This window comes from Cnephaeus nilssonii (genome assembly GCF_951640355.1).
Source record: "Cnephaeus nilssonii genome assembly, chromosome: 4".
NCBI lineage: Eukaryota > Metazoa > Chordata > Mammalia > Chiroptera > Vespertilionidae > Cnephaeus > Cnephaeus nilssonii.
Window position 1 is genome coordinate 57,295,985 of NC_137075.1, and position 121,896 is coordinate 57,417,880.

General features: G+C 39.8%; 1 pseudogene across 1 annotated transcript; it reads right to left on the minus strand.

The window, feature by feature from the left end:
* Positions 1 to 6,609: 6,609 nt before the first annotated feature.
* LOC307098275 (phosphatidylinositol N-acetylglucosaminyltransferase subunit C-like) lies at positions 6,610 to 118,038 on the minus strand (annotated as a pseudogene). Its single transcript has 3 exons — positions 117,982 to 118,038; positions 115,110 to 115,162; positions 6,610 to 7,491 (listed from the first exon to the last, which is right to left on the minus strand). The product of its transcript is annotated as a phosphatidylinositol N-acetylglucosaminyltransferase subunit C-like (transcript).
* Positions 118,039 to 121,896: the final 3,858 nt, after the last annotated feature.

Sequence of the window (121,896 nt, forward strand, 5' to 3'; positions counted from 1 at the left end):
ACAGTGGTTTAAACACAGGTGAAATTTATTTATTTTTCCCACATACTAGGAAATGCTGGCCATGGTTAGTGACTCAAGGATGTCAGGCCCCAGGTCTTTGAAATGCTTTTGCCATGTATTCCAAAGGAAGCTGAGAGATAAAGGTTTTCTTTTTTTATTTTATTCTTTTTAAGCTGGGCACAAATTTACCCCAACAAAATAAAAATCCTGTTAAAAGGAAGAGAGGGAAGATGATAGAAAAGTAATGGTCTTTGCTGTGGCATTTTTAGGGGGTTGCAAATGGTGTAGCTCAGTGGTCAGCAAACCGCGGCTCGCGAGCCACATGCGGCTCTTTGGCCCCTTGAGTGTTCTAACGCCACTTCTTCAAAATAGACTCGCCCAGGCCGAAAACCGACTTCCGCGCATGGGCCACGAAGTTTCAATCGCACTGTACGTGCGCGCCTGCACGTGGTATTTTGTGGAAGAGCCACACTCAAGGGGCCAAAGAGCCGTGGTTTGCTGACCACTGGTGTAGGTGGATGATGGCACTTCAGAGAGGACTAATAGATCAGGCTAGGAATGCAAGCAGAACTGAACCAAGGGAGGAACTAAAAGTTTATTTGTACAATTTGTTTTTTTCATGAGAAAATATGTCCCAAGTTCCATGATGAGATATTAGGAACATGTGGCTGGTTACAGACACAGCAGTAGGAAAGGAAAGTTCTTTATTCCCATCGCATTTTGGCCAGTCAATTGATTAGAAACCTCCCCAAAGCTACGAATGTCGCCAGCGGCAGGGTTCCAGCAGGAAATACTGGTTGTTTCACATGTGCTGCATCAGATCCTCTTTTCTCCCATGCTTTGTTAATGATAAAAGTCACCACTGCCAATAACGTTTCTTTCTCTTTTGTCCTTCTATTCCTTTTTCTTCTTTTACACCAGTGTGTGGCCCAGTGACTTCATTTCTTCTCCCTCTTAATGAGCTTTCAACAAGATTCCACAACCCTGACTGAAAGCCAGGCAGAGCCATATCTAGGCTCCACGGTTTCTGAGACTTAATTTTGTTTTTATATTTTTCAGCTTTCCATCATTCTGTCACATTGATGCGAGTCCGCTCCCCCTCTTTCTGGGAGCTTTCAGCAGCTGCTCTTTGAGCTTGCTCCCCTTCCCCCTCGACTCCTTCCTTTCCTGGGCACACTTATCCTTTCCTGAATGAGGAAAGGTCAGGAAAGTGTTTAGTTACCTGTAGGGTTAAGTGCTTTCTAATATCTAACTGAACCCCTCCACTACCAAATTAGACCTATATCCTATATTGTTGATATAAGTAATGTTTTGATGATCCTTTTTCTCATCTCAAAAGTAACTCCTGTTTATCTGTAAAAAAAACAAACAAAACAAAACCCACACTTTAAAAATACTTATCACCCAAAAAAGAACTGGACTCACCCATAATCCAAACATCCGGAAATACCCACTATGAATACTTTGGTTCGTGTACTTTCTTTTCAGCCTTTCTGTTATGCATATAGATTGTGTACTTTTTTTTCCCCTCTCACTTGTGAGCATTTAAAGACCTTCCCTCCATGTGGCTTCAAGCTACCAGGTCACAGGCTCCCCCAACACCCTGGATCTTCTCCTTAGCTCTTCTGCTGAAGACCTTGGCCTTCAGGAGGACAGGCTGCTTTGGGAGCTTTCCCCTCGCCAGCACGTAGTAGGAGCACAATTGCACCGCATCAGTGATAGGAGCAGCTCCAGTCTTGTGTGTGGCAGCATTTACCCGGGTCTGCTCACTGACCAAGGCCCACAGTTTATCAAGGTTGACTGTTGGGCAGGAGCTCTGGTTCCTCTTTAGGTGGTGATGCCTCACACCGACTTTCCCAAGTAACTGGGTGATAGTTGTTTAAGTTGATCCTGTGATGATGCAAGTCACCAGCATTACCTCGGCTTCCTATGCTTGCCGATGTGGCCGTGGCTGTGTCTCATGTGGCACCAAAGTTTCTGAGTTTTCCTCAGTCTGGATGGCATGTTGGTGACCAAGATGCAAAAGGGAGGCCTCTGTAAAGTCTCGCCTGTGTACATTTTTGATGATACCATTCTGTGCATATTACCTTGAACTGTGAACTTGTCCCTCAATGTACACAAATAGTTCCCTCCTCTTGGAGTTATATTAACACTCTTTACTAAATCATCTTTTACTGTTCACATTAAAATGATATCAACGAGCAGGGATTCTGGTCCAGATGATGGCACAGAACTCAGGGGTCCTCAAACTGTTTAAACAGGGGGCCAGTTCACTGTCCCTCAGACCGTTGGAGGGCCAGACTATAGTTAAAAAAAAAAACTATGAACAAATTCCTACGCACACTGCACATATCTTATTTTGAAATAAAAAAAAAAAATGGCAAAAACACCCGCATGTGGCCGCGGGCTGTAGTTTGAGGACGCCTGGCATAGGTAAATGGGGTACTCGCATCGTCCCACAACCACATCAAAATTACAACTAAACTACAGAATAGCCATCATTCAGAACTGCCCGAGATCTAGCTGAACAGAAGTCCTACAACTAAGGATATAAAGAAGAAACCACATCAAGGCTGGTAGGAGGGGCGGAGACTCAGAAAGGGCTGGTCTCATAACCAAGGGTTATCTCACCTGAGGAGCAAGGGGTCCCAGCCCCACACCGGACACCAAGCCCAGGGTCCCAGTGCCAGGAAGATAAGTCCCATAAATTTTGGCTGTAAAAACCAGTGGGGATTGTGGCTGAGTGAGATGGAGGCTGCTGGAGTCCCATGCATTCCTCTTAATAGGCCTGCACATGGACTTACTCAGAGTCACTCCCACTGAGCTCCAGTCCTAGACAGCAGCTCTGAAGGCAGCAGGGACACACAGGGAGAAAATGAATTGGCTGGCATCAGGGCAATACCTGGAGGGGCAGCTTTCTCACAGACAGAAGTGCTGGCATTGTTCCTTTGCTGAGCCCGCCCTCCACAGCGCCAGAAGGTGGGTGCCAAATCTCAGTCTCCATCACTGTTCACCTCGCCCTGGTGATTCCCTGTAACCCCTGCTCCACCCAACTTGTGGGCCCACCCAAACCATGTCCAGTGCCTTTTCCATACAAATGGCCTATCTTACCTCATGCTTTAGACTTTCCTAAAATCTCTCAAACATGTAGCATTTGGCCTCAGCATGCCCCGTATCTCTTGCTAAGTGGCCCCAGGCCTGGCACTAGTGGTACCTGGTCTTGATTTACTGCTTGGCCTATCCTGGGCACCTCCAAGACCAGCACAAGTAGCAGCTATCTGTGTAGCTCATGACAAGTGGCCCTGGACAGGGTATGGGTGGTGGCTGACCTTGATCTGCACCTCCCGGGAAGCCCCAGAGCCAGTGCACCCAGTGAAAAGCTTCAGATCATGCCAGAGCATCACCCAACCACCTCCATAAGCAACACATTCAAGGGGAAGACTCAGTGGGCACCAGAATCCTGCCCAAGTAAGTTCTGTTCCCTGGGGTCAGCCCCTGTACAGCTGATCCTCCACAGTGGTTGCAACTAATCCTTGCAGCTACTCCTGGGGTAAATCCCTGCCATTGAGGTGCCAACAGCATTCAAGGCTCAACTAAAACAGGAGGGTGTACACAGATAGGGGTGCACACCAGGGGCCCACCTGAAGTGCCCAGCTTGGGTGATTGGGCAGTCTGTGCCATTGGATCCTACGGGACACCTACTACATAAGGTCAATCTACTAAGTCTGGGCGAGTTGCAGCTCTACCTAATACATAGAAACAAACACAGCCCAAATGAGGAGACAAAGAAACATATTCCAAATGAAAGAACAGAACAAATCTTCATAAAAGAACTAAATAAAATGGAGACAAGTAATCTCAGATGCAGAGTTCAAAACACTGGTTATGAGACTGCTCAATGAACTTAGGGGAAGAATAGATGAACTTAGTGAAAACTTCAACAAAGAGATAGGAAATGATAAAAACAGAGATAGAAACAGAAAAAGAACTAGTCACAAATGAAGAATACATTAACTGAAATTACAAACACATTACAGTGAAACAACAGTGGAGTAGATGAAGCAGCAGATCAAATCAGCGTATTAGAAGATAAAAAAGCAGAAAACATCCAAACAAACAGCAAAAAAGTATTTTAAAAAATGAGGATAATATAAGGAGCCTCTGGGACAACTTCAAGCATACTAACATGCACATCATGGGGGGCGTCAAAAAGAGAAGAGAGAAAGAATTTGAGAACTTATTTGAAAAAATGACAGAAAACTTTCCAAACTTGGTGAAGGAAACAGACATACAAGTCCAGGAAGTGCAGAGAGTCCCCTAAAAAGCCCACACTAAGACACATCATAATTAAAATGCCAAAGGTTAAAGACAAAGAGAAAGTCTTAAAAGCAGCAAGAGAAAAACAGTTATCTATAAGGGAGCTCCCATAAGACTGATTTCTCAAAAGAAACTTTGCAGGCTAGAAGAGATTGACAAGAAATATTCATAGTGATAAAAAACAAGGACCTACAACCAAGATTACTCTACCCAGCAAAGCTCATTTAAAAATCAAAGGACAGATAAAGAGCTTCTGAGGCAAGAAAAAGCTAAAGGAGTTCATAACCACCAAACCAGTATTACAAGAAACATTATGGGGCCTTCTTTAAGAAAAAGAAGGAAAAAAAGATTTTTAAAAATATGAATAATAAAATGGCAATAAATACATATCTGTCAACAATTAATTTAGATGCAAATAGATTAAATTCTCTAATCAAAAGACATATAAAGGCTGAATAGATAACAAAACAAGACTCACATGCTATCTACAAGAGACTCACTTCAGGTCAAAATACACACACAGACAAAGTAAAGGGATGGAAAAAGATATTTCACAAAAATTGAAAACTAAAACTTATTTCAAGTAAAAAATATATCAAGATTGTGAATGTACTTAATGTACACTTAAAGTGGTTAAAATGGTAAATTTTCATGTTATGTATATTTTACTACACATTACAAAAACAAGCTGTAAAAAATAAATGATATGAATATTGTTCACAATTAGTCACTTAATATATTATACTAGAAACCTGATACATGAAATTCATGCAAGGGGGCTCAGCCCTCACAGCCCCAGCTTTGTCCGGAAGGTCATCCAGAAGGTCATTCAGCTGTCTGGTCTAATTAGCATATTACCCTTTTATTATTATAGACTAGAGGCCCGGTACACGAAATTCATGCACTCGGGGGAGGGAGGGTCCCTCTCGCAGTCCCACCAGTTGGACATACTTAGCGCTGCCGCAGAGGCAGGAGAGGCTCCCGCCATCGCCGCTGTGCTCGCCAGCCATGAGCCCGGCTTCTGGCTGAGCGGCACTCCCCCTGAGGGAGTGCACTGACCACCAGGGGGCAGATCCTACGTTGAGCATCTACCCCCTGGTGGTCAGTGTGCGTCATAGCGACCAGTCATTCCGCCATTTGGTCAATTTGCATATTAGCCTTTTATTATATAGGATACTGCATTTCACTTTTGGCACTATGCTTTTTATTTTTTCCTAGAGTCAGTAATCGCCTGTGTTTTCTTTTCCTATTTGCTTAGTATTTATGGAACTGATCCCAAACCTTCCAGTAGAACTATAAAACCTAAATCAGTACAAACACATCAGTTTTTTTCATTTGTTTTCTTTTCTTTTTTTTTTTTTTTTGCAATATTCCTTTTAGAGTTTTAGAGTCCTCCATAACCTTACTGGAAGCTGAGTCTAGCTTTGTTTCCATCTTGGAAAGTCCTTTCACCTCTTTTCTATCTTGGATCTCGTGTTTCCTGAATCCCAATATTCTTTACTTGTTTTCCAGCCTTGATGAAGCATACTTGAGTAACTTCCTGAAGAACTTTGCATGAAAGGTAAATTTTTTGTGCTCATAAACAACTGAAAATGCTTTTATTACAAACTACCCTCACTTGGTTGGTAGTTTGTCTCAGTAAATAATTTGACATTGCAAATAATTTTCCTTCAGAATTTTGTAGGCCTTGTTCCATTGTTTTTTTGCTTCCAGAATTGCTGTTGACATATCTGCCATTCTGATTCTTAAAACTCTGTGTTATCTGGTTTGTTTGTGTGGGATTTTTTTTCTCTTTTAAAAATTTTTTTTATGCCTGGGATCTGAAATTCCACAATGGTATGCCTTGGTATCGGTCTTTATTCATTCAGTGTGCTGGCCACTTGTTATGATCTTTATGTTCTTTCAGTTTGGGAACTTGTATCCTTTCGTTCTGGGTAAATTTTGTGTTTCTGTGATCATTGCTGTCCTCCATTTTGTTTTGCTTTTGGGAACGTCTGTTATTCAGCTATTGGCTCTCTTGGACTGATACTCTTATCTTCTTGTATTTTCTTTCCTCTTCTTTTTTTATATGTTGTTACTTTTTAATAATTAGAAACCGAATCACTTCGTTTGTTATAGTGAGTAATAAATGGGAGACAATCATCCATGAGGGCCCAGAAAGCTTTTCCATCCACCCATAACAGAAAGGATAAGCTCTTCACAACCCAAGCGTTTGGTAAACTTGTGTTTTGATCTCTGTTCTCCCACCCACATCAGTCTGCTGCTTCCAGAATGGAGCTCTGCCTTCAAATCTTATTCTCGTTGGGAGGATGGTCTATCAGCTTGCCTTGATAACAAAATGGAGGTTTCTAACTTAAGTGAGAACCTGGACAAGTCTTTGATCCCGGCCTTATCCCAAGGCCCATGAATGTTTGTGTTTTTTTTTAAAGCTGCAGGTGAATGAGGTAGAAAAGCAGAGACAGGAGACGGACACCGGCAGAAGGGCAGAGGATGGCTCCCGCACACTAATGGACAGCAGGCCTCTCAGACGCAAAAGAAAAAAATAAGTGACTCCCACATAGCTGTGAGGAGTTCATGCCGTCAGTTTCTTCTGTAACATGAGCCACAGGGAAAAAAAATCTGGATGGCAAATGTCACCATGATGAAGGCATGCAGGAACCCGGGCAGGAATGAGGCAAGGCAGATAGAGCAAAGATGGCCATGTTCAAGGACAGCGTGCTGGACACAATGGCAGCACTGGGGCCCTAGTCGAAGAGGGTCAGGTGGCCGAAGAGCATGAAGACTGACATGGCATAGATGGTACCAGTGCTGATAGACTGTCAGGGTCTTCAGTACTGGGGAAATCTCATATGTGAAAGTAATAAAGTCAGTGGCTTTGCCCACTTCTCCTCAGTCCTTCAGTGAGCTCAAACAAAGCATAGCCAATCAGTGAAGAAGCCAGGTTGGTCCCAAAAAGCCAATGGCAGTGGTAGGGGATGGTGGGGGCAGATGACCCTTGTCCATATACTACAAAAAACCCCACAGAAACTACAAAGCTGCTTATCACCATGCTGGACTCAAATACCACAACCCAATATTGATATTTCCAGGCATATTTCCCGGAGCTTTTCCAGGAGCCATTGGTCCACATAGTTATCAGGAAAGAGCTGTTGCTCATACAAGACCTTCTGTCGCCTGGAGTTAGTTACAGGTTAGACACATTATCCTTTCCCTCCAACTCAGGCCAGTTCAATTTCCCTTGTAGAAATCAACGTGGTTCTTGTTCTTTATAAAGTTTTGAAATAAGACCTCTCTGGAAATTTCATGCTGTGCTGTGGTTGATACATGCTGACCTTCCCTTGCTTTCCAAGGCAGCCAGCCACCCAGGCTGGGTCTGCAGCAGATGAGTGTCTTCTCTGAGGCAGGACAGCACAGCACAGCCAAGTTCCTGCCTGCATGACTGAGAGGGGGTGGTCGGTGGCCTTCCTCCTCCGCTTTTCCATTGCTTGCTTTTTGTATTGTTTTCTGAGACATTTCCTCACCTATCTCCCAATTCTTGTACTGAATTTTTCCATGGCTGTTTATTATCCACAAAATGTCTTTTCTTTCCTTTTTTTTGATTATTTTTTAAATAAAAGGAAATTATTTTGTGTGTCATAGAAACTGAAGCTGTTAATGACTTTTTAATTTTTTTATTTATTATTTTTTGCTTCTCCAGGTGTTGTTTCTGAGGGCTTTTTTTCTTTGTGTGTGTGTGTGTGTGTGTGTGTGTGTGTGTGTGTGTGTTGTTTGGGTTTTGTTTTGTTTGTTTTTGTAGTTTCTTTGTTTTGGTCTCTTGGTTGGAAGCATTCCTCAAATATCTGATCATTTTCTCTGTTCATATTTAAGGAATCACTAAAAAACTGATTTGGTTAGACGCTCTGTGTGCCTTTGTGACCCTTGCTGACTGATGGGTTCTCTGCTATAAAATACACAGGACCACAGAACATAACTGCAAGTACTTTCTCTTAAACTGATCAATTTTGCTAGAGGAGAATCCTCCATTCTCTTGGTTATGGGATAGAGAGAGACCTGACTACCAGATTAGTGTGTAGTCTTACACATGAGTGGCCAGATTATTATGATCTCTGGACTCATAATAATCTGGCCACTCAGTATATATACACACTTTATTTTCACATATGAGATCATACTTTACATAATGTTTTCTACAATGTGTTTTTCATCTGACAATATATTTAAGCTATCTTACCATGTCTGTGTGCATAGCAATACACAGGAATATAAAATGGATGCCTACAATTTCATATTTTTTTATAACAACATTGCAACTATGTCTCCCTCTTTCTGTACTTGTGTAAAGAATATCTTTACAATAAACTTTTAGAAGTATAATGGCTTGATCAAAGGAAGTAAATATGGAAAATTGTATCACTTTTGCCAAATTACTCTCCAAGAACAATATATCAATTCATAGTACTACCAATGGTATGTAAGAGTGCCTGCTTACATATATTCTTGACAATTCTGAATATTGTCCACCTTTTTCAACTTTGCATTTTAACAAGATTTTTAAATGTATACCTAGTTCCAGTTATAATATATATTTCTTTAATTATTAGTGAGGTTAAATAACTTTTACTATTTGTATTACCCATGTGCATTTATCTTAATATGAACTTTTCCTTTAAATTCTTTGTACATTTTTCTATTGGGTTATTAGTCATTTTTTATTGAATTGTTCAATTTTTCTGTACATTGAAGAAATTAGGCCTTTGCTCTATTATTTGCTCTGTTTGACTTTTAAAAGTCTCTTTCTAGTTTTATTGTTTTCCTAATGGAAATTTTAAATTTATATATTTTTTTTACTTTATGGCTTGAGTTTTATGTGAATCTTTGAAGAGCCTTCCTTACTCTGAGATGATAAAAGAAAAAAAAAGCATTGACTATGTTTTAGCAAGTGTTTCATACTGGTTTTTATTATACTGAGGCACCATACTTTATTTAAACAATCCTCTATTATTAGACCTTTATGTTGTTTTCCATTTTCTGAAGGTCACATCCTCTTGTTTTGTCTTGGACTCCCCCAGAAACTGAAAAACAATAGGTCTATGTATTGTTTACAGAGTTTTTATGTAAGTAAAAGTTTTTCTCCTCTGCTTTCAATAATCTCAACTAGTTTAACCATATTTCATTTCATTTTTGGGTTCATTTTTGTGACTCTTCTCTCAGAATGTCCCTGCCATTTCACATGTACATTAAAATGCCAGTGCCCAAACTTGGCATAATACTTGAAGGGCGTGACCAATTCTAAGTTTAGCAGAGGGCTACTTTCCTAGCTCTTGGATGTCATAGACCTATTAATATATTTCACTATCACAGTTAGCTTTATAAAAACAGCCACACTATATTGCTGACTCATTCTCAGCCGGTGGTCCCAAGCTATCAATTCCATAAGAGTAGAAACAATGTCTACGTGTTAGATGGAAGAAAAAAGATTCAAAAGGATCCTGGAGTTTATAAACACTGGGCAAAGATGAAACTTAGGAAGAAATAAAAAGTTTTACATTTAATGTGTTGTGTTTTTTTTAAAAGTCCTGAGTACAGGATAGGGATGACTTCACTTAATACACTGAAACATTTTAGTTTACTGTAAACTTCATATCAGCAACAATGTGAAACAGCTGCCAAAAAGTTTAATGCATTTTTGACAGGAAAAAAGATTTATGTCTGACTGTTCACAGCCTTTCTCCTCGCTCCTTCAGTCAAGGGGAGTTCTTTCTTGGCCAGGTCAGTAGCTTGGTCTTTTTAAGAGATTGGTGGAGTGGGTACGAGGAAAGAAATGTAATCAAACCTCTTTAGGAAAAAAAAAAATTTATTGGAAAAGTTGGAGAGATGCTGAGGACAAGAAGAGGTATTAAGACAGGCAAAGCCAATAAGCACTGGCTAAGAAAGAGTTTGGAAAGTTTATAAAAAAAGAGGAAGAAACTGGATTAGCTGCTGTGTTGTGACAGGGAGGTTTTTTAGATGAGGAAAGGGGTTTTAAAGGAAGTGTTGTCATGTGTTATGAATATCGAGTCACTTTGCGTGTGTTCTAAGAGACTTAAGTAAAATTTAAACATTTTTCCATTTATTTTTAGATGTCTAAAATGTGTGTCGTTGGGGAGAACTTTGAACTAAGAAACTGTGGCAACAGAATATCTGACCTGTCTACAGTTTACAAAATCTTATGTTCCATAAACAGAACTATGGTGTTCACCATAATAAAGATGACAATCATGTCATTTGGTCATCTTCAGCCCTGGGTATCACATTTTTACAAGCTCTGGGTATCACATTTTGCTAGGGCTGCCATAACCAAGTACCACAGAATGGGTGGCTTAAACAACAGAAATCTATTTTATCACAATTCTGAAGTCTAGAAGTCCAAGATCAAGGGGTTGATAAGATTGTTTTCCTCTGAGGCATCCCTCCTACTGTCTTCCCAAGGTCCTCCCTCTGTGTGTCTGTGTGTATGGTATTGCCTCTTTTTATGAGACCAGTCATATTGGATTAAGGCCCACCATAATGGACTCATTTGATTTAATTACTTCATTAAGACCTTATTTGCAAATACAGTCATATTCTGAGGTATGGGGTTAAGGCTTCAACAAGGATACACAATTCAGATTAAATCACAGGACAACTGACCAATTCAATCTTTATTCTCATTTTTAGATCCCTTTGAATTTTTTTTTATTTTTTTAAATATATTTTATTGATTTTTTACAGAGAGGAAGAGAGGGATAGAGAGTTAGAAACATCGATGAGAGAGAAACATCGATCAGCTGCCTCTTGCACACCCCCTACTGGGGATGTGCCTGCAACCAAGGTACATGCTCTTGACCGGAATCGAACCTGGGACCCTTGAGTCCGAAGGCCAAAGCTCTATCCACTGAGCCAAACCGGTTTTGGCAGATCCCTTTGAATTTTATTGTTGGTTTTACAGCACTCTTACCCAAGTTCTTATAATCTGTAAACAACCAGAATAGTCTCAACTTCTTCATTAAATTATTATTAAAATTAGTAAATTTGCCTGGCTGATATTGATACATATTATTTCTATTCCAATCAAAAGTATTTAGAATCTAGTAGTTTGTTAGATATGTACAAAATGATACCTAAGTTGGTCCTTTGCATATTATATATGTAATATGCAAACACACACACACACACAAACAAAAACAAAACAACAATTTCCTTTTCTGCAAAAGCAAGTGAGTCAGAAAATCTGCCAAGTCTCTTCCAGTCTTGAAATCTTACAATTCTGGTTCAAGGATAATAAAAGTATAATATGTTGTTAAATATAGCTTTTAAATATTAGATATGTGTTATAAATAATGGGCATGTAGGAAAGGTAGAGATCAAGTTAGGAATTGTAAAAGGCTTTCTTAAAATTTGAATGGACAATCTAAAATATCTTGGAGGAGAGTCCTTTAAGTCTGATTGCTAACCTAGAGGTAGGCCTTCAGAATCATAATAACTTTTTATTTTAATCTTTATTGTTAAAAGATTACGTATGTCCTCCTTTCCCCCCAAATTAACCTCTTCCAGCCTGCTCCTGTCCTCCTGCTCCAGGCCCTCACCACCCTGCTGTCTGTGTTCACAGGTTATGCATATATGCATACAAGTTCATTGGTTGATCTCTTCCCACCCACCCTCCCTCCATTCCCTCTGAGGTTCAACAGTCTGTTCCTGCTTCTAGGACTCTGGGTCTATTTTTGATCATCAGTTTATTTGGTTCCATAATAATTCTTAATGATGGCAATTCAGGCTCCCAGTTTCATATTGTTTCTATAACCACTATTTTCTCTCATAGTTCTATATGCTTCAAAACTGATTGAGGACAACTGACCATGTACACTCATGCCCTGCTGTACATTTCATATCTCTTTAAAGCTGCATGGAAAAAAATATATTTCCCATTCCCTTTTCTTTTATTTTATTCTATAGTGGTGTGGGTTTTTTTGCAGAAATAGTAGCACTTAATCACCATTAACTGATTGTCCATGTATTTAGGCATAGAAGAATAGATAATAAACTTCTGCAGTACACAGATAAATATCTGAGTTTGACAGTTTTTACATTATATTTATTCATAGTTCCCAAACTCATGAAGAAATCTATGCATATACTTTTCAACAAGCCAGGATTACATAGTAGATCTGCCAATCCCTAAAATTAGTTTTTTAAAATACCTTGTACAAGTCAGAAAATATGGCTCATCTCTTTGAAGGTTGAAGACAGGCTAATATTTTACTTTTCTTTAAAAAAAATAAGATAAGGGCTGACTTTCAGGCAAAAGTTGTGAAAATGTAGCAGTAATACTTAGAGCTTGGCTTTCTACAGTGAATAATTACACTTTGAAAGATTTTCATATAGTACTGAGGCTCATTTCTGACATCAAGTTAAGATCACTTTAGCATGAATAATTTTTAAATAAAACATTTTCTGAGGGAGGAAAAGAACCATATTGGATTTTATCTGGTTATTAAATTCAAACAGTGCTTTGTATCAAGAAAGTGGATATTGTACCCAGCATTATTAACATATTCTATTTAGAAAAATGACATTGTTATTTATATGAAAACAGATGTCGGTCTAGATAAAATTAAATGCCTTCACAGACTTCAACATGTGTACATGAAATTACAGAAATTAATTACAATTCAAGCAAGGACTTGACTGCTCTTCTGCTAGAAAGGGAGTGTTTGAGTTATCTACTGCTGCATAACGAACCGCCCCAAAATGTAATGGCTTAAAATAAAGCTTGGCAAACTTTTTCTCTAAAGGGCCAAATAGATATTTTTAGACTTTGTAGACCATATAATCCCTGTCACAACTACTCAAACTACTGTTTTAACTCAAAAGCAACTATAGACAATATGTAAACAAATGGGTGTGGCTTTGTTCCAATAAAACTTTATTTACAAAGAGGCAGTGAGCCAGATTTGGCCCACAGGCCATAGTTTGTTGACTCCTGGTTTATTAAAACTTATAATTCTACTAGAGGCCCATTGCACGATATTTGTGCAAGAATAGGCCTTCCTTCCCCTGGCTTCGCTCCCGGCTTCCTGGGAGCCGCCAAGTTCCCGCTTCCGGCCGGAGCACTGCTCCTGTAGCTCCCTCCACCCCCACCCTCTCATAGCAGGTGTCCCACCCAGCCCAGCCGCTCCGTGCCTGCATATGCAAATTAATCTGCCATCTTTATCAGGTTAATTTGCATACTCACTCCTGATTGGCTGTGGGCGTAGCAGAGGTACGGTCAATTTACATGTTTGTCTATTATTAGAGAAGATGGATTGGTATTTTGGACAGGGCTCTCAATGGGGATGACTTGCCTTTGCTCTCCTTGGTTGGATGGGTTGACGTGTCTATTGGCAAATCAGTTGGTGTAGAATGGTCATGAATAGTCTCACATGTCTGGCAGTTGACTGCAGCTTTTGGCCGGGCACCTCCGATTGCCTCCACATTGGCCTCTGTAGTAGGCTAGCTGGGGGGTTCTCACATGGCAGCTGCTTTCAGTGTGGCTAAAGTAGAGGCATCAAGACTTCTCTGAGGCCTCAACCAGGAAGTCTCACAATGTCACTTCAACATATTCTATTGGTCAAAGTCACAAGGCTGGCCCAGATTCAACACTCTCTACCTCTTGATGGGAGGAGTTGCAAAGAATTTGTGGCCATTTTAATTTCACTATGGGGAGTAAACTCTGTCAAAATACAGTGGTATTAATTCCTCAAAGACTTTTACCAATGAATTTCTGACTTTGAAAAACCTCATATATTGTGGTCATAATTCTCACTGTAAATCACATAGCCACAACTTAAACAAGAAATAAGAACTAATCAACATTTCCATTCAAACTATTTTGAAGTTTTTGTGAAAAGAAAGCAGCTATAAAAGTAAAAGAAATATTTTAAAGACTCAGAGTGGAATGATCTCATTTTAATTTTTATATTAGGTACCTGGTCAAGAGGGTCATTTGAAGAGGATATAATGAGAGAGAAAGTAGAAGGTAGTTAGATAGGGATGGTTAGATCTGATTCTTGGAAGTGAAAAGATTATTGCCTTTGGAATGACTCCTTTTGTTCCCTCAATAGGTCTTTAGTTATATTTGACTAAGATAAGTCCAAGCTTCTCTGTAAAATTATACTTTTTAACTTTGTAATTAAAATATATTTTATTGTGAGGTTCTTTATCCCATTCTTCATCAAATTTAATGCACTGGTTTTAGCACTGACTGTGGTTTTCCCCCCTTCAATTAATTATTATTATTACTAGAGGCCTGTGCACGAATTTGTGCACAGGTGGGGTTCCTCAGCCTGGCTGGAGATGGGGCCTATGGGGGCCGCTGGAGGTTGGCCAGCCGGCCAGGGGGAGGGGCCATTGGGCAGCTGGGCAGGAGGGAGAGGGTCCACGGGGGTTTGGCTGGCTCGCCAGGGAGAGGGGCCACAGGAAGTTCTGATTGGGGTGATTGGGGTAAGCCAACTAGGGGGAAGGGCTGAGGGAGGTTCCAATCGGGGCCATTGGGGCTGGCTGGCCTGGGGGAGGGGCTGCAGGAGGGAGGCTGGCTGCAGGAGGTTGGCTGTGGGAGCGCACTGACCACCAGGGGGCAGCTCCTGCATTGAGCGCCTGCCCCCTGGTGGTCAGTGCACATCATAGCAACTCGTCATTTGGTTGCTTAGGCTTTTATATATATAGATGGTTGTCAAATAGTGATTTTCTAAAATTCCATCATTTTTTTCTACATTTACTAGTTATAAGGAAAATCTTCTTTATTTCTATATTTATATCAATATAGATTCATGAATTCCTATTCAATTCAATTTTATAATTCATACTACTGTTACTTATTTTGATGATCAAATTGTCCCAAAGTTGGCCAGTGGGAGCCTCCAGAAGCTGTTTTTTTTAACATCTTCATTATTTTTGAATTCTTCCTTCCTTTCTGACACAAGATATTCCAGGCTCATCTTGTACATTCCCTGTCTCTACTCTACCTTCCTTTAAATGGAGAATGGCATTTAGAAACCAAGATCTGGATGCTAAATGTGCTCATTGCTATTGGGATATTGCTGTTTCCAGGCTCTCACAGTAGACAAAGCTAGTGAATGTATGTATATACATATGTATTTATACATACACTAGAGGCCCAGTGCACAAAATTCATACACAGGAGGGGGGTGTCTCTCACCCCAGCCTTCATCCTCTCCAATCTGGGACCCCTTGGGTGATGTCTGATCCCTGGGATCAAGCCTAAACCGGCAGTCGGACATCCCTCTCACAATCCGGGACTGCTGGCTCCTAACCACTCGCCTGCCTGCCTGCCTGCCTGCCTGATTGCCCCTAACTGCTTTTATCTGCCAGCCTGATCACCCCCTAACCACTCCCCTGCTGGCCTGATCACCCCCAACTGCCCTCCACTGCTGGCCCGATCGCTCCCAACTGCCCTCCCCTGCAGGCCTGGTTGTCCCCAATTTCCCTCCCCTACAGGCCTGGTCTCCCCCAACTGCCCTCCCCTGCCGGCCATCTTGTGACAACGTGGGGGTGGGTGGTCATCTTGTGACAACATGAGGATGGCCATCTTGTGACGACATGGGGGTGGCCATCTTGTGATGATGTGGGCGGCCATCTTGTGACAACATGGGGGCAGCCATATTTTGATGACATGGGGCAGCCATCTTGTGATAATACGAGAGTAATTTGCATATTACCTCTTTATTATATAGGATTTACAATCATATCTATCTAAGTACCCACCCACCTATAGAAATCCATGAGTTCATTGGTACTGTCGATCCCAAAACACAAGGTTCATTCTAGTTTTCTCATTCGTATTTGCCTTTTCCAACAATGAGAATCTGGGCAACCATTATTTTCAATATATAGCTGACCCTTGAACAACACAGGTTTGAACTGTGCAGGTCCACTTATGTAGTTGTGTGTGTTGTTTTTTTCAATAAATATACAGTCAGCCCTTCATATCTCTGAGCTTCACATGCATGGATTCAACCAAATGTGGATTGAAAACAGAATTTTCCATCCACAGTTAGGAAACTGTAGGTGTGCATGGCCAACTATGCATTATTCTACTTCATTTTATATAAGCATCTATAAATTTTGGTGTGCTCAGGAGTCTTGGAACAAATCCCCCATGGATATTAAGGGACTGTAGTTATGTTGTGGGGGAGTCAAAAGTTTTACACAGATTTTCAACTGTACAGGGGCTTGGTGCTCATAACCCCCATATTCTTCAAGGGTCAACTGGATTCACATGTTTGTTTAATAGCCCTGTGTGTAACTACTTTCCCATTGCTGCTGCCATCCCTCCATGTGAGCACCCTTCTCATGCCACTCACGCTCTGACACCTTGGTCCAGAATGTCACCTCCCCACATGGATACCCTGTCACACTGCTCAGGCTCTACCTGTACACCAGCCCGCCACAGCCACTGCTCATGCCCCTGTTCCCAGCTGCCTACACAGACTTTGGGGCTAAACCTTGAAGGAAGGAAATAATGAGTGCAGTTTCTTGATTTTTTTTCTCACTCTTATTTGGATTAGGGCAGATAAAAAATATATTTGTATAACTGCAATACAAAGCTTCATAAACAGCTTTTGTGTGTCTAAACCTACAAATAACTAAGTGTCCTCACAACATGCAGTGACATAGTTGTTACATTATTGCTATCACTGGTTAATCTATAACATTCTTTTTAATAGTTCTGTTGTTTGGATGCTATGGTGTTTAGATTCCCAGATAAATGATCTGCCACTGTAATTATTTTCATAGCTCTTATCTCCTTTTACTTAGGAATGATAATCAATAGTTCTTGCCACGCCCACATCCCTCTTGTAAAAGTAGCCTATTAAATTCTTAATATTACATAATTGTAATCCTTGCAAGAACCAAAACTGATTAGACACTGACCCAAAGGCCATCAACCTATGATTTGACCAGAATACAGTTCTGCCTATAACAGATGCTGTTGGTTCCCTGCCTGTATCCCCCTCCATAGTCTCTGATCCACGTTATGCTGACAGCATCCTGCTGTAAGCACCTGCCACTTTCTACCTAAGGGAAACAGGGCAGGCTCAATGTACATGGGATAACCCCGCAGGAATCAGCCCTCAGCCAATGACAGATGGGAATTAAAGGACAAATACCCAACTACTTTGCCTCTTATTGGGATAACTCTGCAGAATATTCTACATGGTCTCCCAGAGTTTCCCCTTGGCACCGTTGCCCATCACAGTAACCTGTTCAACAATGAATCCTTTTCTGGCTTTCTTCCCTTCCTTGTCTCAATTCCCCACTTGCCTAAAAGTGCTTCCAGGGACCACCTCCCCAGTTAACTACCAGCTCTCACATTCTTGCCTCCAAGTCAACTTCTGTGGAAACCCAACCTTAGAAACTGCTCGAATGTCATGATAGTTATTAGTAGAACCAGAGATGTATTTTCTTAGATATTTAAACTGTAAGTAAAGTCATCCACCACTTAATGATACTTTCTGAGAAATGTGTTGTTAGGCAGTTTTGTCTAAGATAATTGTGTGAACATCATAGAATGCACACATACAAATGAAAAATGTTATAGCTTGCTGCATATCTGAGTTATTGCTCTGTAGGAGGTATGGTTCTATGCAAAGTAACCTCACAGGGTGATCTTTAGGCAAGTAAGTAAAAAGCTAGGAAAATTCCTTGGCAAGTGGAATGGGGAAACTGAGACAGATATCCTAACAAGGCCCAGCAATTTATAGCCAGCTAATAAACCGCACGGTCTTATCTTCCCTAACCAAGGACACTTAGGATCAAATGTTTTACACATTCCAGACCAAGCTGGGGCAGGCCCACCTTGGTCCTGGTTTCTTTCCAGTGACATTCTTTGAAGGTGAAACTGACCAGAGAATGACCCTGATCCCTCTATGTGCTCATTTTGATGTATCAGCATATCAAAGAACACACCTGGGAAGTAGATGAATGTTCTGATTGAGTCCTCCCCTAAAATTCCTGCCTTTAGAAAACAGATAAAAACCCTTAAGACAAAGGACCCAGTGTGCGCTCTCCCTTGACCATGCCTAAGCCTTCCCCCTACCTTCTTTTCTCAGGTGTGCATCTTTGCTTTCTTTCTCCTAAGCTCTAAAGGTTCTCAGGAGACTTGAAACCAGGGCAGTAGCAGGTAGCAGTAGCTTGTCCCAGGCTATCCCCCTGCACCTGTTCTAAGGGCCCTCCTTTCACTTCTGTACCTTGTTTCCTGAGTCCACACAGTCCAGTATGGCTCACTTCTCTTACTGTGATTTCCTTTACTGCATCTAGGCAGCTCAGCCTAGGCTCACTGCTGTTGCTGTGATCTTGCCTCTTCCATCTTAAGCCCTTCCTTTGTTTCACTGTCCTCAGCTTTAATAAATATACTCTCAAAATCACCTGGACTTATATCATAAAATCTTTCCTGCACGAAGTCAAGAACCCACAGATTCCAGACCATGCCAGGGTAGACCCACCCTTCCTGGTAGCAATCTATATATATAAAAAGCCAGGGGCCGTCACATCTGAAACAACTGAACAGACAACTGAACAGGCTGAGTGGGGCGACCAGGCCAGCAGGGGAGTTAGTGAGGGGTGACCAGGCTGGCAGAGGGGGACAGTGAGGGGAGGCCAGGCTGGCAGAGGGGGGCAGTGAGGGGCAACCTAGCTGGCAGGGGGCACAGTTGGCGGCAACCAAGCCGTCAGGGGGGGGCAGTGAGGGGCAACCAGGCCCGCAGAGGGAGGCAGTTAGGGGCCATCAAGTTGGCAGGAAGAGGCAGTAGGGGTGATCAGGCTGGCAGGGGGACCAGTTAGGGGTGATCAGGCAGGCAGACAGGTAAGCAGTTAGGAGCCAGCGGTCTTGGATTGTGAGAGGGCCTAAACCAGCAGTCGGACATCCCTCGAGGGGTCCCAGATTGGAGAGGGTGCAGGCTGGGCTGAGGGGACCCCTCCCATGCATGAATTTCGTGCACCAGGCCTCTAGTCTGATTATAAATTCCTAACTGGGCATGTCATGGTGGGTAGTCACACTCCAGGCATATAACTTCTTTAGTACAAGGTTCATCTTTGCCTTAAGCATGCCCTGTCCATTGTTTCTGTGCAACTAGGTTAACACAGTTTTGAAATGCCTCTTTTCAGACCCCTCCTTCTAAAGCATAACCACCCTCAAAAGAGCACATAATCTTAACTACCCTAGAATCTAATCCTTGCCTTGGTTTCTCCCACTTTCGTGTGCATAAAATAAGCTGCAAACTGTTGTTTCTTTTATCTTAAGACTGTTGAGATCTTGCTTCCAGTTATGTCCTCTCTTTCACTCAAATACATTTTTATAAAAATTCGGACATTCAGCTGAAGACAAAAGAAGATGTTGGGGTTGGGGGAATCAGTTATGGGAGTTTATCAGGAAAAGCACAGAAAACAAGGGTAAAGTTGGTATGCATATTTAAGTCTTTGTCTTCTGCCTTGATAAGTGTTTCTAGAGATAAGGTCACCCCCCACTCCTTGGTGAAGCAAGGGAGAAACCCTGATAAAAGGAGATTTTCCTTACAAATGTATTTTACAAAGGGTACCTTCTACTTGGTTTTCAGAGCTCTTCCCACATCGGCTGTTTCTTAAAACTAACCAGCCTAAGTATGTTTTCATAGATGCAAAAAAGACAATAGACAGGCTCCGTTAAGGTAACAATTGGCCTCTGTCAGGGAAGATACTGGCCTAGGACATGACTACCCACCATGACTCGCTTTTAGTTAGGAGTTTTAACTTCAGACCATCCTATGTAGTTACTTTAGGTCTCTGAGTTTGTAAAGTTGCCACACAGGCCTCCCCTGAGCTTGTCAGGTTTCATATGCAGCCCCTTTTTCATCCATAATGCATAGGAAAAAATATACCATACATAGGACTTGGTACTACCCACTTTTTCAAGCTTCCATTGGGGGTCTTGAAACATATCCTCCATGGATAGGCGGGGGGAGTTACTGTACTTTTTTGTAATAGGGAGGGTGTTAGGGAAGTGTAGCCAAATGTGAAAGGTGATTTGTCCCAAAGCCTTTAATAAACATATTTGAATAAATCTAAGTGTCTTCTGGCCAATTCCACTTGGATGTCTTAAAAAGAACTGAAAGTAATCTGAAATTGAGACTGAATCTCTCAAAGCTGGTTTTCTTTTAATACCCCTATCTGTATAATGTCAGCACCATTTATCCGCTTTATGTGTAAGTCAGAAACCTGGGGTTGTCTTTAATAATTTCTTTGTCTTCACTTCATCCATATCCAATTAATCACCAAGTTGTGTTTATTTTATTTTCTAAATGTCTTTTGAATCTTTCTGCTTATTCCCAACTCTGCTGCCACTTCCTTTGTTCAAGCTATCATCACACTGGACTATTATTCCAACCTACAAATTGGTCTTCCCTGTGTGCATTCTTGTTCCCAGCCATTTCATTTTAATCCATTTATACTCTGAAGGCCATCGCCTCTCTCTCTCTCTCTCTCTCTCTCTCTCTCTCTCTCTCTCTCTGTATGTAAATGTATATCTGTGTATATTACTTCCTCTATTCTTATCCTGCTTAAAACTCTTAAAAGGCTATTGGACATCTAATGATTTCTGTCCAGAAAGTTTCTACTCTCCCTATGGTAGTTACCCTAAATTTATTTTAGGAAACCACTTTTCCAAGTGATTTAGGATTACCCCAACCTCTAGCTCCAGAGTTATGGATGCCTTAACTGGTATACTCTCCTCTAGCCACAGAGATTGTTTTAGAGGACACTTAACCAATACCTAAGTCACTGAAAGTACTGCATTCCCCTAGCCAAAAGAATTGGTTCAAGATGGGCATTAATTTGAGCAAATCCAATCAGGGACATTGGCTCTTATGACCAAGATGAGAACCAGACTGAAGATTAAGCTAGAAAAAGGATGAGAGAAGAGTCAAGGGATCCCAGAGAATCAGAGCTGGGGCATGAAGACATCTTCCTCCTATGTATAAAGCTGTGCTTGGATAACATCTGACCTCTGAACTTTACCACTGTGTAAGCCAATGATTTGGGGATGGGTGAGGGTAGGGGTTAAGGTACGTTAGACAGGATTTTCCATCACTTGCAGCTGAAAGATTCTTAGCTGATATCTATCCAAGTTAATGTACAGCATTGCACATGGAATAAAGGCAAAAGTCCTTAATATAACTTGAAGTACATTTACATTTGCTCCCTGGGTTCAAGCCACAGAGGCTGACATTTAACTTCTGTTCATGCCATTCCTTCTTCCTGAAATCCTCTTGGCCTCCCACATACCCAGTGTTATGCTTCTTATCCTACTTATTCTTTAATTCAGTTCAAGTGCCTTTCATGGGTCTTTAAACAGACCAGATCCTTGTTAATCACTCTCAAAGCATGAAAAAGAGTGAGTTTTGCTACTTGGAAGTATAGAAATTATACATTTATTTGTGAGATTCTCTCATAAAAGTCTGTCTCTCTCACTTAACTATAAGCTACATATAAGAAATTATCTTTTTCCTCACTAATTACAGTTCCTGAGACATATTAAGTGCTTTATTTTTGTTGTTGTTGAATAAATTAATTAAAGAAGTCAAGGAGAGGGAAACATTCTCTTAGCGTGGTAAGTTTCAGTTAACTTCACACTTTCTCAAATAATTTGAATTGCATTTGAAAAGAAGCAGAAAGTCACAGTGATTATCAGTAGTTTCCTTACAAAATGAAAACGGGTTAGTAAAATTTATTTTAAAGCTATGGTGGGAGGAATTATCCTGGTCATACCCAAGCAATTTCTAAAAATGAGAAATTTAAAAAATAGATATATCAGAAACACATACCATTTTATCTAGAGAATAAATTAAGTACTGAGTTAACATCCTTATAGGTTAAAAAAGATAAATTTGTTTTTAACTTAACTCAACCAAAGGGGGCAGAATACTACCAATGTATTAAATTAGAAGTAGATGGAATGATTTGGGAAAAATAGGATTTCTGGCAGAGTCTTTCCTCTAAATTAAAGCTGCAACAAAAAAACTGATGTTTGCAATTTCATTTCAATGTTGGATCAAATTTCAACAGTCACTTTCTCTCAGCTATTGGAAAAAGAGTTTGGAATGATTTTGTTATAGTACAAATTGGTTTTACATTATGGCCAAAAAAACAATTTTAAATGAATTTCAGTTTTAAAAAGTTATATTTCTGCATCAAATTTTCTTTCCTGGTGTTCCATCCTCACACCAGAGAAAACAGATGTGTATAGAAAGGTTAAGCTAACCATATCATTGCTCTAATGAGAGTTTCATAAATAAAACAAAATTTATTATATACTTAGTGGAACAACAGTTTGTGTTGTTTTCAATAATGGTCAAATGAAAATATACCATCAGTCAATCTGGACTTTGAATGAGCTAAATCTATATATATAAAAAGGCAGTGACCATGAAGACTGAAATGACTATTTGGTCACCATTGGTGCTAGCATAGATGCATAGGCACAGGTAAAGTCTATGAGTGAACTAAGAATGAACAAGACAAATGCTTGCCTTCACGGAGCTCACACTGTAAGAAGGTTAGGTTAGGGATGAGAATTCAAAATTGCTACCAGCACAGACCTGAGTGGCCAGAGATACACCTGGTAGCAGACTGAAGGGCTGGCACCGATGTGAAGGTGGGGCCATTCTGGATTTCCCAGAGGAGCCAATGGCTGCCTAGGAGGTGGAGCTTTTGACACTGACTGGCATAGAAACCAACCAATCAGAACCTAATCTGGGTGAACTGAGAAGGCAGAACCTAAGGTGGGGGCTGAGGACAGGTTTTAAGGGCAACAGCTGTTTGGTGTAAGGTGTAAGAAAGCGGTTCAATTTTTTAATGACTGGTTTGGCAGTATAGTGCATATGGCTGGCTATCAGTCCAGATATAGGGGTTATGTATTTTTGTCTGCCAAGAGCATCTCCTCCTACTGAAAAAGGCTCCCCCCCTCACCTCATTTAAGCAATCCTATCCTGTATAATGTATCTATACTAATAAAAGGGTAATATGCTAATTAGACCGGGTCGACTGGCCATCTTCTGGACGTCCGACTTCCTTCTGGACAAAGCCATGGTGGTGGGGGCTGAGGCAGAGGCAGTTAGGGGTGACGAGGCCAGCAGGGGAGGCAGTTAGGGGTGACAAGTTGTGGGTGATCAGGCCGGCAGGGGAGGGCAGTTGGGGGCAACCAGGCCTGCAAGGAGAGCAGTTGGGGGTAACCAGGCCGGCAGGGGAGGTCTGTTGGGGGCGACCAGGCTGGCAGGGGAGGGCCATTGGGGGTGACCAGGCTGGCAGGGGAGGGCAGTTGGGGGCATTAGGCAGGCAGGCAGGTGAGTGGTTGGGAGCCAGTGGTCCTGGATTGTGAGAGGGATCCTGGATTAGAGAGGGTGCAGGCTGGGCTGAGGGACACGCCCCCCCATGCACGAATTTCATACACCGGGACTCTAGTTTATATATATAAAAGCCTAAATGACCATTCGTTCAAACGGTAGCTATGATGCACACTGACAACCAGGGGGCAGATGCTCAATGCACAGGCATGGAAACATGGAACAGACTGATGAATCTCAGAGGGAAGGGGGATTTGGGGGTGGGAAGAGATTAACCAAAGATCTTATATGCATACTGGAGGCCCAGTGCACGAATTTGTACACTGGTGGGGTCCCGGTCAAAACTGGCAGTCTGACATCCCCAGAGGGGTTCCGGATTGGGAGCAGGCCAGGCCGAGGGACCCCACCGGTGCATGAATCTGTGCACCAGGGCCTCTAGTGATTTCATAATTAAGGACACCTAGAAAATTAATATCATAATTCTTATACCTCTAAATTTATTTTTCCTTCAACCTGAAATGCCTTCACTTCTCATTTCTGTCTAATCCAAATTCTCCTCAGTTTTTAACAACACATCAAATTCACACCTTACAACCTTATTATTCTGGGTTGGTTTGCAGTTGTTGTTGTTTATACTCCTAGATTAGTATAATTATTGTGTGGGAATCACTAGACTCCCAACTATTAATCCAAGGACTACATTGTGTGTTTCCCAAATCACCTGGAATACATAAACTACATCTTCTAAACTCTTCTCTCACTTCTAAGATTTGACTTAGCAAATGAGGGAATCTAAGGTACCTTATAAATTTTTAAACATTCTCTGTACATCCATGTCTGTAGCAGCATTGTTCACAATAGCTGAAAGATTGAAGCAACTAAGTATTATCCATCCACAATGAATGGATAAACAAAATGTGATATATACATACAATGGAATATTATTCAACCTTATAGTAATGCAATTAATATATGCTACAAGATGGATGAACCTTATATTGTACATATATTATACATTTTGTTACCTTCATGGGCTAGTAATAAAAGCCAAATGTGTGACTCAGATCCCTCAGGAATGTGGGTTTTTGTTCATAGCATCAGTTTAGCCACTGAAACAAGTAGAGGTACTAGTGAAGCATTAGGGGGACTTAGAATGGATAGTACATGCGGTGTTGTGGAGGAGGACCAGTTGTGGCAAATGTTTTCTCCCATTCTTTTAAGTTGTCTTTTCACTTTCTTGACAGTGTTGTATGAAACATAAAAATGTTTTAATTTTGATGAAGTCCAATTTTTCTTTTCTTCTTTGGTTACTTAGGCCTTTGGTGTCAGATCTAAGAAGCCATTGTCTGATCCAAGGTCACTAAGGTTTAAACCTATATTTTCTTTTAAGAATTGCATAGTTTTCATTCTTTTTTAAAAAAAAATATATTTTATTGATTTTTTACAGAAAGGAAGGGAGAGGGATAGTTAGAAACATTGATGAGAGAGAAACATCAATCAGCTGCCTCCTGCACACCTCCTACTGGGAATGTGCCCGCAACCAAGTACATGCCCTTGACCGGAATCGAACCTGGGACCTTTCAGTCCGTAGGCCGACGCTCTACCCACTGAGCCAAACCGGTTAGGGCCATAGTTTTCATTCTTATATTTAGGTCTTTGATTCAATGTGAGTTCATTTTTTTTTATATAGTATGGGGTAGGTGTACAACTGCATTCTTTTGCATATGGATATCCAGTTCTCTCAGCACCATTTCCTGAAGAGACTCTTCTTACCCCATTAAATTGTCCTGGCACCCTATTGAAAATCAAGTGCCCATGAATACATGGTTTTATTTATGGACTCTCAATTCTATATATCTATCCTTATGCCAACCCATAATTATTTTTACTAACTAGAATGCCTATTTTTCCAGTACAATGGGTAACATTCTTTTATTCATGCGGCCATTTACCAAATGTTTTCTAAGTACCTTCTCTATGTCAGGCACTGTGTAGGTTCTTAGGAGGTAGGGGAAATATTATCATTTAGATTAACAGATAAATCTCCTTGGATGTATTTCCTCAGACACAGCTCCCTCACACACAGTTCATTTTAATCTGTAGACCTATGATCTAAAGAGAAAAAATATATTTTCTGCACATTCCCAACATACAGTAATGGGACAGGCCCAAATAACTATGATAGACATTGCCATTCCAAAAGGGGGTAGGGAGGGGATGAATTACACAGAAGTCATTGGTCCAGGGCAGTACTAAAACCCAGCTGGACATATTGTTGTCAGTTCCTTGATTAGAGGATCAGTCCTACTGTCTGGGAATGATTCGCCAAGGCTCTGGGCTCCACCCTCTGTATTCTTGACTTCTCCAGTTTGCATGGAAAATAGCCCACATTTGCAGCTGAGTAATTTTCTGCCCGTAGAAAGTTGAGGGACCAAATTCTCTTTTCATTTTTTATTATCTCTGTATCTTTTCATCCAAGTTGATAACATTATTTTCAAACTTTTGTGGGGGTTTTTAATGAATCAGTTTATAATCCACTCCATTAAACAAAATCTATATCCACGGATCTCTTTGAGATAAACTTCTCTTGCTTTGCTCCTCCTGTTATGTTCCTGGGGGACAGCACCTTTAAGATTCTTAGAAATCTTCTTTAAATACAGACATCCTTAAGATCCTTAGAGGACCTTTTGTCCGACTAAATTATTGTCTGAGGAAACCATTTTAGATTTTTCTGAGATCATAACAATGGATCTTATAGTTCTTCCCTGGATTTGATCTTTGCTGTGAAAGCTTTTTCTTAATTGACAGTCTTGAAGAGCCTAGAAATGATAGTTTTATTTTCAAATTCAGCTATTTATTTCACTTATTTCTGACTTCTCACATTTTACTATAAGCAAGAAGAAGCCAGGTGGCACCTTCAACATTCTTCCAGGAAATCTCAGCTAGATCACAGCTCATTAGGTATATTTTCTACTTTCTACATTATCACAGGTCATAATGTTGCTAAACATTATGTCAGTACAGACAAGGATCTTCTTTCTCCAATTTCCAATAACATTTTCCTTACTTTCCTTTAAGTCCTCTCTGAGAGCCCTCTTGAAGGCCACTAGACTCTGTCACTAGTCTCTTCAAAGCCCTTTCACCTTCCATCTACTGCCCCAAAGCCATTTCTCAATTTTATTATTTTTTAAATTTAATTTAAAAATATTTTTTATTGATTTCAGAGAGGAAGGAAGAGGGAGAGTTAAAAACATCTATGATGAGAGAGAATCATCAATTGGCTGCCTCCTGCAGACCTCCTCCTGGGGATCAAGCCTGCAACCCAGGCATGTGCCCTGACCAGGAATCAAACCATAACCACCTGGTTCATAGGTGGACACTCAACCATTGAGTCACACTGGCTTCTACAATTTTAAAGTTTTGTTACAGCTACACCCTAATCCCATGTATTCCCAGTTACTATGGCTACAATATAAATTACCCCAAAACTTGATGGCTTACAGCAACCGTTTATTATGATCATGGATCTGTGGGTCAGGAACTTTGTGGGAGTGGCTTGTCTCTTTTTCATAATATTTGTGAGATGGAGGACTTGAAGGTTGGGAACTGGAATTATCTGGAGTCTTATTACTCACATGTATAGCAGTGGATACAAACCATTCACTGTGGCCCTCAGTCCCTCTGTATGTGGTTTTTCTGAATGGGCTAATTTTGGCTTCCTCAAATCATGGTGGCTTTTTGTGACCTAAACTTGGAAGTCACACAGTGTTACTTCTGCCTTGGTCTATTAGTCAAGACACTCATAAGGTCCTCCAAAGTTCAAATACTTCACTTCTTTTTATTTTATTTTATTTATTATTATTATTATTATTATTATTATTTTAAATCCTCACCTGAGGATGTTTTCCATTGATTTTTAGAGAGAGTGGAAGAGAGGGAAAGACAGAGACAAATATCAATGTGAGAGAAACACATTGATTGGTTACCACCTGCACGTGCCCCAACCAAGGTCCAGGTCGGGAGGAGCCTGCAACCAAGATACGTGCCCTTGACCAGAACTGAACCCGTGACCCTTTGGTCTGCAGGCCAACACTCTATTCATTGAGCCAAACCAGCTAGGGCTCAAATACTTCACTTATTGATGGAGGAGTGGTAATTTAAGAAGAAATATGAAGAGCATATGGGACCAGAAATACTGTTGTTCTCATTTTGGAAAACATAGGAGAAACTTAGAAAGGTATTCCTTCAATAAGTCTCCTGCATAAGAATTCCATCTTGGGCTCTGCTCCTAAGAAGCTCGACTGCATTAGTTTCAAGGGCTGCTATAATAAAGGACCCTGAGCTGTAGAATTTTATTGTTTCACAGTTCTGGAGGCTAGGAACCCAAGACTGAGGTGTTGATAGGGTTGCTTCTTCCTAAGGCTGCGAGGAAGAATCTGGACCATGCTTTCCCCCAGCTTCTGGTGGTTTGCTGGTAATCTTTAGTGTTTCTTAACTTGTAGAAATAGCACTTAATCTTTGCCTTCATCTTCACATGGCACTCTCACTGTGTGCAAGTCTGTGTCCAAATTTCCCTTTTTTCTAAATATACCAGTCATATTGCATTAGGGCCCACTCTAATGAGGTCAAGTTAACTAATTACATCTGCAATGACCCTATTTCAAAATAAAGTCACATTCTGAGGTGCTAGGGTTAGGACTTCAACATGTGAATTTGAGGGTGGTGGACACAATTAAATCAATAATACTAACCTAAGAAATAAGAGTACCCACTTTACAGTATTTGTTATAAAGAAAACCTGAAATAATGCATAGGAAATTCGTGGCACCAATTAAATGATTAATAAATGTTAGCCAACATCACTATTTATCTTTGGATCTAGAGAAACTAAGACAGTGCTTAGCACGTTGTAAGCAAATAGTGAACATCTTTGAATGTTGTCTGTCTGGCATTCACTCCATCTTTTTCTGCTAAGAACATCTTGAAACAATTCCCTTTCCAGTCCTGGTAAGTGATCATGCAAAATGCCCTGCCCTCCCGTGAACAGAAGGTAAGTGAATGGATGACCCAAGAATGCCATTCAGACTCTGTGTCTCAATAATTAAATCCACATTGTCTCTGGCCTCCCCATGACTTAGCCATTCGAAGGAGGCATTGTGGGTATTTGTCTGGAGCCCAGTACTTTGTAACTCTCCCTTTGGCTAGAGAGTTTCCTTGTTCCCCAAGTTAAAAGTCAGAAATCGTGCTTCCCTGGCCCTCTTTGTAGCTGAGTACAAGTATGTGATCTAGGCCCACACCCCAGATACCTCTGTGAAACGTCCTTTGAGAAGAGACTGATGTGAAGAAGAAATGCCATGGGAATCCATTTTTGCCAGTAAGAGTGACACCATTGTCCTTGGCCTTCAGAGGTGGCACTGTTGAGTTTCTGATAACCGAGCTAGTAATAGCACCTGCGTCAGTAAAATTCCTGCTGGCTGTGGAAAATGCAGCATTGAGTGCTGGGAGGGGGTTGTGGAGGCAGCAGCAATCTCCTCAGGCTGGTTCTGCTGCCTGCTTCTAGGCAGGGTTCTGGAAGTTCAGCCTTGAGCCTGGCTCTCTAGCCCTCCTGGTAATTTTGTGACCTGCCACATATCTTTCAATGAATTTCTTTCTGGTTTAATCAATCAATTGGATTTCTGTGACTTCCAACTAAAATTTCTGGTATTAATATAATAATCAGTAAAAATCAATTAGCCTAATTAGCAGTATTGAATCTGATAAATTAATGACAATCCTGGGAAGTAAACATTATTATTCCCATTGTACAGATGAAAAAGAGATCCAGTAATATTTAGCGCATCCTGCCAATGGTCAGGCAGCTAGTAAATCCTAGAGCAGAGATTTAAATTCTAGTCTCTTTGTTAAAAGCTCTACAACGTTCATTTTTTTTTAGTATGCTGTTTGAAACATGCTTTCATAAATAATCTTGTGACAGAATAGATTGTCTTGCTCAGAATTCATCCCAATCTCCTTGTAGTGTGGCTTCCCCTACAACAGTGTCTGGGAAGCTAAAATTGACATGTCCCAAGCTCATTTGCAACTAGGAATATGATTTAGACTCCACCAAATAGATGTACTTGTGTGAAAACTGAATTTAGAATTGAGTCGAGTAGGGAGGAAGGCAGGCCTTCATTTTGATGGTACAAATCAGGTACACATGGTTTGGGCCAATTATGGAAGCTACAACTTTCTGGTTCCTGAGTTGTGGCAAAAGTAGTGTGATCTTGGAACTGGCAGGTGGCACAGGACTCCTTGATCCCTCCAGCTTCCTGGTTGTTGCAGAGAGAGTTCTCTAAATTGGTCAGCTCTGTGCTGGTGTTCTGAAGTCATTACTAGAGGCCCAGCCTAGAGCCTACTCCTCCAGCCCTTCTAGCTTTGAACATCGGATTCCCTGCACCAATGCTTTCTGCTTAAACGACTAGACAGGTTTCTAGTATCCGCTTCTGAATTCTGTCTAATACAAGCATGTACAGAGGTCACGCAGTACATACCCAAGCAGCAATGCAAAGATACTCTCATCTTTTCTCAGAGTCACAATTAAAGGAGGGAGAGGGGGAAAGTATGTATTCGAGGTAAATCAATATACTGAAATCTTAGGACTTCTAAACACCATCTTTTCAATCTTGTCACACTTGTGTCTCAAGAAACTGAGTGTATCAGTCAGGGTACAGGCAAGCTATAGATGACTCATTCAAATGGGATCATCTGGGGAGACTTGAACAAATACCAATTTTCAAAGACCTGCACAGGGTGAAGAGAACCACAGGGCTTATGCAGTGCCCCTAGATGTGAAGGTAGCAGAAGACAGCCTGTTATGGACTGAATGCATTCAAATTCCAACCCCCGATGTGGTGGTAATAGGAGATGGGGGCTTCTGGAGGTGCTTAGGTCAAGAGGGTGGAGCCCTCACGAATGGGATTGGTGCCCTTATGAAAAAGACTCCAGAGATCCCTCTCGCCCTTCTCCCATCACATTCGGTTACAGTGAGAATTTGGCGGTCTGCAACCAGAAAGTGGGCACTCATCAGACGCCTAATCTGACATATGCTAATCTCAGACCTCCAGCCTCCAGGACCATGAGAAATACATTTTTGTTGTTTATAAGCCATGGCACTTTGTCATAGCAGCCTGACCTGACTAAGGGCTGTTAGGAAAACCTGAGACAGATTTGTAGAGAGGTTGCATTCCAGAAGCTGTGACCTTTGGCTGAGGGGTGCGACTAAATCACGGTGACCTCACACTGCCCTCCTTTCAATCTCCTGTCAATTCCTTGGGCCCACCTGGAAGGAAGGTGACAACAGCCTAGGTGGTAGTCCTTACATGACAACCTGCCATGGTGGAAAACAATGGAGAGTCAACTTGAGGAGCAAATGGGAGATACCCAGCACAGCCAGTGAAAAAAATCAACAACCCAGTGCAGTCAGAGATCATAAAGAATGTGGGTAGAAGCGTTGTAACGCTGCTGACACTTTTTTGGGGGTGTGTGGTGGAAATGCAGCCTTTTGTTTGTTTGGTGCTACTGAATTTTTTTAATGCTTACAGGGCGAGTTTATTCACTCTTTTTAAAGCTAGTCAGTGTAATCTGCTCTACATGATTTGAGGGTATTTTACCAAGTTTAGCAGAGTGTCATGGAGAGTGATAAATGTAAGACACCTTAGAGATCTCATTGAACGCTTCTCATTTCCTAGATGAGGAAACTAAGACTTAGGAAAATGAAATAAATTCCTCCAAAGTCACATATCCAAAAAGTTGCAGAACTAGAAGACACAACCAAATCTACTGATGCCCAGGACAGGGATTCTTCCACGATCTGCAGCTAAAAGCCGTGCTGAACACAAGGTATGCTCATTACAAAGTGCCAGGCTGTGAGGTGGTTGCAGTCTCAGTCTAGAGCATCCCTCTGCCTTGGTTTCATTATTCTCTTCATTTTAAACATTTACCTGAGCAGCTGAATGTCAAAGACATTTTTCCTAAAAATAACTAAAAGAGATGCAGGAGGAAATTAGCATAATGCATTTTATCTATAATTTACAGTGTGTAATCTAAAAATGTGCGACAAAGCTAAGCTAGTAGTGCAGAGAAAATTCCCCTGGGATATTTGCTTCCATTTAAAAACACCTCGGTATGTGGGGCTGTGGGAGCAGCAGCCTGTGACACACTTCCATCAGGGTGAAATGTTATTCCAGTGATTCACAGCGAGAGGCCTCACAAACACTTGGAGTCGGTATAAAGGTTCTTGCCATCAGGATAAAATGAGAGTTGCAGTGGGTGGTCCCATTCCAGCCTCATGCCTCCTTCTACTTCTGCCCTGGCTTAGGTGGTTGCCCTGGAAACAGTGGGGTGGCAAAACAAAACCATTTGGAACAACTTTTAGGAAGCCTTATGCATGAAGGCCTAATTTTTATTTGCTGCTGCCTTTTTACTCTTCTTAACAGGTGACTTTTCCAAGGCTGTAATTCCCTGCCAGGGTGTGCTCTTTGGACTCTCCTGAAAGCTGAATCATTCTAAAGTCTTTGGCAAGGTCCAGCTGGAGGGCTGGCCAGAGGCTGGCAGATAGCAGAGGAAAGGGGCTTTATTTCTCGTTGTTCAGCTTTGGATCCCAACACAGATGGTCCTGATCTCCTCCCCCTCTGAAGAATTTTTCTAAAATGACACCCAAGTTTTTCTTGGCAGAAATGATAATTCCTGGCAAACAGTTCGCTGCAGCTCTAATTATGATGACAGCTTTAATGGAGAAGATAATCATATTAAATGGTTCTTATTCAGTTCCATGTGATGAATTAGTGATTACCATGAAATGTGTTAGGCAGCCAAAACTAAGGGGATGGGGATTCCAAAACTGGGTAGGAGATAGGACAAAATAACCTTTAAAGGGGAGACGCTGATTCTCATATCTCTTGTGGTTTATTTACTGATTAAGAAACCCCTTTTGCCTGATGTGTCTGAAAAAATTTTTGTGACACCTGTTAAAATGGTAAAGAAGGTTCTATCAAGACCATTGCAACAGGATCCGACTCTATTGCAATAGGAGAGAGAGATTGGGCCCAACTCCCAATACAACAGGCCAAGAGGCAGAGCGAGAGGTCAGTGGATGGAAAATTACTAAGAGGAGACATCAAGAATAGTGGGATTCTTTTTCAACAGGATTCCTGCCAAAGGCAGGTCAAGGACGTACACATCAAAGGTGGGGGATGAGACACTTGACCAGATAACGAGGGTGATCAGATATTAATTGTTAAAAGGAATCTCACTAAACTTACTTAGCAGGATTCTTGTTAAATCTGAGGCAGGCATGCCAAAGACAGGACATGGCCAAGATGGAGGCCTGAGGATTTGTCAGTCCTTCTTCTTGTTAAGGAAAGAGAGATATTCTTCTTTCCTCTGAATGATATAAATCCATTTCTTATTCAGTCTCCTTTTGTTCATTAAGGATTAGATGAACCATCTGTTGGGATTGGAGGATATTTACTGGATGGTGCAAATCATCAGACCTTTAAGAAAGAGAATTTCTATTTAAACAAAATAGAAAAATAAAGATTGGAGCCACCTATCAATCCAGTTTTCTGAGTCCAGTGGGCAGTCATTCGAGAAGATTTCTAGATATTGGACTTGAAGCATCCTTAGAGGGTAGAGTGAGAACAGTAGTGGCAACCTGACAGATTCCTTTGCAGTTTGAACGTCATGGGTGATGGCATAAACATTAGTGTCACAGTCATGGTTATTTCCCAGAGCAGAGCATGGAAGATCAAAAACTTCCAGGAAAGTTTCTGAGTGGCCTACACAATAGCAGCTCCAAGCATGAAGGTTTCTGTTGTCCAGAAACCTTCATGCTTGGTTGTCTTCATGTAAGACAACCTAGAGTCCCAATAAGATCTGGGCAGTAAGGTTTTAGTTCTCAGTAACACCAAGTTAGGAAAGTGAGAGAAAGATTGGAAATGTTAATTTGGGGAGTTAAAGCCAGATGTTGGAGGAAATCAGAAGAACTGAAAATTTCCTAAGGACTGACAAAATATGCAAGATGGCAGCATTCAGTCCAATTTTTAAGTAGGTAACAAAACCACAAAGATAATGAACAGGCCTAGAGTCTGATAATCCACAAAGGTGTGTTCCACTGACGCATAACATTTTTCTCTACACTCACCCTTTTTACATCAAAGTTAATCAAAGTTAGCTCGGCTGGTATGGCTCAGTGGTTAAGCGTTGGACTGTGAACCAGGAGGTCACACTTCAATTCCCCGTCAGGTCACATGCCCAGGTTGTGGGTTCAATCCCCAGTAGGGGGCGTGCAGGAGGCATCTGATCAATGCTTTTTTCTCATCATTGATGTTTCTATCTCTTTCTCCCTCTCCCTTCCTCTCTCTGAAGTCAATTTAAAAAATTAGATTATTTTTGCTTATAAAATAAGTCTGGTCTCATTAGATCTGTCCTATTACTTACATGAATGCAGCAAAAATAGTAAATGACCACACAAACCTTTGAAAGTTTACTTTGCTAGAACTTTTCGTAAGAAATCATAGCCAGAGGGAAAGGGGTGTGTGTGGGGGGGTGTTAGGTGGAGGTAGGCAAAAGGGGGGGAAAATCAAATTAGACTTTTAAAAGCTGCTCAAAACTAGGAAGCCAAGGCAAGGACTTGCCACCAGATTTGAAATGCGTTACCTACTGATCTGGGTGAATTTCTCTCTTCTCTAGGTCCCTAAAATACCCTTAGCTTCCTGGGCTAGCCAGTAAGTGAACTTCCTTACTCACCTGCAAGGCTGAGCGCCTGTAAGCCAGGTACCAGCCCTGTTTTCCTAAAAGGGCTTTATAAGCATTGGCTCCATAGTCAGCCTTAGTTCCTTAAAACTATCTGGTCATATCTGATTCTGTGCACATCATTCTCAAATATGTCATCTCATCAATGCCTTGGTTATATAACCAATGTTTCCAATTTCAAGGAGGACAGATTCTTATTGAACTTATGCAAATAACTATATTGCCATTAAAATGAGAACACTCAATAAGAGTTCCTAAATTCTGGAGAGATCAGGAAGGGAGAAAAAAAATAAATGTTCCATTTCTGTTTACAAAAGTATTATCTACTAAATGGTTGTGAGTTATAACTTAAGAGAAAAGGGAAAGGGGTCCGTTAAATCCCACACTAATATTCCAAACTAAAGCCATAGTCATACTTCATCAGTTTGTTGAGTCTCATGCAATTAATTCTTATTCTGCTTGGTCTTGGGTTAGCAATTTTATGAATCCATCAGCTTCTTCACTAGGGTTCTGGAAATTCCTTCTTAGTCAAATGGTATGGCCTCAGAGTTATTTTAGCAATGCCATCAGAAGCCTGTATCCCAGAGACCTGTCATACAGCTTTCCGTGATTCTCAGAAATACAAGCCTCTTTTTCTTCAAGATGAAGCACTCTGGCCTATAGTTGATTGCAAGTTCTTTAAGAGAAAAATCAGAGTAAAACAAAAACTATCTATTGATGACAAAAGACTTAAAATGGCTATGGTTAAAGATGTGATGATGATTCATTATAAAAATGATTCAATTGATCATTTGGGGATTTGGCTATTTCTGTGGCATACAACCTTTAAAATAACTGGAGCCCTGGCTGGTGTTGCTCAGTGGTTAGAGTGTTGGCCTATGGACCGAAGAGTCTCAAGTTTGATTCCTGGGCACATATCTGGGTTGCAATAATGATCCACAGCCCCAGTCAGGGCACATGCAGGAGACAGCCAATCTCTCAGATCAGTTTTTTTTTCTCTCTCTCTCTTTCTCTTTCTCTCTCTGTCTCTCTCTCCTCCCCTTCCACTCGCTCTAAAAATCAATGGAAAAATTATCCTCAGGTGAAAATTAACAAAAAATAATAATGATAAAAAATAAAATAACTGGAATTATGACTAATAACATTATACTAAAACATATCATGGACAGTAAAAGTATTGACAAATTTTATATGATTTCTGAAATATTTATATTAACATTTTATCCATACAAATACAACCTTATTTAAAAACAACAACAACAGCCCTAACCGGTTTGGCTCAGTGGATAGAGCGTCAGCCTGCGGACTGAAGGGTCCCAGGTTCGATTCTGGTCAAGGGCATGTACCTTGGTTGCGGGCACATCCCCAGTGAGGGGTGTGCAGGAGGCAGCTGATTGATGTTTCTCATCAATGTTTCTAACTCTCTATTCCTCTCCCTTCCTTTCTGTAAAAAATCAATAAAATATATAAAAACAACAACAAATACAACCTAAAGAAGGTTAAAGCATCTCTCATTTGGCAATGCTTTTCATGCAAATGAGTACATCAAATACTAGTAAACCTAATTATTTTTTTGGCATATCTTTTTACAAAATGAAACTAAAAAATCTTTTGAAATTTTCCAAGAGCCATCTGAGAAGTCTCAAAGTCAGTTCAAGATCAAGATTTAATTTAGGATTTGATTATGGGAAGGCAAAATTGTCCAAAATTTAAAAAGGTTTGAATATTTGACTAAATATAATCCTGGGTCACTGTGAAACAACACTTAGCTACCTATTTCACAAAATGACAATAAAGTAATTAAAAATTAGGCCCTGGTCAGGCAGCTCAGTTGGTTAGAACATAATACACCAAGATTGTGGTTCGAGGCTCTATGCCCGGTCAGGGCACATACAAGAATCAACCAGTGAATGCATAAATAAGTGGATCAATAAACCAATGTTTCTCTCTCCCTCAAAAAAAAAAAAAATTCAGTAGTAAATATAGGAGACTACACAACAATAAAAAAGCTAACTTTTTAAAAATGAGAGGACTTGATTCTCTTAGATAATTAAGGACACAATAAAGGTTAACATAAAGCACAGGAAGTTGTTCTGATAAAACACAGTATCTTTATTTCCTAGGAGGATTATTTAAAAGGTAAAGAAAAGTCTTTTATAAGCTCTTATTAAGAACAGACCAATATGGTAGTTCTACTTTTAATTTTTTGAGGAATCTCCATGCTGTCTTTGAGGAGCCAGCTTGGGGAAGTTATATGAAGTTCTAAATTATCCTTAGTAAAATAATTCCAACAAGAAAGGAAGTGCTTGCCCGGGGTGGGAATGGCTGGGGGGGGGGGGGGGGGGCGGGGGTCAATCGGGGCGGAAAGGAGACATATGTAAAACTTTAGACAATAAAAAAATTTTAAAAAAAGAAAGGAAGGAAGGAAGTGGACAGAGTTAGTGCCATGGTGGTGGAGTACATCGTCAGCAGGGGTATGAGAAAGGGGTTTCAGTCAACTGTGAAGCTCCTGGGTTCTTAACTCATGGTACTTTAAACAAAGAAGCTTGGGATTCTAACCCAGCTTCTAGCGTAGAGGCCTCAAAAAGACTCGGGCCCTGCCTGGGTAGCTCAGTTGGTTAGAGTGTTGTCCCCATATGCCAAGATTTTGGGTTTGATCCCCAGTCAGGACACATACAAGAACCAACCAATGAATGCATAAATATGTGGAACAACAAATCTCTCCCCCCCCCCTCTTAAAAATCAATCAATAATTTTTTTTTAAAGAGTCAGGAATTTCCCACTCAAGAGTGAGGGAGTAAATCCTACTCAAAAAGATTCAAGAAGACTTCCATTCAGGAAGATTCTTGCTCAAACAGGTATCTTTTAACCAAAGAATCCTGGGACTCTGACTCAGCCTCAGAGTATATACTCAGAACCTTAAGAATCAAAATCTGTCCTTACCAGGCGTCAACTGACTGTTATCCAGAGCACTGGCTTGGGAGTTGGACTAACCAGTGGATCCCTAACCAGTTAGGAGTGAAACGAAGGCTTCAAAAGTGCACACTTAGGGTCCTGGATAAAGGTCCAGGTGTCCAATGAATAATTTGGATACTTCCTGTCTGAGTTATGGCACCATAAATGGTAAAGGAAAAATTATTTATACATTTATTAAAATAGTAAGGAAGACTTTACTCAGAACTATTGCAATAAGAGCATTGTACTAGGGGAGAGATTACAAAGACAGCTGGGGATTTATAGCCAATGAGCAGAGTGAGGAGGTCAGTGCATAAAAAATTACTCAGAGGAGACATCAAGAGTAAGGGGATTCTTACAAACTAACTTTTCTCTTTTATTTTATTTTATTGATTTTTTACAGAGAGGAAGGGAGAGGGATAGAGAGTTAGAAACATCAATGAGAGAGAAACATCGATCAGCTGCCTCCTGCACACCCCCTACTGGGGATGTGCCCACAACCAAGGTACATGCCCTTGACCAGAATCGAACCTGGGACCCTTGAGTCCGCAGGCCGACACTCTATCCACAGAGCCAAACCGGTTAGGGCTCTTACAAACTAACTTCATAGGATTCTTGCTGTAGGTAGGCCAAGGTGATCAGATATTAAGAGTGGGAGATGAAGAACTTGATGGGATATTGAGGGTGATCAAGGGTAGTGGGATTCTTGCTAAATTGACTTAGAAGGATTTTTGCTAAAACCGGGCTGGACAAGCCAAAGATAGGATGGGGCCAAGGTCAAGACCTAGAAGAGAAGAGGACTCAGAGGAGCCTGACTAAAGTTTGGTCGAAGAAAGAGTCTGCCATGTCTACCACTAGTACTATGTACTTTTACATAGTGACCCAAATAGGAAAAGGCAAGGAAGGAAGAAAGGGAGAGAGGGAGGTAAGGAGGGAGGGAGGGAGGGAGGGAGGGAGGGAGGGAGGGAGGGAGGGAGGAAGGGAGGGAGGGAGGAGGGAGGGAAAAGCTGTTTCAAATTGCCTTCCAAATTCAGACTATTCTGAGTGCTGTCACATATTTGTTTGGGGAATATAAATTTGATCTTTTGAAACAGCCAAAAGACATTTAGGTCCAAGTTTATAAAATAAGGAGGAGATCAAGTTGAGTAATATGGTTATGACTGTAAGACAACAAGCTGGCAGTTCTTGTGTAGTTTATAAATAGGTTGACCAAACTCAACCCATTTTGCCTGTAACTCTCCCAGTTTTAGGACTGAAATCTCCCTAAGGTCCAGGTAAACCAGAAAAGCTTACCTAAGGGTGTCTCAGTTTTCAAACTGGGTGTCCCATATGCTGGGAAACCCTTCAGTCCTGGACAAACTGAGATGGTTAGTCACCCTATTTGTAAAAAGAGCTCTGAGGTACTTCCAAAGAAGTTCCTTAGTCATTTTGAGTCATTCATGGCAAAAGACAAACTAGGTGTCTGGCTTTCAACACCAGGGTTGTTGTTGTTTTAAAAGCAGCCTCACTTATTGTGTAGGAAAATAAATATTCACCCTGAATCCTATTTAGTAAGAAGTACATTTACTTAGATGATCTTATCTCCCAATTTTTTTTTCTCCCACAGTTTTCTACTGCAGCTATTGGCTTTACCATTCACCCATGCTACGGTCTGAATGTCTCCCCCAAAACTCATATGTCAAATCCTAACCCCCAAAAGTGATTGTATTAGTAGGTGGAACCTTTAGGAAGTACTTAGGTCTTGAGGATGGAGTACTCGTGAGTGGGATTAGTGCCTTTAGAGAACTCCAGAGAGTTCCCTAACCCCTTCCACCATGAGAAGACACAGCGAGAGGGGGCCAGCTACAAAACCCTCACCAGAAGGTGACCATCCTGCCTCCATGATCTCAGACTTCCAGCCTCCAGAACTCTGAACAGAAAGTTCCTGTTGTGTGTAAGCTTTAATATCCCCAGTCTGTGGCAGTTTGTTTTAGCAGCATAAATGGACTAAGACGATCCAGTAGCTCAGACTACAAACTTAAAGCTCATCCTTAGCCACCTTATTCCCCTTACACCTAGACATCATAGAAATCCAATTGTGTGGTCCCCTGTCTGTGCCTGATTATAAATTAATAACGGCTAGGACTGGTTGCCCTCAGAATTCCCAGCCGGATGATTTCTAGGATTAGTGCTATAGTCTTCCCTGTAGCTTCCAGGATTGGGTATGAAATGGTAAATCCAAAGTGCTTGAAAAAGGTGACCTTGGTGCAAACTGGATTTCTGCATTTATCCTAGCCACTCGAGTTTCTATGACAAGTGATTTGTGTTCCCAAGGAGGTTCTATGACAAATGATTTGTGTTCCCAAGGAGGATGAGCAACTGAATTTTTCCGAAAGCCAGTTTCCCAGAGAAAGAAATCCAAGCAACAGAGGCACAAGGGCTGGGGTCCTCTGAGCTGGGTCAGGAAGGTTAGGGAAAAGTTGGAGGAATTAAGCAAGGCCTATTTGAAGGCTGGTTGCATCTGCCTCTGAGAACCCCCTCCCCCCCCCCCCCAAAAAAAAAGAAAAAGCTTCTTGCATTTTTTATGTCAGTTATTAAAACAGCCAAGGAGAAGAAATGTATAATTAATTTTATAATGAATTCCAAAAATTGATAAATATATTTGATGAACCATATGGGTTCTTACTCTAGAACCATGAATACTTAAAGCACAATGCAGATATCTTGGCTGTACAGAATAGAAACCAGTTCTTCAATTTTTTTGGACTTGTACTTTTCAGGGTTGGCCTGTAGGTGGTGTTGTAGCCCGCAGAGGACTGTATGGACAGGGGACTGATGGGATGTTAGATCCCCATAACTATATTAGGATTTTGTCCAAGTAGACATTGCCTCCTTGATCCCGGATGTGACTCATTCAGCACAAAAAGATGACTAGGGCACTTCACAGGAAAAATGACACCATAATGTGCCAGACTGTCCCTCTCCCATGGATCTCAAAGTTCTTGGACAAGTAGGCTGGCATATGTACAACCTCCTCTATATCCCAGGAGGTGATAAGAAAAAAACTGCTTTCCAGATAATTCCCAAATGACCCTGCCATGTCAGGTTCCCAGTGCCTTTGAAGAGAGGGCATCTCTCTATGAAATGAGAGGCCAATTCTGTCATGATGTGGCTCCTAGGCTCAAGAGAGCAGGTTAGCATCCCTGCCCCACCCCTGCCACATATTATACCTCTGCCACTATAATGTGAATAGAATTTCTGTCCATAACTGGCTTGGCAGAAAGTCATACATATTTGTAGTGGGTTCACAAATTCATTCATTCTGTGCAAAGACAGTGCAGCTTCTTTATTTCTCCGTAACTCATCTGCGCATCCATAAGGAACTGGGCAAAAGAGCCCTAAACTTATCCCACGCGGTTAAACTGAGTTCAGTTCAATAATTCAGACAACGCTTTTATGTTATTTTTCTTGAATTTCTTTGGGTAAAATGTTGAAGCTTTCAAACTTCCTCTCCATCTCCTTGTTCTCCTCTATGATAACATCCGTGTGTACTGAGGTCTGTAAGAGTTTTAATGATCCATGGCCACAGAGGTGGTATTATCTAGATCTTCATTGGTGGATAGTGGAGTGCTGGATTTTGTGTTCCCTGGACTGATAACTGGAGTATAGTTTTCCTGTGTGGCTTTTTGAGATAAAGTAGTGTCTATCTCTGAAATTTGTGTTTCTGGCTTTCACGAAGTTCCTCCTGAGCTACCACTTTGCTTTGACCAGAGCCCTCTGTTATATGTCTGTGCTCTCAAGACTATGTCTCATCATAAACACATGGGACTTGCTGGGTCACTTGTACACCCAGGCCCAGGAGGGATGGCTCAAGGTCATCTATCAACTCATCTCCCACTACACCTTCTACCATCGGTCCTTGCCAAGACTCTGGCCTCTGACCTTGCCTCTTCTTTGTCTTCTCTATTTCTTTCATAATTCCTTAGAGCTGAAAGGGGCAGTCTTCAGGCAATTCATTTGTCCATGTAACATTTCCCTTGTCAGTGAGCCACATGTCCTGGCGTTCATGAGTGGAAAGGATATCTTCCTACACTTAAGAAAAAAAACAACACTGTAATTTGAGTTCTCCCACCCAGTTCAAATATGCCTTAAATCTGAAGTTAGAAAATCCTTTCTTGACAAAGCTGAATGTTAAATCTTGATGTTGAATCAATGCAAGATACAATCAAACCACAGGAGGTCAGAAATTACTGTGTTGTTCTAGAGCTACACTGTCCCACATGGTAGCCAATAACCCCATAAGGCTATTTAAATTTAAAATAATTAAAATGTAGAAATCAGGTCCTTCGTCACACGTGGCTAGTGGCCACTCTACTGGACAGTGAAGAGACAGAACATCAGCATCATTGCAGAAAGTTCATTTGGACAGCTCTTCTAGAGTTGTACCTTTCTCCCTTTCCTGGACACTAAAATGTTTCATTTGCATGGGAGCTTCCCATATTTTTTGCAGGATATGGCACTACATCTGAAAATATATTTCTAAATATTTTTTTTTATTGATTTTCCACAGAGAGGAAGGGAGAGGGATAGAGAGCTAGAAACATCGATGAGAGAGAAACATCGTCCAGCTGCCTCCTGCACACCCCCCACCGGGGATGTGCCCGCAACCAATGTACATGCCCTTGACCGGAATCGAACCCGGGACCCCTCAGTCCACAGACCGACGCTCTATCCACTGAGCCAAACCAGTTTTGCTGAAAATATATTTTAAACACTTACTCTCAACATTTATTGCCCTGAACTCCTAAGAAGCTGAGTTAGTCAGTAAGCCCCACCCACTTCTTCAAGTGTCCTGAGGGGCTACATAGTAGTGGAATGTAGTACAAAATAAAATTTTTGAACTTTTATTCAAAGTTATTAAAAATTTCAAGAGAGCAACAACAGAGCATTAACCCTGGTGCCAGCTTTTCTGAGTGTGGGGCCCAATGTAACTACACAGGCCTCACATCTATAAAGACAAGTTGGTTTTGTTCTGAGATAATCTTACCTGGAAGAGAAATCAAGGCAGCTCTGCAGGCTCACTGGGGAACTTACTCATCAGAGGCAATGCCAGGCCTGCAGTAGTGATGGCCAAGCTCAGATGTTAGCTCAGATAGCTGCCTGCGGAATGCCCGTGGATGAAGGGAGCCACCCAGCCAGAAAGCAGTGATAGGAAATAAGGGCCCCAAGATGTTGTACTGCAAAGTCCACTGTTGGAAGGTGTGGGCCTGTCAGCTGCTTCCAACTGGGCATGTTTCCATCCCAGCCAGGAAGGCTGGGATCTGTCAGGGCCATCATTTTAGAAACGGCTGGAGGATGGAGGAAAGGCAACACACCCAGGAACTTCACTACAGAGAAGAGCGTCCACTTTTCCTGCCTGGACCGTGGATGTTAACACAGCAAGGTGTCCAGGAGCTTGTGCCCGGGGGAGAGCTTACCTGCATCAGTCTGAGAGACAAGGGCATTTGAGGAAAGGCCAGAACAATAGCAACTCAGAACTTCAAAATGAATCACCATTGCCAAGGAGCAAGACAAAAGAGTCTACTTGTAAGTTGACTCAACAGAAACTGAGGAAAACAGTCTTGGAACCTGTAAACATTCTGTAAGATAAGTAAATTAACTCCCACAGCTTTTTAGATGTAGCAGATTGGTGTCTACCCATGAAAATGCTGGTTAAAATGTAATAGAAATAGTTTTTAAATAAACAGCTGAGCTCAAAAGAAAAAAAAAAGAAAAAACACCTTCAGAATGAAGAGAAAAAACAAAGCCACCGAGGGTTCAGTGTGAGTTGACCCTCTGATTCATTTAATGGTTTAAATAGTTCTCATTCAGGGTTTTCTTCAGGCGCCCTTGTATCTCATGTGGACCCCTGGCCTTGGGCAGAGAAGTCCTGGCCCTCGCCCAGCCAGGCTCTAGGCCACTTTCTCTGCTCAAGTTCAGAACCTGCATAAAGCAACCTGAGACAAAAACTCTAGGGACCCAAGAGATGTCCTCGGAGAAAGGCCCTTAAAGAAGTAGAAAAGTCCAACCTACCCAGCTTGGGAAAGTAGTATAGAAGACTGGGGCTTTCATTTCTCACAGGGGACTTTTAAAATTTTAATCCCAACCCTAGGCAGATAGTAAACTTCCAGTAGAGAGGAAGCGGAAGAATAAATTTAAAAAACTTTAGCAACCTAATAGAAAGTATAGAAGAGGAAAAAAGAATCAAATTTAAAGAATGGTAAAGAGAAAACACAATGTAAATGGTAGAAATAAGTCCAACAAAATCAATAATCAAAGTACATGTAAATATTAATATATTGAACTTGCCTATGAAAACATAGAGATTCTCAGAAGGATTTTTAAAAATCCAATCATGTAGTGCTTTATAAGAGACACACCTAAAACATGATGATAGGGAGGTCATCATGTAAAGAAATATAAACAAAATAAAATGTACTAGAAAAATATTAATAAAAGTTAAACTCATATAAACAGTGTCAATTTTAAAACTTTAAGACAAAAAGAGGGTCATATATAGTAATACAAAGATAAATAGGTTAATTGACATTGAAGAAATTTGGAACCTCAAATGTGTGTGTGTGTGTGTGTGTGTGTATTAATCTGTCACCATAGCTGTAGAAGATGTAAACAACATAAATAATCCTATACTCAAATTACAAGAAATACATTTTAGCACACATGAAACATTTTTTAAAACTGACTATAATAAGTCAAAAAATAAATTTCAAACAAATACCCAATGACCCCAAATCATATAAAACATGTTCTCTGGCAACAATGTAATAAAATTAGAAATCAGTATATTTACATTGCTCTATTCATTTTAGAAACCTCTAAATAATCATTGATATAGAAAATTAATGGAAATTACCAACTGTTTAGCACTGCTTAGATAATGAAAACACTAGTACCAAAATATGTGGTATGCAGTTTAAGCAGTATTTATAAGGAAATTTAGCTTAAAATATATGTGTGTGTGTGTGCATGCATGTGTGTGTGTGTACTAGTATAATCTCTCATTTACAGTAGATACTTAGGCCAAAATTAATGAAATACATACAAGCCCTATTTGGGGAAAATTATAATATTTACATAAAAAATGACCTGGATAAATGATGAGACACTGAATGATTGAAAGATATAATTGTTAAATTCTGTAGTTTCCCCCCTCCCATGAATTTATAATGGATCTATGAATCCATTTTAATTCCAATCAGAATCCAAATAAGAATTTTCAAATAATGTAACAATCCTACCTTAAGGTTCACATGGAAAATTAAAGAGATAAAATTAGCAAAGAAGATTTTGAAAAACAAAAAACTAAGGAGTAGAAATTTGATCTACTAGGTTATTTATAAAGCTATAGTTATTTAAACAGTGTGGTATTTGGGCAAGGATATAAAACTTGGCCAAAGGAACAGAATGAACAAAATAAGTCCATATTGACCTATACATATATGGAAACTTGATATGGGTAGAGATGGCTTTATATATCAACAGGGAGTGGTGACCTTTATTTAAATGGTGCTAAGACAACTGGCTGTAACCAGTACAGATCCAGGGGGAAATTTTTTAGATTACACTTCATGCCATGACAAAATAATACATCCCACACTGATTAAAAACTTAAATGTATGGGGGACAATCTTTAAAGTTAAAAAGAAGTAAGGAGAATGTCTTCACTACATTTCTTTAGACTTCTTAAACAAAACACCAAAAGCACAAATAACAGTGAGAATTTGAACACATTAAAATATTAACATTCCATTAGACAAAAGACACCAGAAACAGTGAAAATGCTAGTCATAAGCTTGGAGAAGTTAAATACATATTACTGAGTATTAGTATCCAGAATATAAAAATGACCCCCATAGATCAATAAGAAAAAATGAGTAATATGGTAGAAAATGCCAACGATCTCAATTGTTAATTATGAGAGATAATTAAATATCCAAAAACATAACAAAATATATCTTCAGTAATAAATGCAAGTTAAAACTATAACAAGGCACTATTTCACACCTATCAGATTGGGAACATCTTAGAATTCTGAGAAGCCCAAGTGTTGTAAGAATGTGCCCAGAAAGAAAGAGATTTTTTTAAAGCATGGTTGGTGTGAATGTGTATTGTTAAAAACCACAGTGGAAAGCAATGTTGTAATATATGGAGTTGGTATGTACATACACTATGATCTAGCAATTCACTGTGGGTATATATCCTAAGGAGATGTGGAACAGAATGTTTATTTTAGCATTGTTTTTAACAGCAAAAGAATTGGAAACAACCTAAATGTTCAAAAATAGAATTGTGAATACATAAAGGGTGCCAGAGTCACACAATGAAATACTAAATATGTATATACTAAATATATAAAAACCAGGCAGGAAGGATACATGCTAATTTTGGGAGTGATTACTTTTGAGCAGAGAGTAAGGGGTATTGGGCAGTAGGGGTTGTGGTTAAATGTATTTGTAATGTTGAAACAAAACAAAAACCCTAAAGCCATTATGGCAAGATGTCAACATCAGTTAAATCTGTTAAGAACAATGAGTCTGGCCCATATGCACAGACTGATAAGGAATGATTTCCAGGGTACATTGTTAAGGAAAGGATTAAACTGTGAAAGAATATGGAGAGTGGACTACCATGCGTGTAAAGATTGAAGGGAAAGCTCAGCCAGCTCGGCTCAGTGGTTGAACATTGACCCATGAACCAGGAGGTCATGGTTCGATTCCTGATCAGGGCACATGCGGGCTCGATCCCCAGTAGGGGATGTGCAGGAGGCATCAGAATCACTGATTCTCTCTCATCATTGATGTTTCTATCTCTTTCGCTCTTCTTTTTTCTCTGAAATCAATAAAAATATATATTTTAAAAATTGATGGGAAAGATCAGCTTTTTATATTGAATATTTCTGAATGATACAACAAAATTGACAACTATGATGGCCTCTAAGAGGGCAGGAGACTGGGTGGAGACTGGGTTCAGTAGTGGGAAAGAGACCTATTTTATGTACCTTTTTCTATTATTGGGCTACTTTAATCACTTATATTTTCTCAAAAGTGAAAAATTAGAGAAAAATTTAATTAGCGCTGACTGGTGTTTCTCAGCAGTTAGAGCATCGGCCCACACACAAAGGGCCACGGGTTTGATTGCCAGTTAAGGGCATGAACCTTGGTTGCAAGTTCGATCCCCGGGCTCCAGGTTGGGGCACATATGGGAGGCAACCCATCGATGTCTTTCTCTCACATGGATGTTTCTCTCTCTCTTTCTCTCCCTCCCTTCCACTCTCTCTAAAAAGCAATGAAAAAAACATTCTCGGGTGAGGATTAACAAAACAAACAATTAATTAAAATGATTCCTACACCTACAATGCACTTTAGAACCGAAATTACTGTTTTGAGGAATAGTTTGCACAAAAGTTAAGTGTATCCTTATGTCTGACATCTTCCCAAATGACTGATTTGTCCAAATAGTTCTTGATAATAAGCTCCTTATGATTAGTCACACAGAAATATACACCCTGCCTGCTGCATCTGCTTTAACTGTGCATCTATTTATATGGGATGACGGATACTTTCCCTAATAAATCTTACCATTTCCCTGCTAAGGAACTAAGTGCTGACTAAATGGTTGATGACACATGGGAGTTATTCCTACATTTTCCGCACACAGTACGACAAATCAACTCATTGCTGAGTTCTTCTGTTACAAACACCAACAGCCTTGGGGCCTGTCAGAAGTGGGGGTGGGGGTGTACAATGAATCCCTAGTTTCTAGACTTTCCTGCCAGAGACAGCCAGAGGCAATTTGAGAGCAAAAGCAGGATTTGGAGTTCTTAACCTCAGATGTTTTCTTTCCATTAGCTAATTTGCAATCAAGAGAGCCCCAATACTACCAGATCTAGAATTCAAGTACTTGAAACAGTAATCTTTCCTCTTACATTCCGCGTTGAGTTTTTAAAACGTGTTTTTTGGTTGTTTAAAGGCTAACTGCCTGAGCAGAGTAGTATTTTCAAACCTCTTAGCTTAGGATCACTTTAGGAAACAAAACAATTCAAAACAACTGACTCGCACTGCCTCCTGCGACCCCTCTCAGATGGATCCCCGGGGTCTCACGCCTCAACTGCTGCAAAGTGCGAAGGTCGGGTGTGTTCCACTTTACAGGTATCGAGGTGGCAGGAGAGAGACTCGGCATAAAGGGGGAAAAGAGGGAAGAGGATCAGACTCATCTCTTTTTCATATCTTTCATTTCACAACTTCTCCCTTCGCATGCCTGCTGGTGCACTCCCTTGCCTTGTTCCAGAGCCAAAAGACAGGTCAACTTCGCTGCTTCTTATCCAAGTTGGCAGAGGTTGTGGCAGCAGGGTGGTAACTCTGCCCGATGTTCTCAAGCTGCAGTTGGGACACATCCAACGGCAAAGTCACTCAGTAAACAGTTCTCTGTTTTCTCTTTTCCTTGAGTTGGCTGTAATACCACCCACTCTTTAATTCAAACCAAGCCCACAGACCAGAAACTGCACAGATCACCCTATTTTAAAAGTCTTTCGCTGGGTACAGAATCTGATCTAAAAAACCATCGATATGCTACATGATTTCAACTCCAACCCCGATAGATGTCCTTTTGATGGTTTGGTTATTCCATTTTTAATAATATTCATTGTACATCATTTAGTTCAATATTCAAGAGCCTTATTAAATGTCTATTTTGTGCCTAGCTTTGTGCTGGGGGAGAGTGGGTTGGGGTAGGGTAGGGGATTAACAAATATTGCATGAAACAGTTCCTTATTTTAAGAAGTTTACAAACTAATTGGAGAGAGAGTAGCCATTAGGAAACAAAGAATAACTCAAGACGAAATATCTTTAAACACCAAAAGCAAGCAGGTAAATATTAGAGACCCGGAGAGGTTAGGAAAAGTTTGAAAAAAGGTGTAGGACTGGATCTGGGTTTCAAAGGGAGGGTGGAGGTTGGGGAGAGATTTCTAGGTGTGACAAGTTGATCAAGACCTCAAAGGATGGTCTCAGAAGAGCAGATTGTGGGACTGTGGAGATCAGTCTAATAAAGCAATGCTGATACCCAGAACACAGGTAAATAAATGACCAAATAAAAACCATGGGGCAAAGACAGATTAATAAATTAGCTCATAGAGATCAAAGGGACTTCATGAATCATGTCACCTACCTTTGCCTTCATTTTACAGATCAGAGCATTGGGGATTAGAGCAGTAAAGCTATTTCACCATGTCAGGCAATAAATTAGTGCCAGAGCAGAAATTCAACTCCAGGGTTTCTGACTCCCAGGGTATCACACCCTACTTCAAACCACCACACTGTTAGGCTCAGATGACTTAAGGCCAATTGGGACCCGTAACATAACAATAGTAACAATATGGTCAGCTCTGAAATAGGGGACTGTGGAAGAGATAAGGCTCACTGTGCACACAACAAATAGTTGGAATATTTCTAAATTTTTCTTTTCTTGGATTGCAGAACTTCTTGCATCATATTTCACCTCCTCTGCTTGACATTCAAAGTATTTCAAAACATGGCCTTACCTGGCCTTTCTGACCCTTATTTCCCAACACTCCCCACTCTGTAGCCTTCGCTCCAGCCGGATATGACCATCCACAGTCCCCAGCTTTTGCCAGGCTCATTCTTCCCTTTGGCACATTGCTCCTGTCATTTCCCCCTTCTGTAAGTTATTTTTTTCTCTTTCTCCAATTCAACATTGGCATAAAACCCAGGGCTCAGTTAGGATCTTCAGCTCCCTCAGCTCTTCTCTATACTTTTAGTTAGTTCAATGTGATCCAATTCATTTCAGGAAAACATTACAAAGGACCTGCTGCATGCCAGACATTCCTACTAGGCATGGGATTCCAAAATAAGTAGAGTATGGGTGCTACCCGCAAGGTGCTAAGAGTCTAAAAAGGGGAATTCAGACTTGAAAGCAAATCACTGCCACCCAGAATCATAAAACCACAAAAGACAGAGATAGCACAACCCGGTGGATGGAAAGGGAAGAGACCTCATTGACAGAATTATGTCTGGGGTAGGTTAATGGGTGAGAGGGAATTTATCAGGAACTAAATTGAGGGAAAGAGACGGAAAAAGGCTATTCTAGGCATTGAAGACTAGATGTGGGAATTCACAGCATTTGGTAACTTTGTCTTTGTTTTGCTTTGTTTATTAAGCCAGGTTTGGGGTCAGAATTTGATTTGTCTTCAAAACAGTGTGCAAATAAAAGAGCAAGGGGAGATAGGGCTGGAGAGGCGGTCAGGGGCTCCTTACCAGGCTACAGAGCCTGGACTGCAGCTATTAACAACATTTTCAAGTGTCAAGTATTTAGGTGGGTGTTTCAGAGGAGTGTGAGCCCCACTTTGCATTCAAGCAATCACATCAAGCTAAATTAAAGAAAGTTATGGAGACAGACCTTGAAGACTGGGTAAAATTTCAACAGACTGAAATGGAGGGGAAGTCATTATATCATTAGTAGAAACAGCAAAGTAGTCATTTAATTGTACCTGATTGTTCCAGGTATGTTAATATTTCCCCCTGAAATATATTACTTAAGTTCTTCAAGGACAGGGATTGTTTTTCAAATTTCCTTTTAATAGCTCCAAGTAGCTAACACAGCTCTAGATATAAAGTGGATGTTTGGTCAATTATCAATGACCTTTTGGGGTATGGCAGAAAAAAAGGGGGGGACGAAAGAGAAAAGAAAACCCCTCATATATGTTCATGATAAGAGCTTGTTTTTATTCCTAAGTCTGTTGCTAAGAATGAAAATTCCTAAGGTTTTATAAATCCATATTTGAAATGAAGATGGTGTGTATAATTGGAAATGTATGGTTGTCTAATAAAGAACAGAAGATTCCAATTAAAGCCAAAATTCCATCTCTAAGCAGCCTTTCTCACTGTGTGGGCATCCCAACTGCTAAGTTTGTTTAATAGATCAAATTAAATGGATGACTGCTTTTGAAGGGCATCTTAGGGACTTGGGACTTAGCTTTGCTTTGGAGTATATTTCCCTAAGCTCACTACTGACAGAAGTAGTCAGTCCTGTTACCAAAAAATCAAACCACTTTTAGATATTGGGGAGAGTGATAATATGATATAAATATTTCATGGACTGCATATACATAAACAAAACAAAGGACACTGGATTTCACTAAGTCTCTTTCCCTGTTCCAAATCTGACCAGGCTCTGAAAAATACCTGTCAAAAATTGTTTTTAAGTGAAAAGTAATTTTTGTTCCATAAAGATAAATGTCCTTTTTATGTGTTCAACAGTGCTCATGTTGCATTATATGTGTTATTTTTAACTCATAAGTGGTGAGATACTGTCATGCAGGGATAATATATATGTAGGGTTAGGGTTAGGGTTAGGGTTATTCAAAGTAGTTAATAATGTACAGCATACAAACCAGCCATTCAGAATGGACACCTGAACAATCTGGATAGATGGCAGCTGCCTCATCGGACCTGCACATACAAGCTACTTCTGCCCATACATTTCCCTTCTGGTAATAGTCACACATTTTCCTTTGGAGAATTACCCTTACCCATTCCAAGTGATCTTGAGAAAAAATGGCTATCATGGGATCCCCACATCCTTTGGCCACAAGGCTGGGACATGAAATCTACATTATATTTAGCCAGTCAAAGTATTCCATTCTTTCACCACAGTATTGATTGAGAAATGGGTGATAATCCAGTTCAATTCAAGCAGAGTCTTCCCCAGAACTTTCTTTCTGGAGTTAATTGGGAAGACTTCCCCTACTTTGGAGATGGCTAAACTTGAAGGATGTGAGCCTGGTACCTTCCTAGAGGAGAAGTCTTAATGAACAATGAAAACATTGTTTGAGCCCCTGGATCCAGCCATGCCTTCAACCAGATGCAATCTCCTGGACTTCCCATTTACTCAAAGAAATATTTTCTTTCTTTCGGGGAAACCAAGATGGTGGCATAGGTAAACACCTAAACTGCTGCCTCGCACAACAATTTCAAAACTACAACTAAATGACAAAACGGACATCATCCAGAACCACAGGAAGGCTGGCTGAGTGGAAATTCTACAACTAGAAAGAAAGAGAAAAGCACACTGAGACTCAGAGGAGCTGCAGAAGGCAGAGGTACGGAGGCGCGCATGCGGAGAGGGCTGGCAACTGAGTACGCGGTTGGCTTTCTCAAGCGGGAGGGAGACAAAAGCTCCCGACTACTCTGAACTCCAGTTCCAGGCAAGACTCTGGGGACCCAGGCTCATTCGGGGAGAAACTGGACTGTCTGGTAGTTGGCGAAACTCGAGGGCAGCTTCCTCTCAGAAGTGATTGCAGCGATTACCGCGGGGCACTGAGACCCAGGGGCCTCTTAGGGCAGGGTTGATGGGAAGCCATTGCTGTCTGCTCCGCCCTGAGACTCCGCCCCATCCAAGCTGAGCACAGAGGCTTTTGCAAGTCTTGTCTCATAAGGTGTCTCCAGCACAGAAGTTCTCCCATCGTAGACACAGCTGATCCTCACAGCCAATTGGCCTGGAGGTCAATTCCTCCTAGAGATACCAACAACAATCAAGGCTTAACTACAACAAGACTGTGCACACAGCCCACAAAGGGGCACACCAAGAGTGTCCATCTCAGGTAACTGGGGAGGCTGAGCCACTGGGCCCTGCTAGGACACCTAGCACACAAAGCCACTCTATCAACTCAGGGAAGCAGCCAAAATGCAGAGACAAAGAAACAGGTCACAAATGAAAGAAATGGAGGAAAGCAAATGACTGGATATAGAGTTCAAAACCACGATTATAAGGTTTTTCAAGAATTTTCTAGAAAAGGCCGAAAAATTTAGCGAGACCCTCGAGGATATAAAAAAGGACCAACTAGAAATTAAGCATACACTGACTGAAATAAAAAATATTATACAGAGATCCAACAGCAGACTAGAGGATCACAAGAATTAAGTCAAAGATTTGAAATACAAAGAAGCAAAAAACACCCAACCGGAAAAGCAAAAAGAAAAAGAATCCAAAAATATGTAGATAGTGTAAGGAGCCTCTGGGACAACTTCAAGGGTACCAACATCCGAATTATGGGGGTCCCAGAAGAAGAGAGAGAGCAAGATACTGAAAACCTATTTGAAGAAATAGTGACCGAAAACTTCCCCCACCTGGTGAAAGAAATAGACTTACAAGTCCAGGAAGTGCACAGAACCCCAAACAAAAGGAATTCAAAGAGGACCACACCAAGACACATCATAATTAAAATGCCAAGAGCAAAAGACAAAGAGAGAATATTAAAAGCAGCAAGAGAAAAACAGTTAATTACCTACAAGGGAGCACCCATACGATTGTCAGCTGATTTCTCAACAGAAACTGTGCACGCCAGACGGGAGTGGCAAGAAATATTCAAAGTGATGAATAGCAAGAACCTACAACCAAGATTACTCTACCCAGCAAAGCTATCATTCAGAATTGAAGGTCAGATAGAGCTTCACAGATAAGAAAAAGCTAAAGGAGTTCATCACCACCAAACCAGTATTATATGAAATGCTGAAGGGTATTCTTTAAGAAGAGGAAGAAGAAGAAAAAGGTAAAGATAAAAATGATGAACAACAAATACATGTCTATCAACAAGTGAATCTAAAAACCAAGTGAATAAAAAATCTGATGAACAGAATAAACTGGTGAATATAATAGAATCAGGGGCATAGAAATGGAGTGGACTGGCAATTCTCGGGGGGAGGGGTATGGGGGGTGTGGGAAGAGACTTGACAAAAAGCGTACACCTATGGATGAGGACAGTGGGGGGGAGGTAAGGGAAGAGGGTGGGGTGGGAACCTGGTGGAGCGGAGCTATGGGGGGGGGGGGAAGAGGAACAATTGTAATAATCTGAACAATAAAGATTTACTTAAAAAAAGAAATATTTTTTTTCTTTCTCTCATTCTTTTTTTCTAACTTTTTACTTAAACTAAATTGAGTTGAATTTTCATCCCTTGCATTCAGATAACTATTTAATAATTTGCCCTCATAATACAATTCTATATGATTTCCATTATATGATGCTGATGAAATATTGGACTTAATTGAAAATTCTGCTTTTTATTAGATTGTCCTAAGGCTCCAAACCAATACCTTATGCAACTAGAAGCCATCAGGGGTCCTTAATCAGGGCAATAACAAAATAAAGATGGTGTTTCAGAAGATCTTGCCTGGCAAGAGATGTGTGGAAATAATCAAAACAACATATGCTCATACATGTATTCAGAAATATATATTTATTCTCTTTAAGTTTCAAATATGCCAGATGCCATTTCTTTTTGTGTTAGCATAACTGAAAAGAACATTACTGCCCATACCTTAAGAATGTTTGGAAATTATTATACACGCTGCCTTTAATTATTTGGAATACTGAATCATAGTTTACATCATTCATTTATCCTATAAGCATATAATAGAAAGTTACTATGTTCAAGTTACTGTTATTGGCTCTAGAGATAAAACGGAGTTTGATGATTTCTCTGCCCACCAAGAATTCACCTTCTGGTGAGGAAAGCAGAAGTGTAAATAGACAAACAGGGTAAGGGTTGCTGGGATGGAACCCTTCCTTCTGCTGGAGGTTTCCTTCTCCTCCCAGATGGCGCTGTTAGCCAAGAGCTGGAAGCAGCGGCGTTCGGTAGGTGTACACAGCTCCACAAAAGCAGCTCCTAAGTATTCCAGGCTAACCTGCTCAGTGAATCATGAAGTCCTGGATTTTCTGGCATTTCAAGCACCAACTCAGATTGCTTTGTTGTTGTCTTTTAATGTGAAGAACTTTCTTGCAGGAAGAGGTAGGTATCCATGGTTGATTAATGCCTGATTCTCTTTACACAGCCAGATGTGATCTTTGAGAAATTACACTGGTTGATTCATACTTCCATTTGCAAATTAAATTTAAATATTAAAAAGTTTAATTATGAACAAATTCCTTGAGAACAAGAAAGGGGACCCATTAGATTTACATTTTCGGTCTTTGTTAAGCCTTTGTTGATTCAGAGCCACCCCTTTCTTAAAGATGTACCACAGATAAGTCTTTAGAGTGGAATGTGTTATAAGAAATTTCTCCAGGCTGTCTCATTGTCCTCAATTCCTCATGGGAGTTTTGCAATAACTTAACACATAGCTGGAATTCACTTACAAATTCCTAGTAACTAAAAGCCAACAAAATGCTGACAACAATTTCTTTCACATCTTTTTGCTTATCCTAGTACCTGCATCTTTCTGTGACTGTTGTTTGGCTTCAGTGAATGATGGGTGTGTAAAGGAGAAAAAAAATAAGTCCTCCATTCCTCTTTTCCTTTCTATTCTAACTAGCTTTTTAATTTTGTTTGTAAAGGAGAAAAAAAATAAGTCCTCCATTCCTCTTTTCCTTTCTATTCTAACTAGCTTTTTAATATTCCATGTGGACTTTTAAATTAAATGTGGTTTAAAATGCCCCCCCCCTTTTTGTTTGCTCCCAAAGTAACTCTTAAAAGGGAAAAACAAAATATATATTGTGTTAGATTATTTATTATAAAGGATTTACTGCCTCACTTCTAAATTATATGATATAGGGACTAGCCAGCTCTTTAGGAATTACCTACTCCCAATTTCTCATTCTACAAATATTGACAGGTTACATTACTTGCCCCATTCATAATGCTAGTAAGGGCACAGCCAACATTAGAATTCAGAGTTCTGCAAAGTTCCCAGCATTACTGGTAAGTTCCCTGCCCATTTCTCATAATAGCTATTACATATCTTCACCACCGTTTTCCTGAACCTTAAACTACTGCCACCCTGTCACTCTGGCCACTACTTTAAAGTCACCACATATGACTCCAGTTTTCACTTTTAAACTTCATCATATCTCATCTCAAAGGAACATTATCATTTTCAAGGGTGATCCTGCCATTTGTTATCTGTACCGCATTCTGTCCCATCTCCTTGAGACCTTCTCCTATCCATTATTCCTTCTCACATATATGGCGACCCTTCACCACTGACCTCTTATTTTTAGCACATAAACATGTTCAAGGACATTCCAGAAACATTCTTTTCTTTTCCTCAGAATCAAACATATTTTGGTAAAGGTATCCTCTCACCACTATATTCTCACCTCCTATTAACTCCTTCAACTTCAAAAATATGACTATTGACACTATCATTCAACTGAAAATGTTTGGGCAAAGACTATCTGTGCCTTTTAAGGACATTTCAATTCCCTCCTTTTGAGAATTATTCTCTTTTGGTTTCCTTATTCTCCCCTTAACTTTGGGTTTCTAAGTTTTTCTCTCTCCCTTCATTCATTCCTGAATTTCTGATGTTCTAATGATTCTTTTCTAAGCACCCTTTCGTTCTCATTCTGTACTTTCTCTGGACAAATCTCACTTATATACATGGCTCAGCTTTCACACACAATTGTGTATAATGTACAGATGCCTTTTAAAGGAAAAGTTTTCTCTTAAGTTTTCAATGTTGACCAAAATTATTATAATCTTATGAACCTACCTAAATATAAAACTAAATATATATTCCTTATGCTTATAGTTCTTATACATGTATACATCTAAATCTTTATAAAATGAATTTAAATAAAACTAAAAATCTGAAAAACTCAGAATATGAAATAAACATTAATTTGCTACATTGTTTCCTTGAAAATAAATTGCCAACTCATAATGTGAATATGGGGCGGCTGCTAATAATATAGGTTATTTTTAATTTAAATAGAAGTGTGTATCATGTGATGATTCAGTTCTCCCACCACTTTTCTCTGTTGAGACTACTATGAAACCTTCATTTATATGGGCAAACACACGATGACACCATTTTGTCTTCACCTGACCTGATTGCATCATTTACTTAATAAGCCTGGCTCCAGGATACTTGGCATCAGCAAGATTATAAACATAAATGCAAATTCGGACACTGAAGTAAGTTGGCAATATTTAGAAGGAGGTCATCAAATGATCCAGATTATTGTTGAAATAAAAACATGAATATAAAAATCAATTAAGTGAACACACAGACCCCTGAAAATGTATCTATCCAAGAACTCCAATTCAGTGAATCGCAGATCTGTAGCGATAGCCATAAACCCTTTCCTGAGCCTCTGCCCTGTATTCCTACTGCCTACTAAAAATTTCTCTTCCTACATGACCTATAATCACCTCACACGCAACATGTCCAAACTGAACTTGTTTTCATTCCCCACGCACACACCCACCTTAACCTGTATCCCCAATCTTAGTTAATGACATCATCATTTACCCAGTTACCTAAGTCAGAAACTTAAGTCTCATACTAGATTCCTTCTTCTGCCTCATCTCTTATATGCAAGCCTTATAGATTCTACATCCTGAAGTTTTTTCAAATGGATGGTTATTTTCCTTTTCACCCAAAAGTCCTACTGAAAAAATGATTCCAAGGAAATAATCCAAATATTAAAAAGCAACAAATAGACAAAGAATAAAGATGTTCACCTCATTATTATACTTAAACTGAAATAACATGAACATTTATGAGTAGGGGAAAGATTGGGCTAAATATGGTACAGGTTATCCTTATTCAGCAACAATATAAATTTATTGTTCTTGGCATACTAGCTATCAATATTTTTTCAAACTCAATACAAAATACCTTAAAAATGCTGATTAAATTTAAAAATTTTTGTAGATGCATGGATGATTTATCAACAATGTAAGAAAGAGATTCTCAGAAGCCAAAATAAAGAGTAAGAAGGAAAGGATAATGAATCTAGAGAGATTTGAGAGATAAGAAGTCAGGTCCTGCCTTGGGTATCTGTCAATCTTTAGTGGCCTAGAGCTTTAGTTTTAAAAAATGTTGAGCATGACAGATAAGAGAAAATGTAGGCCTGAGGAAGGCAGGATAATATATTATATTATAAAGCAAGGAATGCCAAAAAAGCAATATCCTCAGTGAGTAAACTAGAAAACAATCCACCCAAGAAGAAGATATTAAGCAACAAATAGACAAAGAATAAAGATGTTCACCTCATTATTATACTTAAACTGTCTCAGTCTTGGCCATAAAAAGAGACAAAAAGTAAGGCATCTTTGATAATTCAAGACTACAAGCCCATCCTCAAATGGGTTTGGTGACAGAATTTACAGAATTGGAATGGTCCCAAAAATACAAGCAGAAATTTTCTTTTTTTAAAAAAATATATTTTTATTGATTTCAGAGAGGAAGGGAGAGGGGGAGAGAGAGATCGAAACATCAATAATGAGAGAGAATCATTGATCGCTGCCTCCCATATGCCCCATAATGGGAATCAAGCCCACAACTGGGGCATGTGTCCTTACTGGGAATTGAACCGTGACCTCCTGGTTCATAGGTCGATGCTCACCATTGAGCCAAGCAGAAATTTTCATTCAAATTAGTCCTAGGTTGTTGGTGCCCCAGACATTTAGCAGAAAATAAAACAAATCTCTCTTAAGAAATTCAGCTGCAATTTAGGTTTCAAAAAAAATCTAAGAAAATTTCAAGGAACATAAATCCATAGTACAATATTATGAGATGTGAAGCTATTGTGAAAAAGTGGCAGGATAAAACTGTCAGAATTTTAGCTTCAGTTATAAAAATTATTGATATAGAATATAAAATAAGCATACTTAATATGTTTAAGTAAGAAAATATAGCCAAAAATTAGTTTATAAAAATTTAGCTGACTTGTAAAAGAACCAATAAGAACTTTAAGAAATGCAAAATACAATTATTAAAATTTTTAAGAAACATACCACAGTATGTGGACTAAATAGTAGATTAGACAGATATGAAGAAATAATTAGTAAATTGATAGATCTGATAGAAATTATGCAGAATACAACACAGAAAGCCAAAGAGAGAATATATGGGAAAAGATGAACAAATAGCACAGTGAGAACATCTAAAAATAAATACTTGCAATACTGAAAGATGAATGGGAAAATGAATAATAATAATGTTTCTGAAATGATTGAAGACAATTTTTTTTATTCAAGAAGCTCAATATATTGCAAATACAGTTGATAAAAAACAATCTAGACCAAAACCACCACTGGAAAACAGCTAACATGGTACTCAATGGCGAAAGACTGAAAGTTTTCCCACTAAGATCAGGAACAAAACAAGGATGATCACTATCACCAGTGCTATTCAACACTATACTGGAAGTTCTAGCCAGAGCAATTAGGCAATAACAAAAAGGCATACAAATTGAAAAGAAGTAAAACTAATCCTATTCAAAAATAACATTATGCACCATATAGAAAATCTCCCCCCAAAAATGTATAAAATAACTAATAGAGTTAATATACTAATTCAACAAAGTTGAATTAGGTCAACAATCAAAAGTCAGTAGTAAGTTTATTTACAACACCAATAGTAAATAATCTAAAAAGGAAATTAAGAAAACAATTCCATTTAAAATAGCATCCCCTAAACAAAAATAGCCCAGAATAAATTTAAACAAGGAGGTAAAAGTCTTGTACAATGATAAACATAAAAATTGCCAAAAGAAATTCAACAGATAAATAAATGAAAAGACACCATGTGTTTATGGATTGGAAAACAATACTGTTAGATGGCAATACTAGCCAAAGCAATCTACAGATTAATAAAAGTTCCTCTCAAAATTCCAATGGCCTTTTTTTTGCAAAAATAGAAAAGCCAATTCTTGAATTCACATGGAACTGCAAGAGGCTCCAAATAGTCAAAACAATTTTTAAAAAGAAGAACAAAGTTGGAGGCCTCACACTTTCTGGTTAGAAACTTACTACAAACCAACAATATTCAGAACAGGGTGTTACCAGTATGAAAATAGGCCCTTAGACCAAGGAAATAAATTTGAGAGTCCAAAAATAAACCCATACATCTGTGGCCAATTGATTTTCAACAAGGGTGCCAAGATCACTCAATGGGGAAATAACAGTCTCTTCAATGAATGGTACTGAGACAAGTGGATATACACACGCAAGGTCTACTGGGAAGAGTTCATATCAATTTTAATCAAACTATTCCAGAGCCTGGGCAATGTGTTCAGTGGTTAGAGCATCACTCCATGCACCAAAGGGTCACAGGTTCGACTCCTGGTCAAGGACATGTACCTAGATTGCAGGTCTGATCCCCAGCCCAGTTGGAGCAAGTGCCGGAGGCAACTGACCAATCAATGTACTAGTATTTCTCTCTCTCTTCCCCACTTCCTCCTTCCCTTCCACTCTCTCTAGAAATCAATGGAAAAAATATCCTTGGGTGAGGATTAACAAACAACAACAACAACAACAACAAACTTCCAGAGAATAGAAAAAAAAATGCACTCACCAACTAAATTATAATGATAGTATATTTTTTTAAAATATATATTTTATTGATGTTTTACAGAGAGGAAAAGAGTTAGAAACATCGATGAGAGAGAAACATCCAGCAGCTGCCTCCTGCACACCCCCCACTGGGGATATGCCTGCAACCCAGGTACATGCCCTTGACTGGAATTGAACCTGGGACCCTTCAGTCTGCAGGCCGACACTCTATCCACTGAGCAATAGTATAATTTTGATACCAAATTCAAGCAAGGGTATTACAAGAGAAAATTTGAGATCAACTTCATTCATTGATGCATCAATCATAACTAAAATATTTGCTGCCCAAATCTAGAATATTTTTTTAAAAAGCATTCATCTTGAATAAGCCAGTCTCCAGCCAAACAGTCTTGGTTTGTAGTTGTTAGTTGATTACCATGTGCAAATATTACAAACTTTGCTAATTTCAAGCTACCAGTATAACTTTATTGAATGCAGAATTGGGGAAAGGTGCTAACAATCATTTTTCACAAATTACTATGGGCTCCTGTATAATATTTACATGACAAGTGCCACTGAATATTAATGGCTAAAGATAAGCAGGCTGTAATAACTAGCTATCCATATTTTTATTGATTTCAGAGAGGAATGAAGAGGGAGAGAGTGATAGAAACATCAATGATGAGAGAGAATCATTGATTGGCTGCCTCCTGCATGCCCCCTACTGGGGATCGAGCCCACAACCCAGGCATGTGCCCTGGACCATAATCAAACCCGGGACCCTTGAGCCCTCAGTCCAATGCTCTATCCCCTGAGCCAAACCAGCTAGGGCTGGCTATCGATACTTTTAAAATGAAATTGAATCTCTACCTCATAATGCCAGGCAAAATTGAATTCCATATGAATTATGGGTTTAAATCAAACTATACTACATATCAAACTATACTATAAGGCCATAGTAATCAAAACTGTATGGTACTAGTGACTTTGAGCATATTTTCATATGTCTCTTGGCCTTCTGTATGTCATCTTTCAAAAAGTGTCTATTTAGGTCCCTTGCCCATTTTTTTTTATTGGATTGTTTATCTTCCTGTTGTTAAGTTGTATGAGTTCCCTGTGAATTTTGGAGATTAAACCCTTATCAGAGATAACTTTGGCAAATATGTTCTCCCATGCAGTGGGCTTTCTTGTTGTTTTGTTGATGGTTTCTTTTGCTGTAAAAAAGCTTTTTATTTTGATGTAGTCCCATTTGTTAATTTTCTCTTTAGCTTCCATTGCCCTAGGGGCAGTGTCAGTGAAAAAGTTCTTTTGGCATATGTCTGAGATTTTGTTGCCTGTGGATTCCTCTAGTATTTTTATGGTTTCCCGTCTTATGTTTAAGTCCTGTATCCATTTTGAGTTTATTTTTGTGTATGGTGTAAGTTGGTGATCTAGTTTCATTTTTTTGCATGTGTGTGTCCAATTTTCCCAACACCATTTATTGAAGAGACTGTCTTGATTCCATTGTATGTTCATGCCTCCTTTGTCAAATATTAATTGAGCATAGTGGTTTGGGTCGATATCTGGATTCTCTATTCTGTTCCATTGATCTATATGTCTGTTCTTGTGCCAGTACCAGGCAGTTTTGAGAACAGTGGCTTTGTAATACAGCTTGAAATCTGGTATGGAGATCCCTCCTACTTTATTCTTCTTTCTAAGGATTGCTGCGGCTATTCGGGGTCTTTTTTTATTCCAGATGAATTTTTGGAGAGTTCTTTCTAGGTCTGTGAAATATGCTGTTGGTATTTTGATGGGGAGTGCATTGAATCTGTAGATTGCTTTGGGTAGTATGGACATTTTAATGATGTTGATTCTACCAATCCATGAACATGGTATGTTCTTCCATCTGTTTACGTCTTCCTCTATCTCTTTTTTCAGTGTCCTGTAGTTTTCCGCGTATAGGTCTTTTACCTCCTTAGTTAAGTTTATTCCTAGGTATCTTAATTTTTTTGGTGCGACGGTAAATGGGATTTCTTTTTTAGTCTCTCTTTCTTTAAGTTCACTATTGGTGTATAGAAATGCCATAGATTTCTTGGCGTTAATTTTGTATCCCGCTACATTGCCGAATTCATTTATTAAGTCTATTAGTTTTTTGATGGAATCTTTTGGGTTTTTTACGTACAATATCATGTCATCTGCAAATAAGGACAGCTTCACTTCTTCTTTTCCAATTTGGATGCCTCTTATTTCTTCTTCTTGCCTAATTGCGGTAGCTAATACTTCCAGTACTATGTCAAACAGGAGTGGTGAGAGTGGGCATCCCTGTCTTGTTCCTGTTCTTAGGGGAAATGGTTTTAGTTTTTGCCCATTGAGTATGATGTTTGCTGTGGGTTTATCATATATAGCTTTTATTATGTTGAGGTATGATCCTTCTATTCCCACCTTGTTGAGAGTTTTTATCAAGAAAGGGTGTTGGATTTTGTCAAATGCTTTTTCTGCATCTATTGATATGACTATGTGGTTTTTATCTCTCAATTTGTTTATGTGATGTATCACATTTATTGATTTGCGGATATTGTACCATCCTTGCATTCCTGGGATAAATCCTACTTGGTCATGATGTATGATCTTTCTGATGTATTGCTGGAGCCGATTTGCTAGGATTTTGTTGAGAATTTTGGCATCTATGTTTATGAGGGATATTGGTCTGTAATTCTCTTTCATTGTGTTGTCTTTATCTGGTTTTGGTATTAGGGTGATGCTAGCTTCATAGAAGGAGCCTGGAAGTGTTCCTTCCTCTTGAATTTTTTGGAATAATCTGAGGAGGATAGGTTTTAGTTCTTCCTTGAAAGTTTGGTAAAACTCTCCTGTGAAGCCGTCTGGCCCCGGGCTTTTGTTTGCCGGAAGCTTTTTGATGACTGCTTCAATTTCTTCCATAGTTATTGGCCTGTTGAGCTGTTTAGATTCTTCCTGATTGAGTTTTGGAAGGTTGTATTTGTCTAGGAATATGTCCATTTCCTCCAGGTTGTCCAGTTTGTTGGAATAGAGTTGTTCGTAGTATTTTGTAACAATCCTTTGTATTTCATCAGGGTCTGTTGTTATTTCACCTCTTTCATTTCTGATTTTGTTTATTTGGGTCCTCTCTCTTTGCTTCTTGGTGAGCCTGGCTAGAGGTCCATCAATCTTGTTTATCTTTTCAAAGAACCAGCTCTTGGTTTTGTTGATCTTTTGTATTGTTTCTTTGGTCTCTATGTCGTTTATCTCCGCTCTGATCTTTATTATTTCTTTCCTTCTGCTTACACTGGGATTTTCTTGTTGCTCTCTCTCTAACTCTTTGAGTTGTTTGGTTAGGTAATTTATTACCATTGTTTCTTGTTTTTTGCAGTAAGCTTGTAGAGCTATGAACTTCCCTCTCAGGACTGCTTTCGCTGTGTCCCATAGATTTTGGATTGTTGTGTTTTCATTGTCATTTGTTGCCATGATGTTTTTTATTTCTTCCTTGATGTCTTTGGTAACCCAGTCATGGTTTAATAGCATGCTGTTTAGTCTCCATGTGTTTGATTTCTTTGGGTTGTTTTTATTGTAGTTGATTTCCAGTTTTATGCCACTGTGATCTGAGAAGAAGCTTGATATGATTTCTATCTTCTTGAATTTGGAGAGACTTTGCCTATGTCCTAACATATGGTCTATCTTTGAAAATGTCCCATGTGCACTTGAGAAGAATGTATATTCTGTGGCTTTGGGGTGAAATGTTCTGAAGATGTCGATTAATTCCATCTGGTCTAGTGAGACATTTAGGATTGATGTTTCTTTGCTGATTTTTTGTTTAGAGGATTTGTCCAATGGTGATAGTGGGGTATTGAAGTCTCCTACTATAATTGTATTGCTGTCAATCTCTCCTTTGATATCTTCCAGGAGTTTTTTAATGTATCTTGGTGCTCCTGTGTTGGGTGCATATATGTTTACCAGAGTTATTTCTTCTTGTTGGATTTCTCCTTTTAGTATTATGAAGTGGCCTTCATTATCTCTTGTTATGTCCTTCACTTTGAGATCTAATTTGTCAGATATAAGTATTGCTACCCCAGCTTTTTTTTCATTTCCATTCGCCTGGAAAACCTTTTTCCATCCCTTTACTCTCAGTCTGTATGCGTCCTTTCTTTTGAGGTGGGTTTCCTGTAGACAGCAGATATATGGGTTTTGTTTTCTTATCCAATCTGTTACCCTGTGTCTTTTGATTGGGGCATTCAATCCATTTACATTTAAAGTTATTATTGATAGGCACTTATTTGTCACCATTTTTATTCTATACCCCTGTGTTCCTTCTTTGCTTCCTATTTCTTTCTTTCTTTCTTTCTTTCTTTCTTTCTTTCTTTCTTTCTTTTTTTTTTACAGCAGACCCTTTAGCATTTCTTTCATTTCTGGTTTGGTGGTGATAAACTCCCTTAGCCCTTTTTTGTCTGTGAAGCTCCTGATTTCACCTTCAATTTTGATTGATAGCCTTGCTGGGTACAGTATTCTTGGATTGAGACCCTTCCTTTGCATGACTTTGTATATTTCATTCCATTCCCTTCTGGCTTGATGAGTTTCTGTTGAGAAATCAGTTGCTAGTCTGATGGGGGTTCCTTTGTATGTAACTGTCTGTCTCTCTCTGGCCGCTTTTAAGATTCTTACTTTGTCTTTGGTGTTTGCCAACTTAATTATAATGTGCCTTGGCGTCGGTCTTTTGGGGTTCATTTTGCTTGGAACTCTGTGAGCTTCTTGGATTTGTGTGGGTTTTTTCTTCCCTATATCAAGGAAGTTTTCTGTTATTATTTCTTCTAACAGGTTTTCTATTCCTTGCTCCGTTTCCTTTCCTTCTGGTACCCCTATTATCCTTATGTTGTTTTGTTTTGTGTTGTCCCGAAGTTCCCTTAGGCTCTCCTCATGCTTTCTAATTTTTGTTTCTAGAAGCTGTTGTAATTGGGTATTTTTTTCCATCTTGTCTTCTAGCTCACTTATGCGGTCCTCTGCTTCTTCTAGTCTACTCTTGATGCTTTCTATTGAGTTCTTTACAGCAGCGATGTCATTTTTCATTTCTTCTTGGTTCTTCTTCATTTCCTCTTGGTTCTTACTCATATTGTCGAATTTGTCTTCCATCCTTTTCAGCCACCTTATGACCATTTCTCTGAATTCTTTCTCTGATAGGTTGTTTGCCTCTAGTTCGTTTACTTCCTTTTCTGGTGATGCCTGCTTCTCTTTCCTGGGGGGGCTAATTCTTTGTTTCCCCATGGTCTCTCTTCTCCGGATGTCTGGTTATATAGTTCTCTCTCTCCGGCGTTGATTTAAAGGTACAAAATGCAACACAACCAGGCACAACACACAAGGCACTAAACAGAATTGTATTCACGATATTAATAACCTCCAATAAAGGTAACCACCAGAGAAAGACAAATTAGGGAATAGGAGTGGAAGAGGGAGAGTAAAAAGAAAGAACCAAAAAAAAAAAGAGTGTGAATCTGAACTTGGGAGAAGAGTAGAAAGAAAAAAGAAAAGAAAAATGAGTAAGAGAGGCAAGAACAATACTAAGAGAGAAAAGGAGAACAAACTATATATATGGGGAGTAGACTCCACTAGAACAACCACTAATCCCAGCAAATTCCAGCAACATGAGCCTGGAGATTAATACAAACTGCAACAGCAACTAATATCAAGTGAGGCAAGGGAAAACAAAAGTAATAAAAAAAACAAAAACAAAGCAAACAATAGAACCAACCAAACAAACAAAAAGTATAATCAAAACAATCTCATAAAAAAAGCATAAAAATTCAATCTAATCAACATTCAAGCAAACAACAACAAAAGGCCAGAGAGAAAAATAATTTTTTTAAGGGGAAAGGTTAGGAGGAGAGTGATGGCAAAATGTTAGCGTTGAGATAGGGTAAGGGAAAGATGCAAATAGAATGTAGGACACTAATCCCAAAATAAAAGAAAGAGAAAATCTAATGACATTTAAAAAAAAAAAGTAAAATAATAGCAATAATAATGCTGATTGAAAATAAAAATGTAATAATTAAAAAGGTGAAAATCGAGGAAAAAGAAAAAAAATTTTTTTCTTAAGTAAAAGATGCAAAAAATGAAAATAAAAAAATTAGAATAAAAAAATTGAAAAAAAATTGAAAAAAGAATTAAAAATTAAAAAATAGGAAGACTAAAATGTGCAGTAGCGGCTGTCATTCACTTCCTCTTCTATTCTGTTTGGTATGCCTGTTTCCCAGTCTGGGCGGTATTTCAGTTCAGCTTCGTTCCTCTGCTCCTCCGTGTTGTAAGCCAATCCTGCTTTTTAAGCCGGCCGTGTCTTAATTTCTCGTATTTATTTTTGATTACACCAGAGACAATTAGCGTTTCAGCCCCTGGGTGGCAGTGTTTCTGAATTGACTTCTGGGCCTCTCTAGCTTTTTTTTTTTTTTCCCCCCTCTATGGCACTCACTACAGGTTTGTGGAGGTGTGTGCCTCACAGCTGCCTCTCCGATGGTCACACCTAGCTCTGTTCCCAGGTTCCGAAAAAACAACTTCCCCTGTAGTCTTTCAGGGTTTTTCCACCTGGGCTTTCCTATGCGTTGGGCTTAGTAAGCAGAGTCGGAAAGAGCCCAAGTGTGCGGACAGTGAGTCTGTGCGCCAGACTAAGGAGCCCGCACTCCTTTGAAAATTCTTAGTCTGATCCTCCTCGTCAGATTAAAATGAGTTGATTTTAAGAGGTCACTTCAGTTAGCAACTCAGAGGACCCCCTTCCACATTCAGGGATCACAGGCAGCTCCAACTGCCGCCGGTTTTTCTAGGCACAGACCTCCCGGTTCCCGCCGGTCCCGTGGCTCGCACGCTTCCCTCCCACCTCGGGGATTAGAAACCACACCTTATTTCAGGCGAAATCTGACCTTTCCGTGGTTCAGTGAAGGGTTCCTTTGAATTCGAATGTTTGCGCCGATAGGGGACCGGTGTTCTGGTGCTCGCAGCTGTTCAGTGTTTGCAGTTGTCGCGGAAAGTCAGGTTTCCAATAAAATCCTCCTTTCCTTGCAAGATGGCGAGGCGCCCGGTGTGCCCGCAGCTCCGGAGGGAACCCAGCCCCTGTCAATGCTGTCTCTATGTGGTCTCCACTTATGTCCTTGGTTATCAGGGTTCTCTCCAACTAGTCTTCAATTGATTTTTCAGGAAGTTTTTCTGTATTTTAGTTGTAATTCCAGTTTGGTCCTGGGAGAGTGTCAGTGTAGCTTCCACTTAATCCGCTGCCATCTTCGAAACTCTGAAGAGACTGTCTTGACTCCATTGTATGCTCTTGCCTTCTTTGTCAAATATTAATTGAGCATAATGGCTTGGGTGTATTTCTGGTTCTTTGTTCTGTTCCGTTGGCCTATGTCTGTTCTTTTGCCAGTACCAGGCAGTTTTGAAAACAGTGGCTTTGTAATATAGCTTGATATCTGGTATTGTGATTCCTCCAACTTTGTTATTCTTTCTCAGGGTTGCTGTGGTTATTTGGGGTCTTTTTATACTCATCAAATAACAATGAGGTACCATCTCATACCTGTGAGAATGGCTATCATTAACAAATCAACAAACAACAAGTGCTGGTGAGGATGTGGAGAAAAAGGAACCCTTGTGCACTATTGGTGGGAATGCAGACTGGTACAGTCACTGTGGAAAACAGTATGGAGTTTCCTCAAAAAGTTAAAAATGGAATTCCCATTTGACCCAGTAATCCCACTTCTAGGAATATATCCCAAGAAATCAGAAACAACAATCAGAAAGGATATATGCACCCCTATGTTCATAGCAGCACAATTTACAATAGCTAAGATTTGGAAACAGCCTAAGTGCCCATCAGCAGATGAGTGGATTAAAAAACTATAGTACATCGTCCTAGCCTGTTTGGCTCAGTGAATAGAGTGTTGGCCTGCGGACTGAAGGTATCCAGGGGCGGGGGTTGGGGGGAGGGGGTCGTTCGATTCCAGTCAAGGGCACATGCCTGGGTTGCAGGCTCAATCCCACTAGGAGGTGTGCAAGAAGCAGCTGATCAATGATTCTCTCTTATCATTGATGTTTCTATCTCTCTCTCTCACTCTCTATTCCTCTCTGAAATCAATAAAAATCTATTAAAACAAACAAACAAAAAACTGTGGTACATCTACACAATGTAATACTATGCCTCTATAAAAAAGAAGAAACTTTTTACCATTTGCAACAGCATGGATGGACCTGGAGAGCATTATGCTAAGTTAAATAAGCCAGTCAGAGAAAGATAAATATCACATGATCTTACTCATTTGTGGAATATAATGAACAACATAAACTGATGAACAAAAATAGATCCAGAGACAAAGAAACACCAAACAGACCATCAAAACTCAGAGGGAAGGCAGGGGAGGGAGAGGAGGGATAAGAGATCAACCAATGGGCTTGCATGCATGCATATCAGCATGACCAATGGACACGGACACTGGAGTAATGGGAGCTTGTCCTGGGGGGTGGCAGTGGCCAGTGGCAGTGGTCAATGGGGGAAAAAGGAGACATATGTAATACTTTAAACAATAAAAAAATCTGTATGGTACTAGCATAAAAACAGACACATAGAACAATGGAACAGAATAAAGAGCCCAGAAATAAACCCATGCCTTTATGGTCAATTAATATTTGACAAAGGAGGCAAAAACATATAATGGTGTTGGGAAAATTGGACAGATATGTGCAAAAAAAATATTAGACTACCTTCTTACATCATACACAAAAATAAACTCAAAACTTTAGACTTGAAACCATAAAAATCCTGAAAGCATGGGCAGTAAAAGATCGGACATTTCTCCTAACAATATTTTTCTGATATAGGGAAGTGAAACAAAAGAAGAAATAAACAAATGGGACTACATCAAACTAAAAAGCTTTTGCTCAGCAAAGGAAACCATCAACAAAATGAAAAGACAATCTACTGAATGGGAGAATATATTTGCCAATACATTTGATAAAGGGTTAATATCCAAATTTTATAAAAAACTTATATACCTCAACACCAAAAAAAAAAAAAAAAGCAAACAAGACAATTAAGAAATGGGCAAAGGACCTGAATAGACACTTCTCCAGGTAGGATGTCAGATGGCCAATAGACATGAAAAGATGTTCAACATCACTAATCAGAGAAATACAAATTACAAGTATAAGGAGATATTACCTCACACCTGTCAGAATGTCTAGTATCAATAAATCAACAAACAAATGTTGGCGAGAATGTGAAAAAAAGGGAACCCTCATGCACTGTTAGTGGGAATGCAGACTGGTGCAGCCACTATGGAAAGCAGTACAGAGTTACCTCAATAAATTTAAAATGCAACAGCCTTATGACTCAGCAATTCCATTTCTGGGAATATATCTGAAGAAACCTGAAACACTAGTTCGAAAGAATATCTGCACCCCTATATTCGTTGCATGTTATTTACAATAGTTAAGAATTGAGAGCAGCCCAAGTGTCCATCAATAGATGGATAAGAAAAAAAGCTGTGATAATTTATATCATGGAATACTACTCAGCTGTAAAAAAGAAGGAAATCTTAACCTTTGCAACCTCATGGATGGACCTGGAGGGTATTTTGTCAAGGGAAATAAGCTAGTCAGAGAAAGACAAGTACCGTATGATTTTATTTGTATGTGGAATTTAATGAACAAAATAAACTAACAAACAAAAATAGAAACAGGCCCATAGATACAGAGAACAAACTGACAGCTGTCAGAGTGGAGGGAGGTTGGGAGGCTGAGTGAAAAAGGTGAAGGGATTAAGAAAAAAACAACCAACTCCTCACAGACATAGACAACAGTATGGTGAAGGGGAGAGGAAGAAGAGGGTAAAGGGGGATAAAAGGAGACAGAAGGAGACTTGACTTGGGGAAGTAAACACACATTAAAATATACAGATGATATATTACAGAATTGTACACCTGAAACCTATATATTCTATTATCCAATATCACCCCCAATAACTTCAACTTTAAAAAAGAACAGAGAAGCCCTAGCCGGTTTGGCTCAGTGGATAGAGTGTCGGCCTGTGGAGTGAAGAGTCCTGGGTTCGATTCCAGCCAAGGCACATGCCCATATTGCGGGCTCGATCCCCAGTGGGGGGGCGTGCAGGAGGCAGCCAATCAGTGATTCTCTCTCATCATTGATGTTTCTAATTCTCTCTCTCCCTTCCTCTCTGAAATCAATAAAAGAAATATATTTTATATATATATAAAAAGAACAGAGAAGGCTAAAATAAATTATATTTTCTCTTTTAAATTTTTTTATTTATGTACCATAATCTAATTAAGAAATCCCATGTTGTTAATTTTACACTATTATAAAGAAAGCTGCAATGAATATATTTTTAGCTTTTTCATACATCTAAAATTTTTCCTTAAGATAAGTTCCGAGAAGTAGAATTTTTGTATCAAAGCAAATTTTTTACTGATTGAATTTTGAGAGAGAAAGAGAGAAACATTGACTTGTTTTTCCATTCATTGATGCATTCATTGGTTGCTTCTTGGATGTGCCCTGACTGGGGATCAGACCCACAACCTTGGTGAATTGTGACAATGCTCTAACCAACTGAAGTACCTGGCCAGAGCGCAAAGAAAAATTTTAAGGTTAAAAAATATATTGCCAAATTACACTCCAAAATGTTTAAGCAAATATATAACTCTCACCTGGAGAGGATGAGGATACCCATTTCTTCACACTCTTAAAAACATTAATTAGCTTTATCACTATTTTAAATATTTGAAAATGTAAAATTGTAAAACTTTTTCTTCTAAATATTAATTTTTAAATTACAAAAACAAAAGTTGCTTTTTAGCAAAAAGTTAACTTTTTTTTAGTCTAAGTATCTAAAAAGTAAACATCCTCCCTACTCTACCCGCAACTATCTCATTCCCTGAGTGGCAATCACTGCTAACAACTTCTTAGCCCTATAGTTGCAGGCACTTTGTCTATCATGCTTTTTGCTAGATCCCTGGTTAATGGCACATTTCCCAGTATATAATGCATTTTAAAAATCTTTATTTGTAAAAAATGAGATCATGCTTGACATTATTTTCTAAAAATCTGACATTTTCACCCAACGTATTGTAAATATCTTTATATTCTTTGTATATATAGGCCTGCTACATTATAAAAAATATATGCATAGCATTCCACTATATGTATAATCAAACTCCTAGTTAGACTATTTCAATTTTTCACTATTCTAAACAGCATTGAAATGAGTATCCTTGAAAGTGTATCTTTGTTTTGTAGTACAAATATTTTTGAAGGATAAGGTCCTATAACAGATTCAAGGTCAAAAAATATGTGCCAAATTGCTTTCCAAAAGATCATTCCAATTTACATTCTCTTCAATATGTGAGTGTTTTCCTGGTCTCAAGCCAGCATTTGATATCTTAAGTATTTCACCTTTTGCTACTCTGAGACATAAAATTATATCTCATTCTTTGAATTTTAGGCATAACCACTTAGACAGTGGTTTAACTATTTCTTACAATCATCGGCCATTTGTATTTTATCTATAAATTGGCCCTTTATATCCTTTACCTATTTTCTTATTAGGTTTTGTTGTCTTTTTCTTACTTATATGCCCTTTTCCTACTATATAGTTTAAAATAATTTTTACCAAGTTTGTTACTTGTTCTTTAACAATGTTATGCTATATTTACCATACATAAATTTCAAATTCAAAACCTAGTGACTTAGGTTTTGTAGTTTCATAACATAATATTTTGCTACCTGGTATGGCAAGCCCCTCCTCAACACTTTTAAAAAATGACTTCACTTTTTGCATTTTCAATATAATTCACCAAATTTTTCTAAAAATGTTAGAAATTCTGTGAATGGACTACCATGTCAAATCACCCCCCAAGTCAAATAACTTTGATTCTTTCCTGTCTCTTCCCAGCAGTCTATCTCTTTAAGATTTCTCAAATATTTCCCCTCTTAACTATTCACACTAATCACCACCTCAGTTCAGGCGTCATCACTTCTGAACTAAATTACGCAATAACCTCCAAATAGATCTCCCAATCTCCAATCTCATCTTCATCCAATCCATTTTCCACAATGTCATCAGAAATACTTTTCTTTTAAAAAAAATAAATCTGATTATGTGACTACATATTTGAAATTCTTCACAGTGGAGTTTGGATCCTTTGATTTATGATGGCAGTATCTACCTATTACTTTAGTCTCCTCTCTTCCCACTTCTCTATAGATTCAGTCCCTTACGACTCTTCTCTCTGTCTAGAAACTTTTCCTTTGCTTTTTAATCTAGTCATATCTTACTTATTTAAAAATTTTAATTTAAAAATTAAAAAAGCTTCACCTTCCCCAGAAATATCCATTTCTGATAGCACCTCTCAAACCATTCTGTATATGAATGTTCATAGCAATTTTTAGTCACAATAACCCTTAAACCTACATGTCCATCAATAATAAAATAGGTAAGTAAGTTTTGGTTTATTCATGCTTGGAATGCTTTACATTAATAAATAAAAAACAAACTACTGATACATGAAACAACACAGATAAACCTTAGAGATATAATGTTGAACCAAGAAAGAGAAACACAAAAGAGTATCTAGTGTACCATCCAACCTGCCTTACTGGAAAAACCTAATGAATCACAAGGCATTATGTAGAGTACATAGAAAGATCATGCCTCTGAAGTAGGGAATAACTAGCTATAAATTAAGCACTACTTCAATCTTGCCTAATAAATATTAAAAAGAAGACTAAAAAGGATCAAACTGTTTCACAGTAATTTGTGTGCAAAGAAAAAACTCAAAAATATTTATAGGAATAGAAAAATATCCAGCATCTGATTACAAAAAATTCACAATGTCAAGATTTCAATAAAAAACTTGTCAGTAAGGCAAAAAAGCAGGGGGAGAAAACTTGCCATAATGATGAAAAAGTTCAATTAATTGTAACCAACCCTGAACTGACAGAGATGAAAGAATTAGTAGACAATGACATTAAAAATATGTGTCACATGTTTAATTTTCAGTAAAGACACGCGTGATATGAAAAGGGCCCACTAACATTTTTAGAAATGAAAACTATAATGGATAAAATGAAAAATACACTGGATGGTATAACAACAGATTTGACATTGTAGAAGAAAAAATTAGTGAACTTAAACAGAAACTAAGCAAAACTAAAAAAAAAAAATTAAAAAGATAATTTTAAAAATGATCCTTAGCATAATTTCAAGGGCCTCTCATATGTATAACTAGGGGCCCGGTGCATGAAATTTGTGCACTGGGGAGGGGTCCCTAAGCCCAGCCTGCCCCCTGTCACATACTGGGAGCCATTAGGGGATGTCCTATGGATGGCTTAAGCCCACTCCCCATTGGGAGCGGACCTAAGCAGCAGTCTGGCTTCCCTTTGCTTGAGGCGACTGGGCTGATCAGGGGAAGGTGCCCACCCCATCACCCCTCTGCTGCAGCCACTGCCAGTCACCGCAGCCGCCCAGGTATTTTCATCAACACAGACCCCAGTCCCTTCACCATGAAAAAATGACAACTTTGTTTAAGCATTTTCAAGATGTATCTTTCATAGAATATGACATTTCTTTATTTTTCTTTTTATCCTCACCTGAGGATATGTTTCCATTGATTTTTTTCCCTTCCCTCCGATCCCAAGCTCAGCCCCTTCCCAAGCTAAAAGCCTCCTCCCCAGGTTTAGGCTTGGGAAGGGGTCCCCCACCACCACCTCCAATCTCAGGCTCTGCCCCTTCTTAAGCCTAAAGCCTCCGCCCCAGGCTTTAGGCTTGGGAAGGGGTTCCCCCCAGCACCTCCCCAAGCTTAAAGCCTCCACCCCAGGCTTTAGGCTTGGGAAGAGGTTCCCCCCCCCCCCGCCCCAGAACCTCTGATCACAGGCTCAGCCCCTTCCCAAGCCTAAAGCCTCCGCCCCAGGTTTGGGCTTGGGAAGGGGTTTCCCACCCGCACCTCTGATCGCAGGCTCGGCCCCTTCCCAAGCCTAAAGCCTCTGCTTGATGGCCGGCTGGGAGTGACCTGGGTGCCGAGGAGGTTCCCGGACCCAGGTATGTATGCAAATTAACTGCCATCTTGGTTGGGTTAATTTGCATACTCGCCCTGATTGGCTGGTGGGCGTGGCTTGGGCATAGCGAAGGTGTGGTCAATTTGCATATTACTCTTTTATTAGGTAGGATTGGAATCTTCAAAGGTAAGGAAAGAGAGCATGACAGAAAAAAAATATTTGAAGAAATAAAAATCTAAAAAATTTTCAAACTTGATGGAAATTTTAAACCCACATATTCAAGAAATTTAATAAACCCCACATTTTAAAAAAAACAACATGAGAAAAACTACACTAAGGTACATCACAATCAAATTGTTTAAAACCAGTGCTAAAGAGAAAATATAAAAAGGAGCCAGAGGGGTAAAAAAGACACATTATGTGAAAGGAACGTAAGGATAACAACAGACACAATGCAATAGAATATACCATGAGGCAACATTGTTAAAGTAGTAAAAGAAAAAACTGTCTACCTAGAATTCTATACCTAACAAAAATATTTTTTCCAAAACAAAGCCTCAATGCAGACTTTTTTAGACATATAAGAGCTAAAAACATTCCTCAAAAGCAGATCTGTGCTATAAGAGATGTTAAAAGAGAACTTTAAGGCAAAATAATACTAGTAATAATACCATATGGAAATATGGATCTACATAAAGGAATGCAGAACAATGGAAAACATAACTTCTTGGATAAATATATAAGAATTAAAATTTTAAATCTATTTAAAAGTTAATTAACAATGCATTGTGGGATGTATAATATATGTAAAAATATGGCAACAATATTAATATTATATAAGGTTCTTATACTATATATGAGGTGCTATAATATCACATGAAGGTAGTTGAAAAAAGTTAAAATATATGCTATAAACCCAATAGCATTAAAGAAAGAGAGTGATCATCTATATATATAAAAGCCTAATATTCAAAGTGTCCCCTCAGGAGTTTGACCAACTGGGAGTTCAATCGCTCGCTATGACGTGCGCTGACCACCAGGGGGTGGCACAAAACAAAGGAAGGCCCCGGCTGGTGGCCGGCAGCCAGAAAAGGGAGGCGCTGGCCTGCAGCCAGCAGCTGCTAGGGACCCTACCCAAGCACGAATTTCATGCACTGAGCCTCTGGTTTAAAATAACATTACAGCCCTGGCCAGTGCTGCTACGTGGTTAGAGTGTCTGCTTGTGCACCAAAGGGTCACAGGCTCAATTCCTGGTCAAAGGCACCTACCTGGGTTGTGGGTTTGCTCCCCGCCCTCAGTGGGTCCCATGTGGGAAGTAACTAGTCAATGTGTCTCTCACATTGATGTTTCTCTCTCTCCCTCCTTTCCTCCCTCTCTCCCTCCCTCCCTCCCTCCCTCCCTCCCTTTCATCTTCCCTCCTTTTCTCCCTTCCACTTTCTCTGAAAAAGCAATGAAAAAAACACCCTCAGGAGAGGATTAACAACAAAAATAACATTACAGCCATGTGCTTCTTAACAATGGAGATACACTCCAAGAAATATGTCGTTAGGTGATTTTGTCATTTTGTGAACATCATAAAGTAAGTATATTTACACAAATTTAGATGGTATAGCCTACTACACACCTAGGCTATGTGGTATTGCCTATTGTTCCTAGGCTATAAATCCATACAGCATATAATTGTACTGAATACTGAAGGTAATTGTAACACAATGGTAAGTATATATGTACCTAAACATAGAAAATGTATAGTAAAACTATGGGATAAAAGATTTAAAATTGTGCACCCATATAGGGCACCATGAATGGAGCTTGCAGATAAGGAAGTTGCTCTGAGAGAGTTAATGAGTGAGTACTGAATGAATGCAAAGGCCTAGCACATTATTATACAGTGGAGTTTATATACATTGCAAACAAATGTATGATGCTCCTGCACTGTTTTACAACAAACTTTTCTGGTGTTTTTTTTTTTGCAAGTAGAAAGAGTTACACTCTAAAATAATATGCTATAGTAAATACTTAAGCCAGTAACAAAGTTGTTTATTATCATTATCAAGTATTATGTATTGTGCATAATTGTATGAGCTACACTTTTATACGACTGGTAGCACAGCATGTCTATTTACACCAGTTTCAACACAAACACAATACACTACAACTTTACAATCAATGGCAGCAACATCACTAGGTGACAAAAATTTTTCAGCTCCAATATAATCTTATGGGACCACTGTCATATGTGGTCCATCATTGACCAAAAAATCATTATGCAGCACATGACGGTAAATGTAAATGGTCAAAAGACAGAAATTGTCAGATTAAATAAAAAAGCAAGACAATTATATGCTGTCTATAAGAGATGTACTTTAAAGACAAAAACTCCAATAGGTTAAAAGTAAAAGAATGGAAAATATATCATATTAATAGTAATAAAAATATTAACTTTAATTATCATCAAATAAATTTCAGAACAAAAAATGTTACCAGAGATTTTTAAACAACATTAATAATGATAAAGGGGTCATTTAATCCAGAAAGTATAACAATCTAAAAAGGATTAAGAAAAAAACAAACACACACACAAAAGTTCACCTTACAGACACAAACACCATGGTGATTACCAGAGGGGAAAGGGGTGGATGGAGGAAGAAGAGGGTGGTAAATTGAGGTGGAAGGAGACTTGACTTGGGATGGTAAACACACAATACAATATACAGATGATGCATTATAGAATTGTACACCTGAAACCTATATTATTTTATTAACCAATCTCACCCCAATAAATTAAATTTTAAAAGCCTTTAAAAAAATAAATAAATATATTTATTCACCTAATAAGAGAGCTTCAAATTATGTTAAGTAAAAATTAATAGAACTACAAAGAGAAATAGAAAATCCAAAATTTACTAAAAGATTTCAATAATGCTTTCTCAATAATAACAGTTAGTAAGAGTAGGCAGAAAATCAATAAGGAGATAGATTTTATAAATACTATCAACCATGTTGACCTAATTGACATACTAGAACACTCCATCCAACAACAGAATACACATGTTTTTCAAGTGCAGATGGAATATTTTACCAAGGTAGAACATATTCTATGCCATAAAACAAGTCTCAATAAATATAAGAAGATTCAAGTCATACAAAGCATGTTCTTGGACCACAGAGAAATTAAATTAGAAATCAATAAAGACCTCAGGGAAATCCCCAAATATTTGGACACCAAATAAAACACTTATAAGTAACACATGGATTAAAGCAGTAATTGAAAGAGAAATTAGAAATTACTTTGCACTGAATGAAAGTGAAAACAAAGATAGAACATTTGTGATATTTACCAAAGCAGCACTTAGGGGAAATATTATAGCACTAAAATCTATATTAGAGAAGAAGAAAGATCTCAAATCAATGACTTCAGCTTCTACCTTTAAAACTAGAAAAAAGGGAACAAATTAAACCCAAAATAAACAAAAGAAAGAATATAATAAACATCAGAGCAGAAATCAAATAAATAAAAAAATGAAAAACCATAGACAAAAATCAATGGAACTAAAAGCTAGTGCTTTGAAAAGATTAATAAAATTGATGTTTCTAAACTGATCAGAAAAAAAGAAGACACAAATTATCGACAAGGGAGGTGACATCATATAGATTCTACAGATATTAAAAGGATAAGGGAATATTATGAATAATTTTAAGCCCATACATTTAACAATTTAGATGAACTGGACAAATCCAGAAAGACACAAACTACAAAAACTCACTCAAGAAGAAGTAGATAACCTAAATATATTTGTATCTATTAAAGAAAGTAAATCCTTCCCATAACAAAACTCCAGATCCAGATGGCTTTACTGGTAAATTCTACCAACCATTTAAGGAAGAAATAATTCTAATTCTATACAAACTCTTCCCAAAACACTGAAGAAGAGGAAAACTTTACAACTCATTCTATGAATCCAATCAGACAAAAACATTATCCTATATAATAAAGAGGTAATATGCAAATGGTCATTAGGCTGTGAAGCGTAATGACTGACCATGTAACTACTGGATCACGGATCAGCAGGAGGGTGGGGCAGCAAGCCATAAGCTACAGGAGGGGGCAGGGCAGCGAGCTATGAGGGGGGGGGCGGGGCGTGGAGGGAGCTACAGGAGGGTAGGGCAGCGGGTGGAGAGCTATAGGAGGGCACTACTGGCTACAAGTGGGCGGTAGAGAGCTACAGGAGGGGGCAGGGCAGCAAGCTATGGGGGTGGGGGAAGGCGGAGAGCTACTGGAGGCTGGCAGCGAGCTACTGGCAAGCTACTGTCGAATGGATTCATGGGCAGGGCTACTCGTGAAAAAATAAAACTACAAACTAATATCTATCATGAGAGGTGAAAAAATTTAAACAAAATTTAGTAAATCAACTTCAATAATAGATTTACGGTTGTTCCTATGGAAAATAAGAAAATAATTAATAAGACAAGAATAAACTCTGTTTTGCATAGTCACAACTAAAACCTACTTTTGTCCCAACCTGTATATAAAATGGATAAAACATCATGGCCAAATTGTGTTTATCCCAGAAATACAAGGTTGTCTTACATTTTAAAATCAACTTATATAATTCACCATATTAGCATATAATTAAAAGAAAACAGTATGATCTTTCCAAAAAACACATGAGCCGAAACCGGTTTGGCTCAGTGGATAGAGCGTCGGTCTGTGGACTGAAAGGTCCCAGGTTCGATTCCGGTCAAGGGCATGTACGTTGGTTGCGGGCACATCCCCGGTAGGGGGTGTGCAAGAGGCAGCTGGTCGATGTTTCTCTCTCATCGATGTTTCTAGCTCTCTGTCCCTCTCCTTTCCTCTCTGTAGAAAATCAATAAAATATATTAAAAAAAAACAACAACAACAAAAAACCAAAAAACACATGAAATGTCTGAAAAAAATGCATCATCCATTCCTGATAAAAACTCTCAGCAAAATAGAAATTAAAGGAAGCTACCTTATACAGGGCACCTACAAAAAAAAAAAAAAATCTACGGCTAGCATGATGCTTAAAGGTAAAAGTGGAATGCTTTCCCCTAAGACTGAGAACCAGATAGGAATGTCTGCCCTCGCTATTTCTATTAACCATTTTACTGGAGGTCTTAGCCAGTGCAATAAGGCATGGAAAAGATAGTAATGACGTCCAGATGGGAAAAGCAGAATCAAAACTGTCATCATTTCAAACATGATTGTCTATGTAGAAAACCCTAAGAGAGCTAAAAAAAAAAAAAAAAAAAAAAAAAAAAAGTTACTAAAAGTAATAACTGAGCTTGTGAGTTTAGAAAACTTGCAGGATACAAGCAATGAACAATTGGAAATAAAAAATACTAAAATATCACTTATAATAGCATCAAAAATATGAAATATTTAGGGATAAATCTGACAAAAGATATGAGAATCTTGTACACTGAAAATTCCAACATATTACTGAGACTAATTAAAGAAATCCTGAGTAAATAAATATTTTTTACTTTGTTCATGTTTCAGAAGGCTCAATATTGTAAAGATGTCAATTCTCCCCAATTGAGCTATAGAGTCAATGAATTCCTAGTAGACTTTTATTTTTTAGTAGAACTTGAAATGCTAATTATAAAATTTACATGGCAATGTAAAGGACCTACAATAGCCAATGTAGTTTTGAAAAGAAAAATACATTTAGAGAGTTAATGGTACCTGACTTCAACACTTATTATAAAGCTACAGTAATAAAAATACAGTGTGGTATTTATGTAAATATGACAAAGAAATAATTGGAACAGAATAGGGTCCAGAAATAGAACCATACGTACATTATGAACAACTGACTTTTACGAAAGGCAAAGGCAATTCAGTGGAGAAAATGTACTGTTTTCAACAAATGGTGCCAGGACAAGGAAGAAAAAAAATTACATTGAGTTAGAGAGCTTCTCAGAACATGTCATATTTGGCAGATTGGGCTACATGAAAAATGTAGAACTTGGGTATACAAAGGATAGCTTAAACAAGATAAACAAAAGATAAAAGAAAAAACATATCTTTTGAAGAGAAAATATATTTATAAGATAAAACAACAAAGGATTAAATCCCATAATCTATCCCATAAAGAGTTCCGGCAAATTAAGTAAAAGATAAAGAACAGGCAATTCACGGGAAAATAAATATGAATAGTCAATAAACCTGTAAGTTGTTCAACAGAAGCTTCTAAGTTTGATGTAATCCCACTTGTTTACTTTTGCTTTTATTGCTTCTGCTTTGGGTGCCATAGCCATAAAAGAATTGCTAAAACTTATGTCAAGAAGCTTCTTTCCTATGTTTTCTTTTAGAAGTTTTATGGTTTGAGGTCTTACATTTAAGTCTTTATCCATTTCTAGTTAATTATTTGTGAAAGGCACAGGATAGGGGTCCAGTTTCAATCTTTGGCATATGAATATCCAGTTTTCCCAGCACCGTTTATCGAAAAGACTATGTGTTCTCCATTGAGTATTCTTAACTCCCTTGTCAAATATTAGTTGACGATATATATATATATATATATATATATATATATATATATATATATATATATATATATATATTTATTTATTTATTTCTGGGCTTTTGATTCTATTCTATTGGTCTACCTATCTGTTTTTATGTCAGTAGCATACTGTTTTGCGTACTATAGCTTTGAAATGAAGTTTGAAATCCAGCTTTGTTCTTCTTTCTTAGATAGCTTTGGCAAACTAGGTCTTTTGGGGCTCCATACTTTTGTTTTTAATATTATTCAGCCATAAAAAGAAAGAAACCCTGCTCTCTCTATATATAAAGAGGTAATATGCATAAAAAGAAAGAAACCCTGCTGTCTATATATATAAAGAGGAGGCTGCACACACAGATGGGCGGGAGGGGACTGCAAGCCGCCCCCAGCCCCAGTGGCTGCAGGGAGGCTGGGGCTGGGGTGGGCCAGAGCGGAGACACAACACACAGGGGCGCCTGCTCTGAGCCTCCGAGGCACAGCTGGGAGCAGGTCCCCAGCAGACTCACACAGGGGCGTGCTCTGAGCCTCCGCAGCGTGGCTGGGAGCACGCCCCACCCCAGCGGACACACACAGGGGTGGCGACCTGCTCCGAGTGGCCGTGGCACGGCTCTGAGCATGCCCCCACTCCAACCAACAGACACACACAAGGGGGCCTCTGTGCATGAGCTGCAGAGGAAACACCTTTTCTGACCGCTCATTGGCTAAGCTCCCTGTACACCCCACTCACAGTGTTCTTGGTAACTTGGGTAATAAGAATCCAAGAAGGTGATCTAGGGTTTTTACACCTCACTCCTGGAGGAAAAAACAAAGGTCCGCTGCTGGAGGGGCTAAGAAATGTCATATCCAGCCCTAGCCGTTTTGGCTCAGTGGATAGAGCCTCAGCCTGCTGACCACAGGGTCTGGGTTCGATTCTGATCAAGGGCATGTACCTAGGTTACAGGCTCCTCCTTGGCCGGGGCCCAGGTCAGGGCTCATGCAGGAGGCAACCGATCGAAGTGTCCCTCTCACATTGATGTTTCTCTCTGTCTTTCTCTCTCTCTTCCATGCTCTTTAAAAATCAATGGAAACATATCCTCAGGTGAGGATTAAAAAAAAGAAAGAAAGAAATGTTATATCCTGTGAAAGACACATCTTGAAAATGCCTAAAGAAAATTGTCATTTTTTCGTGGTAAAGGGACTAGAGTCTGTGTTAATGAAAACACCTTGGCGGCTGCAGCTGCTGGCAGTGGCAACAGCAGCAGGGTGATGGGGGTGGCCCCTTCCCCTGATCAGCCTGGTCACCTCCTGCAGAGGGAGGCCAGTAGGACATCCCCTGAAGGCTCCCAGACTGTGAGAGAGGGCAGGCTGGGCTGAGGGACCCCGCCCCTCCCAGTGCACGAATTTTGTGCACTGGGCCTCTAAGTTTACTTATGAATAAGCCATGAGGATGTTATGCTAAGTGAAATAAGTTAGACAGAAAAATACTGTATTATCTCATTTATATATGGAATAAAAAAATAAATCAAACTCACAGAAACAAAAAGAACTACTGGTTGTCAGATGCTGGAGGTGAGGGTAGTAGGGGTGGGGGAAATAGGTAAAAGTGGTCAAAGGTACAAACTTCCAGTTATAAGATGAATAAGCTCTGGAAATGTACAACATGGTGAGTATAGTTAATGATGCCATATTGTATATTTGGAAGTAGCAAAGAGAGTAGATTTTGAAAGTTTTCATTACAAAACAAATTATAACTATGTGGGGTGATGGATGTGTTAACTCACTTACTGTAGTAATCATTTTGCCATATGTACATATATAAAATCACTACATTTTACATCTTAAACTTACACAAGGTTGTGTGTTGTTATATCTGAAGAAAGCTGGATATAACAAAATAAAATAAAAAGAAGTTGTTAAATATAATTAATGATTAAAAAACACATTATTTCCCCACAATCTTATTATTGAACCCATAAAGGTTGACAAGAGACTCCCAAATTCAGGCCAGATCTCTACTGTGCTCTTGGAAGTAGGATATCCCTTCACTGGGTACAGAAAAGTAAGTGAAACATGATAAAACTTATTCTGCTTACATTTGTCTACATGACCTTGGGAAAAGCAAATCAATGCGCTGGGTTTCCATGCTCAACTCTGGGCAATAAGGGAGGTAAACAAGATAATCCCTCAATCCTTGCCAACTCTAACATATCTTCTCAGATTGGTTTAAAGGCATATTTTCTCTAAACTCCAGATTCACCACGACAAATGCTATGCCATGGACCTACCATTAACAATTGCATTTCATCTCTACCACAACACAGCAAGGCTTTACAGATGAGAGAATTGAAGCTCATAGAACCTAAGTAAAAATATACTTCAGTATTCATGTTCTTTCCACTGCATAGTAAAGAAACAATGATCTTCCCCCCTCTGGTCGGTCATACGCAAATCAGTGTATGAAAAAGGCTCTGAAGGACACCCAATTGGTTGAAATTTTATAATTAGTAGAAGTTGCACATTAAATGCTGAAAACAATTTTAATGTTGCATATTCCTGTGATAAAGCCTGATACTTATGGTACTGTGCGTAGCAATTAAAATTTTTTAATTGATTTGAGAGAGAGAGGAAGGGAGAGAAACATTGATTTGTTGTTCCACTTATTTATGCACTCATTGGTTGCTCCTTGTATGTGCTCTGACTTAGGATCAAAACCACAACCTTGACACCCTAACCAATTGAACTATCTGGCCAGTGCTTGTGCTTTGCAATTTTAAAGTGAAAAAACACTTGGAGACAGAAAGACCTGATCTCAAATCCTAGCTCCGCAGCTTACCAGTAGTGAAATCTTGATCAAGAACCTCATTCTCTATGCTAAACCCTTACTTCACTTCCCACTGTATGCTATCTATAGTTCTGTCATTAATCATCATTTGACTTGTTTTGGAGTTAGTTGCTCATGTGACAGACTTCTCAACCAACACATTGTGAGCTCCTGTAGGACAATCACTTTATGTCACTGATAGCACACAAAGTGTTACTTGTACACAGAAGTTGTTTTTAAAAAAATTCTTTATTGTTTAAAGTATTATACATATGTCTACTTTTCCCCCCATTGACCTCTCCCCAGCACTCCCACCCCCCAACACATGCCCTCACCTCCCTAGTGTCTGTGTCCATTGGTTATGCTTATATGCATGCATACTAGTACAAGTCTTTTGGTTGATCTCTTAACCACCACCCCTCCTTTCCCCTGCCTTCTTTCTGAGGTTTGACGCTCTGTTAGATGCTCCTCTGTATACAGAAGTTTTGCCATAAACATTTATTAGATGAATATCATTATAAACATAACAAGAAAGATTGGCAATACTAAGAGTTAGCAAAAAATGGGGAGTCAATCTTGTCTGGAGAACAATTTACAAATGATTATTGAAAGGAGTGCTGGAAGCAAATTCCAATAGTTAGCATAATAAATGTGAGAAGTTCATCAAAAGGCTGATGGACAGCTTCAGCAGGGCTGAAAATATGCATATATTATTGCCAGCTGCTGCAACAGCTGAAGGCAGTTCCCCCAACCTGATAATCTTTTTATTGTTTACCAAACTTTACCTTTGATATGTATATCTGCTTTGCTAGAGGGCAAGATGTGTGAATAAAAAGCCCTGTGTTCGGAGATTCGGGGAACTTATCCAAATTTATATTTCATGTCTAGTCTCTTTATTAATTTACTCTCAGCCCTTCTCCAGATTCCTGAACCCTTCTAGATACTGAGAAAGACCCCGGCATTAATGGCGCCTAAGACAAGGACATCTGGAGAAGAAGTTTCGCCTGAGCGTAGAAAAGATATTGATCACCGGTAAAGGTGGTTCACCAGTAAATTTGGTGGGGAGATTCACTGCATGTAAAGCTTGCACCAAGCCTTGGAGGTCACGAGCCAAGGTGGGTAAGAATGTCTTTTGTTTCAAGTCATACTATAATGGGGAAGAATCCGGTTTAAAGGCAAAAATATAATTGTAAATTTTTAGCTTATATGCTCAAGGATAAAGAAATTAGAATGTCAAATACACTTTCTTAAGTCAGACTCAAGGAAAAAGAGTGCCATTGTCATATTTAAGTATGTGGGTTCTTGTTCCAATTGCAAAATGCCTAATTCATATTGGGGATAAAAAATCTGTAATACCTAAGGCTCTGCTTGATCCTCTGCCTCTGGAGAGGAGAGACTTTGTGGCTAGAGAGATTAAAGCTGTCAGCTCTCCCGCTGAGAGACTCTCTAATGCTTTGTTTAAAAATTACCATGGGACGAGTTGGAACAAGCAGATTTTAGCAAAAACAACTTTAAAAGCTAGTCAATGCCATGGAGAGTGGGTGGAATAGGAAAAGATTCAGGATCTGTCATCTTATTTGGTGTAATGTATTTATTATTATCTATTAAATATGCCTTTAATTTAATAAGAAAAGAAACTCGACCAGGTCAGTTGCTAAATTTTCCCAAAACAAACAGGATGTGGGGGTTGGGAGACATATAGTGATCCTATAAAATGGACGTCCACTTCCGAGAGTGCTAAGAAAAGTCTCATCTCCACCATGTTTTTCCCCGGTTCATCTTTTAAAAGTTTTACAGAATTTAGGAATGCATGTGGGATTTCTGTACTCATAAAGAGAGAAAGTTAGCTTAAAACAAAAGAGCGCTCCGTCTGATGTTGGACAAGATTTTGAGCTAAACTTAATCTCTTCACAGATGCTACAGAATAACCTAAACTTGTTTTTTCTCAAAAGAAAGATGGCAGAAATGACCCAAGGAGAAAAGAAAGAATACAGGCTGAGTTTGGGCAACAAGATTAGTGTTTCCATAGTAGAGGGCAGTTTTTAAATGATAATGGACCACATTCCAAAAGTAACATAAAGGCTGCTAAAAAGTCAGTAAATTATCTCTGTTCCAAAGTAATGCCTTTGATATTAATAATTGGCTTTAGAATCTCAAAATTGTTAAAACATAGATAAATAATATATTAATTATGAAGGTCCAAGTAGCCCAGGGGGAAGACTAGTTGCACCTCTCTGATGGGGGAAGGGGCTGGTCACACTAGTTTCCCGCCAGCAGCAACCTCTAAGAAAAAATATGGCAATTTACATTTAAATAGACCAGGCTGGCCAAACTTGTTTCATCAGCCAAACACGTGGTTTTCCAAAATCGTTGGCAACTTAAAACTTTGAAAGTTTACTGAATTAAATAATAAAATACTTGTTGAATATCCAGGTATTTTGAAATGACAAAATACTAAAATCTTAATCTGAGTTTGCCTCGTAAGAAAAATCTAGAGGACAGATTGAACCTATTATTAAATATATCTTATATTTTTGAAATACAATATTAAAAATGTAAAGGTGTTACTAATCTGAGAAATGCTAAGTATTTAACTTGCTAGCTAAAATTTAAGGCTTCTAAGAGTTTAAAGTTCAAATTAAGTTAGGAAAAATTATATAGTTGTGGTAACAAAATGCATAAAGTATAAAAAAAATTTTGAGAAAATAATTCTTGTATTTTCTCTAGAGAAATTAGTTGTTTTAAATATATTGATTTACCAAGTGTGGTAAAATTTTATCCTAAAATATAATATTTCATATGGTCTAATTAAAAAAGAGGATTAATTCTGTCATCTCAGCCAAATTTTTAATATAAAAACCAGCTTAAATTTAATTGATATCTTTTAGAATTATAAAAAGTATATAATATAACCTTTAGAATATATATTTGATGATCTTTCCAAGTTAAATTTCAAGACTTTAATCGAGGGATAACTTTGAAGCATTTCATGGGCCCTGGAGTGATTCAAAGAATTTATTCTCTCTTTTTAAAATAAATCTTTTTGAATTAGGCTGATCTAATATACTTGAAATCACATGGAAAGCTTTATCAAATAAAAATTAATAAATATATTTTGTTTATGTACATATATTTTCAATATTATAAATTTTAACCTCTGAGGGCAAGGCAAAGTTGCAGAACCAGATTTCTTCAGCAGCGGAATTTTAAAAAAACAAAAGCAACGGAATTTTAAAGACAAAAGCCCTCTAGCAGCCTGCATTTTAGATAGGCTGGGGGAGGGGACAGAATTTGTACCTCCTGGGTCAAATATATAAATTTGCTTACTTTGCTTTTTCAATAAAGATGCCTACTTTAGTTACATATATAATTTAGCTTTTTACAATATAATCAAGGTCTCATATAAATTAAGTTATAGGAGAAACCAATATTTTTATAAGCAATTAGGTTTAACAAAAGCCAAAGTGAAACTTTGCTTACACCCTACAAGCCAGTCCTCTGAAAAAGTTATTGAGGTCTCCCATAATCCCTCTGTATATGCAAATGAGCCCCAAAATGCTGTTTAAAAGTAAATTTTAAGCTTAATAAAAAGGAGAAATTTTTAAATTTTTGAAATCTCTTCTGCTAATATTTACAGGGTAAACTGAAGGTTATTATTCAAGCATTAAATCTGGTCATAAATATAGTCAACATAAATTTAAAGAGAGTCACTTAAAATGTAGCTATGTGGCAGTATCAGCCAGCATCCAAGAAGCAACCATGTAGGTTGCTTGGTAAGAAAGAAAAAGGGTTTTTAAGAGAAACTTCCTAAATGTGGCCTAGAAGTTACTCTGGAAGGAAATAAGAAGAGGTTTCCTTCAAGTGTCTGGAAAACTGTAATTAAAAGTTAATATATTAGGCCTCAAAAAGAAAAATAAGTAATTTGTGTTTTATGTAAAAATTATTCAAAGACTAATAGCAGAAATTAAATTAGTATCATTTACTATCCATAGCCAAGGACAAGTAAAGTTAAAAAATAAACTTTATTTCAGACTAATTTAAATTGGCAAATTGAAATAAGTAAATATTCAGAGGAACTTAGTTATACTGGGCAGAAAATTATTCCTGGAGCATTAACTAATTTTTTACTGATAGTTCGTCTCATGGTAAAAGCTATTATTATGCAATGAATCCAGACAAGTCATATTTTCTATGCAAAGAATGGAACTAAAAGCTCAAGACTGCATTGCAGGATTTCCAAAGCCTCTTAATAATATTTAAAACAAAAAAGGGGGGATAATGGAGAAATATCCTGTAAGTAAATTACATCAAGCCTTAATTACTTACATATTTTACTTTAAAATTATTTTTTCACTTGTAATGCTGATGGCAAGACACATACGGTGTCAGAATAAGTCAAAGAAAAATCATTTGAGTAAAAATGAAAAGATACCGAGTCTAGTTTATAGAAAGATTCCTTTATTAACGATTGGTCGAGACTATGCTTATATATTCCCAGAAAACTCCTCCAAGCCCATGTGGATTCCTTTAACAATGGATCCAAGAGAGGAGCTAACCAGACTACTCCAGCCACAGATTGCAGTGACCCCAAGCAATACACTGATGAGAGAGGAGAAACAGTCTAAAGATGGAGATGGTGAAGATGCCTTGCCATGCCAGCAGTCAGCAGCTGTGCATCGCTGCAGGTTGCCCAGGACCAAGCCAGAGAAGGTCAGACCTGCATTGCCATTTGTCCACCATCCAGAACTGGAATATCATTGCTGTCATGTCACAGGAGACAGTAATGGAAAGGGGACTCAAAGAACTGCTGGCCCAGAAAGGAGCTTACTGCAGACTGATTCCTTTGATGCCTGGTAGCAATTTAAAGGGACATGATAGAGCTCTATCCTTTCCATTGAATTTAAAAATCTTAAAAGGACCCAAGCTCTACAAATGACATACATTCTTGTTAAATTTATTAAATAAAAAAGGGGGATATGCTGGGAGAAAATTCCAGTAGTTAGCATAATAAATGTGAGACGTTTATCAGAAGGCTGATGGGCAGCTTCAGCAGGGCTGAAAATATGCATATATTATTGCCAGCTGCTGGAACAGCTGAAGGCACTTCCTGCAACCTGATAATCTTCCTATTGTTTACCAATCTTTACCTTTGATATGTATATCTGCTTTGCTAGAGGCAGTGATGGGCAACCTTTTGAGCTTGGTGTGTCAAACTTCGCCAAAAAACTGAGCATAACTCGGGTAGTGTGTCACTTTGAGGAAAAAACTAACTCCAAGACTCTAGTCGCAAATGTTTCACCCTTAGGAGCAGCAAATGTTTCATCCTCGGCATGCGACCACGTGTCATCAGAAATGGCTACGCATGTCAGTGCTGACACGTGTGTCATAGGTTCGCCATCACTGGCTAGAGGGCAAGATGTGTGAATAAAAAGCCCTGTGTGCGGAGATTCAGGGAACTTCGTCACTAGAACTAAGCTTCCTCTGGCTCCCCCAAAATGCCTTCCAAATTTATATTTCATGTCTAGTTTCTTTATTTATTTACTCACAGGGCTTCTCCAGATTCCTGAAACCTTCTAGATGCTGAGAAACTAGGAGTACTATCTATAATAATAAAAGCATAATATGCTAATTAGACCGGACATTCTTCCAGACAACCTTCCGGACAAAGCTGGGGCTGCGAAGGAAGCCCAGGTCCCGGGTGCCAGAGGGAAGCCGGTGCCAGCAGCCAGGGGAAGGAAGGCCCACTCTTGCACGAATTTCTTGCATCAGGCCTCTAGTAAAAAATAAGACCCTTGCCCTGGCTGGCTTGGCTCAATGGATAGAATGTCAGCCCCATGGACTGAAGGGTCATTGGTTCGATTCCAGTCAAGGGCACATACCTCAGTTACAGGCTTGATTCCTGGCCCTGGTTGGGGCTTGTGGTGGAGGCAACCAACTGATGTGTCTCTCTCACATCAATGTTTCTCTCTCTCTGTCTCTCCCCCTCCCTTCCACTCTCTCTAAAAAGCAATGGAAAAATGTCCTTGGATGAGGATTAACAACAACAAAATAATAAGACTCAAATGTTTTTCCCACACACACCCTTTGGCACTCTGCTCCATGCTTCCTTCACCCATACCTTGAACCCTGACTTTTTTCCAATCCTTTGAATTGAGACAAAATGACTTAAAAACAGGGATTATGTTTTATTCCTCTTTGAATTCTCAGAAGTAGCAGAGAATAATGCTCAATAGATGACTGTTGCAGTGAACTGAATGGCAATTTTGAGAAGACATAGATAGTTTCATGCAGAATATTCATCTCAAGAGGTAAAGTTAAGTTACAGTTTTAATTTAAAGTTGTGATTCCTCCATAAGTAGGGAAATTATATTAAAAAATACATGGAAAAAAAGCACATCTTAAAACATGGTTCATTCCATCTGAGTGCTGTTTCAATTTTAGCACAGAAATGTGTTGAACTTTAGTATTCCTTATTCACACGTTTCTAATGCAAATACATCAAACTTTCAATTATTTGAGGGTGAATTATCAAATTTGTAGATTAGCAAGGCTTTTTGCTTCTTCTACTCCCTGTAGCTACATAGACCTTGGCGTGCTTTCTCCTTCCCTTGTACATGAATGGCAGTGGAATTAACTCATTATGAATAAAGGAAACATCTGGGATACTTAAAAATGGTGGCAAGAAATGCACAGAAATCTAATACCACCTGTATGTAGTTCTATTACTGGTCATAAATTGTATTGAAAATAAACCACTCACACTATTCAAAATTCAAAGGATTTTTTTGAAGTAGTTAATCAGAGAACAATTTTTCCTCATATCAACCACAGAACTAACTAAATGAAGCTTTTATTTATAATAATAAAAAGTGTTATATATATTTAAATCACTGGCAGTATTTACACACACAAAAGAAAGCAGATGTTGACATCACTGAAAGGTTTGGTTAGTCAGGCTTATCCCAGCTTGTCTATGCCTTTCATTTAGTGGCAGGAAATCTACCATGGGTCCCTATTACCTAGTGGTCAATTAATTTCATGTTTTACTTCTATTTAAATATTTTGCCTTGATCCAACTGTAATCATTTCATAAATGTAAGAAAAAGCAATCCTGTTTCTACATTACTAGAGTCCCGGTGCACAAAATTCGTGCATAGGGCTGGGGGAGTCCCTCAGCCTGGCCTGCACACACTCCAATCCAGGACCCCTCAGGGGATGTCCGACTGCCGGTTTGTCAGACATCCCTCTCGCAATCCGGGACCACTGGCTCCTAACTGTTCGCCTGCCTGCCTGCCTGATCGCTCCTAACCGCCTCTGCCTGCTGATCTGATTGCCCCCTAACTGCTCCCCTGCTGGCCTGATCGCCCCCTAACTGCTCCCCCCTGCTGGCCTGATCACCCTAACCGCCTCTGCCTCAGCGCCTGCCACCATGCCTTTGTCCGGAAGGACATCCGGAAGATGTCTGGTCTAATTTGCATATTACTCTTTTATTAGTATAGATGAGCCTTTTTAATCTTAGTAAATGTAATTTATTCTTTTTTTTAACTTATATTTTCTGTCACTATTAATACTTCACATAGGTATGAATATAAGCTTCTATGCACACAAACCCACAGAACTCCCAGTTTAACAGAAAGGAAGTAAAAAGACTTGTATAGGGGAACCAATGTGGAAAGCTTTAATGTGTGCATGTCATTCTAGGGAGTATACATATTTACATATATAAGAAAAAGAAAACAATGAAAGGAGGAATATAAAAAAATTAACGTGACTGAATGAGAGGCTTCAGAGCTACCATGTGTGGTTGCATGGATTGTCCGCTACAAAATTTCTGAGATACCAATAAGTTTGAGGCGCCCCCTGGAGTTGTGCAATATGGCAGCCTTGGGACTTAAAACATTTTCTTATGGGATTTAAATATTCTTTAAAAAGGACTAGATTGTAACAACAGCTTCAGATCATACTTCTTAATCTCCTGGCATGGTTGGAAGTAATGTGTTCCCTCACTAGGAGTAAGGGAAGGAGAAAGAAAAGTAGGAAAGATAGAAGAGCGTATTTATGTAGAGGTAATAATGATAAAATAACAATAGCTATATTTTTCAAAACATTTACTATGTGCCAGATATGGTTCATAGCACTTTGTACACATTAACTCTTTTAATCCTCACAGCCATGGTAGGAGTAGGTACTATTATCCACATTTCATGGATAAGGGAATTGAAGCCTAGTGATGTTAAATAACTAGCCCAACACCACACAGCTGTAAGGGGGGAAAATTGAGGTGGGAGAGTGAGAGCTGATTGACTTGTCTCTTTTGTAAAATTGTGACTATCAGTTGAAGGTCAATTGGAGGTGCTTTTATTTAAATCATTATTTGCTTTTGCTAAAATAAATATTTTTTCTATTTTTTAATTGATTTTAGAGAGAGGAAGGGAGAGGGATAGAGAAATAGAAACATCCATAAAAGAGAAACATGGATCGCTTGCCTCTTGTACACCCCCTACTGAGAATCAAGCCCACACGCCTGGCATATGCCCTGACTGGGAATTGAACTGTGACCACCTGGTTCATGGGCCAACGCTCAACCACTGAGCCACTCTGGCCAACTAAAATAAATATTTTTATAGAGAAAGCCAATCCCCTAAGAAGACCCTATGTCTTCAATCATAAAATCAGATTTACAAATAAAGAAAAAAATTAAGTTCCAAGTAATTCTGATAAAATAATAATAATTCTCCAAAATTAGCTCCAAACTTGACATGTCAAGAGTTACATTTACAGTTGGCACAATGCTAAAGAGATAAGAAATATTTTTAAAACTTATTTTGTTGTAAAAGTTTCAGGTGTACAGCATTATAATTTGACATCTGTAAACTTCGCAAAATGATCACCACCACAAGTCTAGTTACCATCCATCTTCATACAATTGACCCCCTTCACCAATTTTGCTTACCTCCCAACCCTTTTCCTTTCTGGTAACCGGTAATCTGTTCTTTGTATCTACAAGTTTACTTTGGTTTTATTTTGCTTGTTTTCCTTCTTTTAGATTCCATATATGGGTAAAATCACACAGCGTTTTTCTGCATCTGACTTATTTCATTCAGCATAATACCGTCAAGTCCGTCCATGTCGTTGCAAATGCAATATTTCATTTTTTCTTTATGGATCAGTAGCATACCATATATACCTGATCTTCTTTATCTACTCATTCATCAATGGACACTTAGGTTGGTTCCATGTCTTGGCTATCATGAATAATGCCATAGTGAGCACAGGGAGGGGTGCATATATATTTTCAAATTAGTGTGTTCTGTTTCTTCAGATAGATACTCAGAAGTGGAATAGCTGAGTCATATGGTACTTCTATTCTTAGTTTTTTAAGGAATCTCCATACAGTTTTGTAAAGTGGCTGCAACCAATTTACAATTCTTCCAACAGCATATAAGGGTTCCCTTTCTCTACATCCTCCCCAACACTTTTTATTTCTTGTCTTTTTGATAATAGCTATTCTAACAGGTGTGAGGTAATATTCCATTGTCGTTTTGATTTGTATTTCCTTAATATTTAGGGATGTTGAACACCTTTTTATGTGCCAGTTGGCCATCTGTATGTCTTCTTTGGGAAAATGTTCATTTAGATCATTGGCCCATTTTGTAATCAAGTTGTTTGTCATTGTTGTTGTTGTTGTTGAGTTGTATGAGTTCTTTATATATTTTGTATATTAACCCCTCATCAGATACATAGTTTGAAAATAACTTCTCCCATTTGGTAAGTTGCCTTTTCATTTTGTTGATGGTTTCCTTTGCTGTGCAGAAGCTTTTTCGTTTGATGTAGTTTATTTATTTGTTTTTGTTTCCCTTGCCTTTGGGTTTAGATCCACAAAGCCATCACTAAGACTGATATCAAGGAGCTTACTGTCTATTTTTTCTCCTGGGAGTTTTATGTCTCAGGTTTTACATTCAAGTCTATAACCCATTTGAGTTAATTACTGTGTATGTTCTAATTTTTGTGAACGATAATAGTCACTTCATTCTTTTGAATGTGGCTGTCCAGTTTTCTCAATGCCATTTATCAAAAAGTTGTATATTTTCTCCATTGTATATCTTGGATCCTTTGTTGTAGATTAATTGTCCACATCTGTGTGGTTTACTTCTAGGCTATCAATTTTGTTCCATGATTCTCTCTCATCATTGATGTTTCTATCTCTCTCTCCCCTCTCCCTTCATCTCTGAAATCAATAAAAATATATTTTTTAAAAGTAAAGATAAAATAACATTTGTAATATGAACATTATTAAAGCTCTGGCCTGAAGACTGCTCACAAACAGCCTATTCTCCATCTTGTCAAAACAACCCCTTTTCTGAGCATGTTCAGAGCTTGCAGATCTTCATTTATACCAGAATGTCAGGAATTAGAGAAACAAAAATATTTTGAAAATGATCTGCGATGTACATTGCTTTCTTCAATATCTCATCTATTGGAGGCAACCTGTCAAAGTCAAGAAATGTTACTTGGCTAACAGTGGGTAGGATGCAGACCTGGCCACCCACTCACCAGCTGCAGGAAATGAATTTAAAGTAGTTGGTCATTTGTCCCAGGATAAAGAACAACTGCTAAATATTTTATCCCAATTTATCAGCCCTGCTTTATTCCAGTGAGTTCCATCAATTCAAGGCCAGTCACACTGTTTATTCTCTCCAGGACAATACGCTTAACCCAATAGGTTTATTTGTTTAAGTCATCTAGTGAGTTCTTTTAAATTATGCCTTGTTTCTAGTACTGCTTGCACTTTGCATTCATGTAAGCTTTTGCTGCAGCTGCTTGAGAAGAAAAGAAAAGAAAAGGCTCTTATGGAGCAGTGAGAAAAGAATACATTTTACAATTTTCCTTTTTTTTAGCCTAAAATTAGCACCTTGCATATGGACTATTCAGCAGGTGGCTCAGCAGGGACAGGCTTACTGTTTTTAATACCTGCCACTGAGATGTTTGACATTTTGACTTGTTAAAGAACAATATTTTTGAGGTCATCACTAGTGTGTGTGTGTGTGTGTGAGAGAGAGAGAGCACACATATACATGTGTGTGCTTGTAGCATGCTGAGGAAATTCTCCTAGAGGTTTCCTAGAGGAGACAGTACAAGAGACAAAAGCTACTAACAAAGTTATGCAATTAAATTAAATACAGAGAAGGAGTGTGTTTAGCTACATTCCAGCCTTACTATTAAAATTGAATAACTAATTCAAATCCAACTAGTGTTAGAGAATAGGGAATTATTCTATGATTTAAGGAATTCCAGGAATGCCACATTATAATGTAATAGGAATATTCTTTGAATATTATTTAAGACCCCAATTTAAAGTTCACTGAGATAAGTTCCCTCAAGTGTATGAAAAGCATTTCACTAACATTTATTAACATAAACAGTGTCTGCCATGCACTATTTTATGCAATGGAGCTTTAAAATCAAAAGTGGAGTTTCAAATCTGAAAGAAATTTAGGAAGTATGATAAGCTAATCTTGAACATGGATAGTGAAGGAGACAGAAGAGTCTCAGAAAATCCCTAGGTCTCTCCCTTGGTGACTAGGTGAATGGTAGAATCATTAATGATGTCTGACAAAGACCACAAATTGCTTACCTAGTATCCACTGTACCCATTTTCTTTCTTTTTTTTTTTTAATCCTCACCCAAGGACATATTTTTTCCATTGATTTTTAGAGAGAGGAGAAGGGAAAAGGAGAGACAGAAAGAAACACCAATGTGAGAGAGACACATAGATTGGTTGCTTCCCGCATGACCCTAACCAGGGCTGGGAGCCTGCAACCAAGGTATGTGCTCTTGCCCGGAATTGAACCCGGGACCCTTAAGTCCACAGGCTGATGCTCTATCCACTGAGCCAAATTGGCTAGGGCTACCCATTTTCTTATGTAACTGACCTACATAGTACCAAAGCTGGCAACATGACCAGCTAAAAATTATATAAAAACTATGTTTTCTAGTCCCCATTATGTCTAGTAAGACATCTCTTTATATAAAACCCTAATATGCAAATAGACCGAATGGCGGAACAACCGAACATCCAGTCGCTATGACGTGCGCTGACCACCAGGGGGTCCGCGGAGAACATGACAGGCATTGGCAGCAGGTGGCAGAGCGCAGAACATGGCGGGCATCAGCCACAGTGGGATGGTGGAGCAGGTGAGTGGGGGTGCCAGACCAAAGTGGGGCGCCGGTCACTGTCATTGGGGTGAGCTACTTGTGGTTACTGAAAATTCTTTGCTCCCACGTGCCATGGTCCTGTCTGGTGCTCGCACCTGCTGCCAGAACTGGCCCTGCTCACACGCTCTGCTGACGCCAGACACCGGTCCCGATCGCTTGGCGCCATTAGCGGGTGCGAGCAGTGGCTGCTGGCCCCAATCACCCCTGAGGGCTTCTCCACCTCCCCCTGTTTCTGAGGGGCAATTGGGGCAGCAGCCGCCACTCACATCCACTGATGGCGCCGGCCCTGCTCGCACCCACTGCTGGCGCCGGCCCCAATCACTCTGCACCATCAGCGGGTGTGAGCAGGGCCAGCACTGTCAGCACGAGGGAGCGGCAGCCGCAGGAGCAGGGCTGCTGGCAGACAGGGGGCCGGGGGCCTCAGTGGGAGAGGCCAGGTGGGGGTGTGGAGGATGGGCTGAGACCCGCCCCTGTGCCACCGCACCCTCACGGCCCACAGTTACTTTCAAGGTACACGAATTCGTGCACTGGGCCTCTAGTCTATATATATATAAACCCAGCAACTGTTACAGCAGATGACCAGAATAACGGGTCGCTATTACGCACACTGACCACCAGGGGGCAGATGCTCAATGCAAGAGCTGCCCCCTGGTGGTCAGTGTGCTCCCACAGTGGGAGCGCCACTCAGCCAGAAGCTGGGCTCACGGTTGGCAAAGCGCAGTGGTGGTGGCGGGAGCCTCTCCCACCTCCGTGGCAGTGCTAAGGAGCGGCAAGCCAAGCGGTAAGGAGCAAGCACGTGGGTGGTAAGGAGCAAGGGGTCCCGGATTGTGAGAGGGTGCAGGCTGGGCTGAGGGACCCACCCCCTGGCCTCCCGTGCACGAATTTTGTGCAGTGGGCCTCTAGTAAGGACACAGACAGCTTTGGGTGGGGCATCCATGACACCTCCCTGAAGTACATTGACTCAACAGGGTGGCCGCACTTTTGCTTTACCTTCCTTCTTTATTCCTGGAATGTGATGGCTAGAGCACCAGTAGCTAGTTTGAGGCCATGAAGTAACTTGAAGATAGACACTTGGTGCTAAGAATTGTAGAACAAAAAGATGTATTCCTGAAAATTAGTAAATCACCATGTTAGCCCTGGGTTATCTAATTCTGCAGTTTAATTTTGATAGAAAAACAAATCTTTATCTTATTTAAGCTACTATTATCTCAGGTCTCTGTTAATAGCCATTAAAAGTAATCCTAGTTGACACCCCATTACAGAGAATCAAGCTGCTTGGAGCTTTTTGGTCGGTGGCAGCGTCAGGAGGAAGTTCAGTTTTTGATGTGCTGTATGTGAGGTGCTGGTGGAACGCCCAGAAGTCACTTGGAAACCGAAGCTAGAGATATAGATTTGGGATTGATCCAAGTGGGAGGCTAACGTTCACAGCTTATCATTTCCATTCAGTAGTTCTTACTTTTCTTCAGATCATGACTATGGTAAGAACTTTCTAATTTTTATTTCTGAGCATTTAACTTGCACTTTACTTTGAATGACATAAAGGCCATCTTTATTTTGCATGGCAGTACAGCACCATAAAAATGAGTGTGCAAGCTGAAACTGTGCAGTTACCTTAATAATCAATGGGACATTTTTTATTTTTTATGACCTTTAAAATTTTTGTCAAAACATTTAAACTCTCTTATTGTTGGTTACACATATATATGGAAAAAACAGTAAAACTATTATTTACTTAGTATATTGGAATTTAAGGCATTAAAACATTGAGAACTAAAGTGTTTTATTTCTTGGTTAAAAATGTATCAAGAGTAGTTTAAACACTGCTTGCCTTCTTCTGTTGTGTAACTTACTATACAGGGAGAGAGGATCTTTTGTATGCCCTAGAGAATTGTTATTCTCCTTCCTAAATTTGGTTCAGCTTCTAACATTTTATCCTTTGCACATTCATGTTGTAAAATATCATCAAAAGTTCCATTATTGTGGAATTTTTTTGCCTGTGTTACTTCTGGGACATCTTCATTTTTGTTGTTGCTGTTTTTATAACCACTTTCCTTCTTTATGTTGATAAATTTGCCTTCACTGAGTTCCTCTGCTGCATATCTAGAATTTCTCAAATGTTGGCAATGTCAACATTCTCACGGTCAGTTATTTATTCTATAACTCCACGTTCAATTCGATTTTTACTTCCAGCAATGTCACTGTGGCGTTATTTGCTGTACTTTCATCTCTTAGCTAATTATCTCTTTTGATGATCCATTTTTGTAAAATGTCATGTGGATTTTGCCACTGGGAGACAAGATGGAAACACAGCTACACACTTTTGCTATCTCTATATGTGAAGGTGCAGAGTGACCAATCACTAACGGACTTTGAAAGAAGTGATGTGATTGGTCACTGATCATGATATGCATCTGGTATTTACATGGTGTGATTTGTGGACTGAAGAGCCAGCAATAAAGTTTGTACTTCATGCAATTACTGAACTGAACTGAACCATGGTAACTGAAATGTGAACCGTGGTGCTGGAGGACTGGGCTATTTAACTAAACCATGGTAACTGGAAATCATGCATGTCAGAACCATGCAAAGTAAGGCCTGTTGTATATGACTCAATTCAGCACTGGTGAGTAAAACCTAGAAGTGTCCATGCAACATTCATTTTCCTCCTTTGTACCTTCTCCATTTACCCACGTTTTAGCTATTTCATGTCTAATAATATTATGTCCAGAAAGTAATAAGGTGAATTTGCAATTCATCCTTAATCAGTCAGTTTTGCAACTGATGGTTTTGGTTAAATATATTGACTAAAATGTGTGTGGGAGGGGAGGGGAGAAGAGGTTTAAAATTATGCTTAATCATATATTTTCTGTCCTGTGTTTGTATCCTATGGCCATGGACTGCTGAAGTAGTATGGCATTTTTAAAAAAAATTATCTCTATTGTTGAAAATATTATAGATGTCCCCTTTTCTTCCCCCATTAACCTCCATCCACCCCACACCCGCCCCCCCCGCCCCCAGGCCTTCACCACACTATTCTCTATGTCTCTTGGGCTGTGCGTACAAGTTCCCTGATTCATCTCTCCCACCCACCACCAACCCCATCTTCCCTCTGAGATTCATCAATCTGTTCCATGCTTCTATGTCTCTGGACTTATTTATTTTCATCAGTTTATTTTGTTCATTAGATTCCACATACGAGTGAGATCATGTGATACTTATCTTTCTCTGACTGTCATATTTCACTTAGCAAATACTCTCCAGGTCCCTCCATGCTGTCTCAAATGGTAAGAGATAAATGGTGTTGGAAAAATTGGACAGGTACGTGCAAAAAAATGAAACTAGACCACCAACTTACGCCATACACAAGAATAGATTCAAAATGGATAAAAGACTTAAATGTAAATCATGAAACCATAAAAATCTTAGAAGAAACCATAGGTAGCAAAATCTCAGATCGCTCTCGTAGCAATATGTTTACTGATACATTTCCTAGGACAAAGGAAACTAAGGAGAAAATAAACAGATGGGACTACATCAAAATAAAAAGCTCCTGCACAGCAAAAGAAATCATCAACAAAATGAAAAGGGAGCCCACTGCATGGGAGAACATATTTGCCAATGATACATCTGATAAGGGGTTAATTTCCAACATATATAAGGAACTCATACAACTTAACTAAAGGAAGACAAATAATCCAATTAAAAAATGGACAAAGGACCTAAATAGACACTTCTCCAAAGCAGACATACAGAAGGTCAAGAGACATATGAAAAAATGCTCAAAGTCACTAATCATCTGAAAGATGCAAATTAAAACCATAATGAGGTATCACCTCACACCGGTATGGCTTTTTAAAAAATATTTTAAAATTGAGTTTTAAAGAAAGAGAAACAGAGAGGAAGAGAGAGATAGAAATATTGATGAGAGAAAAATATCAACATTGACTGGCTGCCTCCTGCACACCCCCTACTGGGGACAGAGCCCATAACCCAAGCATGTGCCGTGACTGGGAATCGAACCATGACCTCCTGGTTCATGGGTTGATGTTCAACCATTGAGCTACACCGGCCGGGCAATAGTATAGCTTTAATAATAATGTTTTGTCATAACAAAATAAAAACAGGCACAGAGATACAGAGAACAAACTGATGGCTGCCAGAGGGGAGGGTGGTTTGGGGGTTTGGTGAAAAAGGTGAAGGGATTAATAACTACAAATTGGTAATTACAAAATAGTCATGGGGACATAAAGTATAGCCTAGGGAATATAGTCAATAATATTGTAATAACTATGTATGGTGCCAGTTATGTACTTAAAATATTGGGGGAGTATATGATTATCTAACCACTATGCTGTAAACCTGTATTAGTGAATAAAACAGACAATAATCTTTGCCTCTGTGGTGAATACATTTTATTCTATTTTTTAAATTTTAATTTTTTTAGCCTATTGGGTGACATTGGTTCACAAAACCATACAGGTTTCAAGTGTACAACTCAACAAAACATCATCTGCTTGCTACATTGTGTGCCCGTTGCCCAAAGCAAAGTCTCTTTTTGTTCCCATTTATCCCCACTCTGTCCACCTCTGTGGTGAATACATTTTAGAGGGGCTGAAGCATGGGGTAATAATAATGAAGCCTGCTACAGTGTTGCAGTACTGTCAAACTATGATGAAATCATAAGTGGTAAAAATACAGATATTTAAGTGCACATGTAAAATAAAAAGTATCAACAATCTTGACCAGATGATTGAAATTAATATCACTAATAAAGTGATATTATGGACATCATACATAGATACAATGCCCTAAGAAGGATACAATATCACTATGTAATGTTCTGACCTGATATGTATAACTTAAATCTTACCATGAGGAAACATCAGACAAATCCCAAATCATGAACATTCTATACAAAAGGAAGTATTCTCTAACAATGTCAATGTCATAATTTTTTTAATCTTAATTTTAGAGTTCTTTATTGCCAAGAATTCTTAGTTTTACCAAAGGATAATTATTCACAATTCTGTACCTGAAGCAAATTTTGACTACATTTATTTATAAAATATATCTTCTTAAGCACTCATTTCTGTACTGTTTTGGACACTGTCTTAGCTTGGATTATCTACAAAAAAAGAGACTGAGCGAATTTGAGTACTAGCCCAGTGGTCGGCAAACCGCGGCTCACGAGCCACATGCGGCTCTTTGGCCCCTTGAGTGTTCTAATGCCACTTCTTCAAAATAGACTCACCCAGGCCGAAAACCGACTTCTGGGCATGGGCCACGAAGTTTCAATCGCACTGTACGTGCACGGCCACACGTGGTATTTTGTGGAAGAGCCACACTCAAGGGGCCAAAGAGCCGCATGTGGCTTGCGAGCCGCGGTTTGCCGACCACTGTACTAGCCCTTCATTGGGAGGTTTGTAATCTGAGGACATTTAGAGTAAGGAAATAAGCAAATAAGGTAGGAAAAGAGGGAAATAATTTAAGGGTGCATTACTGAGCTGGCAACAGCTTCATGAAGAGATATAGTGAGGATGTCTTAGGGAAAACCATACATGGCATACAGAGTCAGGGGCAAAGCTTAATGTTTATGTTTTATTTACTTCATACCACATTTGATCATTCACTGGCCTTACTAAGTACCTGCTAGTATCAGAATACTACTGAGAATCTATCCCAAAATCATCTAATTCAGGCACATCGTATACATATCTCTACACCTTGAGCTGAGTTTTTCTGTAGAGAAGTCCTTTCAAAATCAAATAATTTTCCACCTTTCTCTTTATTTAAAAAAAAAAAAAACAACAACAAATGAGCAGTTGAGGTAACATTTCTAAATAGAAGAGGCTTAATGGTTGAAAGAATGAAAATAGTTTCTTGACTTCTGAGTTAAGTCTATGATCTTTACGTTGAAAACTGCTACAAACTTATATTCAGGTGAAAGTAAAAAAAAAAAAAAATTAAAGCCAAATGTGAGAGTGTTAATATGTTTTGGGGATACCATAGTCCCATTTACCTCCATTAATTAAAAAGGCCCGTCTTAAGCAAAATGGTAGCACCGTGAAAGAAATTTGTTTTTGCTGTTCTTCCACTCTCCGCTTTTTCTGTATCTCTTCCCTACCCCCAATACACACGTATCCTGAGAACTCTATGGCATTCCTCTGCGCTTGCCTTTCCCAGGCAGTGCCTTTATTCTTACGGGAAGGGCTGCTATCACAAAATACCGGGTAGCTTAAACAACAAGAATTTATTTTCTCACAGCTCTGGGGACTGGCAGTCCAAAACCCAGGTGCTGGCAGGGTGTGTGTGTGACAGAGCTCTCCGCTTAGTGTGCAATGTGCTCACATCACCTGGCCTTTCCTCAGTGGGTGCAGGGAGTGGGGGGGGGGGGGGGGTGGTGGTGGAATGTCTTCTACGGCCACTGATCTCATCAGATCAGAGCTCCACCCTTACGACCTCATTTAACCTTAACCACTTTCCTAGAGGCCCCATCTCCACATACCGAGAGTGAGAGCTTCAGCATGTGACAACACAAATATTCAGTCCATAACAACCCCTGTCCTAAATCTTCCCTCAAGCCTTATTTCCCCCCTTAGAGACTTACTTTTTTTTTTTTTTTTTTTTTTTTTTTTTTGCTAGGTAGCTACTGTGATGCATTAATCTGGGCTAAAAGACTAGTTACTTACAGAGTAATTTACACAGTAAAGTATATAGACCATACCCCTCGGAAAGTATCCATTTGAAAGAAGCATCTTATTAATTCATCTAACCATGAAGCATGGCTGCCCAGGCTCAGCCCTCTGTCCGGACATTTGCTAAATGTGGCCACTGGGACCAAGGAATTTGGTGCCTAGGCATCTTTTTTTTCCATTTCTGGCATATCTTGCTTTGGGTTTTTTTATTTATTAATTATATCGATGTTCATAGAAGAAATTTGACGTAAGAGTGGAAACAGAAACGTGGAAGTTGTACTCTCTAAATTTAAAATTCAGTTCCATAAATAATGTCTGAATAATCCCAGAAATGAAGTTAATAAGCCTTACACCATGGGGATTTGTGAAGCTAGTTAAGATGTATTTATTATGAAAGAGATTGTCCCACTTATCGATTTATTACCTCTGAGCTCTAGATTCACCCTTCAGGACCTGCTCTGCAGCATTTCTCCCTCACAGTGCACATGTTGAACTTTATCAGCAGAGAGCATGGGAGGGACGTTGCAGGAGGAAAGGGGTTTTTCTTCCTGGTTCCTGATCGCTTTTTCTAGTTCCTGCTGCACCATCTATTAGCAGTTCAAGTGTGTGGGGCGGGACTGCTGGCTCTCCTCCAACTGTGCGTGCACAGTCCCTCAGTGACCTCACAGACCCCAGCCCAGACCCAGGGACCCCCTCACCATCGTCCTTCCATTGCAGACACCTTCACTCTGAACCTCAGGCTCAGAACAGGGTCTCAACTCCCTCAGCACACAGCCTTGGCTCACCTGCACTGGGGAGGAAGACCAGTTAGGGCATTCTGGCAATAGACTTGGCAAAATATAATGACTTCTTTTAACTAAGACTATTCAAATGGAGATGATGAGAAATGGGTGGTCCAGATGTAATCTGGAGTTAGAGCTAATAAAACTTACTGATAGATTGCAGGTAGGGTATCCATTAAAGTGAGAAATCAAGATATTTATATCAAGCAATAGGATAAACAATAGAGGTATAAAGGAACAGATTTAGGGAAGTCCATATTGGGTATTGAAAAAGAAACAGAAATCAAATTTTATATTTTAACCATGTTTAATTTCAATTACCAAGTGGAGATATCCAGTAAGCAGGTAGATATACTAATCCAGTGTTTAGGAGAGAAAACAAGGTTGAATATATAAATTAGGGTCATCAGCATATAGATGGTTTATTAGGTCTGTGTGAGACTACATAAAATCTAGATAGCAGAGAGGAGAAGAAGGAAGGAGGAGAGAAGAAAGTACTTTGCAATAAATGAAGAGAAAGGTTAGGAGAGAAAATTAACCATTGGCTTTGGTATTAGTTTGTTATCGGTGATCTTGGTAAGAAACTTTTCAAGGACACCAGTATAAACAAAACCAGTTTAATACTAGTACTAGCCCTAGTCCTCTGAGAACTGGTATTTTTTTCCAAATCATATTGATTAGACAAATATCTTCTACTAGAGGCCTCATGCATGAAATTCGTGCAAGAGTAGGCCTTCCTTCCCCTGGCTGCTGGCACTGGCTTCCTTCTGGCACCCGGGACCCGGGCTTCCCTCGCAGCACCAGCTTCGTTCGGAAGGACATCTAGAGGGACTACCAGTCTAATTAGCATATTAAGCTTTTACTATTATAGATTTCCTTGAACAAACCATCTTATTGTTGTAATAAACCACTTGGTACTGTGCCTTCCCCTTTTTACTCTAGGTGTTGGTTTGTCAGCAAATTGGAAAGCACAAGTGGGAATTGATGACATTTGAGACATTTTTATTTCCAGGCATTTATGCCATATATATTACCATTTGATTTCTAGGTCTTGCCCTGACAAACTATTTCACCTGAACACTGATTAAATGAAATTCAGCCTGGGAACTGTGAGGATGAGTAGGGTCAGAGTCCTCTTGGCAGTGATGTTGACTGGAGATGAGCTCTACCCATCCTCCTTTGCTTCACCTTGCTTCTCCCAACATTGAGCTCTTTTCCTTCCTCCATTCTTGTTTTTTTGGTGTGTTTTTTTAAATCCTCACCTGAGGATATTTTCCCATTAATTTTTAGGGAGAGTGGTTGCCTGTTGCATGCACCTTGACCAGGGCCCCAGGCCGGGGAGGAGCCTGCAACTGAGGTACCTGCCCTTGACCAGAATCAAACCCGGGATCCTTTGATCCACAGGCCAACACTCTATCCATTAAGCCAAACTGACTAAGGACTTCCTCTGTTTTTGTTCATAATATTTATACTCTATCTGACATTATGTTATGCAATTTATTTCCTCACCTGTTTGTCCTAACCCACTTCCATGTACAATAGCAGCTCTATGAAGTCTCAGACTGTGCATGTTTTATTCACCCCTGCTATATCTGCTGCCTCTGGGCCAGTGGCACATACTAGGTAACCAATTATGTTAAACAAATTAATTTATCAAAAATTAGCTTGGTTAAAGTAGGAAAATCATGTAGTACAAAAATTAGCTCATTTCCTCCTCAAAATTAAGAGGAATATATTATGTAATGAATAAAATGATGGTGATAAGTACACACAATACACTTGTGTGTCAGTCAGCACAAGTTGTCTGACCAAGTTTTTAAAAGGGTAGTATGCCCTTCATGGAGTCATCATTCAATTAACAGGTTACTCAGGTCTTTGTCATTCTCTCTGAAGCTGGACGGTTTGGGAGGGATATGTCTCTTCTATTTATATTTGCACTCTCAGTATGAGACCAGAAAAAGAGGACAACCGTGGTGAGGGAACATCTGAAGGTCAGCCTTAGGGGCACCAGATTGGGAATGAGCTTCACAGACATCACAGATCCATGGCTTCCTTCCTTCCTTCCTTCCTTCCTTCCTTCCTTCCTTCCTTCCTTCCTTCCTTCCTTCCTCCCTCCCTCCCTCCCTCCCTCCCTTCCTTCTTTCCTTCCCTCCCTCCCTCCCTTCCTTTCCTTTCATTCTTTCATTTCTCTCTCTTTCTCCCCGCCCCCACCATGTTCTGGCTCCCCTTGGCCGACTAAAAACACCCACACAATCCCTAATTTGCTTTCAAAGCAATATACCTTTCTCACTCCAGAACATATGCTCTTAAGCAATATGCTCGTTTTTTAAAGTTTATTAAGCACATCAACCTATTGTCTGTTGTGCATGTTGCAATTCTTATTGTATTTTATTTGTCTTTTGATTTTGCTTAATTGGCTCCAGCACAGAGTTTGGCACTAAATAAATGTTAATTCTGTTTCTCTCTCCCTTAAGACACACATGGATTAGGCAACCTCTTCAGATCAAGCACAATGCTAGGCACTGGAGATACAAAAATTAACAAGGCACCCTCTTTCCCTCAGTGAGATGATAGCTGATGCAGATGGTAACCTTGTTTTGTTTTCCTGAATCTTCCTTCCCTATCTCCTGTTCTTGGGGGAAAGTAGAGGCATGTTTACTTTTATCACTTCTCAAAAATAAGCATCAGTACATTTTCTACATTTTATTATCACCTTATTACATATTTTATATTAACTACTATATATTTTGTGTATAGACATTTTCAAGAGTTTACTATGTAATAACTTAAAAAGACTCAAGCCTGACTGTAATCCCACGAGAGTGGCCTGCTTTCAGTGTTGAGAACATTCCAAGCTCGCTCTTCTTCTAAGTCTGGTTAATGCTCTCAGTATGAGACTCTCTGCCTGGACTGCTCTTCTCTGGCCTCTTAAGCAGCGTCAGCTCTTCCAACATGAGGCCACCATGACCACCCTCCATAATAGCCAAACCACCACTATCCCCTACCATAAGACTTGTTTGTTTCCTTTGAGATATTTGACACAATTGGCAGTCATTTCAGTTACTAGTTTTCATGGTGATTATAACCCTCACTAGACTGTGAGTCCAATCCTTCTCTGTCTTGTTCACAGCTCTATCCTCAATGCCTAACAGAGTGGTTGGCATATAATAGTTGTTGAGTAAATGTTTGACAGATGACAGGGTAAGTAATGAGGATGAGAGTAAGAGGGGAAGGAGAGGAGGGAGAGAGAGACCTCCCCTATCCTCAATCGTCTTGCTCTTCTTCTGAACTCCTAAAGGGTCTACTGTCTTGTAGTCTTCAAAACACTTTCCTCATGCACTTCCTAATATAGCATATTTAAATGTTATATGCCTCACACATGCTTACATTTATATCTAAATTTTTTCATCATAAGTTTAAACAAAAGCAAAGAATAAATATCCTATATATTGTAAATATTAGCATTCCAAGTCTGTTACACACTGTACTCTGAAATGTATCCAATGTAACCTAAATACAATAGAGATTTGATATCTACCACCATCATTTTGTAAAGGCATAAAAATCCATCCACATCACTCCTAGACACTGGAGAGAAAGTAGTATAGAGGTCCTTCACTAGACATGTATGAGAATATTCATAGCCACTTTATCCACAATAACCAAACACTGAAGAAAAACCAATTGTTCCTTAGCAGTAGAATGGCTAAATAAATTATGTACATACATGCACACATACATACACTGTGATATTGTATAGCAGTGGTTCTCAAACTTTTTGGTGTCAGGACTCTTAAAATTTATTAAAACACCAAAGAGTTTTTCATATATTTGGGCATTTCTATCAATATTTGTCATGCTAAAAATTAAGACTGAGAGCTTTTTATTATTTAAAAATAACAATAACAACACGGATAAATCTTGAAGACATTGTACTAAGTGAAATAAGCCAGACACAAAAGGAAAAATATTGTATGATTCTACTTTCAGAGGTACCTATGGTAGTCAAATTTATAGAGATAGAAAATATAATGGCAATTTCCAGTGACTAGGGGAAAAGGTTAATGGAGAGTTATTGTTTAATGAATAGGAGTCTCAGTTTGGGAAGATAAAAAATTCTGGAGATGAATGGTTGTGTCAGCTGCACCACAATGTAACTATAGTTAAGATCACTTAACTATACACCTAAAAATGGTTACAATGATATGTATATTGGCTGAGCATCATCCCATGCACCAAGAGGTCACTGGTTTGATTCCCGATCCTCCCTCTCTCTTACTCTCTCAAATCAATAAAAACATATTTTTAAAAGTAAAAATAATAAATCCATTACATGTCAATGTACATATTTTTATGTATAACTATATCTTCCAAACAAAAACATTAGTAAGAAGAAGAGGCATTATTTGATATATTTTACAATCTTTTTATGGTTGGGCTTAATAGAAGACAACTGGATCCTAATATCTGCTTCTGTTTTCAATCTATCACATAATGTTTTGGTTGAAGTATAGGAAGAAAATATGGCCTCACAAAGACAATAGAGAAAAAGAGAAGGATTATTTTAACAGCTTTTTCAGAGAATTGTGAATAGTCTTTAATACCACATTAAAACTTAAGTGGTAGTTTCTTAAAATATTGGTTCACCAAAATATGTAGCTCTTCTAAATATTGACACACATCATACATCAGAAAAAATCACACTTGTTAATATCACCACCAATCTCAACAGAAAAGTCATGACATATTGAGAATATGTTTAGCCCAGGAGAGTGAATATATACTTTTAAAAATTCTAATTTTTGCTTGAAAATAAAAATTTTATCAATGTTAAATATAGTCAGTTGTTTGCCTTGACATGATAGGATCACACCTTTTATTTTTTTATTTTTTAACAAACTATCTGCCAAATACCTAAGTCTGAGTAATCATAGTTTGTCCTTGGTTTTTTCAAGTAAAAATGGTGTTCTATGAAAAAAGCAACCAATTCAGTTTCCAATTCAATCACAGAAGTGCTTTCTTTTTAAGACAATCTTCATACTTCTACATACAGCTGTAGTACTTTATGTGTATTTCATCACCTAGGATATTAAGAAAACATGTACTAATCTCAGCAACCTAGGAATGGAACTGCTTCAATCTAATAAAAGTCTAGGAAACACCTATTTCTAATATCATAATTAATGATAAAAGACTAAATGTTTTCCCACTGAGACTGAAAACAAGGCAAGGATTTCTGCTTTCATTGCTTCTACTCAATATTGTACTCAAGAATCTAGTCAGGACAATAAGAGAAGGAAAAGAAATAAAAGCATATAGGTTAGACAGGAAGAAATAAAACTATCTTTATTCACAGATGACATAATTATATATATAAACTTCAGAAATTTCTACCAAAAAAGCTGCTAGAATTAATAAGTGGGTTTAGTGATTTCACAAGATATAATGTCACTATATAACAATATATGAAACTAACAACTGGACATTGAAATGTAAATAAAAATACCATTTTCAAAATATGTCAAATACTTGGGACTATATCCAACAAAATTTGTACAATATTTGTATCCTGAAAATGAAAATAAATTCATGAGAGAAATTTAAGAAGATATAAATAGACAAATGCACCTTGTTCACGGAGCCAACAATTTAATATTGTTAAGGTGGCAGTTTTCCCAAACAAATCTACAAATTCAATGCACTCTCAATCAAAATACCAACCTTTTTGTAGAAATTGATAAGCCAATTTTAAATTTTATATGAAAAGCTACACATTCAGAAGAACTATATTTGTTTTTATTTTTCCCTCTCTTAAGTTCTTTTGAAATAAGTATGACTGTCTAAAACAAGGTCTTAGATAAACAGGTTGTGAACATAGATCCTACAGACATCTCTATATATAAAACCCTAATATGCAAGTAGACCGAATGGCAGAACAACCGAACAACCAGTCGCTATGATGTGAACTGACCACCAGGGGGCATGCATGGAACATGGCGGGCGTCAGCAGCAGGTGGCAGAGCAAGGAACATGGCAGGCGACAGCCATGGCAGGAGCAGGTGAGCGGGGGCGCTAAACCAAGGTGGGGCGCCGGTTGCTGTCATCGGGGCGAGCCTCTGGTGGTTACTGAAAATTCTTTGCTCCTGCATGCCGCAGTCCCGCATGCTGCGGTCCCACCCGGCGCTTGCACCTGCTGCTGGCGCCGGAGCCACCGCTTGCACCCACTGCCAGTGCCCTGTGCTGGTCCTGATCACTTGGCACCGTCAGCGGGTGCGAGTGGCGGCTGATGGTCCCGACCGCCTGAGGGCTTCTCCACCTCCCCCTACTCCTGAGGGGTGATCAAGGCAGCAGCCACTGCTTGCACCTGCTGCTGGCGCCAGCCCCAATCGCTCCGCGCCATCAGCGGGTGCGAGCAGGGCCAGCACCCTCAGTACGTGGGGGTGGCGGCGGCGGGAGTGTGGCTGCCGGCAGACAGGGGACCGGGGCTGCTATGGGAGGGGCCGGGCAGGGGCACAGAGGATGGGCCAAGTCCCACCCCTGTGCCCACCACAGCCTCGCGGCCCACAGTTCCTTTCAAGGTGCACGAATTCATGCACTGGGCCCCTAGTTAAGAGAATAATGAGAGAACACTCTGAGCAACATTATGCCAATAAATTCAACACCACAGATGAAAAAGACTAATCTACTAAGGCTGTTGCCCCTGTGAGAAGAAGGAAAGACATAAGGGGGCCTGTGCTGCATAGAGAAAAGGCCAAGTGAGGACACAGTGAGAAGGTAACGATCTCCAAGCCAAGGAGAGAGGCCACAGGAGAAACCAAACGTGCCAACAACCTGATCTTGGAGTTCTAACCTCCGGAACTGTGAGAAAATAAATATGTTCTGTTTAAGTCACCCAGTCTGTATTCGCTTGTTATGGCAGCCTTAACAAATTAATACACCAACATAAGCTTAATATCAAAACCTGGCAAAAATGATATAAAAAATGACAGACCAATATCCTTCATGGATATAGAGGCAAAATCTGCCACAAAACACTAGTAAATCAAATCAACAGTACATACGAAGAATAACACTTCAAGACTATTAGGCTTTATCGCAGAAATGCAAGATTAGTTCAAAATTTACAAATCAATCAATGTACAGTAAACCCCCACTTAGCATCATCACCACAGATAGGTTCTTATAACTGCATTAAAATTACGTGTAATGGCTGAAACCCGTTTGGCTCAGTGGATAGAGCATCGGTCTGCGGACTGAAGGGTCCCAAGTTCAATTCCTGTAAAGGGCATGTACCTTGGTTGTGGGCACATCCCCGGTGGGGGGTGTGCAGGAGGCAGCTGGTCGATGTTTCTCTCTCATCGATGTTTCTAGCTCTCTGTCCCTCTCCCTTCCTCTCTGTAAAAAATCAATAAAATATATTTTAAAAAAAAACTACATGTAATGTACCAATTTTACCATAGCCTAATCAATATAAAAAAGAGTTCAGGTTCTAGGCATGTCATCAATGTTATAACAAATGATCTTGCACAGTGACGCCTGCTATAATTCACTGTAGTAACAGACTAAGGAAAAAAACACCACATGATCATGTCAATAAAGAAAAAGCATTTGATGAAATACAACATTCATTCTTGCTACAAACTTGCAGCATACAAGAAATAGTAGGGAACTTCCTCAACTGAATAAAGGACATCTGCAGCACAGTTAATGGTGAAAGACTGAATTATTTTCCCCTACAGTGGGAACAAGGCAAACATTCCACTATCACTACATCTATTCAACATTGTGCTAGAGATCCTTGTCATTGTAAGAAGGAAAGAAAATGAAATGGCAATGAGATCAAAAAGGAAGAAGTAGTCCTGGCCGGTAGCTCAATGGTTAGAGTGTCAACCAGTGCACCAAAACATCTCAGGTTCAATTCCTGGTCAAGGGCACATATCTAGGTTGCAGGTTCATCCCCAGCCCAGTCGGGGCAGGTGTGGGAGGCAACCAATCCATGTGTCTCTCTCACATCGATGTCTCTCTCTCTTTTTCCTTTCCCTCTCCCCCCTCCCCCCCACGCCCTACTCCCTTCCACTCTCTGAAAATCAATGGGAAAAATCCTCGGGTGAGGATTCACAAAAACAACAACAACAACAACAACAAAAATGAAGAAGTAAAATTGTCTCTATTTGCAAATTATATGATTATTAATGTAAAAAATCCCAGGAGAATCCAAAAAATAATTACTAGAACTCTTAAATTTAGCAAGGTCACAGGATACAGTGTTCATATAAAAGAATCTATTTAAAGCAAATATTAAACATATATCTTTGTGTACTAACAGCAAACTATTGGAACATGAAATTTAAAAAGCCATTCCATTTACAATAACACCAAAAATAAGATAATTATGAATAAACCTAACAAAAGATCTTTATATTGTAAATTGCAAAAACATAAAGAAAATTAAAGAGTACCTAAATAAAGAAATATACCATCTTCATGGATTAGAGTATTCAAATTATGGCATTAGTGAATGGAAAGACATATAAGGAGACATATGTACTACGATTTGTAATACTTTAAACAATAAAATAAAATTTAAAAAAAGAAAGACATTTTGATAAATGAAACTGAGTAAGATGTGTGTGTGTGTGTGTGTGTGTGTGTGTGTGTGTGTGTGTGTGTATTTATATATATATACTAGAGGCCTAGTGCACGAAATTCGTGCATGGGGGGGTAGGGGATGTCCCTCAGCCCAGCCTGCACCATCTCCAATCTGGGACCCCTCGAGGGATGTCCAACTGCTCGTTTAGGCCCGATCCCACTGGTCGGACATCCTCTCACAATCCAGGACTGCTGGCTTCCAACTGCTCGCCTGCCTGCCTTCCTGATTGCCCCTAATTGCTTCTGCCTGCCAGCCTGATTGCCCCCTAACCACTCCTCTGCCAGCCTGATTGATGCCTAACTGCTCCCTGCCAGCCTGTTTGCCCCTAACTGCTGTCCCCTGCAGGCCTGTTCTACCCTAACTGCTGTCCCCTGAAGGCATGGTCACCCCTAACTGCCCTCCCCTGCAGGCCTGGTCCCCCCCAACTGCTCTCCACTGCAGGCCTGGGCCCCCCCCCCATCTTCCCTTCCCTGCAGGCCCAGTTATCCCCAACTTCCCTCCTCTGCTGGCCTGGTCCCTCCCAGCTGCCCTCCCCTTCTGGCCATCTTGTGGTGGCCATCTTGTGTCCACATGGGGGCAGGATCTTTGACCACATGGGGGCAGCCACCTTGTGTGTTGGAGTGATGGTCAATCTGCATATTATTCTTTTATTAGATAGGAGATATATATATATAATTGAGTTTTGACAAAAGTGCCAAGGTAATTCAATGGAAATAGAGAGAACAAGTAGTCTTTTCAGTAAGTAGTCCTATAACAATTGAACATCCATTTTTTTTTAAAAAAAAGGACTATTGATCTTAGTCACACTATATGCAAGAATTACAGCAAAATAAATCTTAGTCCTATATGTAAAATCTAAAACTATAAAACTTACAGAAGAGAATAATAGAAAAAATATCTGTATCCTCAGGTCAAGCAAAGATATTTCAGAGAGGACACAAAAATTATGAATCTAAAAAAAAAATATTCAGCCAAGACCGGTTTGGCTCAGTGGATAGAGCGTCGGCCTGCGGACTCAGGGGTCCCGGGTTCGATTCCGGTCAAGGGCATGTGCCTTGGTTGCGGGCACATCCCCAGTGGGGGGTGTGCAGGAGGCAGCTGATCGATGTTTCTCTCTCATCGATGTTTCTAGCTCTCTATCCCTCTCTCTTCCTCTCTGTAAAAAATCAATAAAATATATTTTTTAAAAAATATATTCACGCCAATGTCAAGCAGTTTTAATCACCATTGCTTTTGCACCGTCAATGAAAACATCAATGCATTGGGAAAGGCAAATAAATAAAATCCTAAATTATTATGAGAATAATTTTGACACACGGGCCCCCCCTGAAAATTCTCAGAGACTCCCCCAGGGGCCCTCAGACCAAACTTTAAAAATAGCTGTTTTGCAACAATCCAAAAGAATGAACTCTGGTGTATGCAACAATAGATGCATCGTATAGACATAATGTTGAACAAAAGAAGCCTGGCACAATGGATATAATTCCATTTATATAAAGTCTATAGTACTGTATAGTATTATAAGCCTAAAAAGTCAGAATAATGGTATGTCTGGGGTGGAAAAGAAGTATATTAACTTTGAAATGTCATGGTTGAGAAGGGTATTACCTATATCTTGATGTAGGTGGTGGTTTGTGCACGTTACTGTATAGATGTTATACCTCAATAAAAATATAAAAAGAAGTAATATGTACAAGTTCTTCTTTAACTGTTTTATATCTTTCTCCTCCATCTCCCAAACTTATATTTCAATTGCACTTCCTTACATAATATTACTCTAATGAAATATATTTCTATATTTTAAAGTCCTTTATTAAACATCCTCTAATGCTTCTACACAATGAAACCATAGGCATATTCTCAATTAGATCAATTTTAGAGAAGAATTTACAATGAAGCTGAGAATCTGGAAATTCTAGTTTGAAGATGATAGACAACATTCATTTGCATTTTACACCTTAATTGTTAAATACATTTTAATCTATGCATGTCTTTTGTTGTTGTTGGTTAATGCTCAGTGATTTTTTTTTCCATTGCTTTTCAGAGAGAGTGGAAGGGAGGGAGGGGAGAGAGAGAGAGAGAGAGAGAGAGAGAGAGAGAGAGAGAGAGATGTGAGAGACACATAGGCTGGTTGCCTCACACACACACCCTGACCAGGGCCAGGGGAACAAAACTACAACACAGGTACGTTCCCTTGACCAGAATCTAATCCACAACCTTTTAGTGCATGGGCCCATACCCTAACCATTGAGCACACAGGTCAGGGCTATATATGTCTTGTTTCACTAGATACTTAGTTCCTTAAAGGCAGGAATGCATCTTGGGTCTTCCATAGCACAGAACCTGGCTGGCATGCAGTACTTGGCTCATTGATTCCCTTTCTTATTCATGTAGTGAAGTTTTGTGTTGTTGTTTTGTTTGTTTGTTTGTTTGTTTTTTGTTTTGTTTTGTTTTTAGCATTTAATGATTTTCTTTACCATATAATGACGGGTGGGTGCAAAGCTCAATAAATTCCTGTTGATAATTGATGGATAATTATTCAGCTACATTTCAGAAAGAGTGTAAAATTCTCTTTTCTTCTGAACTCCAAGTGCAGGTTCACTACAGGTCTTATTAACCCTGTTGTAAAATGGGGACACCAAGACACAGAGATTAATTAACTGACTTGCTCAGGGTCATGCACTTTGTCATGAGTCGGGCGAGGATTAAAGCCCTTACAGGTCCTTTCCTGGGCTAAGGTGCTAAGGGAATTCATTCAAATTGACTGGAGTTCACATTTCATTTAAATGCTCTCATTTCACTTCGGCTACATCCACCTTCTCTGACTCATATTTCAGGACCTGCAGTCTGAACTGGTTTACTTCCACTTCAGACACTGTCAAGATAAATTAGACACTGAGGGTCCATGACACCATTTGAAGCAGAAGTACTATTGGTAGAAAATATATAAGCAGTTTTATATTTCAATACAGTGTAGCACTTTTTGGAGAATCTAGTTTCTACTAAAAATGAAATGGGAATAATATACCAGGGGGAATTTTAAATTTTGATTTTACTATACATCCTCAGGCAAGTGTAGCCAAAGAAAGGTAGGTTACAGTAAATATTTGTATCTCCTGACAATGTATCCACACACCATTCTGTTGAATACGATGTGGCAGCTTCCTGACTGTGAGCAGAGATATGGTAACAACTGTGATGATACATAAACTTGTATCAGATACAGGCTCATTTTTTGCAGTATTCATCCATCCATAGCTTAGCCTGTTTGAGCTGACAAGGCATGTTATTAATAAAATGTACTGTGCCCCAAGTTCATTGCCCTACATGGTGTTTATATTGTTGGAAACTGTAATTGTCTGAGACAATGGCCTCTGTGAAAAGATGTGATATGTTATGAGCTGTGTAAAGATCAAAATAATGTAGACTAATAACGGCAGTTTTCTGTGCCGGATTAAAACATGGGTTATGCTGCATAGAGCCAATGATTGGGCCTTGTTTTTAAGTTTTATTTCCATGCTGGTCCCTGTAATATAACCTGGAATTTCATGCCAAGCCTTGTGGAGAGACAAAGTTCCCCCGCCAGAGTGTCAATTAAATTAATTGGAGGCAGAGTACTCTGCCTTATTTACCAATGTCTCCTAGCACACAGCACAGTATTTGGAAGAGAGTCAACATTTAATATCTGTTAAATGAAAAAAGGAATGAATATGAGAAGAAATGGACCAAGTTTCAGGCTCAAGATAAGCCATTATCAAAGTTCATCCAGGTTGTAATTCAGAAAAAATACAGTGGGACCCAAGCTCTAGGAGATCAGTACTGGTGAGGAAGGAGAGGGCAAAATGGGAGCAGCCTGAAGCTAAGTAGCTGAGGATGCCACATGCACTCCCACATTGCTGAGGCAGAGAGAGAAGATCTGGGTATAGAACCCTGTTAGGAAAGAATAAAGCTTGCCCTTGGTCCTCGGCTCCCCATCCCTGCTCCTAATCCAGCCCCACCCGATAGGATCTGGACAATTTCTTGCAACGTTCAATCTGGATTTTCCTGGGACAACAAAAGGGGTGTTTGATCTCCCCTGTTTCTCACTAAGAGAGTGCTAGGTGGAACAGCCTGCTGGTAACATCATGTGGATTAGGTTAGGAAACACGGTGAGGGGCCAGGGCAAAGCAAGGTCTCAGGTGGGTAGACAGATGGAGGGCTAGGTCCTGAAATGGAGCTGGATTATCTCTCCATTGAGATAGCAAAGAAAGAACACAGAGGAAGATAGAAAATTTAGAAGTGATGAAGGAGAATAGATACAGAAACATTTTGAAGTAGAGGAAAGGAAAGATGAAGGAACCTGTTGAGGCCTAAAGCACAGCCACTTTTCCTTATTTTCTTTTTTTTTTTCTGGCAAAATTCAATATTTGGATTATACCCTTCAGTGTATTCATGGAAGGTGGTTTCTCTCCCCAGCACCAAAGGTAGATTATGTTTGGCATCATTCTTTCTACAAGTAATTAGTTTAGGATATGTGTGAGTGTGACACAATTCTTCCCAATCAAACTCTGCTAGAGACCTCTGGAAAGAATTAGCCTTCCTTTGTTGTGAGAGTCAGACAGAGACAGAGAGAGGTGGGAGACAACTTCCCTCTTCTTTGCTAGGTGCCCTTGATTACATTTGATGCCAAGAAATGCAGAAACTATGATGCAGCCTTGAAGGGAGATGGAAGGAGAGATACCATCATCTGAGGGTGGCAGAGCAGGCAGAATAGATCCACTTGAGTCCTCAATGACATCCTCGAGTTATTCAATTAAGTAATACAGGAATCACTTTCCTTCGAACTTCTTATTTTATGATATAACTAGAGGCTCGGTGCACGAAATTCGTGCAAAGCCCCTTTTGTTGTCCCAGGAAAATCCAGATTGAAAGTTGCAAGAAATTGTCCAGATCCTATCGGGTGGGGCTGGATTAGGAGCAGGGATGGGGAGCTGAGGACCAAGGGCAAGCTTTATTCTTTCCTAACTGGGTTCTATACCCAGATCTTCTCTCTCTGCCTCAGCAATGTGGGAGTGCATGTGGCACGAAATTCATGTCCCTCAGCCCAGACTGTACCCTCTCCAATCTGGGACATCCCTCTCACAATCCAGGACCGCTGGCTCCCAACCGCTCGCCTGCCTGCCTGATTGCCCCTAACCATTTGTGCCTTCCAGCCTCATCATCCCCTAACCACTCCCCTGCCAGCCTGATTGATGCCTAACTGCTCCCCTGCCAACCCTATTGTGCCTACCTGCCCTCCCCTGCCCCCCTGGCCACCCCTAACTGCCCTCCCCTGCAGGCCTGGTTGCCCCTAACTGTCCTCCCCTGCAGGCCTGGTTGCCCCCAACTGTCCTCCCCTGCTGGCCCGGTCACCCCTAACTTCCCTCCCTTGCTGGCCTGGTCGCCCCTAACTGTCCTCCCCTGCTGGCCCGGTCACCCCTAACTTCCCTCCCTTGCTGGCCTGGTCGCCCCCAACTGCCCTCCCCTGCAGGCCTGGTTGCCCCCAACTGTCCTCCCCTGCAGGCCTGGTCGCCCCCAACTGCCCTCCTCTGCAGGCCTGATCACCCACCACTGCCCTCCCCTGCCGGCCATCTTGTGGCAGCCATCTTGTGTCCACATGGGGGCGGCTATCTTGTGTGTTGGAGTGATGGTCAATTTGCATATTACCTCTTTATTATATAGGGTACAGTTCTTATATTTCAAAAGACACCTCTAATCAGGTCTTTTGTTGATAGCCTGATCTTTTTTAGTGAAGGTGAGAACATGTGTTATGATTGTGAAATGTAGGATTTGAAAAGTCTGAAACAGATATGTCAGCTTTCACCCATAGCTTCCTTCCATCTTTCCCCCCTTCTCCACTCCTACTGACTCAGGGCCAAAAGACACAACACTGAACACAAAAGGACCTCTCCCTCCTGGAGACTTCGTCTCTGTTCCTAACTCAAGCACAGTGTTTGGCTTCTTCCTGGTGGAGGATCTGCTCTGTCTCAGGAAGCCTGTCGGTCACTCCACTAAACAGCCGTCTGGTACCCTGACATGTCTGAACCCCAAGGACAGCTTAGGCTCAAGTGGAAAGCCCCAACTGCAGCACCATTCTGTATCCATATCTAGCAGTGCGCTGTGGCCTTTGAGCGGAAATAGGGAATGAACATGGCCAAGATAGGGATGGGGACCTGGCACAGGCCTGGGAGAAGGTCTGAGGACGCAGGCATTAGTGTGGCTTTTCTAAGGTATAAATCCTCTGACGGCCATATAGCACCCTGCATCTACAGCGTTCGTGTCAACGCATGTGTATTAAATGTAATTGACGGGACCAGATCAAATGGCTTCCCTTTACAGAATCTTCTGTTCAGAGTGTGCCTTTCAATCACCACCACCTTCCCCCCCCCCCAAAAAAAAAACAAAACCTTCAACGTTTTTGCCTTGGTTACCTAAGTTTATTTTTATAACATACTTAGGGAGCAGTAAGAATGGTTTTTTACTTACCCGGAGAAAGGAAGACACAAAGAGATGATCTGACTTGGCCACAGCCCCAGAGGGCATCCCTAGGATGGTCACCGAGTCCCTGGGGGCTCTTGGCCATTGTTCTGATGTCCCTGTATGTAATTGTTTTGATAGCAATTTCCCTGGTTCTCTCTCACTAGCCTGCTAATCACGCATGTCAATCACAGTCAGGACGCCACGGGCCTAAGGGTCAGCACAGTCTCAGGAGGATGCATTCAAAAGAGAAAACGAGGCACAATAGCGCACTTTCTCCTTCGAGCGAGGATGTCAGTTGTAGCCCCGTAAGTTTGACAACGTGTGCGGGAGCGAGTGTTTGGTTGGTTGGTTGGGCTTTTTTGGTCCAGATGGAGAAGGGGTACATCAAGTGCTCTGACCACTGCCGAAAACCCAGTGAGACACCCACCAGTATGCGATCCTCTGACTAGGGACACCCCAAGGAGCCCTTAGGAGTTCTCCACCCAATCTCTAAAGACCCGGGAAGGGTCCTCCTTCTGCACGGGAGGGAGTCCCGGTGGCTCCGCTCCCCGCGGCCCAGCGAGCCTGGACGGCCGGCGGAGCGGGTAGAACCTGCGAGGCGCGGACACCCTCGCCTGCGGACCCCGGGGCCCTCCGTCCTCATTTCACTTTCACTTTAGGGAGCAGCCTCGAGGGGCCCAGGACGCAGGGTCCAGGCCCCGACCTGGAGCAGGCCCCGCACGGAGGCGCGTGCGACCCCGCGGCGGGGCGAGCGGGCGGGCGCGCGCGCGGCGAGGGCGGGGGCGCGCGTGGGAGGCGTGGACTCGGGGATGTGCGTGTGTGCGACCCTCGGGCACGGCCCGCGCGGCGCCGATTGGCCGGGGGCGCGCGGCGGGGAAGCCCTGGGCTAATCTCCTGCCACTCAGCCGGGACGACGTCGGCGCCGCGCCGCAGGCCGCGCGGAAGGACAAATAGTCCCGGAGGCAGCGTGGCGCGCCCGGCCTCGCTCGCCTCGCCTCGCCCGGCCCGAGGCTGCCGGGTCCCGAGACCCTGGGCGCGGGGGAGGGTCGGCTTCTGCGGCTTCCCGAGCCCCGCTCGCCCTTCGCGGCCAGACGGGCGGAGGGCGCTCCCTTGGGAAAAGTAATTGGATTCCGGGCTCCCAGCCGCCAGGATCCGCGGAAATCCGAGGCTGAGCCTGCAGCTTGGAGAGGCCACTGGGGAGGAGAGGAGAGGTCGGGGAGTCGCCTCCGGGGAGGGGAACGATGAAAGCACCACGATCCCCTGACTCGTTGGCGTGCTGGTTTCGGTACAGGCCGCGGCGGAAAGCTGGTGGCCACGGAGATTGCCCCTGGTGCCCTTTTCTGCCTGGCATGTGACGCTTGCCCCTCCGAGTTGTCATCATTCCGAAATTCACCTGTTTGCTGATTCACAGGAAGAGAAACACTTGGGAACCCTTGAGTCTTTCAGCCAGCACGGTTACTGAACCCCAGGGGTTCGCAGCTTGGTGTGCTCTGTGCATGAGAAGTGGTTGTCACAAGGTAGTTTTCTTGACTTGCAGCAAGTAAAGGAGGCAAGGGATTCATATCCAAAGCTCTGCCTCTTGGAAGGGAGGCTTAGTCATTGCATATATACACTATTTGGTCAGTTTCACGTTGATTTGTTCTATGCAAATTGGCTATATTTATAGGGTTGAGTTCCTGTTAAGCTCATTCTGTTCGCAGCTGGTCTGCCAAATACTGCGCTACATTTTAACTTTTAGCAAGAATAGCATTTAGTAAGAATGGACCAGACCTTGAGACTCTTGCCCTGTCTAACACCACCACTTCCTTTTTCTCTCAGAGCTCTACTTGGAGCTGGGTGGAGGAAAAAAAAAAAAAAAAAGTCAAATCCAGGATTGGAGATCTCTTCTAAATGGGTTAACTCAGGAGAAAAGAGCACTCTTACCAAAATCATCCAAGGCCTTGCTTTAGCAGTAGCAAACTTTCCCAGATTACTAAATTCCCTTTGTCTTGGGACATGGAGCAGAAGTGGAAGCTGTAAGCAGAGTTTATTGGCTGAAATGATCGGAATGTTCTAGGAATTTAAGTGACTAACTCGGCCCTCTTGTAATTTTTTTCTCATCTCATTTACTGCATTTCACTCATTCATTCGTCATCAAACAAGATTTTATGTGAGCTTTCTATGTGCCAGTCTCTGTTGTACTTACCATGGATACATCCATAAATAATACAAGTCCTTGTATTCCTGGGATCTCCGCACAGGTCCTTCAGTGGGGTAGACAGACAGTACATTTACACACAGATAGATCTACAATAGGATGTTGTGTAGTGATAAGTGCTATGAAGACAAAGCAGAGTAAGATGGACCAATAAGGATGCAGTTGGGAGCAGTGTGTTATTTTATATTTTAGGGAAGTTGATCTAGAAAGGCCTCTTTGATAAAGTTGTCTGAGAAAGCCCAACAAATGTCTTTGGGAAGAACTTTCCAGGCAGAGACAAGATAAAGTGCAAAGGCTCTGAGGCCAAAGAGTGGTGAGTTTGAATTAGTAGAAAGCAGGGAGGCCAATGCAAATGCTGTGCAATGAACAGGAAGAACAGTTGGAGATGGGCCGATCCATCCAGTGCCATATAGATCATGGTATGTCTGGGCTTAGCATTGCTTTTAACATCACGTGAAGGTTTTCTCTAAGCTTGTTATGCCCTAAAGGGTCCTGGCTCTCTTTCTATGTCTCCACCAAGCACTAGATCCACTTCCCTTTGGATGCCACTTTTCCTCCTGGTCTGTAACATTAATTATTACTCTCTGCTTTTCTCTCACCCTCTGGTACTCATTTACACCTGCTGCTTCGTGCTTCTTTTGTGCAGAGCCTTGTCTTTAGGGTCACCTTTGTCCCAAGTTGCATACTCACATCTTCAAGTACATAATCAATATTTCTCAACGGATGTCCTGCCGTCTCCTCAATATCAACAAGTCCAAAACCAATCTTACTATCTCCAAAATCATCTCCTTTCTTTCTTGCTGATACGACTGCTTTCCCTGCCACCAAAGCTTGGATACTCATATGTCATTGTTGACTCATTCCATCTCTTTATTCTTTTTATCCAACCAGTCATCAGATCTTTGATTTACCCTTTATAAATTGACTCTTATCAAATCCCTTCCTTCGTCTCTGTTTCATGTTCTCTATCTAAGCCCTTGAATGCTGCCAGCCATGGCTAGTTGAACAGTCTCTCTATGGTCTTTCTGACTTCCTTCTCCCTCTGCTCCAATCTTCTCCCTCTGCTCCAATCAGAACAATCATCCTAAATCTTTACCTTTAGCACATCTCTTCTTGCTTTGCTAGTTTCATGACTATTTAATTTAAGTTCTTCTGATGGATTTTCAGGCTCTTGTCCCAATCTAGTTCCCTCTTACCCTATGGACCATTCTTCAGTTTACTCTTCCACTTTTAGGTAGGCCTGTCTCACAAGTATATTCATGTTCATTTGTTCCTATATGTATATGTTTATGGATTTACCCTTTCACAACTCAGTATTGATTCAGTAAGGAACCGTGGTTGCTAGTGACATAAAATCCGATTTAAATCAGCTTGAACAGAGAAGGGAATTTATTGGCTCACATACTGAAAACTTCAAGATAGTTTTGTTAGATATGGCTTGCTGAAGGGTTCAAATTATGTCATCAAGATTCAGATTCTCCCTGATATGTTAGCTCTTTCCTCTGCTGTTGTCCTTGTTCTCAAGCTCCACAAATGGGCAACCAGCAGCTGTAAGCTCATACTGTCCTCACTACTAGCAAAGGTCAAGTGCCCTTTTCTAAATCACTGTTTCCAAGAGAATGAAATGCTCAGGTTGGCCTAGACTGGTTCACAAGCCCATCCCAGGCCTTGAGTCCATCAGTACCACGTGAACGGCACAAGAAGGTGTTTGCACTTGGGAGGGT